The 121,896-nt window shown below is 37.8% G+C and overlaps 11 protein-coding genes, 4 non-coding genes and 3 pseudogenes across 18 annotated transcripts in view; 11 read left to right on the top strand and 7 right to left on the bottom strand.

Moving 5' to 3' along the window:
* Positions 1–18,527: 18,527 nt before the first annotated feature.
* LOC125591468 lies at positions 18,528–20,510 on the top strand (annotated as a pseudogene). The gene is made up of 3 exons (XR_007327501.1): positions 18,528–19,101; positions 19,375–19,659; positions 20,001–20,510. The product of XR_007327501.1 is annotated as a gibberellic acid methyltransferase 1-like (transcript).
* Positions 20,511–20,632: 122 nt separating this feature from the next.
* On the top strand, positions 20,633–20,706 carry TRNAI-AAU. The gene has a single exon. It is a non-coding gene; the product is annotated as a tRNA-Ile (tRNA).
* Positions 20,707–21,107: 401 nt separating this feature from the next.
* LOC125592190 lies at positions 21,108–21,193 on the top strand. Its single transcript, XR_007328037.1, has one exon. It is a non-coding gene; the product is annotated as a small nucleolar RNA R12 (small nucleolar RNA).
* A 134-nt stretch (positions 21,194–21,327) lies between these two features.
* On the top strand, positions 21,328–21,413 carry LOC125592191. Its single transcript, XR_007328038.1, has one exon. It is a non-coding gene; the product is annotated as a small nucleolar RNA R12 (small nucleolar RNA).
* A 71-nt stretch (positions 21,414–21,484) lies between these two features.
* Positions 21,485–21,579, top strand: LOC125592243 (annotated as a pseudogene).
* Positions 21,580–28,795: 7,216 nt separating this feature from the next.
* LOC106429471 lies at positions 28,796–33,074 on the top strand (annotated as a pseudogene).
* A 4-nt stretch (positions 33,075–33,078) lies between these two features.
* LOC106429503 (60S ribosomal protein L31-3-like) lies at positions 33,079–34,565 on the bottom strand. Its single transcript, XM_013870248.3, has 2 exons — positions 34,155–34,565; positions 33,079–33,819 (listed from the first exon to the last, which is right to left on the bottom strand). Exons 1-2 carry the CDS (start codon positions 34,235–34,237, stop codon positions 33,540–33,542), a joined length of 363 nt encoding a protein of 120 aa, XP_013725702.1. The 5' UTR covers positions 34,238–34,565; the 3' UTR covers positions 33,079–33,539.
* Positions 34,416–34,487, top strand: TRNAP-UGG. The gene has a single exon. It is a non-coding gene; the product is annotated as a tRNA-Pro (tRNA).
* A 240-nt stretch (positions 34,566–34,805) lies between the features above and the next one.
* LOC106429464 lies at positions 34,806–36,075 on the bottom strand. The gene is made up of 3 exons (XM_013870209.3): positions 35,964–36,075; positions 35,479–35,685; positions 34,806–35,201 (listed from the first exon to the last, which is right to left on the bottom strand). The coding sequence occupies exons 2-3, from the start codon at positions 35,658–35,660 to the stop codon at positions 35,015–35,017; spliced, it is 369 nt and encodes a 122-aa protein (XP_013725663.1). The 5' UTR covers positions 35,661–35,685; positions 35,964–36,075; the 3' UTR covers positions 34,806–35,014.
* A 6,547-nt stretch (positions 36,076–42,622) lies between these two features.
* Positions 42,623–44,864, bottom strand: LOC106429468 (galactinol synthase 5). Its single transcript, XM_013870213.3, has 4 exons — positions 43,931–44,864; positions 43,494–43,817; positions 43,274–43,408; positions 42,623–43,187 (listed from the first exon to the last, which is right to left on the bottom strand). Exons 1-4 carry the CDS (start codon positions 44,261–44,263, stop codon positions 42,966–42,968), a joined length of 1,014 nt encoding a protein of 337 aa, XP_013725667.2. The 5' UTR covers positions 44,264–44,864; the 3' UTR covers positions 42,623–42,965.
* Positions 44,865–45,044: 180 nt separating this feature from the next.
* LOC106429467 (nucleosome assembly protein 1;1-like) lies at positions 45,045–47,872 on the bottom strand. The gene is made up of 11 exons (XM_013870212.3): positions 47,726–47,872; positions 47,556–47,590; positions 47,316–47,402; positions 47,010–47,102; positions 46,763–46,850; positions 46,616–46,677; positions 46,340–46,524; positions 46,062–46,239; positions 45,939–45,982; positions 45,704–45,869; positions 45,045–45,361 (listed from the first exon to the last, which is right to left on the bottom strand). The coding sequence occupies exons 1-11, from the start codon at positions 47,769–47,771 to the stop codon at positions 45,290–45,292; spliced, it is 1,056 nt and encodes a 351-aa protein (XP_013725666.1). The 5' UTR covers positions 47,772–47,872; the 3' UTR covers positions 45,045–45,289.
* An 11,137-nt stretch (positions 47,873–59,009) lies between these two features.
* Positions 59,010–62,063, bottom strand: LOC106429517 (regulatory protein NPR1). 3 transcript variants are annotated; one of them, XM_022712543.2, is made up of 5 exons: positions 61,181–62,063; positions 60,369–61,110; positions 60,019–60,219; positions 59,608–59,899; positions 59,010–59,437 (listed from the first exon to the last, which is right to left on the bottom strand). In XM_022712543.2, exons 1-4 carry the CDS (start codon positions 61,748–61,750, stop codon positions 59,622–59,624), a joined length of 1,791 nt encoding a protein of 596 aa, XP_022568264.1. In that variant the 5' UTR covers positions 61,751–62,063; the 3' UTR covers positions 59,010–59,437; positions 59,608–59,621. The 3 variants fall into 3 exon arrangements, with proteins under 3 accessions (XP_022568264.1, XP_013725725.1, XP_013725724.1); XM_013870271.3 differs by lacking the exon at positions 59,010–59,437 and having other exon boundaries at positions 59,468–59,899; positions 61,181–61,804; positions 61,895–62,060; XM_013870270.3 differs by lacking the exon at positions 59,010–59,437 and having other exon boundaries at positions 59,468–59,899.
* A 1,026-nt stretch (positions 62,064–63,089) lies between these two features.
* On the top strand, positions 63,090–64,003 carry LOC106429484 (glutathione S-transferase T3-like). The gene is made up of 2 exons (XM_013870230.1): positions 63,090–63,447; positions 63,567–64,003. The coding sequence occupies exons 1-2, from the start codon at positions 63,090–63,092 to the stop codon at positions 64,001–64,003; spliced, it is 795 nt and encodes a 264-aa protein (XP_013725684.1).
* Positions 64,004–81,201: 17,198 nt separating this feature from the next.
* Positions 81,202–83,303, top strand: LOC106429516 (protein phosphatase 2C 56-like). Its single transcript, XM_013870268.3, has 4 exons — positions 81,202–82,144; positions 82,228–82,518; positions 82,614–82,719; positions 82,782–83,303. The coding sequence occupies exons 1-4, from the start codon at positions 81,626–81,628 to the stop codon at positions 83,144–83,146; spliced, it is 1,281 nt and encodes a 426-aa protein (XP_013725722.1). The 5' UTR covers positions 81,202–81,625; the 3' UTR covers positions 83,147–83,303.
* Positions 83,304–98,312: 15,009 nt separating this feature from the next.
* Positions 98,313–100,174, top strand: LOC106429466. The gene is made up of 6 exons (XM_013870211.2): positions 98,313–98,551; positions 98,787–98,853; positions 99,228–99,332; positions 99,460–99,574; positions 99,659–99,776; positions 99,858–100,174. The coding sequence occupies exons 2-6, from the start codon at positions 98,844–98,846 to the stop codon at positions 99,909–99,911; spliced, it is 402 nt and encodes a 133-aa protein (XP_013725665.1). The 5' UTR covers positions 98,313–98,551; positions 98,787–98,843; the 3' UTR covers positions 99,912–100,174.
* A 198-nt stretch (positions 100,175–100,372) lies between these two features.
* LOC111199752 lies at positions 100,373–100,938 on the top strand. The gene is made up of 2 exons (XM_022690049.2): positions 100,373–100,568; positions 100,655–100,938. Exons 1-2 carry the CDS (start codon positions 100,443–100,445, stop codon positions 100,715–100,717), a joined length of 189 nt encoding a protein of 62 aa, XP_022545770.1. The 5' UTR covers positions 100,373–100,442; the 3' UTR covers positions 100,718–100,938.
* Positions 100,939–101,141: 203 nt separating this feature from the next.
* Positions 101,142–105,474, bottom strand: LOC106429512 (RNA-binding KH domain-containing protein PEPPER). Its single transcript, XM_013870264.3, has 7 exons — positions 105,279–105,474; positions 103,012–103,187; positions 102,566–102,821; positions 102,284–102,432; positions 101,940–102,185; positions 101,668–101,859; positions 101,142–101,585 (listed from the first exon to the last, which is right to left on the bottom strand). Exons 1-7 carry the CDS (start codon positions 105,457–105,459, stop codon positions 101,307–101,309), a joined length of 1,479 nt encoding a protein of 492 aa, XP_013725718.2. The 5' UTR covers positions 105,460–105,474; the 3' UTR covers positions 101,142–101,306.
* A 15,756-nt stretch (positions 105,475–121,230) lies between these two features.
* Positions 121,231–121,896, bottom strand: part of LOC106429487 — a 7,998-nt gene continuing 7,332 nt past the window's right edge. Inside the window, exon 2 of the mRNA XM_013870234.1 lies at positions 121,231–121,615. Coding sequence (XP_013725688.1) covers positions 121,231–121,615 — 385 coding nt within the window. The remainder of the gene's footprint in view (positions 121,616–121,896) is intronic.

Genomic DNA, 121,896 nt, shown 5'->3' with positions numbered 1-121,896 from the left:
TTCAACATTGATTATAAAGAACTCAAAGGAAAATCATATAGTGGCAAACCACCGGGATAAGCTTCCAGCATAGTTTTGATCTCCCAATTGTTGAATAGAGCAGCATCGGTTCCTTACGTGACGATCCAAGAGTTTTCCAAGTTCACTTGCTGGAGTGGCTATTGCACCATGTTTTCTTTCATTTCTTTCTCTCCAAATTGAGTGAATGGCGGCTTGAAGTGTATAACGAGTGAGGAAGTTCGTGAGAAAATCACCGCTGTTATCCATGATTAAAACCAAGAGCTCAGACCATTTCGAAGTGAAAGAGGTCTGTAATAGTCCACTCATAAGAAGAGACCACACCTCAGACGAGTAGCTACACTCAAAAAAAAATGATCCCTTGTTTCTTGCGACGCACGACAGAGAATACAAGCTGAGTTGACTCCTCTGTTCCATGTTTGCATTCTATCACCAGTAGCAAGTCTATTGTGGATTGCGATCCAGTGGAAGAAAGCGTACTTTGGTGTATGGTGCTTGAACCAGATTCCTTTCCACCATGAAACCCTCTGTTCTTTCCTTCGAATCACTTCCCAAGTGAATTTAGTTTTAAAAACCGGTTTGTACTTACCATCTGGTTGCTTCCAAAGAGATATATCATCCTCATTCAACAGTTTACTCCTTTGATCTTCAATAGTGGTTTCCACTTAACAATAATGTCACTGTAAGAAACAGATTTCTGTAACTGATTTAAAGGAAAAGGAATCTTTTTTTAATACTGGTGGAGTGTCATTTTGGAGGAATTGATGAAGTTCAGAAAGTGTAACAGTTTAAGGCTTTGTAACCTCAGATGTTGTAACTTCGGAGTCTTTCCCGTTTTCTCTCAGCCTTTGAAATCAAACATATGTAACATAAATTTAGACAGTTACGATATTAAATAACACAACTAAATATGGTGAAGTATATTCATGTGAGCGTACTTACCATGTCAAGTAGCCAGTATTTGGTTCAATATCATTGTCGAAAAAAATCCTTGTGGAAGAAGTGGAGGACAAACAAAATACGTCTACACAATGCAATTTAAAAGATGATATGGTTAATAAATTATATTACTTTAAAGGTCAGATAAGCAACAATAATTATGTGTGAGATTACGAACCTCTAAATGTCCGTGGGTTCATTGTTGTAGCGAGAAGCACCATAGGTTTGTCAACACTTTCCATCAGTTTCTTTTGAAAATTGGCAGCAACGTTACCCCAAAGTGTTACACGAACAATAGGCCCACTGAGTAGAAAACAGAGAAAGATGGTGAGTAAACATTGTATTTAAGATTAGAAGAATATGAACTCATTGGAAAATATGCTCACTCTTTTAATTGCAAGTGAATGTCTATTCTCTTATTAGTCACACCATTGTTGAAGTTTTCATTGCTGACGAGAACCAGCTTTCCAAGGGCATCTATATAAAATTGTTATGTCATAAGAACTTGATTATAAAATCATATATGTTTTTATATGGACGGCAGTAAAGTTTTTACCATATAGATCTTCGTTCTTGTTGACCGCTTCATTGAACTCAGCATAAGAACGAATCCTAACGTTTTGCCTCTCAATATCATGGCCAGCATGATCTGTGGGTGCAAGAACTGTATGATGGGTGAACTGAATTAAGAACTTGTGAGAAGTCACCTTGTAACTTGTTTTGTTGTTGATGACCAAGAAGTTCTTAATCTTATAGATTACACCAGCTTTTAAATCCTCTTCATAGCACCCTATTCGATTAGCTGGTATGAAGGCATGGATCGTTGTTCCCTGTAAAAAAATTGTGTCAAACAACATACAACCCAAAAGTTACGTGCTTGTCTAAATAAATTTTTTATACCTTTTGATCAATAAGAAATAACTCAAAGCCCAGAAGCAAATCACCCTTGTTGATGTTACGTGCTTCCCAAAAGTGAACCACTCTAGCAAGAACTTCATTCTTATTAAAACATTTTCTAAGATCATCGAAAACCAAAGAAGTAGCGAAGCGACCATATCGCTTTTCTCTTTTCAATATCTCTCTCTCTCTTTCTCAATGTAAAATCTTGAAAACTTTTAGAACTTTAGACAATTATTTATAGTCACCCAATACTTCATATATTAGAAAGTTTCTTATTTTATGTATTAAGTGAATTTACCTTTTAGATGTTTTAGTTTATTGTTATTCAACTACTTTAATATCAGTTTTCCATTTTTTGTATTTTTGTATTTTTGTAGTATTTCTGTTTTGCTTATAATTTTCATATATAAAGGCAATATAGTATTTAAGGATATTTTATTACTTTTTTAATTTTGATTTTTAAATCTAATAATTATATATCGACATTAAATATTAAAACTTCTATTTTATGTTAATATTCATAAATTTGGAAAGCTGACAAAAAAAACTCACCAAAAAATACATAAATTTGGAAATCATGACATTTTTAAAACTAATAATTATCTTTTATTAGCCTACTTAATTATTTAATAGATTTTTTAAACTATTTATTTAAGGATATTTTCTACTTTTTAAATTTTTATTTTTAAATCTAATAATTATATATCGACATTAAATATTAAAACTAATATTTTATGTTAATATACATAAATTTGGAAAGCTGGAAAAAAAACTCACCAAAAAATACATAAATTTGGAAATCATGACATTTTTAAAACTAATAATTATCTTTTATTAGCAAACCACCATTGTTGATGTTATGTGCTTCCCAATAGTGAACCACTCTAGCAAGAACTTCATTCTTATTAAAACATTTTCTAAGATCATCGAAAACCAAAGAAGTTGCAGAAGCGACCATATCTCTTTTCTCTTTTCAATATCTCTTTCTTTCTCAATGTAAAATCTTGAAAACTTTTAGAACTTTAGATAATTATTTATAGTCACCCAATACTTCATATATTAGAAAGTTTCTTATTTTATGTATTAATTATTTTATGTATTAAGTGAATTTACCTTTTAGATGTTTTAGTTTATTGTTATTCAACTACTTTAACATCAGTTTTCCATTTTTTGTATTTTTGTATTTTTGTAGTATTTATAGGAGATAATATGTAATTAAGGTTATAAGTGTCATTAGCTCTAACCTAAGCTCTCTGTAATAGCTATATATATTGTAACATCTACATCTAATAATAATCATTCAGCCTACATTCATATATTGTATCAGAGCGAATAACGATACCTAAAACCTAAACCTAGCCGTCAACTTCATCTTCTTCATCTCCACCCCTTTTCTCTTCTTCTTCAACCCTCTATCATCTTCATCATGTCTTCGCAAACCGTTGAGACCATCAATGTCTCTGACAACTCGACAGTGCTTCATGTCAACATGAACAATGTCACTAAACTCACGGCTACAAACTTCATTATGTGGAGTCGCCAAGTCCACTCTCTCCTCGATGGCTATGCCCTTGCCGGCTACGTTAATGGATCTACCGAAATCCCACCAGCCACCGTGACAGAAGATGGTGTTGTCAACACCAATGACGCTTACGTTAAGTAGAAGCGCCAAGATCAGCTGATCTACAGCGCATTGCTTGGAGCCATCTCCCCCTCCGTTCAATCTCTCTTGTCTGCAACGACTACAGCAGCTGAGATATGGAGTACTCTCTCCTCTGTTTACGCAAAACCAAGTCGCGGACACATACTGCAGTTGCGCCATCAACTCAAACAATGGACTAAGGGATCCAAGTCCATCGATGATTACCTTCAAGGCCTCACGAGCCGCTTTGACCAACTTGCCTTGCTAGGCAAGCCACTTGATCAAGAAGACATGATCGAGTACGTGATTGCTGGACTACCGGAAGAGTACAAAACAGTCACTGATCAGATCGAAGGAAGAGACACGACCCCACCCCTGACGGAAGTTCATGAGAAACTGATCAATCATGAGCTCAAACTCGCGACCAAACCGGAGGCACCTCCGTCTCTTCTGGTGACTGCTAATGCGCTCAGTTCCGTGGTAACAATAACCACAACAACAGGAACCATGGTCGATCCAACAACCGCACCAATAACAACAACTGGAATCCAAAACCGTAACCAGAATCAGCAATACACGCCGCGCCCCTACCTTGGGAGGTGCCAGATATGTGGAGATCATGGACACAGTACTCGCACTTGCTCTCAGCTTCAACTCCAAGGGACTTTCGGCAACTCCAATCAGTCATCGGTCTCCTCCTTTGTGCTGTGGTAGCCGCGAGCTAACATGGCTTCTGCTCAGATGTACAACGCCAACAACTGGCTTCTTGACAGTGGCGCGACGTACCACCTCACGTCTGACCTCAACAATCTAGCGCTTCATCAGCCCTACACCGGCGGTGAGGAAGTCATGATCGCGGATGGTACTGGTATGCAGATATCTCATACGGGTTCTGCTTTGCTCCCCACTCCATCTCGTACTCTTGCTTTACGTGATGTTCTTTGTGTGCCTAATGTTCACAAGAACCTTATTTATGTTTATAGAATGTGCAACACTAATAAAGTTTCTGTCGAATTCTTCCCTGCACACTTTCAAGTGAAGGATCTCAGCACGGGGGTCCAGTTGCTCCAAGGCAGAACTAGGAACGAGCTGTATGAGTGGCCCATCAGTACCGTGTCTCCGTCGTCTTTCTACACGGCTCCAATGTCAAAGACAGACCTCAGTTCGTGCACTCGCGTCTTGGTCACCCAGCTTTACCAGTTTTAAAAGCAGCTGTCTCTAAGTTCTCTTTGCCCATTTCATTGTCTTCTCAAAAACATTTGTCCTGTTCGGACTGTTCTATCAATAAAAGCCATAAGCTCCCGTTTTATTCAAACACGATTGTCTCACACCACCCTCTTGAGTATCTTTACACAGACGTCTGGTCCTCTCCAGTCATATCAGTCGATGGATACAAGTACTACTTGGTCATTGTTGATCTGTTTACGCGATATACATGGCTATACCCGCTAAAGCTCAAGTCACAAGTATGAGACACCTTCATCGTGTTCAAGAAATTGGTTGAGAACAAGTTCAAAACTAAGATTGGGACACTTTATTCAGACAATGGGGGTGAGTTCATGGTCATGCGACAGTTCCTGGCTGAGAACGGGATCACACATCTCACGACGCCACCGCATACGCCCGAGCATAATGAGATTTCTGAACGCAAACATAGGCACATTGTGGAGACTGGCCTCACCATGCTTGGTCAAGCCTCCATGCCGAAATCCTACTGGAGTTATGCCTTCAGTACTGCGGTCTACGTCATCAACAGAATGATAACTCCGGTGCTTGGAAATGAATCGCCATATGCGAAACTGTTTGGTCAATCACCGAATTACCAGAAACTGCGCATCTATGGCTGTGAATGCTATCCTTGGCTTCGTCCTTACACGCATCACAAGCTTGACAATCAGTCTGCTGCCTGCGTATTCATTGGTTACTCTCTGACGCAGAGTGCATACATGTGCTTGCATCGTGGAACTGGTCACATCTATACGTCACGACATGTCACTTTTGATGAAACCAAGTTCCCGTTTGCGACAATAAAGCCAAGAGTTATTGTTGAAGAAGATCAAGAGCAGAGAAAACACGCTGGAGCTCCTACTATCGTCCCGCTTCGGCCACTCATACCAGCTCCGCTCGTGCCCCCGTGCTCGGCTCCTCACCAGCAACCGCAACAACCGATGCCACCGACATCGGCTTTGTCTTCACACTCCTCGCCATCGCCATCACCACCTGCTTCACCTCAGCCACATGCCACTACAAACCCGCCAACTACAACCCCAAACACTAACCCAAATCCACCTACCTTATCACCCACGCAACCACAAACCGCCCTACCTCCTACTGAAACTCAACCTGCTCCACCTCAACCACAAAACCATCACCCTATGCATACTCGCCTCAAGAATAACATCACCAAACCCACATCCAAATTCTCTCTAACCGCCACTACTGGCAACACACCACTTAAACCATACATCCCTAAAACCGTGGCTGAGGCACTTCGTGATCCCAACTGGCGCAAAGCGATGTGTGATGAAATTAACGCTCAATTACGTAACGGCACGTCTGAGCTTGTACCACCAGATCCAAGTCAAAATGTTGTTGGTTGTAAGTGGGTATTTACTATCAAATATCTTCCTAACGGTGAGATTGACAGGTACAAAGCTCGTCTTGTGGCGAAAGGATTTCATCAACAACATGGTCTTGATTTCACCGAAACCTTCAGTCCGGTGATCAAGTCGACCACTATTCGCAGTGTTCTCCATGTTGCGGTCACAAAAGGATGGCCCATTCGTCGAATCGACGTGAACAACGCCTTCCTCCAAGTTTCATTGATCAGGATCTCCCCCACCACGTCTGCCGCCTGCGCAAGGCCTTATACGGTCTCAAGCAGGCTCCGAGAGCTTGGTATCAGGAACTGAATGCTTTCCTTGTCACCCAAGGTTTTCAAAATTCTCTTGCTGATGTGTCACTATTTATCTATCGACATGGTACTGATGTTTTGTATGTTCTCGTCTATGTCGACGATATGCTCATCACTGGAAACAACAACACTCTTCTCCGACGTTTTCTCACCGCCATTGCTTCACGATTCTTGTTGAAAGACTTGAGGGATATGAGTTATTTTCTCCGTGTCGAGGCAACAAGGAACTCCCGTGGGCTTCATCTGATGCAGAAGAAGTATGTGATTGATCTTCTCAAGCGCACAAACATGCTTAATGCTCGTCATGTCTCGTCTCCAATGACTCCTACACCGAAGCTGTCTCTTAAGTCAGGCACTCCTCTGATCAATCCAAGTGAGTATAGAACGGTTCTTGGCAGTCTCCAATACCTTGCCTTCACGCGACCAGACATTGCGTATGCTGTTAACCGATTGTCCCAGTTCATGCATAAGCCGACGGACATTCACTGGCAGGCTGTCAAACGAATCTTGCGTTATCTTGCAGGCACCCCTACTCATGGTATTCTCATCCGCGTCAACTGTCCGACCACTCTACATGCTTACTCAGACGCAGATTGGGCTGGTGATATTGATGATTATCTCTCTACCACTGCTTATGTTGTTTACCTTGGGGACAATCCGATATCTTGGTCTTCAAAGAAACAAAAAGGTGTGGCGCGCTCGTCCACAGAAGCGGAGTATCGGGCAGTCGCAGACACGGCCTCCGAACTTCGCTGGGTCTGCTCGTTGCTCTCTGAGCTTGTTGTCTCCATCCCAGATATACCTGTCATCTACTGTGACAATATCGGTGCTACACACTTGGCTGCAAACCCGGTTTTCCACTCCAGAATGAAACATATTGCGTTGGACTTTCACTTCATTCGTGACAATGTACAATCTGGAGCTTTGCGTGTTACACACTTGTCTACCAGAGACCAGCTAGCCGATGCCTTAACGAAGCCACTCACGAGCATTCGGTTTCAAGAGATCATGCACAAGATTGGTGTTACTCAAGTACCTCCATCTTGAGGGGGTGTATAGGAGATAATATGTAATTAAGGTTATAAGTGTCATTAGCTCTAACCTAAGCTCTCTGTAATAGCTATATATATTGTAACATCTACATCTAATAATAATCATTCAGCCTACATTCATATAGTATTTCTGTTTTGCTTATAATTTTCATATATAAAGGCAATATAGTATTTAAGGATATTTTATTACTTTTTAAATTTTGATTTTTAAATCTAATAATTATATATCGACATTAAATATTAAAACTTCTATTTTATGTTAATATTCATAAATTTGGAACGCTGACAAAAAAGGCTCACCAAAAAAATACATAAATTTGGAAATCATGACATTTTTAAAACTAATAATTATCTTTTATTAGCCTGCTTAATTATTTAATAGATTTTTAAAACTATTTATTTAAGGATATTTTCTACTTTTTAAATTTTATTTTTAAATCTAATAATTATATATCGACATTAAATATTAAAACTAATATTTTATGTTAATATACATAAATTTGGAAAGCTGGCAAAATAAAACTCACCAAAAAATACATAAATTTGGAAATCATGACATTTTAAAAACTAATAATTATATTTTATTAGCAAACCACCCTTGTTGATGTTACGTGCTTCCCAAAAGTGAACCACTCTAGCAAGAACTTCATTCTTATTAAAACATTTTCTAAGATCATCGAAAACCAAAGAAGTAGCAGAAGCGACCATATCTCTTTTCTCTTTTCAATATCTCTCTCTTTCTCAATGTAAAATCTTGAAAAATTTTAGAACTTTAGACAATTATTTATAGCCACTCAATACTTCATATATTAGAAAGTTTCTTATTTTATGTATTAAGTGAATTTACCTTTTAGATGTTTTAGTTTATTGTTATTCAACTACTTTAACATCAGTTTTCCATTTTTTGTATTTTTGTATTTTTGTAGTATTTCTGTTTTGCTTATAATTTTCATATATAAAGGCAATATAGTATTTAAGGATATTTTATTATTTTTTAATTTTGATTTTTAAATCTAATAATTATATATCGACATTAAATATTAAAACTTCTATCTTATGTTAATATTCATAAATTTGGAAAGCTGACAAAAAAAAGCTGACCAAAAAAATACATAAATTTGGAAATCATGACATTTTTAAAACTAATAATTATCTTTTATTAGCCTACTTAATTATTTAATAGATTTCTTAAAATATTTATTTAAGGATATTTTTTACTTTTTAAATTTTTTATTTTTAAATATAATAATTATATATCGACATTAAATATTAAAACTAATATTTTATGTTAATATACATAAATTTGGAAAGCTAACAAATAAAAACTCACCAAAAATACATAAATTTAGAAATCATGACATTTTTAAAACTAATAATTTTCTTTTATTAGCCTACTTAATTATATAATATTTTTTTAAAAAAATATTTTTTGGAAACATTAACATATTTAAAAAAATGATGTGTCATAATCCGATTGGTGGTTTTAAATCCTACGTGGACGCCCTCGATGGCTTGTAGCCTCAATTTTTATATAGTATAGACTAGATTTTTTAATCGTGCTACGCGCGAGTCTGCTTTAATAATTTAATTTAATTTTGCAATATTTTTTAAGAAAAAGATGAATTTCGTAAAAAATATTTTTATTAATATTATTAAAATATTATTTGATTTCCTATTTACATTTTTTTTATAAATTGTTATTTTTGAACTTAGCTATTTATTTGTTTGTATTATAAAAGTAAAATTAATGTTACTAAAGTATTTATAGTTTCCTATAAGTACATAATTTTAATATCACATAGATTATACTATGCTATACACTACTATGAATACTTTATTAATAATTAGTTTTATTTTTTAATAATATTAAGATAATATAATAGAAAATTGTTTTATATACATTTTTCTATGAAATTTATTTAAAGTGTGCTTTATTATTTTTCATAGTTAAGTTTTTATACAATTTTACCATTTAAATAACTAATATTTAGATATCAGTTTGTTTGTATACGTAAATGTATAAATGTATTTATAAACATGTGTATATTGTTTCTTAATAAAAAAATTAAAAGCGTCATATAGATTGTTTCATGCTTATTAACTAATACAACACTGTTATAAATATTTTATTATAGTTTTATATGTATTTCTATTTGAATGACATAAAAGATTAATCCTTATGCAATATATCTAACTTTTTTGTATTTACCAAATTTTTAGAATGAATGTATTATTATATACTTATTTTATGCATATTTGTATTTAAAATACTCTTATTTAATTCTTTTAAATGCATATCTAATAGTTTTATATGTATATTTAGGTCTAAATCATAATAAATATTTTGATGAAATTTAAATAATAGTAACTATCTGTTTGTTAGATATAAGAAAAGGAGAAAATATATATATATATATATATAATTTATGCTAATATTAAGTAATATTTTATTTATTAAAATAAAAAATAAAAATCTAAAAAAATTAAATATATCTCCTACTTGATATAGTTACAATATAAATTAGTGGTGTGATTATGATGTTTTAGCGGTTCACAAAATGTTTTCCCCGATTGAGAAGTTACTTTTTTCGGAAAAGGGTTACCATGTACTTCGATTTATTATTATTAGTGACCTAATTTTAAAAAAAAATATTTTAGATAATAAAAAAATTTAGGTATGTTTCATAAAAATATGTTTGGTTAGTTAAATGAATATTTGGATTATGACTTTTTAAAAACAATTGTCTCAAAATTTATTAAAATCTAATTGTTGATGAGTAAATAACTATGTTAATTTATTTAATTGATAAAAGGCAATTCAAAAGCATATAAACAAACTGTTTAATCAACAATATGTGTATTAATTGTGGATTATTCTTACCACATTTTATTTTTAATAGAACTTTGTAAGCTTATTATAAGCCAAAACTGATTTGGCCCGGTAAAAAAGAAACGAAAATTGACCAATATTTTTAAGAACCTTTTATAATCTATTATAAAATTAGATCATTTTGTAGCCAACACCAATATAAAAATACTAAAATTTTATTTTTTACTTATTTGATTAGGTTAATTATTGTAATATTAATTATATATTTTATTTTTATGTATATGCTATTTTATGTTTTCACATACTTATGAATTTTTAAAATAAATTTTAGTGTTATGTTTTAAGATAGTTAGCATATATATCAAGTTAGTTAATTTTAGTTCATATTTTGAAATTAATTTATAGATTTACTTTAGAAATATTAAGATTTATAAAAATATTAAACAATGATACTGATTTGGAATATTTTTCGTATTTTTATTTATATATAAATATTTTTAATAGTATATAGCCCTTATCGTAATATTGGTTGTGGACATAATTTGTTTTTTTCTTGTTAAACTCTTTTTATGTTAAGTTTTCTAGAATTTAGTATAAATACCAATCTAATTTTTAAGATAATTAATACATTAGTTAATTTATCGTTTTTGTAATTTTGTATTTATTTTTATTTTACTTTCACATACATGATTATTAGAACATTTTTTTATGTTGATTTCTTTTTTAAAATGTTATTTTTGTTCGATAAAATTTTATTTTTAATTTTCAAATATTTAGTTTAAAAATAAAGTTAATTATTTCTGGCAAAAAAATTTAAACTTATTTAATTTTATTTTGAGAGAAATAAAATATCTGAAATTTTATATTAAAAAATATCAAATTAACATTTTGAGAATACATATTATTAATAATAATTTTAGCTTCTATGTGACCACTTTAAATAACATATAGCCTCAATTTTAAAATCATATGTGCTTTAGATTCATATTTTCTTTATTATTTCAAATTCTTTTATTTTTTAATATTATATTTTGTACGTAAATTTATGTTATTCTTCCAAATATTTAGTTTATATATCAATATGATTCCTTTAATGATTTTGATTTTTTCTAAATTTTACATTGATTATAAAAGAAACAATTTTTGAAAGTTCTATAAGTAATATATAAAATGGTGATTAACATATTTTTCTTGGTGCTTCAAGATAATATATGGATATTCTCAATAATTTACGGCATCAAATTATATATAGTATATGTTATTTGTGAATATTTTCAGTTATTTCTGTTTTTTAAAGCATATAGTCCATATCATATTAAAGGTTACATGCATAATTATATTTTTAGTAATAATATGCGATCAATACCAATTCATATAAGGTACGTGAACAATCTCTTAATATATTAAGTTTTAAATAATTAGTTACAAATATCAATCTAACTTTAAAGATAAGTTTTACAAATTTTAATTTATCTTTTTATAGTTTTGTGCTGATTTTTATTTATTTTTACATACGTGATTATTTATAAATATGTTTTTTAAAACTTTGTTTCTTTTTGAATATTTTTATTTTTGTTAATTTTTTGTTTAATTTCAAATATATAATTATTTTATATATCAAGTTAATTATCTTTAATAATATTTGTATTTACTTTGTCAAATTAAGATGCTGACTTTTATATTATTATAATGATATTTTTAAATTCTATGTGTTATTTCGATTCATATGTAATGAAAAATTGATTTAGATTTACATTGTCTTTATTATTTGAAATCCTTATATTTTTAAGATTATTTTTGTTACTTAATTTTATGTTGATCTTCCAAACATTTATTTCTTATAATAAACTGATTCTTTTAGTTATTTGGCAATTTTGCTTACAAAATTTATTATTGATGTTTTTTTGAAAGAAATAGCTTCCATTTTGAAATCATATTTTGTTAGATTCATATGTAATGAAAAGTGCTTTAGATTCATATTGTTTTTATTATTTTAAAATCTTGTATTCTTTAAGATTTTTTTTTGTTAGTTGATTTTATGTTGGTCTTTCAAAGGTTTACTTTATATATCAAATTGATTCCTTTAATAATTTTGCATTTTCACTAAATTTAATAGTAGTTTACTTTTTATTTTGAAATAAACATTTTTTGAAAATCTTGAAATTTTTAAAATAATAATTAAAATGGTAATTTGACATATTTTGGTGCTTTAAAATAATATGTGGATATTCTCAATGATTTATTGCATAAAATTACATATAGTACATATTTTTGTTGAATATTTTCAGCAGTATATAACCTAAATTTTGTAAATCATGTGTTTTAGATTTATATAGTTATAATTGTTTGAAAGTATTGCATTTTTAAATTAACTATTACATTTGTTTGTTATTTTTATGTTAATTTTCGAAACTTTATTTTATATAGCATAGATTTGTACATGATGTTTTTAACTTTGTAAGTTTAACTTATTTGATAATTATTTATATTTTATTTTGAAATAAAAAATTTCGTAATATTAACATTTTTAGAAATACCAAATTGAAAAACGATTTGGTATATTTTTGGTGCTTTAAAATAATATGTGAACATTCTCAATGATTTATAATATCAACTTATATATAGTATATGTTAGTTTGAATATTTTCAATAGTATATAACCTAAACTTTGAAAATCATGAGTTTAAATTTAGATTTATATAGTTATACTTGTTTGAAAGTCTTGTATTTTTAAATTAATTATTCTTTTCGTTATTTATTTTTTAATTTTTGAAAAATATTAAACATTATGTTGACTTAATATAGTATTTATATTTTTGTAAATTTACCTTATTCGATATTGATTTATATTTTAGTTTGAAATATACATTTTTTTTGGTAATATTAACATTTTTAAAAATAGTAAACTTAAATAATAATTTGTCATACTACGATTGGTCGTTTAAATCCTATGTGGACGCTCTCGATGGCTTATAGCCTCAACTTTTATATAGTATAGACTTTATATATCAAATTGATTCCTTTAATAATTTTGCATTTTCACTAAATTGAATAGTAGTTTCCTTTTTATTTTGAAATAAACATTTTTTGAAAATCTTGAAATCTTTAAAATAATAATTAAAATGGTAATTTGACATATTTTGGTGCTTTAAAATAATATGTGGATATTCTCAATGATTTATTGCATAAAATTACATATAGTACATATTTTTGTTGAATATTTTTAGCAGTATATAACCTAAATTTTGTAAATCATGTGTTTTAGATTTATATTGTTATAATTGTTTGAAAGTATTGCATTTTAAATTAACTATTATATTTGTTTGTTATTTTTATGTTAATTTTCGAAACTTTATTTTATATAGTATAGATTTGTACATGATGTTTTTAACTTTGTAAGTTTAACTTATTTGATAATTATTTATATTTTATTTTGAAATAAAAAATTTCGTAATATTAACATTTTTAGAAATACCAAATTGAAAAACGATTTGGTATATTTTTGGTGCTTTAAAATAATATGTGAACATTCTCAATGAATTATAATATCAACTTATATATAGTATATGTTAGTTTGAATATTTTCAATAGTATATAACCTAAACTTTGAAAATCATGAGTTTAATTTTAGATTTATATATAGTTATACTTGTTTGAAAGTCTTGTATTTTTAAATTAAATATTCTTTTCGTTATTTATTTTTTAATTTTCGAAAAATATTAAACATTATGTTAACTTAATATAGTATTTATATTTTTGTAAATTTACCTTATTCGATAGTGATTTATATTTTAGTTTGAAATATACATTTTTTTGGTAATATTAACATTTTTAAAAATAGTAAACTTAAATAATAATTTGTCATACTACGATTGGTCGTTTAAATCCTATGTGGACGCTCTCGATGGCTTATAGCCTCAACTTTTATATAGTATAGATTTAAATAACTGAAAAATACCAATAAAAATATTTAAAGTCGGCATCTTAAGTTAATATTCTTACAAATCTTAAATTTTCTTGAAAAACAAAACAAAACAAAACGAAAAAAATGCTCACTTGATATATATGCTAACTCTTCATTTATTAAAGTCAGAATTATAAAATTATGTCTTAAAGTATGTCAAAACATACAAATAGCTTATAAATAAAAATAAAAATAAATAATTAATTTCATAATACTTAATATGATTAAATAAATATAAAGGTAAACTGAAATTTAGTATCTGTTTTTTATTTATATTGGTCTCAGCTATAAAATATTATAAATTTATAATATGTTATATGAGTTTTTTAGAAAAAATAATGGTTGATTGTGTTTCTTTTTTACCGAGCCAATTTATTATTTAGTTTACGATAAGTTACAAAGCTCTGTTAATTTCTTTCATAATACTTAATATGATCAGATAAATATAAAGGTAAACTGAAATTTAGTATTTGTTTTTTTTCTTTATATTGGTCTCAGCTATAAAATATTATAAATTTATAATATGTTATATGAGTTTTTTAGAAAAATAATGGTTGATTGTGATTCTTTTTTTACCGAGCCAATTTATTATTTAGTTTACAATAAGTTACAAAGCTCTGTTAGAAATAAGTCATGGTAACAATAATTTACGTATGTAAGAAATATATTCTTAAACAAGTCATTTATCTATATTTTTTCAAATCATTTATCTATGTGTTCTCAAACTGTTTTTATCAATAAATGAATAAACATAGATATTTAGTAATCAACAATTAAAATTTAATAAATTTTGACATATATGTTTTTAAGAAAATAATTATAAAAAATATTCATTAAACTAATCAAATATGTTTTTTAGAAAAAAAACTCTAAATATTCTATAATCAATAAGTTTTTTTTTTTAAATATGGTCATTAGAAATTATGCAAACTATATGGTGACTTTCATAAGTCTTTAGTGTAATTCACCTATAAAATTTATAGGACATATGGTTATGAAACTTTATTAAAGCAATTAACATTTCATATAAAACTAAAAATGATCTCACACGAGTTCTATCAATGAAAGATATTTGAAACATAATGTTATTAATATATATGGCAACATAAAAAAAATCAAAGAGGCTAAAAATTAAACTAAATTAGTTGAAAATTCAAATAATATTTACAAATAATATTGACATTAGAGTATAGTCTGAGACTCTCGACAACAGAAAATAAAGATATGAAAAATATTCATTATACATTCGTTAGTTGGAAAATATTTTAATATATTATCTAAGTTTATGAAATATGATGTGAACTAATAAAACATCATAATCACACCATTAATTAATTTTGTAACTAGATCAAGTAGAAGATGTATCTAATATTTTTTATTTATATGTGTTTATTTTAATAAATAAAAAATTATTTAACATTAGTTTAAAGTTGTATATATTTATTTCTCTTTTTATTATATCTAAAATAAAATTACTATTTAAATTTCATAAAAATATTTATTATGATTGAACTCTATATAAAATACTAACACATATGCATTTAAGCGACTCCAGTATGAGTATTTCAAATACAGATATTCACAAAAATATATAATATTTTTACTTTCATTGTAAGAAATACAGAGTAAAGCTATATATTGTGCATATACATTAATTTTCTTATGTTTTTTTCAAATAGAAGTAAAGCTAGATATTGTGCATATGCATTAATTTTCTTATGTTTTTTCAAATAGAAAGATAGATAAAAAAATTATAAAGTGTACTATTTTTTTATCATGAATATAATGATCAATAGTTTTTTTTAAATAAGATTAATAAATACTATAAACACGATTATAAATACACTTACACATTTACATATACAAAAGGATATCTAAATATTAGTTTTTAAAGAGTATAATTGTATAAAAATCTAAATAGAAAACATAATAAAGCATACTTTGAATAAAAATTCATATAAAAATGTATATAAACCAATTATACTTCATTATCTTAAAATTAATATAAAATAATACAAATTATTAAAATAAACTACGCAAGTTGAAAATCTAGTAGTTATATATAAGTCTTAAAACTTCTTTGGAGTCGTGCGTTTTTTTTTTGGTTTTATTAACTTTGTAAAACACTAGTTTCTTAGTCGTGAGTTTTTTTTTACAAACTAAATTTAGGCATAACAAAATTAAATGTTAAAATATTGACCTAATACATAATGCTTAAAAGGTCGTATGAGATGAATAGAAACTTTGTTTGCAACGTAGTTGTGTAAGCTGTTTATATAGATTTTAAATCATTTCAGAAATTTATCTATATGTTATCTACTTATCTTAAATCATTGACATGTTATCTCACATACATGATTATTTCAAAACATTAACAATTTAGAATTCAAATTTATTTTAATTTTTAGGTTTATATTAAATTTGGATAAAAATGTCTTTTCATATTTAAGAAAGCGTAATTATCAAAAATGAAAAATAAAAGTATATATTTCAAATTTCAAATCACAAATAGGGTATTTTCAAATTATCCCTTATTTTATTCCCATTTACTCTACTTTGTTTACCGATCACACTCTTAGACTATGATCTATGAGAGAGAAGGGGGATTGCATTGCATCCCTATGATCTTAGCCCCATGAGTCGTTCTCACCGATAATTAAATGGCCTTATTGTTTTGGTTGTTAGGCTGTTTTCTTCACCTTCTTGTTTTGGTCGGTACATGAACCGAAATTTTGTTGATACTATAAATAATACGAATAAAGAAACTATGAAATGACACTATACTAAACCCTTTCTCCATCAAAACCCTAATTTCGGAAGTTTGATAGGTTTGTAAAGCATCAAAGAACTTTTCGTGTTTTTTCCTAAACAAAAGAATAATAAAGTTAATTTATAGTGAGGAGGACATTCTAAGTTTTTTAATAAACATGTCATATCTTGGTATTAGTATTTGGATTAATAAAAATATTAAACTGAACCAAAAATCATTATAATAAACATGCGTATAAACATCAATTGTTTCATTATCTGTTTGTGTTACGTCCGTGTTTGCATTAAAATTATCATAGTACATTTTATCGTTTATTGTGCTATAGTAAATCGTCTTCACAGTAAATATGAAACGAACAAGTTATATGATTTGCTTAAGAATTGTCGAAAAGACAATCATTTTTCATGCCATTTTATTCTGATCTCACACTCGATCCACACTTTGTGCAAATTTTCGGAACATTATGCTATATCTCTTGTGATATTTTATTGGTTATAAATATGTATCGAAAGAAAAAATAATCTTAAAGGACAGATCACAACGACTGGTTTTATAAATACGCATATATATATACTAGTATTTGTAGGTACCAAAGTTAAAACGCAACTGCTACTCTTTTTTTTTTAACACAACTTTTATTAAACTTCATAAAACAAGAGTTAGGTGGGAGTCATAATGGCATCAACCATACAAAGAGCTTCTTTAGCTAGAGAGTCAGACAAACTCAACTGCTAGTCTCTTATGCTTTTCTTTTGTCAGCCAACTACTACTCCCTTTAGATTTAGAGAGAGCGACGTATCATCATTATTTCATAATATAGATGAATACTTTAATTTCAATTGCATGAAAAACATTGAAAACGTCTACTAACAGAAAGTTTTGTGAATTAACTTTCTAATGCTTTTTGCTTAGGGTAAACATATCTGTTACACGCTATAACCCACATATAACCATTCACCAAATTAACTATTTCTTCGATGTAGACATGAAGTCGCTGAACATTATCAAATGAACGGTCCCCACGATGTGGAAAAATCTCAGCTAGCAGTTTCATTCAGTCAATTTATTCTCAAACTTGATCCACACTTGTACAAATTTCATTGGTACTATTAAGACTTTTTCATAAGGTTTTCTTGCTTTGTATTATAAAAAGTTTTCAAAATGCTATAGAAAATGTCATAAAAGACCAATATTGCAAATTTTAACTCAGGTAACGTTATAAATTGAATAAATGTATAAATCACATATTAGGTTTTATAAAGGTCAATAAAAAGCTTCTTTAGAAATAGTTCTTGAAGTATGTATAAACTTTAACGAATCATTTTCTAAACCTAAAATCTGCGATGGTAATTTTGGAGAACAAAACAAAATCATGGTAATATTTAGAATGACCATATAGGTAAATCAATATTTTTTTGTGACGTGTCTTGAATTAAAGTAAAAACTAGTAGAATCCTTTGAATCCATAATGTGGCCTATATATATAGACGTTGCGTTTGTTTCTCATGCATCTTCATTAAGACCAAATAGAGACCCTCCTTCTTACTTACATAGTAGTAACGTTAACCAAAAAATTCTTAAGCCATATTTTACCATAAAATATGGATTATTCCGGGCACCTCGAGCACATGCTCTGCAAGCATGGCGGAGACGATGACGTCAGCTTCGACCAAAACAGCTTCGGTGCGGCCGCAGCGATAGCCTCGAGCGAACAAATTCTGACGTCAGCCATCGATTCCATGAAGCTCAACCAAGTAGTTCACCTACAGATTGCCGATTTGAGCCTCGGAGCCGCAGGCCACACGTTTTCCGCGGTAGACACGGTAGTTGAGGTGTTAAGGCGGAAGCTGGCCATGATTAACGGCGGAACCGAGCCAGCGTTTGAAGTCTTCTTCTCCGACCTGCGCCCTTCGAAGGACTTCACCTCGTCGTTTCGACCGTTGGAAGACAGAGTTGACGGCTCGGGGAAGAAGTACTACTCCGCTGGCGTTTCCGGCTCGTTCAGTTGGAGGCTGTTTCCGAAAGGAGAGCTCCATGTTGTTGTGACGAGTTCCTTACAATGGCTCTCTCGGGTATATCTTTTGATTTAGTTTACTTTACTCACTTCTTGATGAATAAATAACACATAGTATTCGAATATTTTATGTAATTAAAAATGGCTATATAATAAAACGAAGCTTCTAGTTGATTGTTTATTATAAATGAAAATATACATAGAAATACTAGTTGAAACTTAATATAAAATCCATTAAATGTTAATGAACAATATATAAAAACAACAATTTATAAAGTCAGATTATTCCGAACCAAAAAGTGTATCATTATTTCATTTTTGGATATGATAGATACCGAGAAAGGTGATGAAGAAAGGATCGGAGCGATGGAATAAGGGAAGGGCGTGGATTCAAGGAGCACAGAGAGAAGTTGTAGAGGCATACGCGGAGCAGTCAGACAAGGACTTAGTCCAGTTCTTGAAATGTCGGAAAGAAGAAATTATGGTAGGAGGAATGTTGTTTATGTTGATGGCTGGTCGACCTTCTGACTTAGAGAGTCAAGTCAGTGATGAATCCCGTCTCAAGCTCATTTTCACAACTTTCATGGATCAAGCATGGCAAGATCTAGTAGATGAGGTAATAAGGGCCCACCCTGACGTCATTAACCTTTTTAATGCTCTATATTATGCTCACTCTGTTTTATGTTTTGGTTAAAATTATACTTTTGTAATATTAAAAAATTTCTTTTTAAAAATAAAATATTACTAATAATATAAATTTTAAGTGAATTAACTATATCATAAATGATGCAATAAAATATTATGTCAACCTATTTTTAATAAAGTTAAAACTATTTCTAAACCATCAAAAATTTTATATTTTGAAAAACTAAATCTCTTCTAAAACATCTTACATTATGAAGTGGAGAAGTGTATGTATGAAATTGATATTTTCATATTTTGGTGACTTTGTAAAAGGGTTCAATAAAAGAGGAGAGAAGAGATGGTTTCAACATTCCGGTCTACCTTAGAAACACAGAGGAAGTGGCGGCTGCGATAGAAAGTTGTGGTGGTTTCAAGATAGAGAAGATGGAGCTATTGAAAATAGATGACCCTATGAATGCTAGACAGCAAGAGTTTATGAAAGATCCGGATTCATACGGTCGAGCCATGGCTAATTTGGTTCAGCTGGTCTTATAAAGCCAATGGTTGAGAACTATCTCGGTCCTGACCTAACCAGCAAGTTATTCAAACGGTATGCAATTCGAGCTGCTAACAACAAAGAATTTCTCACGAAGAATTATTTCTATCATATGATCGCTGTTTCAGCGATTCGGGTTTGAAGTTAGTTAACTACCTAGCATGTCAAAGTTTATATATACGATATCGTTTGACGGATGCAAGATGAAATAAGTGATTATATTAGACTGAAACCATTGTATTTCAGATATATTATAGATTAATAGTATTGTGTTGTGTTGTCCTTTACGTTATCTCTACACGATGCGTTGATGCAATCATGCCATGCATACAATACAAAGAAGTGCGCAAGATGAAATAAACCGACACATCAATTACAATATACAGTTCGGCTTTACTAAAATTGGAAAGGCCTATTAGTTCAGTTGGTTAGAGCGTCGTGCTAATAACGCGAAGGTCACAGGTTCGAAACCTGTATAGGCCACTCTTTTTAAGTTTTTGACTTTTTTTACGAAACGTTTCGTGAGCCTTAAACGTCGTCGCCCTAGCACCTATGTCAAATATTTAGAAAAAGTTGTATGTAGATATCAAGAGTGAAATAAACGCGGCCCACCAAGAAGATATCCAACCCTTACTAATACGGCAGCGTTTCAACAAGCGTATAGATTAGGGCTCCTACAAAAAGTTTTCAGCGTCGTATATAAATATACTTCTCTCCTTCTCATATTTTTTTATTAAAACGGTGAAGTCATATCTCGCCTGGTAACTCTATAACTTCCACGGATTATCGTTTTCTTTCTTAGTCCTAGATTCGAATGTTGTGTGATATAGCTAGTACTCGTTTTTTTTTTGAATTTTTAGAAATATTGGTGGAGCAATATGGTGGTGAGGATGATGAAAGAAATCATCCGGATTCCCATTGATTTCCTTACGGGAAAGATGTGATCATAAACCAGCTACTTTTGACTCATCACCATTCTCCCTTACTTTTTTTCCCTTTGTTATAATCACTCTCTGATTCATGTCCTTCGTTGTCTGCTTAGATTGTCGGTTTGGTTGATGGTCTCTATAAAATTTGAAATATATTATTGGTATCTTGTTGATGGTGAGAGATGACGAAAGAAATCATTCGGATTCCCATTGATTTCCTTAGTGATATATGTGATCACAAACCAGCTACTTCTGATTCATCATCATTTAAACGATCCGTCTCCTGTTTCACTTTTCAGAATTCGATTTGATTTTGTCAGTATCTTTGAAGTGGCCAGTGATGCAAGAAAATATTTGCTACTCTTGATGAAGAACAACACGTTGTTATTCAATTGATGATTGGTTAACCACCAAGATCTCTGAGGCCTACTCTTCTTACTCTACACTAAGTTTAATTAATCTGTTTTGCCTTAAACAAGCCATTTGTTTTTGTTTAGGCGGCTTAATTTATTTAATTCTAAGTTAGATTGGTTCAATATATTAATGAACCGAACCATTGGTTGTGTTCAATTGCGATATCACTAGCTCAGGCTAAACTGTTCGACCCTTTTGTACCTAAACAGAACAAAATCATTTTTTCTTTTTTGAAATTTCCTCAGTAAAACTAAACGCGAAGTGAACCGAACTAAACTGTTAGAAGAGTAATACGGTTCTAAGGCCAGTTTTGGAAGTGAACCGAACAATAATGGCTAAAATTAGTCTTGGACATGCTGTCCGTTCGATTAAATATTAAACCATACAAAAGGTTTGTTAGGAAGTGGTAAAATACGGTTCAGTTGATATGAATGACATTCCGTTGTGGAGAAGCGAAGAAGGAAAATTTGTAAACAGATTCTCTACTAAGAATACTTGGTTACAGTTGAGATCATCAAATATGTCCTTGGAGAACATGTGTATGGTTCCTCTGGTCTACTCCGAAACACTCTTTTATGCTCTGGATTGCAATGAGAAATTGAATGCAAACATGGGATAAAATGCAAGCTTGGAATGCCTCTATAAACATTGGTTAAGGGGATTCTAAATAATGATTTCACCACTGGCTGGAGTGCTATTGTGACTAAGACTTCTGGTTCGAGCTATCCTCTCATAGAAATGTTCCTTATCCGATACTCTCTGCAGGCAGTAGTTCATAGTGTTTGGCGGGAAAGAAATTCAAGGAGAGGAGTTTGCGCACTTGATTTGGCATAAGAGATGTTCAACTCCCTCCATAAATGATATAAAGTTTTATTCTTTATAGTCATTAGAGTACATAAATAAAAACAGGAGCACTAGATGTAACACAGTTTTGTTTGAATATAATTTTACATTCATTCGAAAGAAAATACGGTTCAGTTTAAATTCATGGAATAGATAAAACATGGTTTGCTCACTTTTTCTTAATTTGGCAAGTCTAGTATAGTCAGGGCCAAATGTAAAGATAATCTGTAAGCCTAATTAAAACAAAAAAAGGAAGTTGCAAGCCTAATAAAAGATAAGAAAAAAAAAACACTTGACGTTGGTTACAAGTTTCATCCCAAGAGTTATCGCTCACGGTTCAATCATTCCATGAATAATCAATCAAGAGTCTCGTAAGATAAGATTTTGTTTATATAGAAAATTATAAATAAGATCCAAGTCTCGTAACATAAGATCTAACCACAACTTGATCAGTGACAAAAATTTCTTGGTCCAACCGTCTGGCTGTCGGAAAATATTCGGGTATTTTTCTCTCGTCCCATCTTATTTCTTCTTCGTGTTAACAATCTTCATTCATTCAAATTGTTTGCGTGAATCGCAAATGTTCAAAACGCCAATACAACAACTCACGTCCCATATTTCTAAAGAGAGAGAATGAGTGAGAAAGTGAACCCCTGGTTCTCGCCTGAGCGCGTCTCCGGCCTGATTCCTCCGCCTGTTACCTCTGGTAGCGTCCCCCTCCTCCCCCCTCCTGACCCTCCCGACCCACTCTCACCCCTATTTCCCGCCTTTGACTCCCTCTTCCCCTCCTTAGCTGCTGCTTCTGCGACAAAAAAAAAACAAACTTCTCCTTCATCAGAGACTGCTTCCTTTGTCGTAGGATCCAGCATTACCAGCAGCAATGTTGGATCTGCAATAATCCAGACTAAATCTGAGATTGTTGAAACTAGTATTGTTCATGTGAATAGTTCAGTAGATACTTTTCAAGGTTTCACTATCCTTCCTCCCAAAAAATCCAATCCATTACCACTGGAGCACTCTCTAGCTTACAAAAAACTAAACCTTCTAATACAACACCACCAAAACCACCCCGCAAAACTTTTATCCCTCTTCCTCCTCGCCCAAACACTACCCCGTTTGAAACCCCATCGGACCCAAACAAATTACCCCCCTCTAGTTCCTCCTAAATCATCAGAAACATCTACTATGACATGGGCGCAAAGAGCTAGCCCCATTGTTGACAAGTCTTTGAAGCGCCTAGCTCCAAAATCTTATTCGGAAGCAGGCATTCCCCAAGTGATAGTACCTAATGAAGTTTTTCAGAGAAGTGCAGAGATGCACAAAGAGTTCATTGTTGGATCCTTTCTTGCGAAAATGCCTTCTTACCAAGCAATCCAAAGTGTTCTCAATTTTCTTTGGGGAAAAGGTCAGAAACTTGACATCAGGACCAACCTGCAAGAAAGAACAATTCTCGTGAGAATCCCAAATGAGTTTATTAGGAAGAAAGTACTGGCGAAGAGACTTTGGTATGTAGGAACAACAATGTTCCAAGTCTCATCGTGGACTTCATCAAAGGAAGCAGCTCCAATCGATCTCTCTGCTATTCCTCTTTGGGCTCATCTGACTGGTCTACCTCTTGACTTTAGAGGCCTGGAAGGACTCAGCTTTGCAGCAGGGTTAATAGGAGAACCTAAAGAAACGGACGAGTTCACGCGAAACCTCACTGATGTCAACCTTGCACATGTGAAGGTTGAAGCAGATTTAACTTCGCCGCTGCCTGACCTTATTGAGCTCAAGAGATCAAGTGGTGAAATCTTCCCTATTTCGGTTACGTATCCCTGGACCCCTCCAACCTGCTCTTTCTGCAGTCAGCTTGGCCACATTCAGAAAGACTGTCTTACTGCCTCACAAGAAAACTTACCACCTAAAACTCAGCCCCAAACCTGAACCACTCCTTCTAATCCAAATCCCTCTTCTACTCTGATACCTCCCTCTGACCCAAATCCACCAGCTACTTCCTCTGACCCAATCCCACCAGTTATTACCTCTAACCCAATTCCGCCAGTGACCCCTCTTGCTCAGAATCAGAGCATTCTTGCGACTCATGAAAATGATTTTGAAACCGATCTAATGGAGATTTTATCACCGGTTCGAGTTTCTCCTACTCCTGTTTCTTCTGAAGTTTTTGAGTTCCCTACTCCTGACCTTCCTCAATCTTCATCTCCCCTCCCTTTATCACCCCTCTCTTCATCACCCGAGACCCTTTCTATTGCTTTCACCTCCCAGCCAGCTGAAGCCCCTTTTGTTGTAGCTCTTACTGCCCGTATACCTAGGAGAGATACCCCCTTTAAACATAAAGCCACTAACAAAAGACCATTATCCTCCCAAATCCAAAAAATCGCCACAGTAACCCTTTTGCCACTCTTGACCCATCCCTTTTTAACTCCACAAACAAACCCCCTCCATCCAAACTCGTCCCATCTTGCTCTATCAAATTCCCAACCCTTATTACCTGCTGATCATGTTGGTTCTCTTCTACCTCAAGAGGAGAATCCGAGCAATCATCTATGAGTTACAAAGCCTTTTTTGGAATGTCTGCGGCCTTAATGACCCGGATAAGCACAAACCATTTATAGATTGGTTGGCCCAAAGTAAGGCCACTTTTGGTGCTATTTTGGAGACTCATATTAAGGAACTTCAGTTAAACCACGTCATGTCAAGAACTTGCTCCAATTGGAGATACTTTTCTAATCATACTGCTGACCCTGGCGGCAGAGTAATCATCATATGGAAGGCTCCTGCTTCTCCTCGGTTGCTTCACCAAACTAGACAATCCCTCACATGCGAGATCAGTATCGGAGGAGCTTTCAAGTTCATCATGACTGCGATATATGCATCAAATCTCCATGCTGAGCGCACTGATCTCTGGGTGGATCTATTGAATATTCAGCAATTGTTCTCACTTGACTCTGTTCCTTGGATTATTGGTGGAGATTTCAACCAGATCCTCCACTTCTCTGAGCATTCCAACGCATCTGTAAACTGCTATGATCCCCCTATGACCATGTTTCGTGATACTCTCTCGGATCTTGGTATCTTTGACCTGAGATACAATGGTCCTCTCTTCACTTGGTCAAAAAAAACCCCACTGGTCCAATAGCCAAAAAGCTTGACCGCTGTTTAATAAACCAACCCTGAATCTCAACATTCCCCCATAGCCTTGCCACCTTTTCTGCTCCTGAAATTTCGGACCACTCCCCTTTCACCATAGACCTGGCTGTCGCCCTACCATCTTCCGGAACCAGGCCCTTCAAATTTTACAACTACCTAACCAAGCATCACCTTTTCTACCAGACGGTTTACCACGCATGGAATCATGCCGGAGACATTGCAATGGATCTTGCTCATCTGAGTGTAAAACTGAAAAAAAATAAAGGGAGATCTTAAAAAGCTTAATCGAGAGAATTTCTCAGATATTCAATTGAGAGTGAGGGAAGCTAACAGTTTACTACAACTTGCGCAGTTTCAGGTATTGACACAACCCACAGCTGCAAACATGTTAGAGGAAAAACGATTACAAGAAAGATGGGAATTCTTACGAACAATAGAGGAAAGCTATTTTCGGCAATGCTCAAGAATCAACTGGCTGAGCGAAGGAGATCATAACACTACCTTCTTTCATAGGCTATCCCAAGTGCGCAATGCCATGAATTCTATCTGTTGCTTCACTCTTGCTTCAGGAGAAACGATCTCAGACCCTGTACTGATGAGCACTCTAGCGGTTGGACACTTTCAGCATCTATTTTCGGCCCTGGTTCAGTATGCAACACCAACAACGCCTTCCTGGATCCAGTCTCTTACTTCCATTTGTTGTTCTCCTGAACTAAGCAGCAAAATGATCTCTCCCCCTCAGGCACCAGAAATCGAAAAGACAATTTTTAAATTGAATCCCAATAAGTCACCGGGGCCGGATGGGCTTACCTCAGGTTTCTACAAAGCGGTGTGGTCGATTCTGGGGTCTGAATCTCTGGAATCCAATCATTCTTCTTCACCGGCTTCTTACCATACTCCTCAAATGCCACCATTCTAACACTGGTCCCAAAGCATAGTGGAGCTTCTGCAATATCCGATTACAGACCAATAGCTTGCTGCAACACCCTGTACAAGGCCATTTCCAAGCTTCTTGTCAAACGTCTTAAGCCATTACTGCCATCACTGATCCTGCCGAATCAAACAACTTTCGTCCAAGGAAGATTGCTAGTTGAGAACACAGTATTGGCATCAGAAATAGTCCATGGTTATCACAAAGATAGAGGGCCAAAGCGTATTACTCTAAAGATAGATATTGCTAAGGCTTTCAATACCTTGAATTGGGACTTCCTTTTCAACTGTCTCCAAGGACTGGGCATCCCGATCTTGTACCTGCGTTGGCTTCATGCGTGCGTCACATCCCCGAGCTTCATGATTGGTTTCAATGGATCAGTACACGGGTACTTCAGAAGCACAAGAGGGCTTAGACAGGGTGACCCCCTCTCCCCCTATCTCTTTGTCATCGCCATGAACTGCCTCAGCCTGATGCTAGACAAAGCTGCAAATGAAGGGAAATTTGGTTATCATCATCATTGTAAAGAAACTAAGCTAACTCATTTGTGCTTTGCAGATGATTTACTTATCTTCTGTGAAGGCACACTAGACTCGGTCAAAAATATCATGGAGATCCTGAATGAATTTGCTGCAGCTTCTAGCCTAACAGTCAGCATCCCGAAAACTTCCTTCTACTCTAGCGACCTGCCACAAGAAGAAATTGGTCAAATAGTCACAGAGATTGGATTTGCTCATGGTCAGCTACATGTGAGATACCTAGGAGATCCTCTAGTCACTAAGAAGCTATCCTTGGCTAACTATGAGCCTCTAATCCAGCAAGTCAAAGGAAAAGTAAATAGCTGGAGCGCCAAATCACTATCTTTTGCGGGCAGGTTACTCTTAATAAACACTGTCCTAGCTGGTATTTCTAACTTCTGGTGCTCTACTTTTACTATCCCTAAGCAGTGTATAAAAATCATAAACTCTATATGCGGGGCTTATCTCTGGAAAGGATCGGCTGAAGGACACTACACAGCTAGAGTATCTTTGGAAACAGTCATTCTACCAAAGGAACAAGGAGGGTTGGGATCAGGGACTTACACATCTGGAACAAAGCTTGCTCCATCAAGCTTGTCTGGCTTATGTTCTTCCGGGCGGGTTCTATATGGGTGCTTGGTTTCTTAAAAATATTCTTCGGAATTGCAGGAGCAACTTTTGGACATTAAAGGAGAAACAATTATTCTCTCACACTGTCAAGAAAATTCTAAGAAAAAGGGACTTGACTCAAAGTAGAGGTGGGGAATGGAAAAAGCACTCGGTTTTGGACAGACAATTGGAGCCCATTTGGTATGCTCCAATCGTTCTTACAACTTGGTTCCACAACACTTGGCACAAGACCAACCTCGACAATCTCCGATCTCTGTATCAACGGCAACTGGTCTCTGCCTTCACCGCGATCAGACGGTCAACTTGCTTTGCATACCTATCTCACTACGGTCAGTCTCTCGGAACTACAAGACAAAACAATTTGGTCACCTCTGGGAAAGACAACATAAAGCTACTCATCAGGTATGATCTACTCCCTCATAAGGGATCATAAACCTGTTGTTGCTTGGGCCCGTGCAGTTTGGACTTCCAGGGGCATTCCAAAACACAACTTCTTCACTTGGCTAGTAACTCTCAATCGCTGCCCCACAAAGGATCGAATGATTAGCTGGGGATTCCAAACTGATCCAACTTGTGTGCTCTGCAATTCTGTTCCGGAATCAAGAAACCATTTGTTCTTCGACTGCAACTACTCTTACTCGGTTTGGAACACTCTAGCAAGGAAGGCTAGGACACCCGCAATTAGACAATGGAGCCTATCAATCACTTGCATGCAAGGACTCTCTACACCGAAGCACCACCGACTGCTATCTCTCCTCACTTGGCAAGCTGTGATCTACGCACTATGGCTGGAGAGAAACTCTAGAATTCACAGGAAGGAATACCGAAGCCAAGACTCCCTTATCTCTTCCTTAAACGCACAGATCAAGAACCGGATATCTTCGATCCGTCAATCTTCTCCAGCGCTCTCTTCCTCAATGATGCAGACATGGCTAGACGATTAAGCTCTGATCATCGTTTCTTCACTCCGTAAAGCGTCTCACTTCTTTTGTCGTGGTTTACCTAAAGTTCTAAAACTATTGGGCCAGTCCCGGTTTGTATTGGGCTTAAAAGCTCTTCACTTTGTGCCTTAACAGGCTCCACTATATCATATATATATATATATAAAAGCCCTTTCTCAAAAAAAAAAAAAAAAAAAACAACTCACGTCCGCGTTTGAAACAGGTCGTATTCATTAAAACATAATTATCAAAATGGGCTTACTATTTTCCAGCCCAACACCTAAACTTCTCTACAAGCTTTTCCATTTTTGAAAAATAATTAAAAAAAAAGGCAAGGAGGCGGCAATAAGCGTAACCCTTTTTCCGATTACAGTCACACAGCCGTCGTCTCTCTTCTCCCACTCTCGTCACTCTGGCTTATTCGTCTTCTTCTTCCGTCTGGTAAAAACCTCTCTCCAAGCTCTCTAATCTTTACGAGCTTTAGGTCATGGTTAACATTGCAATTGCAAAGTTCTGTGAGCTTAGATTGTTGTTACTTAGCTGAGTAATCCAATTCTTGCGTATGATCGTTGTGATTTTGTCGTTTAGTGGGTGTTTTATCTTTGTGATTTTGATTTGAAATTTGAGAAATTCCACTGTGCCTGTTTTTGGTTCTGTTACAGAACCGAAAACATCTAGATGTTGAAGAAGATAAGCGTTTGTTTTTTGTTATTTATTTCAACATTGTCTGTATCACGCAGACTAGCTATTGCTTTAACTTTCTTGTTTGGTAAGAATGTTGCAATGAAGTTTGATATTTTGCGTGTACTGATTCTGCTTGTGTGGTTTTTGTAACCTAGACAGGTGTATCGAGAGAGCAACTAGTAGGAGATTTGCTTTCGGAATCGAATCAAAATCAGCGGCAACCATGGCAGCTGTAAGCATGTTCTTTTTCTAATCCAGGAGGCTTTTTTTTTTTCCCCTGTGTCATGACTGATCTGATTTTGTTTTGAGTGGTGTGACAGAATCAAGAATGCTCGGGAAATCTAAAACGCCAGCTCGAGAAGCTCTTTGATGCGTCTCTGAGATCAACGGTTCCTGATAAACCCCGTGTTAAGCCCGTCGTTACTACCTCCCCTCTTGATAGATCTGGAGATTACCAATGGTACTTGCTCCCTCTTTCACTTCATTCATATGAAAACTAAAGTTTCAGTTAAGTTGCTTACTTGTTTTGTTAGTTTAGATTTTTCACATCATATTGTTGTCTGCAGTAACAATGCAATGGGTCTGTGGTCCATGATAAAAGGAAAAGATTCTCAGTTCAATGGTCCTCCAGCTGTTGGAGAGGTTGGTGTTTTGCTTGGTTTTTACTCTTTAGAAATTTGTGGCTTTTGTATGCTCTCTATGTCTATTAACTCTTGTTTTGTTCTTCTTTTTTTTTTTTTTTTTTTCACATAGGCCCTTTTAAATAATTTACCTACTTCTGAGATGGTGGATTCAATCTCTTGCTCTGTTACTGGACCTGGATTTGTTAATGTAGTACTATCAACCAAATGGATGGCTAAGGTAAGGTGCTCCTGTTGTAATGCGTACTTGTATACTCATTTTCTAGTCTTCTTCTTGGCGTAATTTTTTTTTAATATGCAGAGTATTGCAAATATGCTTATCGACGGAATTGACACATGGGCGCCTGCTCCTCCGGTTAAGAGAGCCTTAGTTGATTTTTCCTCTCCAAACATAGCAAAAGAAATGCATGTTGGTCATCTAAGATCAACTGTCATCGGTGCACGCTCGCTCGCATGCTCGAGTTCTCAAAGGTTGAAGTTCTTCGCAGAAACCATGTTGGTGACTGGGGAACACAGGTAACTAACTGCTTGAGACCGAGTACTTTATTGTTGTATTCCAATATTTTATCAAAGAAATAAAAACCGTTTAACATTATGCAGTTTGGCATGCTCATTGAGTACCTCTTTGAGAAATTTCCTGATACAGATAGTGTGACTGAGACAGCAATTGGAGATCTTCAGGTCAGCGTCCTTACATCATATGGCCTTTCACGCTTTACAGTTCTTCTTATGTGCCAATATTGGCGTAACATGCTTTAGGTGATGAACTAAAGCAGTTCAGTTTTTAACTTTAAATGTCATCTGACAGTCGTTTTACAAAGAATCAAAGAAAAAATTTGATGATGATCCGGACTTTAAGGAAAAAGCACAGAAGGCTGTGGTCCGTCTACAGGTGATTAACATTTTCTCTAACCTGAATTATTGGTGCTTATTCTGTTTGGCAGTGTGTCAATATGCAGCTGCATTGGTTGCAAGATCTAAACTACTCACTTGCCTATATTATCGTTCTTCTGTGCAGGGTGGAGATCCTATCTACCGCAAGGCTTGGGCTAAGATTTGTGAAATAAGCCGAACCGAGTTTTCCAAGGTTTATCAGCGCCTTCAAGTTGAGCTTGAAGAAAAGGTAAATGGAAAAGATGGACCGATACTATATTATCTGATACAGAATAGAAACAAAAGATGTGCATTGATGGGTATACGTTGATCCATGACAGGGAGAAAGCTTTTACAACCCCTACATCGCTAACGTAATTGGGGAATTGGATAGCAAGGGGTTGACTGAGGAAAGTGAGGGTGCTCGTGTGATTTTCCTCCAAGGCTTCAAGATCCCACTCATTGTTGTGAAGAGTGACGGTGGTTTTAACTATGCCTCAACTGATCTGACTGCTCTTTGGTGTGTTATCTTTTCTTCTACCTGAACTTGCATATTGTTGACTAATGAATTGCCTGATGATGCTAAAATCTGCCTGTCCCAGGTATCGGCTTAATGAAGAGAAAGCTGAGTGGATTATATATGTTACCGATTCTAGCCAGAAGCAGCACTTTGATATGTTCTTCAAAGTAGGGATTGATTAATAATTTTATTGTTTTTTTGACGTGTCTTGCTTAAAGCCGCCAGGGGTAACTGTTTTAATCCTGTTACACTATGAATCAGGCTGCCAGAAACGCAGGTTGGCTTCCAGACAGTGATAACACTCACCCTAGAGTTGACCATGTTGATTTTGGTCTCGTCGTCAACGGGGAAGATCGCAAACGATTTAGAACGCGGGCTTCAGATGTAGTCCGCCTAGTTGATTTGCTAGATGAGGCCAAGACTCGCAGTAAAACTGCCCTTATTGAGCGTGGTATCTAACTTTGTGTCAGCGTTATTAACTTTGTTCAGTTATTGGGTGGTTTTATTCATCCTTTATATGTGGTTTCTCTGTTTAGGTAAGGACAAAGAATGGACTCCGGAGGAGCTAGACCAAACAGCTGAGGCAGTTGGATATGGTGCGGTGAAGTGAGTATTATTTCTTTTCTCGGTTTAGGGATTTTTTTTGTGATCAAAGCTGAACAAATATGATGATTTTTCTATAGTGGGCATTTTAATATTATCATGCTACTGCTAACATGCGATTTTGTATAATGTTATTTCAAGGTATGCTGACCTGAAGAGCAACAGAACGACAGGTTATACTTTCGACTTCGATGCCATGCTTAGTGACAAGGTAATGAAATTTGCTTGCTAGTTTACATATTTGCAATATGCAGTCACCTACACATGCTCTTATTGATACCATGTCATGAGCAGGGTAATACAGCCGTTTACCTTCTTTATGCTCATGCTCGTATCTGTTCAATCATCCGAAAGTCTGGCAAAGACATAGATGAGCTGAAAAAGGTATTTCATTTTTTACAGTTTTGGGTTTCCTCCTCTTGTATTTGTTTTATTTAATTTCATCACATTTTCATAGTTACGAAGACTGTTATAAGTTTTACCATAGGCAGTTTGTTCTAACGGTTCAACAACATGTGCCTTATTGCAGACAGTAGAGCTAGTATTGGATCATCCAGAAGAACGAGCCCTGGGGCTTCACTTGCTTCGATTTGCTGAGGTAACACAAGCTCATCATTGGATACTATTTTCAAAATCTTTTTTTTATTTTATTTTTGTGGGTAACAAGATTGTACAATCCATGTGTGTGAACAATTTGCATTGATTTGCAGACGGTTGAGGAAGCTTGCACCACCTTGTTTCCCAACGTGCTGTGTCTGTACCTCTACAGTTTATCTGAACGCTTCACCAGCTTCTACTCCATTCATCAGGTGTGGATTCTCGACATTCTACGTTTCTATTTAATATTGTGATGTCAGACTACATAATCTGCTACCATATTTCGATTAAAAGATGAGCTTTGTTACAGGTCATTGGTTCACCGGAGGAGGCAAGCCGTCTCCTACTTTGTGAAGCAACGGCTATAGTGATGAGGAAATGCTTCCCACCTTCTTGGAATCACCCCTGTTTACAAGATTTGATACGTCACTGTAACATTTTAATGACTTAAAAGACGAACGGTTTTATTTATTGACAATTTTTCTGACACAATCAGTTTGCAGATTTTGTGAATCATGAAAGGGTTTGAAGATTAATCTTGAATTGAAATGACTTGGAGATGTTATTGTGGCTTTCATGGAGATTGTGTTAATTTGGCGATGTACTCTTTTTGCCCCCTCTTATTCAAATGGCTTCCGCAGCTCTTGCATGACTTCATTCTTGATCTTCTCTTTACAAGATCGATCCATCAAGCAATGATATTTTTGCCTTCATAATACTTGGGAAGTCTTTTCTTGACATGGCTATGAAAATAAACTGTTAACAGTTCCCTGAAATAATATCACTCGATTAAAGAGGCATCAAAGTGAGATGACTCCCAAGTCCTACAATGAGAAAGAAAAAAAATACTCAAATAAATCATTGACAAGGTCTATCGAAACAGTAGGAGGACAAACGACACAAGCCAAAGGTCTACTTACTAATCGATTGTAATATATATCATTGACCATGACACAAGGCTCTGAAATGTTCTCTAATAAACTGTATTACTGAGTCAACGTCACTACAAAATGAGAGAACAAAAATATGATTACAAGAATGTTCAATCCTCTTCATCAATGACTTTAGTGCCAAGGCCACTAAGTCCCTCGGCAGGGATTTCAGCAACAGTGACAAGAGAGAAGAACTCTTCCTTTGCATCTTCGTCATCGTTTCTCTTGCGAGCAACTCGGACTCTAATCCTTCTAGGAGGACCTCTGATACCTCTGCTCCAAATCTGCTTGTTCAGCTTCGCATCCACTCTCACATCCTTTGTCCCCATTGCCTTCTCTGCAAACTTCCTTATCTCCTTGATCGCCTTTGGTGCCTTCTTCTTAAATGTACTGTTTAAGACACAACACGATTCTTACAAGTCAAACCCCAAGATCAGAACTTTCTAATTGTCAAATTCATGGCTAACGTGCCTATAAAGTTAAGTGCTTATAGCTAAAACTTTTTATGTTTCATTTTTTGAAGTCAAACCTCAAGATCAAAGCTTTCTACATTCACATTCATGTGTAACGTGCCTATAAAGTTAAATGCATGTTACACTTTTTAGGTAAAACCCCAAGATCAGAGCTTTCAAATGTTATATTCATGGCTAAGTGCCTACAACTAAAACATTGAACCAACAGAACAAGAACGGAACAGAAGAGTTTAGTTTAGTTTAGTAAGTTACCAGCTATGAAGGCGTCTGTGAAGGTTGATGGTGTACTCTCTGGTCACCACCTCCTCTTTCCTTCCCTTCGTCTTGTCCGACATTGTAATATGTCCCTGAGTATGTCGAAACACAAACTGGTTAAACTCAGATAGATGCTCTGAATAGCTGATCAGTAGGTAGATGAACCAACCCTAGTCGATTTAAGTGTCTAATCTTTTTCACTTGTAACGTCTAGCACTAAAAGTACAAGTTGTTGTTATCAATTCCTTTTGTCAACGCGGGCGTTTGGTCTAGTGGTATGATTCTCGCTTTGGGTGCGAGAGGTCCCGAGTTCGATTCTCGGAACGCCCCTTCTTTTAGAATCTTGTGTTTTGCTATTAGCCGTATAGAGTTTTACATATAAGAAATCAGCAAACTTAGAGAAACATACAAAGAGTTTAGTGTTTTTTTTAGTTGTTGTTATAAGAACACATTAGTCTTTTTATTCAAAGAAGACGAACAACAACATTTTGACATAGCTCAACATAAAATATCTGCAAATAATGATATCACATAGCCGATCTTTGCCTTCTCTCCTCACACTCTGAGGTGTGTAGGAGTAGTCCGGTTCCAGTAACAGATGATGATCTACCAGCAAAAGGTCATCCACACTCAAGAAACAAAACCAAAAAGCAAACAAGTTGTCGACTGATATTATTAAGAGCTAGCATGATATGGCCTCAGCTTTAAAAAAAAAACATGTGTGTATTAAATATCCAAAGACAGAAAATAAATCTGAAACTTTTGCTAAAATATCCAGCCAGGAGATCCAAAGATAATAAAACCAGCCAGTTTCAGCCTTCAATGGTTGTAAGCAAAGGCATTGTCTGTTTGTTTGTTCAAGGGTAGTAGCCGGTGAAAGTGAAGCCTCTTCCAACGATCTCACCCGCACAGTACCAAGCGAAGCATTCCAGCCCAAAAAGTGCTGCGATCCCAGCATCTTCAACCTTCAAATCCGCCCGGTTCTTCCACAAGCCCTTGACGTGATCCACTTCCTTCCAGAACGACTCAGTACGTCCGGGAATGCTGCAATCCACACAAAACAAGTCAGGCACAGAAACAAAAGAAACGTTGAAAAGAGAACATCAATTATTCAAGATCCTTAACAAACAAAACCAAGAAGCCGCTATTTAGTATTTTACCCTTTACAGCATAATAACAACAGACAGAAAGAAAAGAAGAAGAAAAAAGCTTTAATCTTTTACAAACAAGAAGAAAGCTATGGAAACAGCAATGCTCATCATCTAACAAACACACATCAAGCAGAAACCAGGATCAGAATAAAGAGAGTTAGGAAAGGGACCTAGCGAGACGAGTGTAGAGAAGCTGCTTAGACAACTCTTGGCACTTCTCAACAGTGGCTGGCTCCTGGATATACTGCTTGTTCTTCTCCAGCAACTGTTTGTAGTAAGTTGTGCCGTGCTTTGACACAAACTTTGATGCCTCGCACGCCTTTGATTTCAGCTGTATCAACTTTGATGCCATCTCTCTCAAACCTTTGTCTTTTTTCCTGACAATTTTGAATTTACAAAATCCAATTCCATTACCAAATGCAATCAAAAGGATTAAGCGAGGAATCAAAAGCACCAGTGACCACCGATTCAAACCCTAGCTAGACATCGAAAGTTGACATCTTTTTCCAAATAGCAAGACCTCATGAACATTAACATTATCGCTCGTAAGCTAATACCGAAGCGCAGATCTATCAGTCAGATTCCCAAAAAGGGGGAAAAGAAAAGATGAAACTTTGAATCAAAAAGGGAAAAAGAGTGTTAGACGGTTACAAACCTTGCTGGTGGAGAACGAGAGCAGCAGCAGCAGCAGCTGGATCAATGGAATCTCTAGACTTGTGACTTTTTCTGAGGTTTTATTACAAATAAATATTATGGGCCTGAGATGGGTTTTTAACTAACATTTTAATAGCCCAAAATAGAAACGTCTCTCATGAGAGAGAATGGTGGTGAGAGCCTCTCTTTATTCAAGCAGCTACTTTACATGATTTCATTTCTCTTGTTCTTTTTGTTCAGGTGCCTTTGCTTGGTGGAGCTCTCTTCTCATGCACATGGCATTTCTTTTACGAGGCTGAATCTCTTTAGCTGTAGGGAACTTGTTTTTTTAACGCTCACTTAACTAATACATATATGTTTTATGTTTCGGTTCATTTGGTGAAACCAGACTGATGAGGCTAAAGAGGCTCTTGCACTAACTGTAACAATATATTATTCTTTCGAGTCTTAATGATAAATTGTTAGCATTTTATTTATTGATAAATCTGATTGGTAATATTACTTTGTGCATCGCTGCCATATCATTCATCAACTTCAGTTGATGACTTGCAGCACACGATTATTCTCATAAGCAGTATCCAGATTATATTAGTGTGGTTGACAGATGAATAACCAAATATCGGTTTTGTGGCCCTCTGTTATCGGTCTTGCAGGTGCTACTTAGTAACAAGGAAATTAACAGTCCCTTTCTTGTTTTGTTTCTTACGTGCAACTTACGGAGCTGCGGATGATGTTGGTATTGGTTGGTCAGCTGTCAACACATACAGATGTATTGCTGGATCACCTCCCTACAAACTTCACGGTCAGTTTTGCTGCCATAATCATCGTTGGACAAACTAACCCTCTGTTATATATGAAGCAGAATTAAGCTGCTAGACTTAGACTTGAGAATTAAGCTGTTAAACTTGAAAACACTTATAAGCTTTTATAAGATTTTATAAGGTTTTATAAGGATCACCAGATTTGAGTAAAACACCAGACTTGAGTATAGAATCAGAAGCATCAGACTTGAGAAGCAAAGAAAAAGAAGAAGAAGAGAGAAAGTGACCGTTGAAGATCCTTTTTAAACAATCAATATTTTATTGTATTATGTACTGATACAATTTGGTCTTTAAATTCTTGTATTCAGATACACAATTAAAGAATTAAGGGAATAAAGTTTCTCTCAGATCTACTTTCTCTCTCTCTCTTTGTTCTTCAATGTTCTTCATCTAAATCTCTTTATCCTCACATTCTTTCATGGTATCAGAGCAAGTAAGCTCCTGGGATTCATTCTTCTCTACTCTATTCTCTTTACTTCCGCAAATCTCTGATTTTCCCTTTCTATTTTTGGTAAAGTTCTTCATGTTCTTGAGCTGTTCTTCATTCCCAGAACAAAAAAAAAAATGGAAAACTCCTACACTGATGTCTTTAAATCCGTGTCTATTCCGGTTACCCTCAAGGGAACCAACTACTTACTTTGGTCTAGACTTGTCAAAATCGCTCTTGGAGGCAGAGGTCTTTGGGAGTATGTTGTTGACGGCGAAGACACCAAGAAGATCATCCTAGGAGAGGATGGTAAAGAAGTTGTTGCTGCGGCTGAAGGAGGTGGGAAGAGATGTCAGAAGGATTTCATGGTCCTTTCCATCATTCAGAATAGTCTTGAAACCTCTATCTTGGAAGCTTACTCCTATTGTGAAACTTCCAAGGAGTTGTGGGATACTCTTCAGAAGGTATATGGTAATATATCTAACATCAGTAGGGTGTTTGAAGTCAAGAGGGCTATCAACACTCTCAGTCAAGAGGACACTGAATTTTCCAAGCATTTTGGGAAGTTTAGATCGTTGTGGGCCGAGTTAGAGATGTTAAGACCGGCCAGTCTTGATCCGAATGTACTTAATGAGAGGAAGGAGCAAGACAAGGTCTTTGCTTTGCTGTTCACCCTCAACCCAGGTTATAGTGATCTAATCAAACACATTCTAAGAAGTGACAAGCTTCCATCACTTGAGGAGCTTTGTGCTCAGATTCAAAAGGAGCAAGGCTCAGTGGGACTCTTTGGTGGCAAAGGAGACCTCATCATAGCCAACAAGGCTTAAGGAAATGAGCACAAACATGAGGGCATAGCTAACAAGGGGTATTACAAGCCAGATGACAAGAAAGTGTGGGTGTGTGACCATTGCAAGAAAAAAGGTCACAGCAAAGACAAATGTTGGATCCTTCACCCACACCTCAAGCCACAAAAGTTCAGGACACCTTACTCTGATGCAAGGGGAATTTCTCTGGTGAAATGGGCGAGCCATCTACTCCTCGTCCCATGAACTCGGTTGCGGCTGGAGAAGGGAAGACCTTGGGATTCAGTGGCTGTTCTATCATGAGGACTACCCAAGATGAGACAATCAAGAGGTCAGACCTTGATGCTCTCATCAAAGCCCTCAAGGAGAACTCTGGTAACACACTTGGTTTATCCTTAAATGCCTCTTATAAACTGTCCAATGCTCTTGTTACAACCTTGAATGCATCTGATAGCCTTAAGCCAGTAGTTATAGATTCGGGAGCTTCTCACCACATGATTAGTGATGCTAGGTTAATCAGTAATGTTAAGCCTGCCTTAGGTAATGTTATGATTGCAAATGGCGACAGCATACCAATAAAAGGTGTAGGAAACTTGAAACTATTTGAGAAAGATACTAAAGCATTTTATATGCCATCTTTTGCATCTAATCTATTATCTGTCAAGAAGGTTGCTACTGATCTTAACTGCAAGGTTATTTTTAGTCCTAATGATGTTGTGTTTCAGGATATTGAGACTCTTAAGATGATCGGAAAGGGTGTTACTAAAGGGGACTTGTACCTGCTTGAAGACACCAAGACTAGATCATGTTTACCTTATGCTTTTAGTTCAATCCCTGTCTTAGAAAATGATGTATTGTGGCATGCTAGGTTAGGTCATCCCCATTCTAGAGCACTAAACCTGTTATTGCCTAATGTTTATTTCAAAAATGATGGTTGTGAAGCATGTATTCTTGGCAAACATTGCAAGACTGTGTTTCCCAAGTCATCTACTATCTATGAGAACTGCTTTGATCTTATACACTCTGATGTCTGGACTGCACCATGCACTTCTAGGGAAAATCATAGATATTTGTCACCTTCATAGACCAGAAATCTAAATTTACATGGCTGACTATGATACCATCTAAAGATAGAGTCCTAGATGCATTTATAAACTTCCAGAACTACATAACTAATCAGTTCAATGTTAAGATCAAAGTATTCAGGTCAGATAATGGAGGAGAATATACAAACACAACTTTCAAATCTCACTTGGCCAAGCATGGAATAAGCCATCAAACCAGCTGCCCTTACACTCCACAACAAAATGGTGTAGCTGAGAGGAAAAACCGACATCTGATGGAAGTGGCTAGGTCCATGATGTTCTACACCAACATGCCTAAGAGGTTCTGGAGTGATGCAGTCATGACAGCATGCTATCTCATCAACCAAACTACAACAAGAATCCTTGATGATGCCACACCTTATGAGGTATTGAACAAAAGAAAACTATCTATTGACCATTTACGGGTATTTGGGTGCTTGTGCTATGTATTGCAAACAGGTGATCATAGGAACAAACTTGAGGCCAGAAGCACAAAGGCAGTGTTCATTGGGTATTCTACCACTCAAAAAGGTTACAAATGCTACTCTCCAGAGACAAGAAGAGTCTTAGTATCCAGAGAGGCCAAGTTTGTTGAATCTTGAGGCTATTATGAGGAGAAAAGTTGGGAAAATCTCAAGGATCTATCTCAAGGGGCCTCAGATAGGGCAAACAACCTACGGATTATCATGGAGAGCCTAGGTATCATCATGACACCGAATGAAGGAACTATTGGTTCAGCAGATAGTTTAGATCAAGGCAATGGTATGGATGTGGCTGAAGAGGCTTCTCATCCTAATCCTGAAGGGGGGAATCAAGAAGATTCGTCTACTGGTCAAGAGGAACCACGCAGGGGTCAAGAGGAACCACACATGGGTCAAGAGGATCCGCAGACTACTGATCAAGAGCAAGAGGTTCATGATCAGGATGAAAGCCAACAGCAAAAGGAATCAGATCAACAAAATGAAGTTGAAGCTGAGATTGTTGGAGAGGTCCAGCCGCTTAGGAGAAGCACAAGGGTGAGAAAGCGTCCATCAAATTGGAAGTATTTCAACAGTCAAGCAGTAGCCCATCCCACTCAAGCAACTTGCTTCATTGCTTGCTATCCAAGAGATCATCAAGCCTTCATCACCAACATAGATCAAGAGTATATTCTGAGGACCTATGAGGAGGCAATGGAGATAAAGGAATGGAGAGACTTAGTAGATGATGAGGTTAGTGCCATGATCCGAAATGGAACTTGGTTTGAGAGTGAGCTTCCCAAAGGCAAGAAGGCCGTCACAAGCATGTTACTATTCACTATCAAGTACTTGGCAAATGGGCAACCAGAAAGGAAAAAGACCAGACTTGTTGCAAGAGGCTACACTCAAGTCTATGGTGAAGATTACCTTGACACCTTTGCACCAGTAGCTAAGCTTCACACGATACGGATTGTACTCTCATTGGCTGTTAACTTAGAATGGGATCTGTGGCAAATGGATGTCAAAAATGCTTTTCTACAAGGAGAGTTAGAAGATGAGGTCTACATGAGACCACCACCTGGTATGGAACACCTTACCAAGCCAGGAAATGTATTGAGGCTGAAGAAAGCCATCTATGGCTTGAAACAATCACCAAGAGCGTGGTACCACAAACTAAGCACCACACTCAATGGAAGAGGTTTTGTCAAGTCTGAAGCTGATCATACCCTATTCACTCTCACTAGCCAGCGAGGAATCATTGTCATTCTCATCTATGTTGATGACATTATCATCACGGGCAGTGACAAAGAAGGGATCATCTCGACCAAAGCGTTCCTTAAGGCTTCATTTGATATCAAAGACTTGGGAGAGCTCAAATACTTCCTAGGGATCGAGATGTGTAGGTCTAAGGAAGGGTTGTTTCTATCTCAAAGGAAATACACCCTTGACTTACTACAGGAGGCTGGAAATCTTGGTGGAAGAGCTGCCAAAACACCTCTAGAGGAAGGATACAAAGTGATGCGTGAGGGGGAGATTGAAGACAAGTCATATGAAGATGTAAAGCACTATAGGAGAATGGTGGGAAAACTCATTTATCTTACCATTACCCGACCAGATGTATGCTTTGCAGTAAACCAAGTAAGCCAACACATGCAAGCTCCCAAGGTACACCACTGGAGCATGGTTGAGAGGATTCTCAGGTACCTAAGACAGGCACCAGGTCAAGGAGTATGGATGGGATGCAATAGAAGCACTGAGATTATTGGGTATTGTGATGCGGATTGGGCAGGAGATCGAGTTGATAGGAGATCAACTACTGGATATTGTACCTTCATTGGAGGCAATTTGGTAACTTGGAAGAGCAAGAAGCAGAAGGTGGTGTCTTGTTCAAGTGTTGAGGCAGAATATAGAGCTATGAGGAAACTCACAAGCGAGTTGATTTGGATCAAGGGACTTCTTAAGGACTTGAGAATTGAAGTTACAACGCCAATCACGATGTATTGTGGTAACCAGGCTGCTATACATATTGCTAGCAACTCAGTCTTCCATGAAAGGACCAAACATATAGAGGTAGACTGCCACAAAGTGAGACAAGCTGTGGAACAGAAGATCATATTGCCGTGCTACACAAGAAGTGAAGATCAGCTAGCTGATATCTTCACCAAGGCAGGAAGCACTAAGGTATGTGAGTCCATTCATCCAAGATTGGGACTCATAGACCTATCAGGTCAATGATTTCTCCTTCATGAAGTGTTCTACTCTTTTTCCTTGACTTGGGTTTTCTCCCAAAGGGTTTTACCTAGTTGAGTTTTTTTAATGAGGGAATACTTCATGGCTTCCAAGCTTGACTTGTTCCACATGGTCAAGCTTGAGGGGGAGTGTTGACATGAAGCAGAATTAAGCTGCTAGACTTGAGAATTAAGCTGCCAGACTTGAAAACACTTATAAGCTTTTATAAGGTTTTATAAGGTTTTATAAGGATCACCAAATTTGAGTAAAGCACCAGACTTGAGTATAGAATCAGAAGCACCAGACTTGAGAAGCAAAGAAAAAGAAGAAAAGAGAGAAAGTGACCGTTGAAGATTCTTTTTAAACAATCAATATTTTATTGTATTATGTACTGATACAACTTGGTCTTTAAATTCTTGTATTTAGATACACAATTAAAGAATTAAGGGAATATAGTTTCTTTCGGATCTACTTTCTCTCTTTTTCTTTGTTCTTCATGTTCTTCATCTAAATCTTTTTATCCTCACATTCTTTCACCCTCGTTAGCATGTCAGATAGCCAGGATAATGCTAAGACTCACCCTTCATTATTGGACAATCAACATGAATCCTACCCAAGGTGTACTCATAAACATGCACACGTCTAATAATGCCCAAAAGCAGAAAGATGCAACAAAGCAGCAGAAGAAAGAGCTGCCAACTAAATTGGTTCGTCCAGCTTAAAACTCATTGAAACGAAACTTTGGTTACAAAAGAAGAACCAGTCCTAAAAATAAACACCGCAATTGACAACACTGGATTTGAGGTGGCGAGAGACTTATAATATTATTCATAATTATACTAAAAATCATCTTAGCTTTCGAAAAAATATATATCAAATTGTTTTGCAAAAGAATGAACGAATAGTAATAGAGAATGAAAACCAAAAGAAAGTTCTTATTATTGATTAATGATAAAACAAAAGAGGCAAAGGCATGCATGGTTGATCAAGGTCGGCATTGACACAAAAGGCTAACCAAAACACAAGACCAACCACCTCTAATCTCACAAACATAAAACTCAAACGAGGTCGCTATATATAATTATGATAAAATTATATATATGGCTAAACCTCTATTAAAACCAAAAAAAACAGAAAACAAAAAAAAGGTTGCATAGCATAGCTTCGGCTAAAAGATTGGCTATGCTGCTGAGGGGGCAAGGCTCGTGAGAACATCACCATCAGACTCCTTTGAAGCTAAGACTGCAGTAGCGATCGGATTCAACTTAGGCTCAGTTTCCATAAAGTTCTTGTAGTCCAAACTTGGATCTTCATAAATCTCCCACCACTTCTTCACAAGCATTTTTATGTCTTCACGCTCCATGTGCTCTTCGGTTTCATCATATTTCCATGGCTTGGAGCCCTATAAAATTGATTCCCGACATGAGCATATATATCTAAAAATAAGACAAGAAAAACATTATAGAATTAAAACAGAATAGAACGTACATTTGCACAGTAATGGACCACACGGATTTGGTTAAGGTCAACATGTTCCGGGTGACGCCACAACATAGCCAATACAAGGTTGTAGGTGGAAGGAATTGGCTTGTAGGTGTCTCTGAAATACATATTCAGAAAATCCTACAAAAGATAAACAACAATATTAGCATCGTAAAATAATGAAACCTCAAATTAAATAATGAAAAAAAAGAAGATAAAACCAAACCTGTTCAGCAAAATACGTTGGAGTGGTGATCTGAACAACACGAAGGAGATCCTCGTACACGACAAGATTTGGTTCAAACAGTAACATACCAGCGTTGAAATAGGTAGGCGGCGGAGAACCGAGAGTTTCCACCGGCCATGTTACCTTTTCGGGTGACTGTTGGCAGTAACCGATCTGGTATTGAGTAGTGTTGCACCATGAAATTTCGCAAAAGCAATCTTTAACCGCGTACAAGTAACCGGAAGGAGTGTCGAAAAGATGGTCAATGTTACCAAACACTTGAATGTCTCCATCCAAATACATAACCTTCTCATATTCCACAAACTGCATTATATATGTTCAAAAGTCGTTAGATATGCTAGTTATGTTTCGACATGTACAAGATAATAATAATGATAAAAAAATGATAGTCATATATTAGTAAATAAGATTCTAACCTCCCAAATACGAAGTTTGGAGTAGTTGAGAACAAAGTAAGCCATGGAATAACCAATTATGTTTTCTGGTGGAATGACCGGTTCAATCTGACGGATGATGCATCCCTGAGCCACCAAGATTTGACGGTGTTCTTCTGGCACATCCGGAAGACAGGCCACAACGAGTGGATAGACTGATTTCACCTTGCGCAGTCCTTTGGCTAGACCGACCACACCCATCCAATAGTCTTTGTTTCCAGCGAGGAAAGTGACGTAAGCCCTTTTGCCACCATTAGCATTCAAAGTCACGTCAGCTTCGATCTTTTTCTCCAGAGCCATGTTCATTGCAGCCATCTCAAACGAATGAATATAACTTTTTTTTCTTCTTGTGTGTAGCTTTTAAGTGTGTTGAAAAAAGAAGACGTAGTCATCTTATTATATAGCAAAAGAGAGATATGTGAGAATTAAATGAGAGAATTAATAATGGAAATATATCATTCTTGTATGCCAAGTCGGTATCTTAAAGATTTTTGAATTTATGTATAAGAAATCAACTATGGAAATATATATATTATAAATTACTCCAAGATTTCTTAAAATTAGTTACCGTAATTGTAGAAATTGGATGGATATGCAGACTTGCGAATGTAAAAACAGAATATATCCCATAGTTTTATCCACAATGTGTAGGATTTTAAACATCTCGCTCTTAAGTTTTGATTAATAGAAACGTGTGCATCAAGTTGGGCTTATGCTGAATTAAAAGCCCATTATCGCCTAAAAGAGATGATAATCTTCTTTCTTTTAACATAACCACGTTTTGGTTTCACGTATATCACATCTCACGTGTATCCCACGTGCAAACATCTAAAGGCTTTCCTATTTGTCCAAGCGTAATATACCTTCTTGCTTGGTTAAGAGTATTTGTCATTTCTAATTCATATTCCAAACATGGGTTTGAAGATGTGTTCCTCTAAATAAACAGTGTCAGAGTTACAATCCAATACAATAGTATGGAAGTGTATGTAATTGCTTATAGTTTTTGTTCACTTAAAAACTTTGTGAAAAAACTTATATATTTACATAAAAACATAACATGTTTGTCCTCTCAAAGATAGCGTGGTGAAGGCAGAAATATAGTAAGGGGGGATGATGTTTCATTCATTCATAAACACCAAGGTTAAGTCTAAAATCATTCAACGAAAATAAACACCAAAACAAATGATCAAAACTCCTATGAGAACATCATCAATAAGGAGATTAGTTTCACACTAAAAAAAAAAAACTAAAACCTTTTTATTCAATCCTCATTCTAGATGAAGTGAGAATGACTCGAGATATATTTTCACAGATGCCTTTTTGTTCAGTAGAGCATCGAGATCACTGTTGCTTGCAGTCTGGTGGCCTCTCGCCTTGTTGACCAACACCAACAATCTGAGATCTGCCTCCCTTCTGCGATAAGAAAAGAAAGAAAGATGGTGATTACTACATGTATCATAATTATAGACACATAATTATACGAATGAAATGAATAAAGTTATTCATGAGAATGATTCTAGGTATATTATGTATGGTTCAACACAGCCTGTCTCGCTATGTATCATTCACATGCTATTCTATCAGTCTTATGGCATAACAATTAAGTTACAGAGTTATAAGTCTCAGAGTCTTATGCATCATTGCTCGGTGACTTTCAGTAATCTCTAGAGCCTATACTAATCTATTCTAGGGTCTCAAGACCATGCGCAACCTGAAATTTGCTATAGTGTTTGATTTACTTGGAGCACTTCATACCTTCTTTTTAGTCTTGCTATCCTCCTCCATCTCATCATCATCATCCTCGTCCTCCTCAATATCATCATCATCTTCATCATCATCTATATCAAACTCCTGTCCTTCCATAGCCTCAGCAGTAAACCATGAGACGGCATGCGGAATAATCTTGTTCCGGATAGTAGATCTACAGGAAGCAGGAAGAATAATCAACTCATAACCCAACAGAACCAATGATTTTCAGTAAAGGACGCACCCAATGTCATAATCTAGTTCCATCGTATTCTGAAGTTCCTCAGCCTGCATTAAAGAACGGGAGGCATTACTAAATACGTTAACTAAAAGTTTGACAAGCTTTTACAAAAAAACAATATCGTACTCTGTCCTCGTCGATATCTTCATCTTCATCCGGGACTTCTGGAGGATTAAAGAAGTTGAAGAAGCTTTCACAGTCTTCCATTTTGGTGACTGGTTTAGTGTTCGTAGAACCTTTCTTAGGCTTCTTCTTAACAATCCTCTGAGTTAGGCACTTTCCAGGATACCAATCAATTTCAGTCCTGACGTAAAGGAAATAATAATAGTATAAGTGAAGACGCATTTCTACAGCTCACTGCAATCATATATGTAAACATTTGTAGGAGAGCATAAGCAGTTTACCCAATAGCCTTCTCAATTAGTGGCTCATCCTCATCAATCACATGATAGGACTTTGTCAAGACATTGTTTTTGAAAAAGGGATTCGAGTCAAAGAGAAACTCAAGCTTGAATCCTTTAGGCTCTTCGGTCTTGCACCATTTAATATCTTTAAGATACTCGAGAGCCTCTTCATCATGCTCTGTGACCTAACGTGAAAGAGATTGGTATGTTCATTCTCCACGGTCGTGATTGGATTGTAGATTAAAAATTAAATGCCAAAACTACATGTGGGGATACCTCCTCGGAAGTGACTTCATTATTTTGTAAAGCAGTCAGCCAGAAACTTGGAACTCCTTTCTCTGATATGGAACACATATAACAACAATGTTAGATTTTGGATTTTTATCTTCCCAAAGGAAGACACTGTATTCTTGAAGTAATTACCTTCAGCAGTTTTGTCATCTCCTTCGTCCATCTTTGTATCCTCTGGAGTCAGCTCGATTTCAGTAGTTCCATTCACAATCTCATAACGCTGTGCATTACAAGATACCAAGTAGAATTCATGAGAAATTTTTAGATTATATTTTACAAACACTAATGCAGACAAGTAGAGATAAGCAAATAGAGGCGCTCTAGTTAACAGATGACGATCTCACAGGAAAATCTGATTATTTTTCTTTCTAACAATCACCTTGGCATACAAGGGCTGATACAGCTTTTCATACTTGGCTTCAAGAACAGCTCTCTCCTCACGGAACTTAGCCTCAAGTTCATCGTGTTGGCTCTGCGTTGAATTCAAACAAGTCACTGGTTGATCAATAGCCAACAACACCTTAATTCGAAACTCAGACATTCAAATAAGCAAGGAGAATATACACTCATACAGAAGAAAAAAGGGTTGCACACACAAACATAATCAAGATCAGATCTTTAAAGGGTACACAAACTCAATTGAGTAATATAATATCACACACATAGGTAAAGAAAATTCTCTAACCTGTATATCCTTCAAGGCATCGACACGAGCTCTCACTTGAGGAGTCAGATTCTCGAGCACATCTGAACTGTGACCAGCCAGCTTGTTCTGTGGGATTAACATATAACAAAAACTCCAATATAATTCTCCAAGTAAAAACAATCAAACAAACAAAAGGCATTAGTGTCTAATCAAAAGAGGACGCAGACTCTTAATAGAAACGGTATAACTCAGAATCCTTTCGACTACAAACAAACATACCTTGAGAGCGTTCACGAGGCCAGCTCGATCCTCGTCTTTAAGAGATGTAAACAAAAGCAAGTGAGAGAATAACAGTCAACAACCACACGGAATTAGGGTTTAAGCAGCTCTCCGTTAAGAAGAAGCGTTTATTAAGAAAGACAAAATTGTAAACGGATGGGAGATATTACCAGAAGTGAGATCGGCGAGGCTGAAATTGTCTTTGTGGTTGCTCATCTTCTGAGGACTCTGGAGTCTGCAGACGAAAGGTTTGAAAGTATGAGGGAGGGTTTTGGGGGAGGCAAGATAGACAATAAAAGAGACGATTATTTATATATACTAGCACAACTTTAATAAATCAATATTCCATAAATTAATAATCCGTATAAATTAAATAAATTTTGTTGGTTTTAACTTGGACCATTTTAAAATTTGACATAAATTGATAAAAATAATTGAATAATAACTTTTTAAAAAATTCTATGTAAATATATAGTCTCATTAAAATTGTAAATTAATAAACTATGGGCTTTTTGCAAAAGTAACTCAAAACTTGAAGTCAAACAGAAGTCAAACAGAAAACTAACCTTTTCTTTTGACTCCTTTTTTTTTTGAGATTTTAACCCCACACCTGCATTTTATCTACGAAAATGCCATTAACATTTTTTTTTTTTTTTTTCGAAAATGGCTTCTTTACTGTCTCAACCTCATCTTCTTCAAGTATTTACAATATTGCCACTGCAATGAATAGTGGCAACAACCTTGTACGAACTGTTTGGAGCTTTTAATGCCCTTTAATGCACGTAAATCTCTTTACACTCTCTCTGTTTCAATTGTTATGAACTAAAAACAACATTTCTTTCACTTTCTCTCTATATTCATCCAAAAAACTCAAGCTTTTGATTCAAAATATGGGCTATGGTTGACAGAGCCATATTTCTTTCGTTTTTACTTACGGTTGCTTTCGTTTGAGGTTCTGGGTGGTTGGAGAAGACCCTGTGTGCAAACGAAGTCATCTCACCTAGTTTAAGGTACGAATTTGAATTTTTTTTCAAGATCTGTTCGCGTAGAAGACTTACTAGTAAGTCATCTGTATGTAGAAGACTTACTGATGAGTCTTCTGGTCAAACGGACGACTTAAATTAAGTCGTCCAGCTTTGTTTGTTAAAAAAAACACTCCAGACGACTTATATATACGTCGTCTACGAGAAACGGGCTAGTTTTGCATTTGACCGAATCGTGTCAGATCTTTGACTATTTCTGGACGACTTATAATTCAGTCGTCTCTGGGAAAGTTAAAATTTTAATATTTTATGAAAACTTGACGACTTACGTGTAAGTCGTCCTAGGTTAGTTTTGTAATTGAAAAATAAAACTTCATAATTTAACTTTAACCAGACGACTTAATATAAAGTCGTCCCTCCAGAAGACTTAATTTAAAGTCGTCCGGGGAAAGCAAAGTCGTCCAGAATTTTTCCCAATTTTCTGGTCAAACCTTGCTTATCCCGGACGACCTTAAATTAAGTCGTTTAGCTGGACGACTTTCATCTAAGTCGTCTGGAGAAAGTTAAATTTCAAGTTTTATTTTTCAATTACAAAACTAACCTTAGGACGACTTACACGTAAGTCGTCAAGTTTTCATAAAATATTGAAATTTTAACTTTCCCAGAGACGACTGAATTATAAGTCGTCCAGAAATAGTCAAAGATCTGACACGATTCGGTCAAATGCAAAACTAGCCCGTTTCTCGTAGACGACTTATATATAAGTCGTCTGAAGTTTTTTTTTTAACAAACAAAGCCGGACGACTTAGAATTAAGTCGTCCCTTTTAATTTTCAATTGCAAAAGTGACCTCTTTAGACGACTTACCTTTAAGTCTTCTGGACGACTTAATGCTAAGTCGTCTGCGGCAATGTTTATTGAACTTCTTCATTTTCTCTATGTTTACTAATGTGTTTTATTTTGAATATTTGCAGATGATTTTTCAGTTACATGCAGTGTATGGAGAATGGTTGTTGAGAGATTTCCGTTGGGATTTTGTGGTTGATGATCTCAAAGGAGCAAGATTGTTTTTATTGAATGAAGATTCAACACATGCTGAACTTGTTGCAATGGCTCAAGAAGATTATAACCTGGACATGAGAACAGTGAGTGTGGAGATTAGCTACTCATTACCAGCAGAAATGATGATGGCTCCAGGCAGTCTTCCCATTCATGTTACAAGTGATAGACAAGTTCGAAACTTGCTGGAGATACTCAAAACCCATAGAGTATGTCTTTGTGTATCAAGCCGCAGCAAGGTCGAAACGGTTTCAGAGAAAAGGGATATTGATGAAGCTGGTGAATGGGAAAAAGATGTTGGTGATAATGATGAAGCTGGTGAATGGGAAGAAGATGTTGGTGGTGATGATGAAGATGTTGGTGATAATGAGTTTGTTGAAGATGAAAATCAAGATGGGGAGGAGGAAAATGGGGAGGAGGATGCTGATAATTCTATTGTTGGTGAAACGGATCAGAATGGTGGGGATTACAGTCTTTATGGAAAGGTTCCAGATGAGGACGAGGAAGATGATGATAATATTTGTTTTGAAGAAATCCAAAAGGCATATGCTAAGACAAATGCTATTGAAGGAGGAAAATCGAATGGTACCATCTATGTCAACCAGAGTTTTGTTAGCAAGGGTGCACTGCTTTCAGAGCTGCGGTTGGCAGCAGTGAGGGGTAAGTTTTCTTTCAGATTATACAAATCAACGAAAACTCTCGTTGTGGCAACATGTCCGGTTAGCTATTGTGGATGGAAGGTCAGAGCGAGTGTCAAACATGGGACAAACACGTTTTGGGTAACAAAGTATGTGGAAAAACATTTATGCTCAGCGGGAGACCGAATCGCTCAGCGGAGACACTGTACTCCGAAGTATGTAGGTAGTCTTTTCATTGATCGTGTTGGAATCATTGATGGGATAACTCCGCAGCATATCACTGATGCAATGAGGAACATGTTTGGCATGGCGCTTGATTACACCACTTCATACAGAGCACTGTTATATGCACAAAGATTGGTGAGAGGATCAGCAGAAGAAGGGTATTCGCGTCTGGCATCATATCTCGAGCAAATCTCCATTGCAAATCCTGATTCTATCACGGCGATAGAACTTGATTCTATGAAAAGATTTAAGTATCTATTTCTCTCTTTTGGAGCTTCTATCAAAGGTTTTAAGTATCAGAGAAGGGTCATTGTGGTGGATGGAACTCACCTAAGTGGAAAGTATGGAGGAACTATGTTAGTTGCAGCCGCACAAGATGGCAATTTTCAGATATTCCCATTGGCTTTTGGGATCGTGGATGAGGAAGATATACCTTCTTGGGAATGGTTTTTCACAAAATTGGCTAGTTGTATATCTCATGACAAGCCTCTGGTGATAGTCTCCGACCGGCACAAGGCCATTAAAAGTGCGTGTGATAAGGTGTTTCCTTGGGCAACCCGAGGAATATGTTATTATCACCTTCAAGATAACATTGTCAAAAAGTTTAAAGGGAAACATCTCATGTACTTGGTGAAAGGGGCTGCTTATGCTCACACGGTTTACGATTTTGACCGGTACATGGCTGAGATACGGAGTGCAAACCCGGAACTTGCAACGTATTTGGAGAAAGCCGACGTCAGGCTATGGTCAAGGGTTTATTGTAAGGGGAACAGGTTCAACATAAAAACAAGCAACATTGCTGAATCTATTAATTCCGCACTGAAGCGAGCAAGAGGATTTCCGATTACGTTCCTGCTGGAGTTCATAAGGCAGAAGTTAGGAAAATGGTATTGGAAAAGGAGACAAGATGCTTTGAGTCTCACAACTGAACATAGCCGGGCTGTTGAATACTTGCTTGCTGTTCGAGAAGAGATAGCGGGTATGATGACGGTCGAACCAATTGATGGATGGCATTTCTTTGTCAAAGGTGGCAAAATGGACTGTGTGGTTGATTTGGAACATGCAAAGTGTGATTGTGGTGTCTATGGAGTGGAGAAAATACCTTGCTCTCATGCTATAGCTGCTGGAATACATGCTGGTTTGCATATCTCCACACTTGTATGTCCACTGTACTCAAAGAATTATCTGTATGCAGGATACTCAGAGAATATATATCCTATCGTGTCACAACATATTGAGGAACGAGAATGCTTTCCTCCAGAACTAAAGCGTGGTCGGGGGAGACCGAAGAAATCAAGATGGCAATCTTGGTTGGAGCTATCTAGGATGAGAGGACACAAACCCAGGAAGAAACACAGGGCACGGAGATGCTCAAACTGCAAGGAAACTGGCCATACGAAACCACAATGTACACAACCAGTTGACTAGTTGTCCAGACGACCTAAATTTAAGTCGTCCCGTCTTGATTACCCGTCCAGACGACTAAATATTTAGTCGTCCAGTGTATTTTATTTTTAGACGACCTTCTACTAAGTCGTCCAGTGTATTTTATTTTTAGACGACCTTCTACTATCCCTTCAAGTGTATTTTATTTTTAGACGACCTTCTACTAAGTCGTCCAGTGTATTTTATTTTTAGACGACCTTCTACTATCCCTTCAAGTGTATTTTATTTTTAGACTACCTTCTACTATCCCTTCAAGTCGTCCAAACCTTCTAGACGACTTATTTGTAAGTCGTCCAGTTGGAAAACCTTCCAGACGACTTATAATAAGTCGTCCAAACCTTCTAGACGACTTATTTGTAAGTCGTCCAGTTGGAAAACCTTCCAGACGACTTATTTGTAAGTCGTCCAGTTGGAAAACCTTCCAGACGACTTATTTCTTCCAGACAACTTATATCATGTTCAAATACAAAAATCATGTTAAAAAATCATGTTCAAATACAAAAATCATGTTAAAAAATCATGTTCAAATACAAAAATCATGTTAAAAAATCATGTTCAAATACAAATCTAATCATACATGCCCACGAACTTATCACCATCCACATTTTCTTTCAGATGCTGATCAACAAGCTCCTTCCATATATCCACCGCCATATTATCCCTCATTTTCTTCGCGTTGCACCTAGCAAAGTCTTTAGGGTCAAAGGAGCCCCCGAGCGCATGACATTCAATGTACTTTACAGTGTACACGCCACAATCACCATTGTTGGCCGTGGGTACACCTTTCAGCGGTCTCTCATATGTGTATGGCTCCAACCCGTATTTGACCCGCATTTCGTCGGTGGCTGCGCACTCAACAAGCAGATAAGGGACCATCTGGAGAAAAGGCTCCATTATCGCATCCCATGCGTCTGGTACACTAGATGAAGGTATGCTGTCCCAGACGACTATGTGCCTCTTAGGGATCGATATCCAAATAGCAACCCAATGCTTGTCGTCCAAGTTCACTGGCGCATAGATATCATCAATGTCCTCCCCCCACTTCTTGTTTGATTGGCAAAATGAAGGTATTGATCCGTCATAAAAATACGACGCCCCACCAGGTAGAACTCTTCCTAAACCTTTGTGATCAGGTTCCGATGTTTTGAAGAGCTGATACTGCTCTCTCCAAGACTGAGAAAAGTTGTGATCCAGGAAGCACATTCGCTCGCTCCTGAAAGCTTGTGGGTTCTCCTGATACCTCTGCCTTAGCACATTAATCCAAGCATCTATATGCTGCATATTAAATATAACAAGTTAGAAGTTACCAGACGAAGACGACTTAATTATAAGTCGTCTACGTGGTCGTCCAAGTAGACGACTTTCCAGACGATTTATCTTTAAGTCGTCTGGAAAGTAGTCTACTTGGACGACTTTGTAGACGACTTAAATCGTGTGCAGAAGACTTACGCAGTCTTCCAGCCATCCTCTGGCTGTCCGGAGGAAGTGGTACCACCTTGTTGGTGATGTACGTGGTTTGTCCTCGATCTTAGTTAAATAATGACTGCAAACAAAAAAGCAATCAGTTTTGGACGACTAAATCAAGCTATTATGGGTAAAGCAATCACTTACGGATCAGTTTTCAACCAATCAGCGAGTTCCTTCAACTTTTCTTTGTTTACTGGCGGAAATGGATTATAGGCTGCCACTTTATCTTTTTTTTTCTCTGCCATATAAGGAGATCTCACAGTAGGAGCAGGTTTCTTCGCTCGTTTACTCTTTGCACGCTTGTCCAATACAACCAGGCTCGGTTGTGAAACTGGATCGCTTGGCTCGGTGGAAGCGAGGCTCGGTTGTTGATCTGTGGAAGCGAGGCTCGGTTGGTGATCGGTGGAAGTGACAGCAACAATCTCTTTGGAGGTGACACCATCTGCTTTATTTACCGAGTTCGCCTCGGTTGCTGTATCCTCCGGCAACCATCTCTGCAATAAAAGTTGCACACAAGTTAACCCTGGACGACTTAAATAAAAGTTGTCTGGACGACTAGTTGACCCTGGACGACTTAAATAAAAGTTGTCTGGACGACTAGTTGACCCTGGACGACTTAAAATTAAGTCTTCCGTGGTCAACTAGTCGTCCAGACAACTTACGTTTAAGTCGTCCAGGGTCAACTAGTCGTCCAGACAACTTTTACAGTCGTCTGGACAACTAGTTAACCCTGGATTTGATACTAACATATTTGATTTGAGGAGGCTGTTTCTTTTGAGGAGGAGGCTGTTTCTTTTGAAGAGGAGGAGGCTGCTGCTGTTTCTTTTGAGGAGGAGGAGGCTGCTGTTTGGTTTGATGAGGAGGAGGCTGGTTACTAACCACGGTTTCATTGGCATGAGGGGTAGCCTGTTTGTTTCTACCCCCGGTTTCTTTGGCAAGAGGGGTAGGCTGTTTATCTTGAGGGGTAGCCTGATTGGTTAGAGGTGGAGGGGTAGCCTGATTGGTGACACCAACCTTCTTCTCCACAGCTTCCAATCTATCAGACAACTTCCTAAACTCCCTCATGCACTTATTAAACCCTTTTTTCATAGCCTCAGCTACGCCCTTGAACATAATTTCCAACTCCTCTCTGGTCACCCCTCTAGCCTCTTCTCTAGCCTCTTCTCTAGCCTCTTCAGGAGCCTCTTTACGAGCTTTCTTCCGAGGTCTTGGATTGTCTTCCTCCTCCTCCTCCTCCTCCAACACAACCATCTCTTTGGCCTTCTTCGATGGAGTCACAACCTTAGGTTTTGTATTGACCTTAGTACCAGTGACTTCCCAGCAATCCATGGTCCACTTCCACGGTCTCCGCTCATACATGACTTTAATGATGTTCTCCGCGGGCAGGTCCTCAACCTCAGAGTCCCATTTTGGCCACATTTCACTAATGTCCTTCTCAACAAAGTTGATCACGCGGGTCTGCAGTAAATAGAAGAATCGAGTTAGATATTTGAAAAAAAATACTAAATAGACGACTTAATTATAAGTCGTCTACTAAGTCGTCCAGCTGGAAGACCTTCCAGACGACTTATAATAAGTCGTCTAATAAGTCGTCCAGATGGAAGACTTTCCAGACGACTTAATTAAGTCGTCCGATAAGTCGTCCAGCTGGGAAGACTTTCCAGACGCCTTATTATAAGTCGTCTAATAAGTCGTCCAGATGGAAGACCTTCCAGACGACTTATAATAAGTCGTCTAATAAGTCGTCCAGATGGAAGACTTTCCAGACGACTTATAATAAGTCGTCTAATAAGTCGTCCAGCTGGGAAGACTTTCCAGACGACTTATTATAAGTCGTCCGATAAGTCGTCAAGCTGGACGACCTTCCAGACGACTTATAATAAGTCGTCTGCGCAGTCTTTTGGATTGAAGTAAATACCTGACTCAAGATAGCAGCTTTCATTGATCTGCGGCCTCTGCTGCCCTCGTAAGCCAGTATCGGTGGAGACGGACTGTCTGCTCTGGGACCACCAATACTAGCACCCAATTCCGGCATAGCTGTGTACGTCCAGACTTGAAGAACTTGTATAAACCCATCCACGGTGTAACAGCCAGCAATTTCTTTGTTCCACAAAGAGTCCATCAGCACCTTAAACGCGACTCTCCCCCATGGATAATTCTCAAACCGTTCTAAATCCATCACTAGCCTTGCCAGAGTAGATCGTGTAGCGGTTGAAAACTTTCTCCCTTCAATGAATCCAGTGAAGATGGAGAGGTACGCGAGCCGCTTGCGATCTTCCCTGGACCAATCCCCGCATCTCTTCAGTGCTGCTATTATCTGATCAGTAGTTGGCCCAGCTTCCAGATGAACTCCCAGCATCCCCCAGAAAGAAACCATCTCTGGGGTAACGTCACATTTTGGTGTCTCAAGGTCCTCGATGTACTCGCAGTTTAGACCAGTGAGGTTTTCAAACTCTAACAGTGAAAACCTCAAAGGTTCTGGACCAACGAGAGACCACATCTCATACTTCTTCTTAATGTCCAGCTTGAAACTGAGCATGTAGTGAACCAGCCTTGAAGCCCAACCAAATCCCTGCTCCTTGAACTTGATGAAAACTCCCAAACTCGACTCCTTGAGCTCTTCAAATTCGTCATCAGTAAGAGCTTTCCTAAGAGCAGTATGCAACTTGCTGTTATCCGTATGATACGAAATGCTATTGTGGGCTTCTGGCTCTTCCCCTGATGTGTATAACCTACGGGGGAGTTCTGGAATATCCATCCTTTTTGTCTGCAAAATAATCAAAGACAACAATATAAGTCCAGACGACTTAGTAGACGACTTAAATTTAAGTCGTCTGGAAAGTCTTCCAAATGGACGACTTATATTTAAGTCATCTACTAAGTCGTCCAGGTGGAAGACTTTCCAGACGACTTAAATTACTTACAAGTCTTCCAGTCGCAGAAGGAGTTGGAGTACTCGTCATTGCGGTTATAGATCTGAAAAAATAAACGTGAAACGGTGAGAATGAGTAAATTGATAGAGACAACGTTTTATGTTCATCTTTTCCTCGAGATTGATGACTTAGCGGCGTTAGGGTTTACAGAGAAACGGCGCTAAGGTTTACAGAGAAGAAGCGGCGGCGCTAGGGTTTAGAAGAAGCGGCGGCGCTAGTGTTTAGAGGAAGCGGCGGTGAGAACGTTGGTGACCACGGTGGCGAGGGCGACGGTTTGTTCGGAAATAGTGGAAGCGGCGGCGCTAGGGTTTAGAGGAATCGGCGGCGCTAGGGTTTAGAGGAATCGGCGGCGCTAGGGTTAGAAGAAGCTGCGGCGACAACGGTGAGAATGAAGTGAGATAGATAGCTGACGTTGAGAACGATGGTTTGTTCGGAAATCGTGGGAATTCGAAATCGCCTTTGAGAGAGAACTGTTAGGGTTTCTGAATTTCGTGAAAAATGAAACAAAAAAAAAAAATCACCTTATATATTGGGTAAATAATCCGGTTAGCTTTAAAAGTACATTGGTAAACTTTAAGGTTTGGTCCGGTTTAGACGACTTATTCTGGCTGATAATGTACAACAGACGACTTAATATTTAGTCGTCTGTTTTCAGACGACAAAATATTAAGTCGTCCTAGACCCTAAAATGAACCCCTAAACTAAAATGACTAGATTAACTAACTAACCACGTTATAAAATCAAATTATACTTAAATAGTGTTTACTATACACAGAAATGAACACGCATAAGTAATTTTAAAAATTTTCAAAAACGGTTTTAATGCTTTCCAAAATCTAACCCTAAGAACACATACAATACTACAACATATGTTGATGAAACATAAACTAAAGAATATCATGACTCACTACTTTCACTCATCTATGCTGAAAACAATTGAAATTTGTTATATCTTAATTTATACCTCCTAAGACATATGTTAATTACATAATTCCCATTTTTCACTTATCAAAATATTTTTTACAAAATTTTTAAATTATGTTTAAGACTAACTGTCCAGACGACTTTCAGTTAAGTCGTCTGGACGACTTATTTTCAAGTCGTCTAAACAGACGACTTGCGAGGGGTAGAAACGTAAAAAAAATTCCGTTTTTTTGTTTGGTCACAAGGGGATAGTTGTAATTTCAATAGCCTTTTAGGTTACTTTTGCCTTTGACCCAAGTTGGGGTATTGTTTTGGTTTGACTCCAAGTTTTGAGTCACACTTGGCAATTCTCCCATAAACTATATATACATATTTTATTTAAGTAAGAATCTATTTTTATATTGTTTGTTTTATATTCACAATATAATTATATTTATATTTTTCTTAACATTTAATATTTTTTGATGAAATTTAGTAATATTTTATCTAAAACTACATTTAAGTTCTATGTAATATATATTATATATTCCAAATAATATAATAAAATTAATAAAAAATGTCAATTTCAAAAATAACAATTAAGGTCTATACACTAAAATCAGATATATCTCTTATTTTAGAATAAATATATCTTTAAATAAGAAATCTAAATAAAGAAACTTTTGTAAATTAATATTTTTATAAATTAATAAACCTAGCCAATTAACTGTTATTTTAATTTATTTTGGTTATATAATTATTTTTCTTTTTTTATGTTTCTTTGTTCTTGTTAAAATACAAATTGAGATTTGAGTTGTCAATGTTCAAAATTTTGATTAGTATAACTTTTAACAGAAATAATCTCTAGCAAAAAAAATATTAATTATATTGTTAAAACAAACGAGAGATTGTGAAATCTATTACCTAGTTAATTTTTTTTTGCAATGTTTTGAAAATTGGACCAGACATTGACTCAGCATTGTAGATGGATCAATAGTCTGACAGGTCCAACCGGATTTAAATTTCAATTAAATTTTATATTAAGTAACTATATATATATATATATATATATATATATATATATATATATATATATATGTATGACTATAAATTTTTTTTATATAATTTTATATTATTGTTAGAATCTAAAAATAAAATGAAGACTTTAAAAATAATATAAAATAATGAAAAATAATTTATTTAGATAATTATTTAAAAAATGAATTTTTTTAAAATTTAGAAGTTTCATTTTTTAAAAATTTAGAAGTTTTAAAAAAAATTGCTTAAATTTAAAAAAATCGGCTTTTGATATCGAACATGTCATCGGTTTTAGTGAATTTCACCGGTTATTAACTAGGTTTGCCGGTTTAACTAAAATTCAGTTTTTAGTACAATGTTAGAAGGCCGAATCACAGTCCAATCGGTCGGACCCGCTGGTCCGGTCCAGTTTTCAAAACACTGGTTTTTTTGTCAGTGTCTAGTTTATTTTATTTTGAATATATTTAAATCAAAACAAATATGTAAGCAAAGGATGAATTCGTTTCTGAGCTTTATGTAGTTTGTACACCTTAGAAATGTCTCTGTTCCTCAGCTAGAAGCTCTAGAATGCGTGCCAGTTTCACAAAGCGCAGTTAAACACTATGCCGTTTAGTCTAATATCTGTTTCAGTAGAGGAACATTCCATAGCCAGTAGCCAAAAGGGCTAAGAACCTTGTCATGGATGCCAACCTGCAAAATATGGAAGAGACAAAGCTATTTCTGGCTGTATTGTTCCGAAAAGGGAAGAGAGACCAAGGTTTCTGAATCACTAACTCTTGTCTTCTGACCAAATTGCTATTGCTAATGTAACCGAGGTTTTGAATTTTCCAAAACCAATCATTGTATTTCAAGAGGGTTAAATGGTTAGAGAAGCAACACTTTATTGAGAGAGCAAAGACCTTCCAAGGATTGGTAAGAATTGAAGTAGAGGTTCTGGGAGAAACTCGTGAACCTTCTTGAGATGGTGATGGCTGCAGGCACCAGAGGATGATGCCAAAGAACCACTTGACTTGATCCTTCACCAAATTTTGTATACATGGAGCTTTGAACATTTCTTCCAAGATTTTGGATTCTTGTAGACCTTCAGCTGCAGTGATAGCAAGGGAAACTGAATATGTTTTTCGTTCTTGATAGAGGATAACCAGTAGATGAACCATTCTTCATCTTTTCGCACTTTGATTCTTGGTAACTCTGTAACACTATCATGGTTTATTATCGATGTACATAAAAGTATATATCGCTGATTCAAAAAGTTACAGCATTTGTTTGAAACACACCTGCAGCTCGAATACATATAACTGAGCCAACTATAGACAGAGACTCTAAAGAATTGAAAAATATATTAGTACAGCAAATATTACCCCAACAAACAGTCTCACGGACGACGTCGGTGAGAAGGTTTACCATTAGACCTCTTTGTTGATTTCGATGTGGAAGAAGAGGAACCTGACCGAGACGACTTTCCAAATTCTTCATTGTCTTTACTAAAGGCCATTAGCAGACTCTCCTGAATTTCCATGTACTTTTGCCTCTTCTCTACTCGGTTCTCAGGAGTGTCTTTCTCTACGAAAGCAAGTATACTCAAGGTCTCACAGTCAGCAATCTTATCGAGCAATGTCGAACAGCGTGGGAAGAAGCGTCTCCCGAATTCCACTGATGATACAAAAGTAAATGAAACAAGGTCAGGTATGGGTTTTAGTTTTCTTCTTTGTTAGTTGTTCAAAAAAAAGTTTTCTTTGTTTAATAGGCAGTAGATGAGAGAGAATCAATACCAGTTTTTGAAAGCGCTTCTAGTCTACTCCGATGCTTTTCTTCGAATACGAAAGGTACCATGTATTGGTCTGGTGCTGACCTCTTTGCACCAGTGCCGTCAAGCTCTTGGCTATCCACGGTAAACTCGCTTGTTCCCTTCATCGGGGCGAGTTCCATTGCAAGTTGTGCTTCCGTTGGAAAGAGACATCGAGCCATTTGAACTAAAAAATAATATATAAAAATAACAGTTATCATTAGATCACTCAGTTTTCTAACAGAACACACGGAAATACATTTAAACGAGCCCTGAAGAACCTAATCTTATGAACTGACCTTGTAATAAATGAAGGAATGAGAGTTAAAGAGATACCTCTGTTTTCAAAATCAATCAACCTTATCTTCAGTTCAGCATCAGGAGCCAGGGCAAGACATGCAGAAGAAGCGTCTTCAGGAAACGGACCTAGATTCTCTGGTTGCTCTAGTATCTCTACGCATAGTCGGCCTTTGGGAGAATCCTTGCCTTCCTCCGTTATACAATTATACTCACCCGCCTTAGTGACTTGCTTTGCAATCAAGAGAGCAGTTCTACCATCCAAAGCCATATCCGACGCATTTGCACCTTTTGTCAACAGAAACGCTATCAAACTCGGCTCCTTCCGCATCGCAGCAACGTGAAGCACCGTGTATCCCCTCGGATTCCTACGGTTAACATCCGCAACCTCACGGTTCAGGAGTTCAGTAGCAGTCTCCACAGCACAGTACGCAACAGCAAAATGGAGAGCATAAGCTTCGTCTAGATTCGTGCGGCCTTCTTCCAGAAGCATGTTGACAAGCACAAGATCATCGCACTCAAGCGCCTTGTGAATATTCGAGACGTGTTTGTCCGGTTCAGGTACCTCCAAGCCAAGCTCTTTACGGATATCAATTACTTGTTTCACAATCTGCTGCGGCAATGACTTGTTAAGAGTAACTATATCTACATTAGACTTCACAATGATCTCTGTGCATTTATCAAATAGCTTCTTGCATTCTTTACCACAGATGTTGGCAAGCTTGAGTATAACCAAAGCATCCTCTATCATAACTTTGTCTACAACATCCAGTAAATGCCTCTGAAAATGCAAATACACAGTTCTTATTATTAACTAGGACGTTTCTATGATTCATTGTAACTAACTTTACCTGATACATTGTAACCAACTCCGGAATCTCGAAGAGGAAAGCCAAGTAGAGAACCTCCACCATGAAATCCACCGCCGGACGGCATGACACGTGGCGGCAATCCTCGTCTGCGCAATCAGAAACTCCTTTCGGCGGCGGCCTCACTCTGCCGCTGTAGATGTACGCCATAACAGCCGCCACCGAATCGAATCCGACTTCGTAATCCGTCGCGATGTTCTTCAGCTCGAGCTTCGTACCGGCGGTGGATTTCTGCGGATCCTTCTCGGCGGCGGCTGCTAACGCGTTTTTGAAGAAGGGGCTTCTCGCTGCGACGATGAAACGGTGGAAGGATACTTCACGGTCATCGGCGAGAATCAGCTTGGCGTCGCCGTAGAACGATTCCGGCGAGTCGAACAAGGACTCGAGGTTGTTGGAGAGCAGTTGTAGCGCCGATACATCCACCGGAGAAAGCTCTGGTGGACGAACAACGGATGATTCGGTGTTATCCGTTGGTTCCGGCGCGGCGGATAAGATAGTGCTGCTTTGGTTGCTGATTTCATACGAATCGGAGAATCCAGCGATGGTGTCCATCAACCGTTCGATGAATTTTTTTTAAAAAAATCGAGTTCAGAGCTGGTGAAAGTTCTACAAACAAGGAGCAATCAACGAATAAGCCTTGATGTTATCAACCGAACCGTTTGAGATCGTAGAGAGCCGCACGGCGGATAAGGTTACCCGTTCATGAGCACAGTAAGGTAGCGAGAGCCAAAGTCAAAGAGAGAGAGAGAGAGAAAGAAGTGGTGGTGAGAGATGAAGCGTCGACGGTTTGATGAGTACCGGTAAGTTTCCCAAAAAGGCGAACGAGAGAATATTAGAAGAGTTTTGGTACGTCCCATTTGGAGAGAGTTTGCTCAACCGATTTTATAACCGATGGAGTGTTTAGGGCAGGATCAACGCAGTAGTTTTTTTTTTTTTTTTTTTTTTTTTATCATCTATTAGATTAAAATTCGATTTGCATTAGTTCTTACACAAAGCCGACAAAGATATAAAACTTTTCCGGAGCTAAGAGCCGACGTGGTACAAGAAACCACCCGGAGCCAGAGATGAAACTAAATTCGACTACACAGTCTAAAGAAAACAGAAAAATAAAGAAGCCTACAAATAAACTGGATAACAAACATAAATTTCAAGAAAGACGAAGCTTAAAGAACCGGAAGCATGATTGATCGGAGAAGCGAAATAAGCCTGAATTATTGGGGTTGAACGAAGAACTCCCTAAACCGTTCCTCTAGGAACCATGACCAATCATACACTTACCACCTCTTCTACACAAGAAGCCAGGAGGAGACAACTCATCAACCCGAGCAGCCAACGAAGGACACGAACACGTTTGGCGATTAACTACTCCAAGACTATCGCAATTGAGCAAAAACTCCAAAGCCCCTTACTAAGAATTCCGAAAACCCTGTAGGTTTCATACCAAGGGACAACACAGCTTCGCAGCTCCAACGCTTCACCAAATGAAATCATAAATAAATCACTGAGGTTGAGCGAGGAGACCTTACCAGTGACCACACGAAGCAGAAACCAGACGCCACAAAAAGGGGAAGACAACCTAAAGACCACATCAGATAGACTCCAAAAAATGGCTCGAGACACTTCTCCTTCCAAACAAATCGCTCAACCCAACAAACTCCAGAATTCCATAAACCTCTGAACACCCCTTCACTTCGGCAAACCAACCTTGGATCAGAGATTGAGAGGCGAGCTCGATAAACCACCAAAGAATTGCCTGAAAGAATCGTTGTTTTGAGTGTTGAATGCCTTTGGTACTACCTGTTATATCTCTCTTCCATCTTCAAAACTTCTTCCTTCTCTTCCATCTCCAACAGATTCCTATCTGTTATTTCTCTCCTCCTTCACTTCGGAAATGGATTTTAATCCATTTACTGAGTCTTCAAACTTTGTTGAACTGCTTAGCAGTCAACAAAATGCTGTCTTTGGTAACGTATCAGATAGTGTTTCACTATCTTCATCGCAAGTTCCCTTCTTAGGCAGTCAAGACACCGATGATTCAAACTTTGGTGAAGACACTCAAGCCAATCGTAAAGAAAGAAGTACGTGGACGCCAACAAACGATGTAGTGCTCATCAGCTCGTGGTTAAACACGAGCAAAGATCCAGTAGTAGGGAATGAGCAAAGGTCTCTTGCTTTCTGGAAAAACATTGTTGCGTACTTCTCGGCTAGTCCAAAGCTTGCTGGCTGTGAAAAGAGAGAGGCATCTCACTGTAAGAATCATTGGCACAAAATCAATGACTTAGTTTGTAAGTTTTGTGGAGCATATGAAGCTGCAACCAGAGAGAAAAGCAGTGGGCAAAATGAGAATGATGTTCTGATCTCAAACTAGCCCATGAAATCTTCTTCTACAACCATAAAAAAAAGTTCACTCTTGAGCATGATTGGAAAGAGTTGCGTAATGACCAGAAGTGGTATGAGCTGTCTACGGCTAAAAATGATGGAAGCTCCAAGAAGAAGAAGTGTGAGGATGGTTCACATTCAACAAGCTCTAAAGCAGTTGAAGAAGATTATGCTCTTGATGATGAAGGAACAAATCGTCCCCCGGGTGTTAAGGTAGCAAAAGCCCGTTCTAAGAAGACAGTGGTTGATGGGAAGGAGCTGTCTGAGTTTCAGACAATGTGGAGCATCAAGAAGCAAGATTCGGCTTTAAAAGAAAGGTTGTACAAGATGAAGCTATTTGACAGTTTCATTGCTAAACAAGAACCTCTAGCGGATTATGAAGAAGCTTTGAAGAAGAAACTCATTGATGAGTTGATGTCTAAGTAGTTTAAGTTTCGGTTTGTCTTGTTTGTCTTGTTCTTGTTCTGTTTTAGTGGTTTAAGTTTGTGTTGCTTGTTCTCGTTATTGTCATGGAGTTTTTGTTATGTAGTTTATCTTGTTGCTTAAGTTTCTCTACCTTGTAGTTTATGTGTAAGTGTAACTTGTTGCTTAAGTTTCTGTTTAATATATATGTTTCGTGTTCTAATGTTGATCTTTTGTATCTTGTTCTTATTGTCAGGTGAAAGATTGGAGCATCCTTGTTCTGTTGGAGCATCTGTGTTCTGTTGGAATGAATGTGTGCCGTTGAAGCATCTGTTTCCTTGTATCACATATTGTATTATGTTTGCTTGTATCACGGACCTAGAGAGTATCTTGTTTTGTTGTGCTCTTCTGTCCATTGTACTCTTGTTTCCTTGTATCATGGACCTAGAGACTTTATGTGACCTTTGCATTGTACTCTTGTTTGGCTTGTGTCGCGGACAAGAAGGCCTTTGTAATGAATGTATGTCGATAATCTTGTATAAATAATATCTCCTTCTTCTGGCTTCTCATATTATTCACAACAAGATTTTCTTCTTCCTTTCTCCCTCTCATATTATTCATTGTAAAACAAAGATTGTAGATTCTAAACCAAAAGAACGTCTACTCTCCCTCTCTTGTTTAAATTTTTTCATCTCATGGCATCTTCTTCTCATAACCCCTTTGATGGATCAATTGACAAAAGTAATGGGTCATTTGATGAATATTTTGATCAATATTTTGATCAAACGTTTGAGAATTTGTTCATTGATCATGGTAATCGAGAAGATGGAAGGAAAAAAAGAAAGAAACGAGTTTATATCGAAAGAAATTGTGAAGAAGGTCATATACGTTTATGGAATGATTATTTCAGTGAAACTCTAATGTATCCTGAAAATTTATTTCGACGTTTTCAAATGAACAAGCCATTATTCATGCACATTGTTGATCGACTGTCCAACGAATTTTAATTCTTTCGCCAGAATAAAGATGGTCTTGGAAGACTTGGTCTCTCTACACTCCAAAAGTATACAGCAGCTATTCGTGTCTTGGCATATGGTAAAGCGACTGATACGGTCGACGAATATCTCCGGCTCGGTTAAACAACAACTCGGTCATGTTTAGAAAATTTTGTGGAAGGAATAATTTATTTATTCGGCGATGAGTACCTAAGAAGACCAACACCGACTGATCTTCAACGTCTACTAGATATTGGAGAGCATCGTGGATTTCCTGGGACGATAGGAAGCATCGATTGTATGCATTAGGAGTGGAAGAACTGTCCCACCGCTTAGAAAGGCCAATATTTTCGTGGTTCGGGTAAACCAACAATCGTTTTAGAGGCGGTTACTTCATATGATCTATGAATATGGCATGCAGGTTTTGGACCTCCAGGTACCTTAAATGATATCAACGTTCTTGATCGCTCATCTATTTTTGATGACATAATAAATGGTCAAGCTCCGCAAGTCACTTACACTGTCAATGGAAGAGAGTATAATTTGGCTTACTATCTCACCGATGGTATTTATCCTAAATGGACAACTTTTATCCAACTATTCCAATACACAAGGACCAAAAGCAGTTTTATTTGCTCAACGTCAAGAAGTTGTCCGAAAAGATGTCGAGCGTGCTTTTGGAGTCTTGCAAGCTCGCTTTGCCATTGTTAAAAACTCGGCTTTTTTTGGGATAAATTCAAAATTGGAAAGATTATGAGAGCATGTATCATACTCCATAATATGATAGTAGAAGACGAACGAGGTGAATACACTCAATTTGATGTTTCCGACTTCCAACAAGGAGAAGACAACGGAAGTTCACATGTGGATCTCACACATTCTACATATATCCCTACAAATATCGCCAATATGATGGGTGTTCGAACTAGAACTCGAGATAGACAAATGCATCGACAACTGAAAGTTGATTTGGTTGGAACATGTATGGCGTAAATTTGGACGTGATGAAGACAACAACTGAGCTCGGATGCTTCTTTCAAATTATTCTCGATTATTTTACTAATCTTTGTTTTTATGTTTTTATAAAAAAATCGATGTTTTAAACGTCATCTTTTAATATGTTTTATTTAATAAATAAATTTTATCTTAAATAAAAAAAATATAAATATTTTTTTAAGAACCCCTAAATAAGATACGAGCATTGGACCACAAAATTAAGGTGGTTCTTAAATAAAGTTTTTAATTACATTTAATTACTAAAAAATTTATTAAGACACTCTAATGGGTTTGGGGGTTAATCATGCTCTTAGCTTATAAAACCAGAATACATTTAAGAGACCGATTAATAATCGAATGTGTGTTTTTTCGAATTGAACATTTCTTAGTGCTTCTTCAAAAGGCCCACAACAACAAGATAGCCCATTAAAAGTCCAACTTCCAAAGATTATCTAAGACATTGAATTGCCTTCTATGCAGTATCTTGAAGTGTAAAATAAAGACTCCATTTATTATACCTTTAGACTTGCTATAGAAAGTTACTATGTTAAGATTTGACTTTCTGGGGAATCGAATTGTGAGGACGTATGAGGAGATAAAGAAGTTTAACATATAAATTTGTAATACTTTCTTATTGATAGAGAAACCTTACAAGCTTGTATATATATACATGAGCGTATACTATAAGCTAGGTGAAAACATATTACCTAAGTTTCTATATACGATTACAAAGAATATTGTGAGTATGATATGATAGTTCCTCAATACGCCCGCTCAAGATGGAGGAGATGGTGTCACTCCAAGCTTGGATCTTGCCGCCTGGAATTGTTGTCGAGGCAATGGTTTTGTCAAAGTATCAGCCAGCTGATCATGAGTTGAGATGTGGGCTACACGCAAGGCTTTTCCTTGTATCTGATTGTGAACAAAGTGATAATCTAATGCAATGTGTTTCATCCGAGTATGGAATACCGGGTTCGCACAAAGGTAAGTCGCACCTATGTTATCACAATATATGGTTGAAGCAGAGGGAAGAGTGATACCAAGTTCTGAGATTAAAGAGCACAACCATCGGATTTCTACAGGTGTATTTGCCACTGCTCTATATTCTGCCTCGGTAGAAGATCTTACTACTCCTCGTTGCTTCTTAAAGGACCACAATATAGGGTTGTTGCCGAGATAGATCACATACGCATTGGTTGAGACGTAATCATCAACATCTCCAGCCCAATCCGGTTCGGAGAAGCCATGAAGTGTCATAGGGGAGTTGCGTTTGAGTAGTATACCATGAGTCCGAGTTCCTACTAGGCACCCTCTTGGCAGCTTGTAAATGTTGGTCGGTAGGCATGTGCATGAATTGTGATAAGCGGTTGACTGCGTATGAAATATCAGGCCTTGTGAATGATATGTACTGGAGACTTCCGACGATTGATCTATACATCGTTGCATCTTGTAAGGGAGTACCAGTGTTTAACGACAACTTTGGAGAAGAAGGGAGAGGTGTTGTGACCGGTTTAGCTTCCAACATGTTAACTCAAGAGAGCAAGTCGTTGATTTACTTTCTCTGCATTAGGTGGAGACCAGTAGTAGTTCGTGTAGCTTTTATGCCAAGAAAGTAGTGTAGATCAACAGGGTCTTTAATAGAGAAATGTGCCGCAAGTGATCGGAGGACATAATCAACCATCATCTGGGTGTTACCGGTAACCAATATGTCATCTACGTAGACAAGAACATATGTATATATGTTCCCTTTGATGAGCATGAATAGAGATGTGTCTGAGAGAGAGTTGATGAACCCAATATCAAGTAGGTGTTGTCGGAGAGACATGTACCAGGCAAGCGGTGCTTGTTTGAGTCCATAAATGAGTTTGCGTAGACGACACACATGTGTCGGTTTGTCTATGAAACCTTGAGGCTGACACATGTAAACCTCTTCCGTTAACTCACCTTGGAAGAAAGCGTTATTATGCTTGACAGGCCATGAATTCTTGACTGATATCTCCAGGACGAGTCTGATTGTTGTTGTCTTAATTACCGGGCTGAACGTTTCAGCGTAATCAACTCCGTACTGCTGATGATTGCCTTTCACAACGAGATTAGCTTTGTGGCATTCTTCTTCTCCAGTGGCGAGATATTTTGTTGTGAAAATCCATCGTGACCCAAGGAGATGTTGCGATGACTGATGCGGAACTAAATCCCATGTGTGATTTCTTATATGAGCATCATATTCCGTTGAGAGTGCACCTCGCCATCGTTTATCTTTCAACACTTCTGTAACTGTTCTGGGTTCTTTATGATGAGATTAAATCCGAGCTGCTTTTAGGCAGAGTTTGGTTGTGGGCTTTGTAATATTATTTTTGGATCGGGTTATCATTTTGTGTTGGTTTGGAAGTGGGTTTGTTTGAGAAGTGGTTTCTGTTTGAGGGTTCTGATTTTGGTTCGATTGGGCTGGTGAAATATGGTCTTGTTGGCTGATGACATTTGGTTCGATTGGGCTGGTGTTTGTTGGATTTGGTTCTGGTGGGCTTGGATTTGATATAGGAAAATTTATTTGTGGGTTTTGTTTGGGTATTTTGTGAGGAAGTGGGTTGGGTAGGATGTTGAGCCATGGTTCTTGGCCCAAAATTTTGAAGAGCAGTGGGCTCAGTGGGGTTCGAAACATGAGGAGACGTAGAGTTTTGAGGACATACCTGAGAGTTTGTCGGAGACGACGAGGGCGATGACGTTGTCGGTTGTGGTGATTGGTGAAAGACCGAACACGGGGCAGAAGAGACTGTTGGAGACTGTGTAGAGTGTACCGGTACGATGGTGACGGGATTATACTGTTGAGTCTGTGGCGTATGTTGCGATGACCGATCAGAGGTCTCGTGTGATGATAGAGCTTGAAAGGGGAAGCTTTCCTCACGAAATTGGACATGCCGAGAAACATACAGACAACCTGTTGTTACAAGAAGACACATGTATGCACTTTGAGTGATTGAATACCTAAGAAACACACATTTTGTTGAGCGATCTTCTAACTTGTGCTTGTTGTATGGCCTGAGCCAAGGGAAGCAAAGGCAACCAAAGATGCGGAGTTTGTCATAGTTAGGAGCCAATCCAAACAGCTTTTCAAACGGTGATTGAAGTTTGAGAACCGGAGTCGGCAATCTGTTGATGAGATAAACTGCGGTCGCAAATTCATATGGCCAATAGGTCTTTGGTATCTTTGCTTTTCACAGTATAGTAAGTCCCATCTCGACTACATGTTTGTGCTTCCGCTCTAACAGTCTGTTATGTTCCGGCGTGTGCGGTGGAGTTGTAAGATGAGACACTCCGTTTTGAGCCAGGTACGCTCTCATTGTGATATACTCTCCTCCGTTATCAGTGTATAGAGTGCCAATTTTTCGTCTGGAATTTGTTTTCAACAAGAGGTTTAAAGGCTTGAAAAGGTTTCTAGGACTTGTGATTTGCGTTTTAATGGGTATAGCCATGTATATCGTGTGAAGTGATCCACGAATATGAGATAATATTTGTAGCCATCGATTGAAGTAATAGGTGATGACTACACATCAGAGAAAATATATGGAAGAGGTTTAGTGGAAGTAATGGTCGAGTTTGAGAAAGAAAGCTTGTGACTTTTATTGATACTGCATTTGGAGCATAACAAGGAATTGAAAGTAGTTTTTGAAAGCGGTAAAGAAAATTTAGAAGCAATAGTGTTTAGAATGGAGGTATTTGGGTGGCCTAATCTCATATGCCAAGATGCTAGAGTAGTCTTTGAAGATGGAGAAGCAAACATGGCAGTAGCTTATATCTTAGGTACCGGCCACTCATACAGTCCATTGCTAGTTTTCGCTTGGAGTAACGGGAGCCCCGTGTGAAGGTCTTTCACCTGAAAAGATGCAGGGAAAAATTCAACAGAAACTTTGTTAGAATTACAAAGTCTGTAAACCGAGATTAGATTCTTGTGAATATGTGGAACACAGAGAATCTGATTTAAACGCAAGACAGTATTCTTAGAGGGAAAGGAAGTGGAACCAATATGGGTAATGGCAAGACTGGAACCATCAGCGAGCATGACCTCATCTCCTCCTTGGTATGGTTGATGAAGTGCAAGATTGTTCAAGTCACAGATGATGTGGTGCGTGGCACCACTGTCAAGCAGCCAATTATTAGCATTAACCTGACCTGAAGCAGCAAGGTTGGCCCTAGGTTGCCATGGAGTGAACGGAGTTGCTGAGGAGACATATGATGATGACTGGAAACTCTGAAGTTGGGAGCAGCGTTTGGCACTGTGGCCTTGGACTCCGCAGATTTGGCAACGTCCTAGGTATGGCTTAGGTGTGTGTGGTCCTTGTCTGTTGTACTGCTGGTTTTGCTGCCATGTAATGTTGTTGTGGCTGTTGTTACCACGGTAGTTGGACTGGTTGTTGGAGTTGTACTTCGAATGATTCTGGTAAGTAGGATTGGTGTTGTGGTTTTTTTGCGCTGCATTAGCAGTAACAGGGAATGGTGACGCTTGTGTGGATGCGATATTCAGAAGTTTGGCCTCATGATTGAGTAACTTCTCATGTACCTCTGTGATCGTTGGTGGTGTGTCTCTTCCTTCCACCTGATCCACCACTGATTTGTAGTCATCCGGCAGACCCTCAAGAATGAGATCAATCTGATCCTCATGTTCCATCACCTTCCCTAAGATAGCAAGTTGATCCATACGTGTCGCCAACCTATGCAGGTAAACATCAATCGTCTTGGACTCTTTTTTCCATCCTTTGAGTTGTGTCTTCAGTTGTTTGATATGCCCCCTACTAGGCTTTGCATAGGTGGAAGATAAAGTCTCCCAGATCTGAGACGCAGTGGTTGTGCGAGACACCAAGGGCTGAAGTTCCGTCGTGATAGCACTAATAAGCGCACTATAGATGAGCTTGTCTTGGTGCATCAATAGATTATGTTGAGGATTGACAACAACAGTATCACCATCAATGATCGTTTCAGATGGTTTGGGGGTCGAGCCGGTGAGATGCCCTGCAAGCGCATATCCATCCGGAAGAGAATGGATCTGAAGGTTCCACATGAGGTAGTTGGTGGGAGAGAGTTTTGTAACATTAGACATGTTAATAGCAAGCATGGTTTGTGAGTTTTTGTTTATGGTGTCAATCACCGTTGTGGGAGATGTGGTGTCGGAAGTCGACATTGGCACAAAGAATAGAAAAAGAAATTTTTTGTAGGTTTAGGATATAGAGGCTCTTGATACCATATAGATTTGTAATATTTTTTTATTGATAGAGAAACCTTACAAGCTTGTATATATACATGAGCGTATACTATGAGCTAGGTTATAACATATTAACTAAGTTTCTATATACGATTACAAAGAATACTGTGAGTATCATAATCATATCATATCAATGATATGATAGTTCCTCAATATAACATAAGAAATAATTTCTCTGTTTTATAATAAGTGTCATCTTTAACATTTTTTTTGTTACAAGAAAAGTGTTATTTTATAATTGCAATGCAAATTATATTTATTTTCAGCTAAAAATTATATTTATTTTCAAATAAAAATTAATTGCAAACTACATTAATTTTATAAATAATTTTATTTATCTCAAATACTATTGATCAAATAAATGTAATTAATAACAATTTAAATACATTTCAATCATTTTCTTAATTTGTGTGAAAAATATGACACTTATTAACACTAAGCATACACGAATGGTTAACACTATAATTGATACAACACACTGATTCCTAGTTAGGAATTTGATCATTTCAACTTAATGATTTTATGAAAAAATAATAGAGTTGAAAATACAACAAGCTTTGTCTATATTATTGGAAACAAGAGTATGTTGCACATCACAAGAGTCTAATAGTCTGTTTCACCAAAATGGGAGGAATCGATGATGTGAATGGATGAAATGAAATTGATATACAACTTTACTCATTTTTAGTTAAAATATAATTATTTATATTTTAACCGATGAGCATTACAACTTTCGAGTGTAACCACGTGTAATCACTATGATGATTTTCGGAATCTTTAGAAAAATAGGTTGTTTTATTTAAATATATATATTATATTTTTATTAAATTAACTATCAATTGATTAGAAGTGCATACAAAAATATTCTCAATTTTTCTCTTAATAAAAGCTACGCAATTACCTAATATAATTAATATATACGACAATTAATGATTTCGAATAATAAAGATTTGATAATAGTTTTTGTATCATCCATCATTTTTGTTTAATTTATATTATTAAAAGAAATAAACTATCACATTTAACATAAAATAAAAATCTAAATTTGTTTTTTATATGTTATATTTTAAATTGTTTTTAAAACGACTATAAATTACTAAATCTTTTTAAAGTTTTACAATGAAGTTTTTGTGAACAATGTTTTACTTTTTGGTTATAAGAAGATACAATTGATCATAAAATCATATGAATATGAAATATCATTTAACAAATATTCAAATTATATATAGAGAAAAAGACAAAAATAGCACTAAATCAAGTTTATGTTCCCAAACTAGCACTCAAGGTCAAAAGTCACAAAAATAGCACTTATTGTTTTATCAAAAGTCACAAACTTAGGGTTTAGATTTAAAGGGTGGGGTTTAGAATTTAGGGTTTAGGGTTTAGGGTTTAGGGTTTAGAGTTTAGGGTTTAGGGTTTAGATTTTAGGGTTTAGGGTTTAGAGTTTAGGGTTTAGGGTTTAGAGTTTAGGGTTTAGGGTTAAGAGTTTAGGGTTTAGGGTTTATGGTTTAGAGTTTAGGGTTTAGAGTTTAGGGTTTAGGGTTTAGAGTTTAGGGTTTAGGGTTTAGAGTTGAGAAATGAGGTTTTGGGGATAAGATTTCAAATTTTGAAAAATAAAAAATTAAAATTTTCAAAGGATAAACTTAGAAAGGTGCTATTTTGGTCATTTTAGTTTTTGAGTGCTATTTTTGTGATATAAACTTAGAAATGTGCTATTTTGGAGATTTGCCCTTATATATATATATATATATTTAAATTGAAATATATATCATATAAAATACATAAATATGTTAATTTAGAAATCTTCATTGAAAAAATATTGAGACCTGAATATTTAATTTTTGAAATTTGCATTAAATTTTTAACAATGATTATAAATTACTAAAACTATTAAAAACCCCACATTGAAATTTTGTGATTAATGGTTTAAATTTTTGTTGTTGCAGCAGATATATAAATGATTAATAAAATCATATGAGTAAAATATACTAAATATTTGTTGGTAAATACTTTTGACCAGATTTTGGAAATGTTTTTAAAAAAGATTTTAAGAAATAAGTAAATCTATTTTTTTTTTTAGAATCTCAAGCTAGTAAAATATAGAAGTTCATATTATTTCAAAAAAAAATTGCAAATATTTGTCGGGAAATTGTCAAAAATACCATTTTCAAAGTATCACTTTTCATGTTTACACTAACCATTTTTACCTCATCTTTAATGAAAGGTAAAAGACATTTATAACATTTTGATTAACTTTGACAAAAAAAACATATGGTTAACTAATCTAAACTTAAAACATTAGCTCTAAACTCTAAATCATCAACTCTAAATCATCAACTCTAAACCCTAAACCATGAAACATCAACTCTAAACCATAAACTTCGAAACATCAACTCTAAACCCTAAACCCTAAACCTTCAAATCTAAACCCTAAAACATCAACTCTAAACCCTAAACGTAAACCCTAAACCGTAAATCTAAACTTAAAACATCAACTTTAAACCCTAAATCATCAACTCTAAACCCTAAACCATGAAACATCAACTCTAAACTCTAAACCCCGAAACATCAACTCTAAACCCTAAACTCTAAACCTTCAAATATAAACCCTAAAACATCAACTCTAAACCCTAAACGTAAACCCTAAACCTTATATTTTTCTGAAATTCGAACCCTGAGCCCTAAACCTTCAAATCTAAACCCTAAAACATCACTTCTAAACCCTAAATGTAAACCCTTAACCCTAAAACCCTAAACATTCAAATCTAAACCCTAAAACATCAACTCTAGGGTTTTAGGGTTTAGGGTTTAGGGTTTGGAATTTAGGATTTAGAGTTTAGGATTTAGAGTTGAAGGTTTAGGGTTTAGGGTTTAGGGTTTAGGGTTTAGAGTTGATGTTTTAGGGTTTAGGGTTAATTTTTTAGGGTTTAGGGTTTATAGTTTACTTTTTTGGGTTTAGGATTTAGTGTTGATAGTTTAGGGTTTAGTGTTGATGGTTTAGGGTTTAGAGTTGAAGTTTAGGGTTTAGGGTTTAGAGTTGATGTTTTAGGGTTTAGAGTTGAAGGTTTAGGGTTTAGGGTTTAGAGTTGATGTTTCGAGGTTTAGGGTTTAGAGTTGATGTTTCAGGGTTTAGGGTTCGTATTTAAAAAAAATAGGGTTTATGATTGATGGTTTAGGGTTCGTATTTCAAAAAAATAAGGTTTAGGATTGATGGTTTAGGGTTTAGAGTTAAGTTTTAGGGTTTAGGGTTTGAATTTCGAAATAGTATAATTCGAAAAAAAAATAAAAAAAATTATTTTTTATTTTATTAGATTTTTATTTATTTAAATATTTATTTATTATATATATGAATAACAAGGGCATAAGAGTCTTTTATCACTTAATGAAGAAGATATTTTTGAAAATGTCCCTTTAGTGGTGGTAAAAATGAAAAGTGGTAGCATGAAATTGGTAAACATGTAATTTCCCTATATTTGTAGCTATAGTTAGACTATATTTTAATGTGAGTAGTTAGTAATAGTATAAGTTAAGAGAAATGTATAAAATATAATTTAAAAAAAAAATTCTGCCTAAAATCAAGTCGTATCCAAGTTTGTGATTTTGTTTTAATAGATTTCTAGATTTTGATCCGCGCTTGAAGAGACAAATCTGATTTTTGGATAGAATATGTTAGTTGGTATTAAATACTATTTTGTATTTTATTTTAATATTTATTTTGGGTACCTACATGATCAAAAACAAATTATATATGCGTCTTTAATTTTATTCAATTTTTTCATACCCGATCCGGACCCGTAGTTAAACAAATAAACTCAATGATCTGCACGAGAAGAAGAAAGTGGACCGGCCAAATACGAATAGGTGCTATTTTTTTTGGAAAGTATAAAATATAATCTAGTATTCAAACGATATAAACTTTTATATACCAAATATTTACTAAATCTTCAATAGTATAAGGGAGAGAGTATTAATGTTTTATAAGGAATGAGTATTAATATGTATTAATCTTTTTTTTGTGCATCGAGTATTAACATTGTACTAGAGTTTGATCCGTGCATCCGCACGGGTATATAATTTAATAAAATAGACATATAATTTTTTTTACAATACAAAATATAATAGTTGTACAAACATACATTCATATGGGTATTTATTCGATTTGTAATTGTGATAAATGGACTATTTTTATTGTGTGTAATTTGTTGATTTCTCATATTGTGGTAGGATAAAAAATCAATTAAAAATATATTATATAATATATTTGTCAATTTATAGTTTTGACTATAGTAACCATTTTGATGTATTTATTTCTAAATTAGAGTACCAATTATTATGTTTATATATATTCATAAATCTATATTTTCAAAATTAAATGTATCATGTTTTAATAACATAGATATATATGTCTCTAAAATTTTTTTTTATGCCAAATAAATTTCACTTTTATTTTTATTTTTTGAGAAAATATTAAATTGAAATTTATTTGTTGTATTCTTATAATTCAAATTTATACGTGTGAATTGTATTAATCATCAAATTATTTAATATATATTTTAAAAATAACTTTATATATTTTAATAAAAATTTCTATAGTTTATATTTTCCATGTGAAATAAAATAATGATATATATGAATATATCTATAACATTTAAAGTTTGTAGATACATTTTAAATAAATTTGTTTAGTTTTATTGTAAAATTTGGTTACAGAATAATCCGGTTAGAAAATAATCGTAAGTTTCGTACGTTTGGTTAGAAAAATAAATGATTTGTAGTTAATCAATTAAGTTTGAAGTTTGGATAGAGAAAAATTTAACAAAATAAATGATTTGTTGTCAATTAATTAATAGTTATTAATTAGGTAGCACATGTAGTTATTAGAATGAAAAACAAATATTTTTTAATACTTACTTCAATTTTAATAATATAGATATATTAAAATAGATATTTTGATTATATTGAATATATGGAGGGTGTAACCAAGATATAACATTCATTGAACAAATGGATGATGTTTGTAATTGTTTTCTTATTGTTCATATGTTGATCTCGTGTGGCTAAAATGATTTTTTCACATATTACGTCTTTTTTTTACACTATAGTATAAATATATATATAAAAATTGGATTGTAAGTTACAACTGATTCATGATATGATTATTAAAGTACAAACTAATCATTTTTTTTTGTGAAATTTTTTGTCTCGATTCATGTTTTGATATTCCTTATTGTTTAGATTTGCTTAAATTAATGTTGCCATGTTTTTAGTTAAAAATCAATTTAGGAAAATGCATTAATAAAACATGAAAGACAAAGAATATTTATTGTTAGGTTTATTAAATACCACAATGACATTCTAATGTAAATATTGTGCAAGTCTAAGGGTTAGTTTAATTTTGTACTTTTCTTTTAATAGATTAGATAAGATAGAGAGTAGTTACTAAACAATAAATAGTATAAGGAAATGAGTATTAATTATTTCGGGTGGTTTAACTTTATAATTGAAGAATGTATTCAATTTAAAAAGTTACTTAAAAAGGTTGGATCTAACATAATGTTTCTGTTTAAATAAGAAAGATACATATTAAGATATATATGATGTAAATAAAGTAAACTAAAATCATTTTGAACAGATAAATGGTAAATACATTATTTTTTGGAAGGATTAGTGAACACCTTTCTCTTCTATTCACAATAAAAAAATATTACATTATCATTAGTCTAAGTGTTTTATATAATTAAAAAAACAATAAAAAAACAAACATAATATACATATAATCAATCATTTTAGATTTATACATGCTTTAAACAAGAAAAAATATTTACACAATCATTCTTCATACTTAATTTGAAAAGAATAACTATTATAATTGTATAAATTTAAGTTTCACTCAATGAAAAGCGCGTGTTATCACCTAGTATAACTTGATATATAATCTGTTGATTGACGTAGTTAGGTTTTAATTACGCGTTGAATAACACTACTTCTTCTCTTAACAGCTTCGCCCCCAAGAAAAGCTAAAAGATTAACATAAGTAAGCAAACGTAAACCAACATATCCACTATTCATATTTTTTGGCCATCATCTATATAAATACTGATTTCAACAGATCTCTCTTTTATATTTTTTTTAATTATATTTACTATAGATAGTAGATGATTGATTCATTGAACTCGAGGTCTCTTGGATATTCCGTCTGTTGCCCATTATCCAGAAGGACCAGAACCAACATTCACATTTCCATTCAAAGAACATATAATTACACATTGTCCAAGGAATACGGCACAAGTGGTATAAAACATATGGAACTTGATAAGATACTTTGTATTGTAACGTTTTGCTGCCAACCAATGATATATTACTTATTTGATATCGAGAGATTTACATAAGTGGACAATGTGTAATTATATGTTGTTTGAATAGAAATGTGAATGTTGGTTCTGGTCCTTCTGGATAATGGGCAACAGACGGAATATCCAAGAGACCTCAAGTTCAATGAATCAATCATCTAGAGAGACTTACATAATAGGACACAATCTGACTTATGTTTACATTAAGAGACACATTGTCTCCTTTGCACACTTTCTCTAGACAACTGTTTTTTTTTAGACATAAATAACCCTGTTTTTTGTGTAAGGGAGAGTGTGTTTCTTTTAAAAAGACTACCGTAAAGTGAGGAAGTAGAAACTAAGTTTGTCTTTAGTTGCAATAAATGATAAAGGTTAAAAGAAAAATGTAAGTGTATGGGAAAAAGTTAATTGTTTAGGGACGTTAGATCTATTTATATGCATAAGATCTAAGGCTGAGAATATAATCTAAATATTGGTATATTGGTAGAGAGTGCAATTAAGAGGGATACGTAGGTGGTGAGAGTAGGTGAAGACATCTTCTTTCCGACTCTGCTTGGGTATGGATGCTCACATGTGGATGTTGTGTTTGTGGACAAGTTGATGTGTTTTCGGAAATTGTGGTTGATGTGTTTGTGGACAAGTGGATGCTCACATGAGAGACTTATGTTTGTAGATGGTCACTTATGAAGAGAGACTTATGTTTGTAGACGCTCACATGTCTACATCTTCTTTCCGACTCTGCTTGTGGATGCTTACATGTGGATGTTGTATTTGTGGACATGTCGATGTTGTGTTTGTGGACATTGAACCAGACACCAGCAGGAGATGTAAACACTGGATAGAGGTTGTAGATATGTGCTAATGGTTGTTGTGTTCGTGGACAAACTGTTGCGTTTTCGGAAATTGTGGATGTTCCCATGTGGATTTTTGGCTGTGGACATGTTGCATACTAGATAAGTAACATTGACAAGCAACAAGACTAGTAACAAATGGTACAGTCTCGTTGTAAGTGTTTAAAAAGTACGTGGGGATTTTCCGCAGAGAGAGTAGCATATTTACATTGAACCAAACACTAGCATGAGATCTAGACACTGGGTAGAAAGAGTTGTTTTGTTGTTGTGGATACACGTTAATGGTTATTGTGTTCGTGGATAAACTTCTGCGTTGTCAGAAATTGAGGTTCCCATGCGGATTTTTGGTTGTGGACATGTTGTGTCATTATCTTTGTATTTTGGATGAAGAAGAAGTTATGGTTGTGTCATACTAGATAACTCTCTCGTAACATAATTGCATACTAGATTAGTAACAAAACATTGGTACACAATCTTAGATAGAGTAGCATATTACATTCACCCAAACATTGGAATCTATCGGTTGCAAAAAGACTCTTAGGGAGACGGTGGTCTTCTTCGTTCTCTACAAAATTTTAAACAAAGATACAAAGAGTTGTGGACATTAGAGTTATGGACAAGAAAATTGTGGACACACATATCTCTCACGGACATTTTGTCGAACATCTTATATGTGTTTTTATTATTTTCCATGTGCTTTCCACCTTGGACTCTGATTAAGCCATTTTCAAACTAAAATCAAGAATTTTTTAAAATCACATGCTCAGCAACAATGGATTGATTAATGTATATTTGTATAACCAAAATCATGAGGTTGAACTTGAGATCTCAGATTCGGAAACCTACGGTTAAGACAATCGGGAGTCAAGGTGTAGCACAGAGCCATGGTGATCGGTGACATGCTCTCTCGCCTTGAAGTCTACTTTGAGCCATCTACGATTTACAAGAGAAGCGGAGTCGCGATCTTTGGGGTCAGTTCTGTACGGAATGACGGATGGTCGAGTTTAATCTTCACTTCTTCATATTGTGATTTTCTATCGTCGTCAAGAAAGATTCTGTTAGTTTTGTCAAAAATGTTTTGAAATAAAATGGAGACCACAAATCTTAAGAGAGAGAAAACAGTAAAAGGAAGAAGAAGAACTAGAAAATGATGTTTACGTTGAGAGAAAAAGTAAAAAAGATCAGATGTGGTTGAAGGGTAAGAAGGACAAACAACAATGAAAATGTGTCTCTCAAGTAGTATGTGTCTTTGAATGTAATTGAAAAGACAAAAAGTGTCTCTCAATGTAATTTTCTCTTGAGATATTAAGATTCAATGAAAAACAGAAAAAGGGAAGATACAAAGTTTAAAGAAATATTTACGGAATTTAAATGACTGTCTTCGTCAGTGCAATGTCTAACTGGTAACTATTCGGGAAACAAGAGGAACGAATAAAAAAGAATGTACGGGAATAAAATAGCAGGAATGAAAAGGAATGGTGGTTCCTTATCAAATTTAACAAAGAATAATTTTGTTTTTTAATTTTCTACAAAAAGAAAAAATAAAAGGGAATAAGAGGGAATTATTATTTCTGATAATTTTTTTTAGGAGTTGAACATTTTCCTCTACTCTCTCCCGCCACCCAACTAACACATCTCGGTACGTACACGTCACCCTCTCTCCTTCACAAAGCCAGACTTTTCTTCGTGTATGTGTCGCTCAGCGATAGGTTAAATGTAAAATGTCGCACCCATTATTATTCATATTTATATTATTTATAAATAGGATTAATTCAACATTATTATTCATATTTATTTTCAAAATTCGGAGGACACTCTCATGTTATTGGTATGTTGCCGATACAGAGTGATTATGGTCCGTTCTATGGTTTTTTTTTTTGAACACATGTCCGTTCTATGGTTAATATGGATTTTTAAATGAACTTTTTTGTCGTGGATTTTTAAATGAACTAAGATTCAAAATTCCGGGTTTTGTTTTTAGCTCTACTTGATACATAAATAATTGATCCTTTGTTCAACGTTTTTGGTTTTAAGTTTGACCAAAAATGGTATTCAAGATATATAATTTTAAATAATTAGATATATAACTATTTATATAATTTTAATTGTGCTAAAAAAAAGATATATAATTTTACATAATTAGACGAATAATAAAATGTTTCCCATTAAATTATAACTATTTAGATGTTTTGCCGGTGGTCTTTCATTTTTCTAGAATACAAACCATCCAATTCTTTCCTTATCTTATTAATATGGATAAAATATTGTTCTATTATACTAAAAGTGACAGAATTCTAAACTATTAATGTTTTTATATCTAAATTATATATGCAAATGATGTCTGGAGTTTTTAGTCCCGTGATAGAAGTTACAATAAATTCGGATTAAATTGTGTTTATGACAAATAAGTATATTGTAAACTACAAGACTTAGATCAGAACGTGCCAAGTACGTCCTACTATTAGTGAACTAATAAAAATAATTAAACTCGAGGACCTAAATCAAATTAGGAAAAGGCAACATATTTCGTTTGACAAATAAATAAGGGTTAATAAATAAAATATTTAGTTGAATACATAAAGTAAAAGGTAACAGTGTCTTTAATGTTCAAAAAAAAAAAAACAAACAGTGTCTTTTATGGATTTATATTTTCAAGAATGCAACATCTCCCCTTATTACAAAAAAAAAAAAAAAACTTCACTTTTAGGATAATGTAATAAATAAAGATAAATTAACCTAATAAATAGTAGCAGATTTGAAGGGATTGTTGCGTTTGCCTACCAAGTTCCTTTTTCGTTCCTTCTTTCTCTTTTTATGCGAAGAAGGCACACGAGAGTGTTTTAGAAGAAGATGAGTCTTCTTTTCAACTCTTTTAGGTAGCTGAATCTAGAAATGGTTTTAGTTGTGAAAATTAATCGAAGAGAGAATATAGAATATTTTAAGAGGTTGTAATGAGTTACCCACAATACAGGAAACCCTGATTCAAATTCAATACATACATATTTGTTTTCTTTTGCTGTGTGGTGATTTTATCTCAGGGAAAATAACGGTTTCATTTGGTAGTTAAAGTACTTATATTTTTCTTTTGTGGAGAGTCATGGGTTTCTTGTCTGCATAGCTTCTCACAAAGTTGTTCTCTTTAAAAACCAATAAAAAGGACAGAGAGAGAGAGAGGGGAAACAAAGCTTGAGGTTCCATCAATGGAGGAAGTATCTCCGGCGGTTGCTATGCCCTTCATGCCTTTCCCTGACACCCAGATGGAACTCGCAGGAATCATGTTGGGTAAAGGTTATCACAACGGCCAATACTCAACTCAAGATTCCGACAACAACGGAGATTCTAGACAGGAGACTTCATGCTCTGTTTCTGAATCTAGGAGAGTTTTGTCCTCTCGGATTAATTCTCCCAACTTCAACATTAAGAAGCAATCATCACCCGCTGATATTGCCGCCGCCGGAGAAGAGATCAACGGTTCAGATGAGAGATCGACGGAGAAGAAGATGATCAGCAGAACAGAGAGCAGGACTCTGTTCGATTTCAAGAGCGTGCCTTTGTACGGTGTGACTTCCATCTGTGGAAGAAGACCGGAGATGGAAGATGCTGTCTCCGCGATACCAAGATTCCTTCAGTCTCCGACCAATTCGTTGATAGATGGTCGTTTCAATCCTCAGTCCGCCGCTCACTTCTTCGGTGTTTACGACGGCCACGGCGGTTCTCAGGTAACAAACCAATCAATCTCCTCTGTATACTGCAAAAAGTATGTGACTTTGATTGAGATCTTGTGTTGTGTTGTGTTGTGTAGGTAGCGAACTATTGCAGAGAGAGGATGCACTTGGCTTTAGCGGAGGAGATAGAGAAGGGGAAACCGATGCTCTATGACGGTGACACGTGGCAGGAGAAGTGGAAGAGAGCTCTGTTCAGCTCGTTCCTCCGCGTTGACTCGGAGATCGAGTCGGTGGCCCCGGAGACTGTCGGGTCAACGTCGGTCGTCGCCGTCGTGTTCCCGACTCATATCTTCGTCGCGAACTGCGGCGACTCAAGAGCCGTTCTTTGCCGCGGCAAGACTGCGTTGCCTTTATCTACTGATCACAAGGTTAAGCATATGCAGATTCATACATACGTATTGGTTCTTTAGCTTCGTAGGTTTTTGATTCTTGATTTAAATCGATTTGTTATGTATGTGTGTAGCCGGATAGAGAAGACGAGGCGGCGAGGATTGAAGCCGCCGGAGGGAAAGTGATCCGGTGGAACGGAGGTCGTGTGTTCGGTGTTCTCGCCATGTCAAGATCCATTGGTAAGCTTTCTTCTATAAATAGAAACTTTCTTTTGTTCTTACAATCATGTATTGTGTGACAGGCGATAGATACTTGAAACCATCGATCATTCCTGATCCGGAAGTGACGGCTGTGAAGAGAGTCAAAGAAGATGACTGTCTGATACTAGCGAGTGACGGTGTTTGGGATGTAATGACGGATGAGGAAGCGTGTGAGATGGCCCGGAAGCGTATTCTCTTGTGGCACAAGAAGAACATGGTGGCTGGAGATGCGTCGTTGCTCACGGAGGAGAGAAAAGGGGGAGGGGAAGGAGAAGATCCGGCGGCAAGGTCTGCGGCTGAGTACTTGTCAAAGCTGGCTTTACAGAGAGGAAGCAAAGACAATATAACTGTGGTGGTGGTTGATCTGAAGCCTCACAGGAAACTCAAGATCAAAGCCTTGAGCTGAAACAGAGGGTCCTTTTTCTATCTTTTATCAATGAATATAGGTCTCTCAAAGAAACAAATTATAATTTTTAAACTGACATGTTAGAATCATGTCAGACAATGTAGCTTAAAATGTTAAGCTCATTGTCTTTACGTCTGAAAAGCCCCTTGTATTTTTCCTCCCGGGCTAATCCTAAGACTTATTAGTGGGTTCATCCCCGTCACCTGAACTTCTAGGTTCACCAACCAATATGATCGTGTTATTTCATATTTAATATTTTTTTTTAAAAAATATTGTCAAATTATATTATGTTTTTAAAATTAAAAGGTAAAAAAAAAAAATAATAGTAATTACAAAAAAAAAATATTTTTAACGTCGTCAACAAAACATTAAACCCTAAATCCTAAACTCTAAATCAAAATTACTAAACACTAAAACACTCAAGGGTTTAGGATTTAGGGTTTATGATTTGTTTATTTAGGGTTTATGATTTGTTTATTTAGAGTTTAGGATTTATCCAAAGGTTTACGGTTTATCCAAGAGTTTAGGTTTTACCCAAAGATTTAGGGTTTAGGATTTATGGTTTAGGATTAGGATTTAGGGTTTAGTGTTTTACTGACGACGTTAAAAATATTTTTTTGTTAATTCTTTTTTTTTGTAACTACTATTTTTTTTTTACTTTTTTTTTTAAAAACATAATATAACTTGACAATATTTTGTTTTTTTTTTTTAAAAGATATTGAATTTGAAATAATGAAATCTTATTGGTTGGTGAACCTAAAGGTTCACCCTAGAATAACTCTGATTGTAATATGGTTACAATATACATTAATATATGACTTATTCTTGGGTAGGAGGTGAACCAACCAATAGGATTTCATTATTTCAAATTCGATATCTTTTAAAAAATGAAACAAAATATTATCAAATTATATTATGTTTTTAAAATTAAAAGGTAAAAAAAATAAATAAAAAATAGTAGTAATTAAAAAAAATATATATTTTAACGTCGTCAGGAAAACACTAAACCCTAAAACCTAATCCCTAAACCCGAAATCCTTGGATAAACCCTAAACCCTTGGATAAACCCTAAACCCTTGGATAAATCCTAAACTCTAAATCAAAATCACTAAACACCAAAACACTCAGGGTTTAGGGTTTAGTGTTTAGTGTTTTTTATTTAGAGTTTATGATTTATCCAAAGCTTTAAGGTTTACCAAAGGGTTTAGGGTTTAGGGATTAGGATTTAGGGTTTAATGTTTTACTGGCGACGTTAAAAATATTTTTTTTTAATTCTTTTTTTTCTGTAACTACTATATTTTTTTTTTTTTTGAAACATAATATAACTTGACAATATTTTGTTTTCTTTTTTAAAAGATATCGAATTTGAAATAATCTTAATCACTACAAGAAAACGTGCCCATAACAACGAACATTTACGACGAAAATATTTCGTCGTAAATTTACATGGTCTTTACAACGAAATTACGAGGAATCTAACTTTCGTCGTAAACGCCATGTAAATTTACGACGAACTGATTTCGTCGTAAACTCCATGTAAATTTACGACGAATGTACGTGGAATGAGAAATACGTCGTAATCATTACATCGACATTACAACGAAGCATGTTACCGTTATATTTAGGTGAAAACGTGTATTCAATGTGCTTTAACTTACCTAATTTCGTCGTAAAGTCGTTGTAAATAATATGTTAAAACCATGTAAAATCCATGTAAAATATTCCTTGTAAAATCGTTGTTATATTTCAACTACCCAACTCGAAAATTTCTCTATATATATGTCATTTCCCACAACTCTCTTCCTCACAACACACAAACGGGAGAGAAAAAAATCCGAAAAAAAAATCAGAAAAAAAGATTTCAAAAAAAAAAATCTAAGAAAAAAATGGCCGGTGGCGGTAGTATTTACGAGTTACGAAGTTGGATGTATTTGCACAAAGATTCCGACGGGAGGGTGACGAACGCATTTCTGAGCGGGCTAGAGACATTCATGCACCAGGCGGGCTGTACACCGATCACACAGGAAAGCGGTAAGATGTTCTGCCCCTGTCGGAAATGCAAGAATTCAAAATTTGCACGTAGCGAAATTGTATGGAAGCATTTAGTAAACAGAGGATTTACACCACAGTACTACATTTGGTATCAACATGGAGAGGGTTATGGGGGAAATGAAGCTAGTAGTAGTAATAATAATTTTGAGGATGGTCATCATAGTGAAGAACCGAATCATTTGCATAATGAATATAATTATCATCAAGATCATGAGCAGATGGTAGATCATGATAGGGTTCAAGATATGATTAGTGATGCATTTTTAGAAACAACTACAACAATAGCTGATGGAACTGGAAATGTAGAAGAACCTAATTTGGATGCAAAAAGGTTTTATGAAATGCTAGATGCTGCAAATCAACCAATCTACACTGGTTGTAGAGAAGGTCTCTCTAAATTGTCTCTAGCAGCTAGGATGATGAATATTAAAACGGATCATAATTTACCTGAGAATTGCATGGATGCATGGGCGGAGTTGTTTAAAGAGTATTTGCCAGAAGACAACGTGTCTGCTGAATCTTATTATGAGATTCAGAAATTGGTTTATAGTCTTGGGTTGCCTTCGGAGATGATTGATGTTTGCATCGACAACTGCATGATCTACTGGAAAGAAGATGACAAGTTAGAAGAGTGTCGATTCTGCAAAAAACCACGATTCAAACCGCAAGGCCGTGGGAGGAATAGGGTACCGTACCAAAGGATGTGGTACCTACCAATTACAGACAGATTGAAAAGATTATATCAATCTGAGAGGACTGCTGCATCGATGAGGTGGCATGCGGAACATGTCCAGAGAGATGGTGAGGTTGCACATCCATCAGACGCAAGAGCGTGGAAACATTTCAACAAGGTACACGCAGATTTTGCTACAAATATTCGGAATGTCTATCTTGGGTTATGCACCGATGGATTTAGTCCATTTGGAATGTCTGGTAGACAATATTCTTTGTGGCCAGTCATTCTTACGCCGTACAATTTACCGCCGGATATGTGCATGGAACAAGAATTTCTATTTTTGACCATATTAATCCCTGGGCCGAAGCATCCAAAACGGTCTCTTGATGTTTTTCTTCAACCGTTGATAGAAGAGCTAAAGCAATTGTGGTCAGAAGGGGTGAGGACGTACGATTGTTCCTTGAAAAACAATTTTACGATGCGAGCAGTTCTGCTGTGGACGATAAGTGATTTCCCTGCTTATGGGATGTTGTCTGGCTGGACAACACATGGAAGATTATCTTGTCCATATTGTCTTGGATCGACGGATGCTTTTCAACTGAAGAATGGTAGGAAGAGTTGTTGGTTTGACTGTCATCGTCGCTTTCTTCCACTTGCCCATCCGTACAGAAGAAATAAGACATTGTTTCGGCACAAAAAAATTGTCAGAGACGGTCCTCCTCCATATCTCACCGGCCAGCAGATCGAAGCAGACATTGATTATTACGGAGCTCAGGAAACAGTTAAAGTTGGAGGAAATTGGCATGTTCCTGGAAATATGCCTGATGGATATGGTGTGTCTCACAATTGGCATAAGAAGAGTATATTTTGGGAGCTACCCTATTGGAAGGATCTTCTCTTACGCCACAATCTGGATGTCATGCATATTGAGAAGAACTTTTTTGAGAACATCATGAATACATTACTTAACGTCCCTGGGAAGACAAAAGATAACAAAAAGTCAAGGATGGACTTACCTGATATTTGCTCAAGAAGTGAGTTACATATCAAGAGCAATGGAAACGTTCCTGTTCCCATCTTCCGGTTGTCATCAGAAGCCAAAACAACCTTGTTTGACTGGGTTGCATCAGAAGTTAAGTTTCCTGATGGTTATGTTTCAAATCTGTCAAGATGTGTTGAACGAGGTCAAAAGTTCTCCGGAATGAAGAGTCATGATTGTCATGTGTTTATGCAACGACTACTTCCATTTGCTTTTGCCGAGCTCCTTCCAGCAAATGTCCATGAAGCACTTGCAGGTAATTATAAAACGTTAATATATATACATATGTTATGAAATGTTATTAATTTGATTACTTTTGCAATATACAGCCATCGGCGCTTTTTTCAGAGATCTCAGCACACGTACGTTCAAGGAAGAAGTCATCGAACAACTTCATCATAACATTCCGATCATATTGTGCAACCTGGAGAAGATATTTCCTCCTTCATTTTTTGACGTCATGGAGCATCTAGTTGTCCACCTACCGTATGAAGCATTGCTTCGTGGACCTGTTCACAACGGATGGATGTATCCGTATGAGCGACAGATGAAACATTTGAAGGGGAAAGCAAGAAATCTTGCAAAGGTGGAAGGTTCAATAGTTGCGGGAAGTTTGACAGCCGAAACATCTAACTTCACATCATACTACTTTGCTCCAACTGTTCGTACGAGGAAAAGAGTTCCTAGAAGATATGATGATGGTGGAGTACCGACATCATATCCAATTGATGGTGTTCCTGACATTTTCTGCGAAATTGCACGGTTTGGTGGTAAAACGAAAGAAGTATGGTGGTCATGTGAAGAGGATAAACATAGTGCCCACACTTATATTCTGCTCAACTGCGAGGATGCAGTGACCCGTTACTTTGAAAGGTAAATATTTTTGTGAATGTTAATTATATGAATTGCAGTTAATTATGTATGACTTGATTATTTGTTTAATTTGCAGCATGTTTGTATCTCAAGTTGAAGAAGCAATACCAGGAATATCTGCAACTGATGTGGACACACGTAAAGATAAGCACTTTGTCAAGTGGTTAAAATCACAGGTACGTAATATATCTCATACATTGATTAATTAAGTAAGTGTTTTGATACTTCAATATTAATTAAGAATAACTGCTTTTTGCAGGTTGATTATGACGATCCTTATTATCCCGTATGGTTTCACGAATTGGTTCAAGGTCCAGTTGCAAAGGTCACCACATCACCTATGTATTTCACACGAGGATTTACCTTTCACACATACGAGTATGGGAGACATCGGGCAACGAGTAACTACGGAATATGTGTGAAAGGTGAAACGGACTTTTACGGGATCTTGCAGGAGATTATTGAAGTGGAATTTCCGGGGTTATTGAAGCTAAAATGCGTCCTCTTCAAATGTGAATGGTTCGATCCTGTTGTGAACCGAGGGATTCGGTATAACAAATTTGGTGTTGTGGATGTCAATTTTGGGAGAAGATACAACAAATTTGAGCCTTTCATTTTAGCTTCACAAGCCGAGCAAGTAAGCTTCCTTCCTTATCCTCGGCTTCGAACTTCCGGGATAAACTGGTTAGCTGCTATCAAAATTACACCTCGTGGACGCATTGTCGCTGGAGAAGAACCGCCCTTGCAAGAAGAAGACGCTATCAATGAAGTTGAGGTACCAGAACAACCAACTGATGAAATCCTTTTGATCGACCCGCAAAACTTTCAATATGAAGATATTCCCGAAGATGCGACAGATGAAGCACGTGAAGACGAGTTCGAGAGAAGCGACGATGATGATTGTAATGATAGTGATGAGAACGAAAACGATTTAGAGTGATGTAATATTGATGAGAACGAAAACGATTTAGAGTGATGTAATATATGTCTCTGATGTTGTATTTCTCTATTGTAACGTATGTTTAAAGAAATATTGTTTTTTTACCATCCTAATGTATGTGTAACAAATGTTGTTTTATATAATATGTATTTGTGTTAATTTTAAAAAAATTATTTGGAGTTTTAGGGTTTTAGAGTTTAAGTTGGAGAAAGAGCACAAAGTAGTAGAGAAGAAGAGATATGATGTTAGATGATATGTGACTTTGGGGTTTAGGGATTTCATTCTCGGTGTTTAGGGTTAAGCGTTGTAAAATCGTCGTAAATGTTTATCTATTCCACGTAATTTCGTCGTAAATGGAAAAACGCGGGCCTGGTAACTTCGTCGTAAACGTGGGCCTTGTAAATTCGTCGTAAACCGATGTTTCGACGTAATTTCGTCGTAAATCGAAAAACGCGGGCCTGGTAACTTCGTCGTAAATGAAAAAACGCGGGCCTGGTAACTTCGTCGTAATGTTACGTCGCGTTTACGACGAAACATTTTCTATATATTGGGACGCCGAGACGAGGCTGCCTCGTCCATTCCTCCCAAACTCCTCTCCTCTCCCTAAGGTACATTCTCTTCCCTCCTTTTTTTTTTTTTTTTTAAGTTAGTTTAGGTTATTAATTAGTTAGGTAATTAGTTTAGGTGATTATTTAGATAATTAGTTTAGGTGATTAGTTAGATGACGGAATCCTATAGTTTAGGTGATTAGTTAGGTAACGGAATAATTTTTTAATTATGTCGTCATAATTGATTAAATTTATTTATTTTTTTTTAGATGGCTCCTAGAAGGAAACCAGCAGCACCTACTTATGCCCAGTTGTTTGGCGATGGTTCCGGTACATCTTCTTCCGGTCCATCGTCTTCCGATGCAGTTCCAGACTCTCAGACTTCTCAGAGAGTTTTTTCGAGTCCTCCTCTTCCACCGCAGATGCCTCCACCTCCTCCTCCAGCGGCTGCACCTGAGCCTGTCCCAGAAGGTGCAGTTCATCCGGATTTGCGTGTGCCTTCATATGCTCCCTTCGCGAGATATACGGTGGAGGATTTGCTTGCCCAGCCTGGACGGGAGGGTTTGGATGTTCTAGACCCCGATAGACCCCGAGGAACTTATTGGTAAGTTATTAATTTTTATTACTTTAAAATTTAATTAATTTTTATTTTGTAACGGTTAAATTGTTTTTTTTTCAGGTTTGGGGCTAACAACCGTGTTAGCCGGAGCGTTTCGGCGACGATTAAGGGTTACTACGACGGGGCATACCCGAACTGGAGCAAGACACCAAATCACGTTAAGATCACGTGGTTTAAATGTTTTGCGGTAAGATTTTTAAATTTAATTAAATTTTCACTTTTAAATATATATATATATATATTTTTAATATTTATTATTAATTGTAATTTTTTCAAAATTTTTATGTTTCAGCAAAAGTGGCATTGGTCTTTGGGAATCACCGAGAGGGTGAAGGCGGAATTCGTTGCAAAGGCAAAGATACGCCTCTGCAACACAGTCTCTGATTGGAAGGACAAGTGGGAGATCTACGGGTATGAGGGAAAGCCCACTGAGCTCACGACGGATGTGTGGGATGGCCTCATCGCCTATTGGGAGCACCCCTCTTCGATCAGAAAGGCCAATTCGTGCTCGGCTTCTCGAAGGACGAAGGATAAAGATGGTCATTTGCCCATGCTTCACAGAACCGGACAAAAACCTCATGCAGGAGTCCGTCTAGAAGCTGTAAGTTTTGTTTTAAATATATATTTTAAAATATTCAATTAATATAATTTATAATATTTAATTTAATTTTTTTTTGTAGTTCGAGAAGACGGGAGTCTTACCTTCTCTGTCTGACCTATTCAAGATGACTCACGCCACATCCGACGGAGTTTTTGTGGATCCTGCATCTGAGAAACTCTTCCGAACAGTGGCTGGTCGGATTGAAGAACGGGAGACGCAACTAACCCAGGAGTCTCCCGATGGATTACCAGTCACATTGTCCACCCAAGAGGTCGACAGAATCTTCGAAGAGGTAACTTAAAATTTTAGTTTACATTATTTTAAATATTTTAACATAATTAACTATATTAATATATGTTTTGATTTTATAGGTGGCTCCTAAAAAGAAGGGACGGATAGTCGGTATAGGCTCTGTTAACGAAGTTGCAAGGGCAACTTCGTCATACACTTCGAGACGGGATGAAGAGACTGCTCAGATGAAGGCTCAAATGGATAGCCAGAAGGCTCAAATGGATAGCCAGCAGGTTCGTTTAGACTCTCTTGAGGATTTGCTAGACGTGATGGCCGTGGGAAACCCGGTTATGCAGAGAATGTTGAGTGAGAGACGAGCCGCTCTTGGAATGCCACCACGAGATCCCCAAGAGTCCGATCCAACCCGTCAACAGCCGAGCAACCCCACCAACTACTTCGACAATATGTAGTTTTTTTTTCTGTTTGTATTATGAATTTAAATATTATTGTATGACTTTTTAAAATATGTTTTCCAATTTCATATTTTGTTTTAAAATTTAAATTATTTTAAATTCTGAATATTAAATATAAATTAAAATCTATTATATACTAATTAATAATAATATAATAAGAAACGATGTAAACTCCTCGTAAACATTACATGGAGTTTACATCGAATGTTTACGAGTGATTAACATCGAAATATTTACGAGGATTTTACATCGAAATGTTTACGAGTGATTTACAACGAAAGTATTTACGTGTGCTTTACATCGAAATAATTACGTGTGCTTTACGACGAAGTCTTACGTGGCGTTTACGACGAATCCTTTCCCTGCGCTTTACGAGGAATATATTTCGTCGTAAACGTAACGAGTCGTTTACGACGAAACCTCCGTTACGACGGACGTTTAACAACGAAACGTCTTTCGACGTTAATTCGTCGTAACACCCCGTTTACGACGAATTTACAACGAATACTGCCCTAGTAAAAAATATGTTTTCTTGTAGTGAATATATAGGCATCTTATTCTTAGTATCATCTGTTTATATCCAAATGATTTTCAATATTTTTGCATATGAAAATGGAAAGATATTTTACTCTCTCTCTCTATCCAAAGAACTCTCTCAAAAGTCATATATTATTAGAGAAAATCTCTGCTAGTGGATAGAAAATATAACTTGGTGGTAAAAGGGGTGTTCAAACTTGGTTCTAGGCTTCTAGCTGATAGCAAGTGGGGGAATCAAAGATCCTGCGTTGGTGAAGTAAGACGAGAGATTCGCATCTGAATCTTCAAACATGTTCACGAACTTGTGTTCCTATATCACCAGCAAATCACAAAAATGACGAAGTTATTCACATGATGAAAGATATACATGAGAGACTCTTGTATATGATTACGCGCCAGAAGTTCGTTTGCTGATTTTCTCTCTTGGATTTTTTTTTGGTACACTACACAAGTTATATAACAAATCATCATTTGAAGTGCCTACTCATTACGGGATAAATAACATGAAACCATAACGAGATGAAAGAACAAAACTCTGGAGAAAACAGTTGGGAAGGTGCATAAGGAGCAAAGCCGTGCAAACATTCATAACGAACATAAGCGGTTGAAAATAAAATGTCTTAATTTGTATAAAATTAAATACTATTGTCACAGATGAAAAACACGGACAAGATACAACATTCATACTAAACATAATTTATCCTATTCTTATTATGCAAATTGATGACTAAACTTTTATTTTTAATATCCAGAAATCGTTTTAATGGAAAAATAACCAATTTTACTTCATCATATTTTTATATTATTTTCTATTATTGTCAGTTTTTCTATTTAAAAATATTATCTAGGTATTCTACTAATAAAACTACGAAAATATCATTAGAAATCCATAAGACCATAAGAATTAATCTTTTATTACTTTCTTTACCCAACCCATATTTTGCTTATCCAAATTACTATAACATAAATCCATACACTATACATAGATATCTTCTCTTATTTAGGAGTAAAATTAGTATGCTTAATTAAAAATGTTTTAATCAAAAACAAAAGATGCCATATTAAGTTTATAAAAAAAACGCTGCCCTAGGCGATCGCTTCATTTTTCATAACAGAGGCACGGCTCTGATAAGGAGGTGGGTTTTAAACAATGATGTCTACTAGCTTGGTCCATCCCTTCATGTGTCCCGGTGGGGTATAGGGAAATTTACCCAGTGCACATTCGAGCAGAACCAGTCCCAAGCTTCTCATACAAATCTCCCCTGCTTCTCTATGGCTAAAAAGATATCACTCTTGTTCATATAAAACCCTTTTAAACTCCGGAAACAGAGTATGCGTGCTCAGTGAGTGTTTAATGATCATACTAGTCTTTATGACTAATGTTCTTGGAGGAATAGTCTTCTGGTTGTTAACTCGTTTATTTTTAATAATCAATTTGCATAGCTTGACAGGTTGTGAGATATTAATTAAGCAAACAAACAAGCTACTATATATACATTTAAATCGTCATGATAATTAGATAAACACCAAATGGAAGAAATCAACAAAAGTTAAACGTGAAGTGTTGGTAAGTGATATCGAGTTGGACATACTTTAATATTTGTTGTATCTATTACGTAATTCTGTTTATTTAAAAATTTATATATATATTACTAAAAGTACTCGTAAACTAACATTTGGAAATAAACTTTCTTTTTGTTTTGGTTAAAAACTAAACTTGATATTTGTTGAAGACGTTTTCAATTTGAGAGAACAAACACGATTAGCAGCTAAAACTGCAATATATGAGATGGTGGATACATACCTAAACCAACAACTTAAAAAATATGATTAAAGTCTAAAGATAATCAATAATAAATATTGCTTATGGAATAGCATAATTAGCAAAATAAGAAAAGGAGATTAACTTTGGACTTATTGGCTAGATAGCCAGATTTCAAAGAGAAATGAAGAAAGTAACAATGATTTTGACGTTATTGATTGTCAGACTTTTTGGCTTAATTCCACCCTGTTATGCTCCTTTACCATAACAGGTTGCCGGTTCGTTGTTATAATGTGAATCACGTGGAGGGTTTGTCTGCCACAGTAACAATCATATGTAATACGGATCGTTGTGGAGCAGTCTTGAGCACATATGAGGGAGGATATAAATCAAGAGTAGTGACGAACAGATGTGAGGGAGATAGAAACTCTGTTAACATAACGGCGATCTGAAGATGATAGCCAGATTTCCTATTCCGATTGTATTGTTTTCCATACCACATCACGTATGTGGAATGGTTTATTGTAAGTTCATTTACAATGGAGTGATGATGTTCTTAGTTTTAGAACCGTGATAAGGTGCATGGTGAAAGTAAAATACGAAATGGTTTACATAAAGTCAAACCGAGTTCAGTAAAACCGTCCAATTTAGACGACGAGACTTTCCGTTTGACATGAGTTAGATGGAATGTAATATATACTATGAACATAAATAGATACATGGGAAGAATTTTCTTTCCATTCCACATGAACTACATAAGCTAGAATAGTTGTATGCACATGACCCAAAATAACCACTTACGTATACGCTGATGTGTGCGGTTGTTCATAGATGATGACGTATTCCCTGCAGTAAATGGCCACTAATGAATTACAGCTATTCCATATAAAGGATTAGGAGGAAGCCACGTAAATAGGTGGAATTATTAGAGATGTTTTACTGTGCAGAGTTAAACAAGTGGTGTACCATCTTATGTTTCATAAAACTACAAAGAACACAAGGTTAGAATCAGAAGGTTACCATCTTATGTTCCCTTCATAAGACTGCAAAGAAGTTTAATTTCCATTTAACAACTACTACTACACATAATAGAGGATACTATTTTATATAGCGTAGAACTATTCCATATGGTAACATATCCATATTATTCATACAGTTGGACGCAAATCAAACACAATGTACTGGTGGTTGGGTTATAGAACACAAGATAGAAACGGAGAATAAGAAGAACAAGGTACAAACTATCAGGACGGAACAAAACATGTCCAAATATGTAGTCATTTTATATTGGTTTGTTCGATGAAATAGATGCGAAGACATGAGGCAGTACATAAAATATAGGTTTGGGCATGTGTAATAGACGTACACGTGGAAGTCGGGCAGGGACAACCAAAAACTTTGAATGAAACATCATGTTATAAAGCATCCATTTTATATGGGGGTAGTTTCCATTCGATATGACTAACGTAAAATAGAACCCTGTTTGTAATTTACTAATATAATCACGAACAAAGCCGGTGAAGTGTGCGGTTGGGGAGAGGCAATTATGTATTTAGTGAAATAAATTTGCAATTGTGGGTTACAGCTCTTCCGTATTTAAGAGTAGGAGAAAGCCACATACAAAAGGTAGATTTACTGAAAATATTTTTACTGTGGAGAGGTAAACGAGTGGTGGAAATTAGTACCGGTAATCTTAAATGGTGTATTCAAAGAAAATTAACCATAAATGGTGTATTCCATATAATAATCACTGTAAATCTATGTGAAGAAACTCAGAAGCAACAAAGTACTCAGAAGCAACAAAGTGAAGGAATTTAAAGATTCACCGCTTTGAAGAAAGGAAGAGGTAATTTCGTGTTCGAATATTCTAATAAACCGGGTTTCATAGGAAATTTACTCTTTTGTGATAGAATAATACTATTCTGAATCTGTAATGGAATACATTTTAAAATATAAATGGATTTCCACTTACTTCTAACTGCAGATGAATAGCGAAGACTTCTATACTATATACAATGTACTATTTAAAATGATACTATGTGCATACTAGAGCCAAGATTGAGCAACATGAAATACAAAGCTAATAGGAATGGTAATAGAACACTTAACAGTAAACACTAAACCCAAGTTAAGAAAATATAAATCCAATCCATAGGCAACCCAAATCTCCAGACAATTAAATCCACCTGCCATAATACTGGAGACATATATTTACATTCCTCATGAGACACATGAAATACAAAGCTAATGGGAATGGTAAAAGAACACTTGATAGTAAACACTAAACCCAAGTTAGGGAAATATAAACCCCAATACATAGGCAACCCAAATCTTTATGAAATTAAATCTACCTGCCATAATACTGGAGACATGTATTTACATTCCTCATGAGCAACATGAAATACAAAGCTAATATGACTGGTAATAGAACACTTGACATTAAACATTAAACCCAAGTTAGGAAAATATAAATCCCAATCCGTAACCCAAATTTTCAGGAAACTAAATCCACCTGCTATAATACTAGAGACATGTATTTACATTCCTCATTAGCCACATAAAATACAAAGCTAATGGAAATAGTAATAGAACACTTGACAGTAAACACTAAACTCAAGTTAGGTAAATATAAACCCCAAAACATAGGCAAACCAAACCTTCGGGAAATTAAATCCACCTCTTATAATACTGGAGGTATGTATTTACATGCCTTATGGGTAACATGAAATACGAAGCTAATGGGGATGGTAATAGAACACTTCTCACTAAACACTAAACCCAAATTAGGGAAATATAAAACTCAATACATAGGCAACCCAAATCTACAACAAATTAAATCCACCTGCCATAATACATGAGTCATCTATTTACATTTCTCAAGAGACATGGAATATGAAATGGGTTAAGACATAGTATAATACATAGTATAGTATATAAATAGTATGGTATATAAATAGCAACGCCTACACATCAGATATGAACCCTTCGCCTCACGGTGAGCGTCCCGTATTTCTTCACAATTGAGGCCCGTTACAGAAGCAAAGCTTGTATAGCATAACAAATTGGTTTCCCCACGAAGAGCCACCAGAGTTCGAAGTCCTTCTCAAGAACCAACTGTCGAGCAAGAAAATAATGAAGAAGCATAACATAGAAGGTATAGGACCCCATCTGCAAGACTTGTCCAAACTGTGACGCATTCAACATCGCCAGGTCCTCATCCTCTAATGCATTCTTTATCACTTCAGTCCAACGAAGATTGAATTAGTTGTTAATTATTTTCTTGCCAGTGGGTTCAAAGCATGTCTCTAACAATCTACTTGGAAGGCCTAACTCGTCCATACTAAACCTGTAGAATGAAGTAAGAGAGGCAAAAAGTCAAGACGGTGGGAATTATAATATTGAATATAGAAACGAAGTAGCACTCAAAACATAATAAGTATAGTTAACAAATGGAAATGCATAAGATATAAAACTATGATTCTATATAAGATAGAATAATGTGAAACTACAACTTTCTTATATTCCATGTGACAGATACTATTCCACAAAATCATCATTATTCCACAATAAGTGTGCTATATATGTATAAACATAATAAGTGTGCTATATACATACGTGGAATCAGCTCGTGCAGATACTATTCTACAAAATAATCACTATTTTTACACTATGTACTATCCATAGCTGATACAAAATCCCAATTCAAGCATAAGAAAGAAGAAGAGCATCAGAGGGAAACACAACCGACTATAAATTGTAGAAGCCAATTTACCTATCAGATCTGACATTCACCATAGAGAAGATTGTATATTTATCAGTGACAGAGAAAAACAAGTGTAATGCCAGAAACACAATGATATTCTGTGTAATTCAAAAGGCTGACAGACTAAACAAAACGAGCAAACACACAAAGCATAAATCAAAATGACAATACAATAAATACGTTACAAACAAGGAAAGACCAGACAAGCAAAGCAGAATAGTAAGTGATACTATCTTAAGTGAAATAGTTCAATTCGATACGAATACTATTTCATTTCAAATGGACTCGAGTTTATAAATATCATACTATGTCTACTTAGTGAGCATTTGTAAGTTGTGATATTCTACACATCTTTCCTTAAATAACTACACTACTTATTTTGCAGCACTGATACAAAGATAATTCAAATTAAAGGAACCCTCACACAACCCGGAAAAACCCAAACTCTAAATCAAATTGGAAAAGGCCGATGAGAGGGATTAATTCTATAACGGTACCGATGGTATGCAACAGGAACGATGATACTATTCTAAATGGAATAGATGAATTAGATAAGTATACTATTACATCCCAAATGGAATGGAGGTTTTAAATTAGATAAGTATACTATGAGACTAGCCCAAATAAAAGAAAATAAACACAGAGAAAGCAAAGACTAAGAGAATCGACGGAAACGAGGGAGAATTTACAAAACTTTCAGAGATCTGAGAAGAATCGAGTTGGTGAAGTTGGATAGGAAGGGTGTGTTACTAACCGCCACTGAAACTCTAACGCGGAACCCAAACGCCAAACACGATTAAAAGGAAGCACGAAGAAGATGGAAAAGCTGTCGATTGAAGGTAGAGGGGAGGATTTGGAAGAAATCGGTGTCCGGAAACCACTCGACCTCGAAAAAGTTATCAACAAAAGTGAAAAGGGAATTATGAATAGAGGTAAGACACGAGATACCTTTTATCCAGTTAATAGTTTAATTTTTAATTAATTTTGGTAGCAGATTGGCTGGTTGAGTTTAAAGGGTATTACAGTATTAATATGTATACATAATATGAGAAAATAGGTATTGTGTGTATTATAGTTTTTTTCATGTCTATAGGCCCCAATTTCCCATTAACTAACTTTGGGGTTGGGGAAAAAGAAAATTAAAAAGTCTCTCCTTTGAGTCTGACCTCAGACTTGGCTTCTTCTGCTTCTTCTACTCTCTCCGCATTTAACGTTTACGAAGTTGAAGTTGAAGTTGAAGTTGAAGCAGCCGAAGAAGAAGAAGGAAGACGACTCTCTCCTTTCGCTTAAGGTTGCTCGAATCTCGATCATCTCCCCCATCTTCCCTTTGCAATCAATCTCCTCTCGAATTGAGTCATTCATAGATTTCTAGTACTACATCTTTTCAATTAGAGAGAATAATCTAATCCGCACTCTTGGTGTTTGATTGATTGATCGATCGATCTGTGTGTGTTTCGAGCCTTAGTTCGATTGAAATCTATCTTCAGGGGTGTAAATTCATATTGTTACTGTTTTTTTTGTTGAAGGCTAATTTGAAGCAAGAGCTTGACGTTCACCGAGAAGCTCTTTTTACTGAAGAACATATGGCAGAAAGTAATCATCTTCTTCTTCCCCTTTATGATCAGATTAGTCATCCAAATCTTGAGAACAAAGTAGTTTACTTGCTGTAATTGATTGCATATATATGATTTCTGAGAACACGAACATGGACAGCGTTGACTCTATCAAAAGCTTTTAGAACCAAACAATGAGTTAAGATTTCTTTAGGGTAGTTATGACTCAGTCTCAAATATTTGAAAAGATTAAACCAATAGAAATTGGTTAACCGAGTATTGATACTGGTTTTTGTTGGTTAAGCTCTTTGTAAGATCGTTGACTCATGCTTTCAAGTGGGGAGTACCTTGAAGTTTGATGAGTTTTTCATCAGTTTGGATTTAATCTATTCTATTGGTTTTTATATTTTGTAGATGTTAAAGAGCGTGCAGATGGAAGTGCAGAGCTGGTGAAATCCATGGGAGATAAGCATGCCAGTGTTATCAGACCAGCTGCTAGATACTACTCTGCTATTAAAGGTATCATCACCATTCACAACTAGCTCTTTCTCATTGCATTAAGAAACTCTTTCCAAAATGTAAAACCCTTTTAAGTCTGTTCAAGTGTTGATTCTTTGTGAGCTAATACATTGGGCTTGTGTGGTAGATGCTATGGTTTGTGGGAAAGGAAGATATACGCTTGTTAAAGACGTGGATGATGTTGAAAATGGAGCGTATGACAAGCCTCTCCCATGCTTCGGTTGCGGAATAGGATGGTTCTCGTGAGTAGAATCTTTTGTTTTGTTTTTGGTGTTAACTGTTAAGTCTCCAGTTCTGTTTACCTGATGATATCTCTCTCTTTACAGCTTCCTCCTGGGATTTGTGTTCCCTCTCTTGTGGTATTATGCGACATTTCTCTATTTCGGGAACTACTACCGCAAGGATCCTAGAGAAAGAGCCGGTCTTGCTGCTTCCGCAATCACTGTAATGACTCTCTCTCTCTCTCTTGGGTCTTGACCGTTTGAGCTTCCAACGAAATGATGATGAGATCTCGTGATGTTGCAGGCGATGGGATTCTCCCTCTTGCTACTGGTGATTGCTGTTTTCAGGTGGTTTTAGTGGCGCTTCTTCTTACTTATACACACCATACTCTTGAGCTATATATATATATATGTATAATCTTGGTCCCTTCCTTGTCAAAGGATTATAGAGGAGGGACTTAGATATATGGCTGTACATTCAATATAAACCCAAAGTGCAGATACTATACCTTATATTTACTCAAATCTCTGTATCATCTTCTTCTCATTATCTACGTTTGTGTGTACAAAGGAACAGAATAAAAATAAACCGAATAAATAGTTGTTTCTTTCTTGAGCTAATGAATGTTTTTTCTTTTTTTTTTTTTTGTTGGCTTTGCACCGGTTAAGTAATAAACCACAATATGTGAATTGGTAGAACAAACCGAGTTGAAATTGGAATTACAGTAATGATTTTATAGCAAACCAATTAAAAAGGGGAAGTTGCCCTTCACGCGCGAGTTCGCGCGTGATTAAAAAAACAAAGCTTCGTTTATTAGTTTTTAGTTTTACCAGTTCAAGTGTACATACAGTCGCGCAGTCGCGGTTGTTCAAAGAAGAGACAAAAAAGATGAACAAAAGATTTGGGGGGAAGAAGCCGACGGGAACTCCGTCTTTAGCGTTGTCAACCGTCGTCGTTGTAGCCTCATTGCTCGCCGGAGCCTCCGTCGTACACAATTTATACAAGCCAGATCTCGTAAGTTATATTCTCCTTCAATGCGTGTAAGGTGTTCGATGTAATGTCGAGATGATCTGATAATCATTTCTCTTTCTTATTTCAAGACATTACCTCAGATGGGAAGTGATGAAGTAGACAAGAAGGAAGAATCTCGAAACAAAGATTAAAATCCTTTTTTTTTTCAGTCGTTTCTTGTCTTTTTATTTCACAATCTCCTCTGGGTTCGGAGTTTTATGCCCTTAAGACTTTTTTCTGTTATGTAATGAATAAGTCCGCTCACTGGTCAATTACTTTGTGATCCATCCAAGAATTTGATTGCAACTTTGCATTTACATTGCTAACTGGATGTAAAGAGATTTTAGATTTTATCTCATTTGGCAAATGCTAACATACAGTGTAGACCACCAGTCAAAGTTGTGGATAGCTCCATGATGGATATAGCCCTTTCCGCAACACAGGGGTCTCCTTATAGTTTTCATACATCATGTCCAGGTAGAAAATCCTACTTTCAACACGTAAGAGTTCCCATGGTTCCGTCAAAATCTCATAGACACCAGAATACAAAATCAAAACGAACATGACAGAAAGAAGGAAAAAACATGAAACTGTTATATGTGACTAGATCTGTCGTGTCAAATACATCGAAATTTGAAAGAAAAAGGCACCTAGATTTACACTACACATTCAACTACACTGGCTCTCTAGCACTTGTTTTTTTTTTTTTTTTAACTTCGGAACAACACAGAGCACAACGATTCATAAACTGTAACTGCTGTAACCATTAACATCAGAAGCTGGTCTATATTCCGTATCGTAAGTTTGCCCAGTCAGAGTCGGCGTGTAGGTTGACTGACCAGGCAGTTGAGAGTATGATGTTGGTCTGTACTGCACAGTCTCTGTGCCCGTGTAGGTACTCGTGAGCGGCTCTTGACGGTTGCTCAGCTGAGGAGGATATACAGCAGGTACATAGCCAGTGTCGACTCTAGCATATCCCCCTGAAACCGAAACCGGTTCCTTGTGATTGCTGATGAACTCCTACGCACACACACGTAGACAACAAATAAGTTTGTAAATTAATCTTTAGCATTTACGCAAAACACATGAAATGCGTTCTTACTTGAATTAGCAGCTGAGCAGTTTGTACTTGAGAAGAGGTGCCTTTGATTTCCACTGTGATTTCATCAGGATGTGGACTCTCTTGAATGGTTACGGTAGCTCCGCTACTCCGGCGGATGTAGGCTATATTAGCTCCTTCCAAACCAATAATATCCTCCGCATAGGAGAACGGTATTTGCATTGTTTGAGATACCTGTTAAGAAAACCCATAACAGAAACGTCTTTAACTAGTTCAAAGATATAAGCTTAGATGCTGTATCCAATGGAATCTACCTGTGTAACAAAAGCAGCGGAAACACGAGCAAGGGTGGCGGCGAGTACAGGATCTTGACTGTACATAGAAGCTGCTGAAGGTTGAACACGTGACTCCACCCGAGGATCACGCTCCAAAAACAGAGGCTCCCTTCGTGCTAAGAGGGAGAGATCAGACTCCATCACATTTGACGAAAGAGTATGGAGAGATGACTTGTTTTCAGCTAAGGGTTCTTCCTGGCGAACTTGAGAGACTCTAGCTAAGTACTAAAGATGAAAGAAAAAAAAAATTAGACAACTCAGAAAAGAACAAAAAAAGAGAGACACCCAAGGAACTAGTTGTTCAGACAACTTAAAAAGCTTACTTGCTTCTCGAAGAGAGGAACCACAGAATGGTCGACTAGAAACTTCCTTAGGTGGCCAACAATCGCTTCTAACGCTTTTGCAATCTTTAAAGCTTCCCCCTGCACATCCACTATCCTCTCATCTTGCCCAGCATAGAACGGTGTTTCCTCTGGCAGCAAAAAAAAAAAAACACTTTACATAGCACACAACTTCATAAACATAGACTCAGTTTCTACAAGATGATACATATGAATTAAAGAACTAACTGAACTTTACAGAGACAAACAAAGAGATGATACTACCTTCTGATAATATGCGAACTGATGCACCAGAGTTCTCTACTATTGCTTTAATGGAGGATCCTTGTTTCCCTATCAAACTTATCGCCTGCATAGACGCAACTAATAAACGCACTGAAGAGACGGCACTTCCAGCTTTTTGAACATCATCATCGTCATCGTTATCAGGCAATTCTGAAACTCGTCTGAACACCCTCACGACTGCTTCCATTGCAGGCGACATGTATGCCTCTAGATCTTCCTTCGCAGATATTAGCACCTAACCATAACATTCAAGACCAAAAAGACATTAACTAAACCACAATCCAACTCAAGAATAAATAATTAAAAACTAAAACTTTCGAAAAGAAAAAAAATCATCACAAGAATTGAAACTTTAACGCAAGAATCTTTAACACTGATTCTTAGAAAAACCCTAATTATCTCCAATTATGTAGAAAGAGACTAACGACGCGATCTTGAGTCGTGGCGGGACCGTCGAGGACTTTGATGCGAGCGCGAGTCTCCTCGCACATCTTTCTGATGATATCTCCTTTGCGTCCGATGATAGCTCCGACTTTAGCTATGGGGACGATCACTCGAAACACGCAATCCCCAGGCCAACCTGGCCATCTCTCCGCAGCAGCTGAGCTATCCGGTTGATTCAATTCAGGGAAGGCATCAGAGTTTTCGTTAAGCAATGTTGTGGCAGTGACTCCGGAGGGTATGGGAGTTTGATTCTCAGGGAAGATTGTTGCGCAGTTATCCACGGAATCTGCGACGGCTGCCATCAGAGAACCACCTACCGGCAATAAAAGGCGAAAAAGAAAGCAATTTAACTTTAACCTCTCGTTATGAAATGATACCACGTCGTTTCAATATTTGGGCCTATGGTGTACATGAGGCCCGTAATGATATTCAGTTCATGAACTGCTCCGTAGAATATTCAAACTACATGAAGGTTCTCCAACAAAAAAAGTTCTAATGGATATATCTAATGATTTCTTAAAAAGAAAAAAAATTACAAAAAAAAAATGTAACAATGTTATAAAAGTAATGAAAAAGTCTCTCTTTATTCATAACATAAAGGTTCTTTATATAGGAGATTACACCATCATATATAAATAGAAAGATTACAAATCATAATCTCTTGGTTATGAGTCATCCTTTTTTTTCTCTTCGTTCATCGTTTGGCTTATTTCCTTCTCAGTGTGTCTTTTCGTAGTCGAAGATAAAAGGAAACCACCTGGTGGAGCTGTTCGAAGGGAAATGTAGGCGTCTGTCAGACGGTCTCGAGCAAGAACGCGTCTTTTGGCCGAGGAAAGGGCGAGGTCATCTGCTGCTTTCTTGTCTTGAAGGCTTTGGAGGAAAGTTCGTCGAAGCTTGATGCCGAGAATCGGGGCCTGAGGACTGAGGTCAACTGTATAAAGGGGGATATCGCCGAGCGGAATTTCCGTTTGAAGGAGTTCTTATCTCAGAAGTCGGTTTTGGAAGCGGAGGTGGCACAGCTGAAGGCGTCTCGCGCAGAGCTGGTGGAGTCAGAGAGGCGTCGCTTTGAGTCAGAGAGGCGTCGCTTTGAGTCCGTTATGTCTGCTCATTTTGGTGGGTTTGTGGAGAAAGTGAGAAGGTACTTGTCTGATCGGGATGTAGTTCGTCCCCAGGTTTTGATTGAGTCTCAGCTTTCAGGGGTCGTTAGTTGCCTCAAGTTGTTTATCGACGAGGGGATTCCCATTCCTGCAGAGAAGTTGGCCGAGAATGAACGGGCCCTGTCGGTGCAGACGGCCGCCTTGGATCAGATGGAAGTGAATGATTTGGAGTTGAGCGACCTTCCGTATTTTTCTTTAGATGATGGTTTGACGATCGATTGATCGTTTCTGTTGTTTTTGCTTTCTCTCTTTTTATCTGTGTATAAGATATTTTTTTTAAAAATATTAGCACCTAAACCATAGCATTCTAGACCAAAAAGACATTGACTAAACTACAATCCACAACTCAAGAAAGTAATTTAAGACTAAAACTTTCGAAAAGAAAAAAATCATCACAAGAATTGAAACTTTAACGCAAGAATCTTTAACACTGATTCTTAGAAAAACCCTAATTATCTCCAATTGTGTAGAAAGAGACTAACGACGCGATCTTGAGTCTCAGCTTTCAGGGATCGTTAGTTGCCCCAAGTTGTTTATCGACGAGGGGATTTCCATTCCTGCGGAGAAGTTGGCCGAGAATGAACGGGCCCTATCGGTGCAGACGGCCGCCTTGGATCAGATGGAAGTGAATGATTTGGAGTTGAGCGACCTTCCGTATTTTTCTTTAGATGATGGTTTGACGATCGATTGATCGTTTCTGTTGTTTTTACTTTCTCTCTTTTTATCTGTTTATAAGATATTTTTTTAAAAAAATATTAGCACCTAAACCATAACATTCAAGACCAAAAAGACATTAACTAAACCACAATCCAACTCAAGAATAAATAATTAAAAACTAAAACTTTCGAAAAGAAAAAAATCATCACAAGAACTGAAACTTTAATGCAAGAATCTTTACACTGATTCTTAGAAAACCCCTAATTATCTCGAATTGTGTAGAAAGAGACTAACGACGCGATCTTGAGTCGTGGCGGGACCGTCGAGGACTTTGATGCGAGCGCGAGTCTCCTCGCACATCTTTCTGATGATATCTCCTTTGCGTCCGATGATAGCTCCGACTTTAGCTACGGGGACGATCACTCGAAACACGCAATCCCCAGGCCAACCTGGCCATCTCTCCGCAGCAGCTGAGCTATCCGGTTGATTCAATTCAGGGAAGGCATCAGAGTTTTCGTTAAGCAATGTTGTGGCAGTGACTCCGGAGGGTATGGGAGTTTGATTCTCAGGGAAGATTGTTGCGCCGTTATCCACGGAATCTGCGACGGAGGCCATCAGAGAACCACTGACCGGCAATAAAAGGTGAAAAAGAAAGCGATTTAACTTTAACCTCTCGTTATGAAATGATACCACGTCGTTTCAATATTTGGGCCTATGGTGTACATGAGGCCCGTAATGATATTCAGTTCCGCTTCTTATAGTCCATGAGCTGCTCTGTAGAATATTCAAACTACATGAAGGTTCTCCAACAAAAAAAGTTCTAATGGATATATCTAATGATTTTTTAAAAAGAAAAAAAATTACAAAAAAAAAATGTAACAATGTTATAAAAGTAATGGAAAAGTCTCTCTTTATTCATAACATAGAGGTTCCTTATATATGAGATTACACCATCATAGATAAATGAAAAGATTACAAATCATAATGTCTTGGTTATGAGTCATCCTTTTTTTTCTCTTCGTTCATCGTTTGGCTTATTTCCTTCTCAGTGTGTCTTTTCGTAGTCGAAGATAAAAGGAAACCACCTGGTGGAGCTGTTCGAAGGGAAATGTAGGCATCTGTCAGACGGTCTCGAGCAAGAATGCGTCTTTTGGCCAAGGAAAGGGAGAGGTCATCTGCTGCTTTCTTGTCTTTGAAGGCTTTGGAGGAAAGTTCGTCGAAGCTTGATGCCGAGAATCGGGGCCTGAGGACTGAGGTCAACTGTATAAAGGGGGATATCACCGAGCGGAATTTCCTTTTGAAGGAGTTGTTATCTCAGAAGTCGGTTTTGGAAGCGGAGGAGGCGCAGCTGAAGGCGTCTCGCGCAGAGCTGGTGGAGTCAGAGAGGCGTCGCTTTGAGTCAGAGAGGCGTCGCTTTGAGTCCGTTATGTCTGCTCATTTTGGTGGGTTTGTGGAGAAAGTGAGAAGGTACTTGTCTGATCGGGATGTAGTTCGTCCCCAGGTTTTGATTGAGTCTCAGCTTTCAGGGGTCATTAGTTGCCTCAAGTTGTTTATCGACGAGGGGATTCCCATTCCTGCGGAGAAGTTGGCCGAGAATGAACGGGCACTGTCGGTGCAGACGGCTGCCTTGGATCAGATGGAAGTGAATGATTTGGAGTTGAGCGACCTTCCGTATTTTTCTTTAGATGATGGTTTGACGATCAATTGATCGTTTCTGTTGTTTTTGCTTTCTCTCTTTTTATCTGTGTATAAGATATTTTTTTTAAAAATATTAGCACCTAAACCATAACATTCAAGACCAAAAAGACATTAACTAAACTACAATCCACAACTCAAGAAAGTAATTTAAGACTAAAACTTTCGAAAAGAAAAAAAAGCATCACAAGAATTGAAACTTTAACGCAAGAATCTTTAACACTGATTCTTAGAAAAACCCTAATTATCTCCAATTGTGTAGAAAGAGACTAACGACGCGATCTTGAGTCTCAGCTTTCAGGGGTCGTTAGTTGCCTCAAGTTGTTTATCGACGAGGGGATTTCCATTCCTGCGGAGAAGTTGGCCGAGAATGAACGGGCCCGGTCGGTGCAGACGACCGCCTTGGATCAGATGGAAGTGAATGATTTGGAGTTGAGCAACCTTCCGTATTTTTCTTTAGATGATGGTTTGACGATCGATTGATCGTTTCTGTTGTTTTTACTTTCTCTCTTTTTATCTGTCTATAAGATATTTTCTTAAAAAATATTAGCACCTAAACCATAACATTCAAGACCAAAAAGACATTAACTAAACTACAATCCACAACTCAAGAAAGTAATTTAAAACTAAAACTTTAGAAAAGAAAAAAATCATCACAAGAATTGAAACTTTAACGCAAGAATCTTTAACACTGATTCTTAGAAAAACCCTAATTATCTCCAATTGTGTAGAAAGAGACTACCGACGCGATCTTGAGTCGTGGCGGGACCGTCGAGGACTTTGATGCGAGCGCTAGTCTCCTCGCACATCTTTCTGATGATATCTCCTTTGCGTCCGATGATAGCTCCGACTTTAGCTACGGGACGATCACTCGAAACACGCAATCCCCAGGCCAACCTGGCCATCTCTCCACAGCAGCTGAGCTATCCGGTTGATTCAATTCAGGGAAGGCATCAGTGTTTTCGTTAAGCAATGGTGTGGCAGTGACTCCGGAGGGTATGGGAGTTTGATTCTCAGGGAAGATTGTTGTGCTGTTATCTACGGAATCTGCGACGGCGGCCATCAGAGAACTACCGACCGGCAATAAAAGGTGAAAAAGAAAGCGATTTAACTTTAACCTCTCGTTATGAAATGATACCACATCGTTTCAATATTTGGGCCTATGGTGTACATGAGGCCCGTAATGATATTCAGTTCCGATTCTTATAGTCCATGAGCTGCTCCATAGAATATTCAAACTACACGAAGGTTCTCCAACAAAAAAGATTCTAATTGATATATCTAATGATTTTTTAAAAAGAAAAAAAATTACAAAAAAAAATGTAACAAATAGTTTTTTTCTTTTTGTCATCAACAGACAGTTCTCAAATGAGACAAATAAGAACCCTTTCGTCCATTTGGCAGCATCCAATTAATTTAATTATTTAATTAATTAAAATTTTGTTATTAACTTACATTATATTAAAATACTGATTTTGTGATTTTTTTTTGAGAACTTATCGAATAATATTGATCTTCGATACATATTTAAAATAAAGTCGACTGAGTTAGAGCAGCTCGACTGAAGAGTTCTAATAGGTTTTAAAGATTAAAAAGGTCAAAACGAAAGAGAATGAGATAGAAAATTTTAGAAAAACTCACCATAACCTCGAATACATATTTTGTTTAAATTGTTTTTAAAAGATAATATCTATATTAAGTTATAGTTTGTCTGTATAATTTGTATTACTAATTTTAGTAATTAATATATCATATAAACAATTTTAGATATATTTATACTCACTTTTTGATGTGAAAATATTTTTTGCTATTAAAAACCTAAAATAAATTTCTTGTCGAGAGGCCTCGAAAAACTTTGAGCGGGGAGTATGGAGAGTCATGAAACAAGCTCTGTTATATCCAACATCTCACTTAACAATCCGTTATCCGTCTCTCTTGGTTTCAGTTTTATGTTCAGGGTATTATTCCTTCATTGTTTCTACTAGACAACTACTATTCTACTCACGTTTCTTAGCCAGTTTTGCCCACAAATGATCTTTTAGCACTTGATTGCCTTTGATTTTTTAATTTAGTAGTCTGAGTTGTGACTAAGATCTCGACACTATAAAAGTGGTATAAACTCGGTTACTTATATATGAAACCTAACCTGAACGAGTCCTAGGCTTATTGGTGTAATTATCAGTTAGCACTTTGTTGCATATTTGATCGTCCCAGCTACCAAAGAGATCAAACGGGTTGTCATTATATTTCTTTCAGATAACTATAGATTACGAACCAAAAGCATCAACTAGTACGCGAACCAACCTAAGGAAAGACCAAAATTTTCTGCAGGACACAAGAGCCATCGAATTTTACAGACATCGGATAATATCAAAGTCACTAGTAAGAGAGAGGAATAGGCCTGTAAGGGTATTAAGTGGACCTTAGCAGAATCTTATCTTCTGTGTAGAAGGTAGTGGTACGTAAGGCTGCGGTATTGTGAACGCTATAGCTAGTACCCACATAATATATGGAGTTAGGGCTGATTCCAGGGGACATCAAAGATCTCCGGTGCCTTTTGATCATATGGGTATTTTGGTCCGGGTTTTAAACCCTTAGATGAGAGGAGTGTATTGTTTGTACGAGATTCAGTTGATCGGAATGATGAACTTCAGGATGGGTGACTAAAGACGTTTTTATTAGAATCCGACAAAGGGTTACAAGATTGATGGGAAATAAGGAGACAAGATGTGAGGTCTAAGCAACAAGATCAGAATGATCGTTTAGAAACCCTAGATCTAGCCGCTCAGTGTGTAGGTTGTCCAAAAGTCCTTTGGCTCGTTGCCTCCTCCTCCCCTCTTATAGTGCCTCTGTTCGTGATGCATTAATCGCACTTATCCTTTGGGCCCTGTCACCAAAGGCCGAGTATGCGGGCCTTGGTGTTATTTCGTCCAAGCCGAGTACAACTGATCATCTTAGTCGACTGGCTTAAAGTACTCTAGAGTCGAGCCGACGTCTTTAGCCGCTAAGCCGACTAAACTCAGTCGAAATTGTCGGGCTGCGGCCTGTTATTTGATGGGCCTTGTGGAGGGATGTAATCCATCTCCTACAATAAGTCCCCCCCAGTTCACTTGTGAGCGGCTTGTCGGTCTCAGTGAATTTGTGGGTCAGGTTCGTTCATATAACAGGACGTAATGCCAGCGACAACTTGCTTTGCCAGTGTGTGATTTTAGTCGCCTATTATATCTAGTCGCACCGAGCTGCGTCTTTTCATGATGCGTTGTGTTTTACTCGGGAGGTAGAATTCTCTGGTTTTAGAGCCCGGGCGGGAACTAATGCCAGTGACAACTTGTTTTGCCAGCATGTGATTTTAGTCGCCTGTCGCGTCTAGTCGCTCCGAGCTGCGTCTTTTCATGAAGCATTGTATTTTTACTCGGGAAGTAAAGTTCTCTGGTTTAGAGCCCGGGCGGTCTTCGGATGATTAATTCTGTTGAGTCGGTTTAGACCAGAACCGGAGATTAACTTCAGTCCGATTTTCTGAATTGAAAACCGGTTTGAGCGAGAAACTGGACCGTCGCGAGTAGGTTTCTGGGCATTTAGGCGGCCTTTGAGGCCCATTTAGGCCTTTGTAGACCTAATGATGGCGCTTCGAAGAATGCGCCTCGTTTTTGCTATAAATAGGCTTCTTTCCTTCACTTTCGTCATTCATCTCTGCAAACTCAGGTATTCCGCTTTCTCTCCCTTCTCTCTACTTTTACTTTCTCTCTCTAGGTGCGTCTTTCTCCGCATAGACTCCGTCGGTATCGTCTGGCGTCTGTAGTCGTCCCCTAAATCCGAATCATGTCCCTGAGAAGTCGTTTGTCGCGAGAAGAAAAAGGAAAAGGGGTCGCGGATTCTCCGAGTCCGACCAGAGACGAGCAGGTGGCCGACAGCCCGCTGGATGATTTCGACTTGATTCATCGCGACGCTCTTCGGGATTCAGACAACATGACCCTATCTCAACGCCTTTTGGTCGCTGACGCTCATAAGATGATTCGTGAAGAAAGGGCAGGTCGCATTGAAGTCGGGAACAGTGAAGGGGGTGGTAGCGGCTCTGAAGCATCTAGCCAAGCCTCAGGGTTGTCGGGACGATCTAGTCGGAAGATTCCATTCGATCGGATAGACTGCCGGCCGACGATCTATCATCCTGGTGGGATCTTCGAAGAAATCGGGCCTCTCCCGTCCGAATTGCTTCGTGACCCGCAGGCTCAGTCATGGGAGAATGTCTTCGATTCTTGCTCCTCCCACAAGACGGTGAAGGACTTATTGAGGCGAAGTGGAGGTGCCGGCGTCACATACATCATTCCTTCTAGGGGACAGCGTCCTTGGTCGCCTCCGATTGGCTATCAGTGCGTCTATGAGTCGTATTTTGGGGACCATACGAAACTCTGGTTTCCAATTCCCCGACTGATCACGTCGTACGCATTTCGTCGGGACATTGCCATTTGTCAGTTGCTCAACGGGTCATTGCGCACCGCGGTAATGCTAATGGTGATGGCGGCGGAGATAGACGTTTCGATGAGTGTGAGAGTATTCGAAGAGTTGACTTTCACGAAGGCGGAGCCACATGGGATATTCTCGGTGAAGATGCGCTCGGTCTACAATGTATTGTCAGGACACCCGAACAAGACGAAGGACTGGCAACGCTCGTACTTTTACGTTAAATCTGACGAGCATGCCTTCGCAGAGCCTCCTGGGGACGACTACCGCGTTCTGTGGAACAAAGCACTTGGTAGATAGTGTTTGTTGTCGCCACGCTCTATTCGAGTATCCTAACGGCGTGTTTTTTTTTTTGTTATTGCAGTTCGTCACCCGAATACGATCGCGTACCCGGAGAACTTCTTCGAGAGTGCCCAGGCGATTGCGGCTCACAGTCATCTCCGTTGGCCTGACCTTAGTAGAGAGTGGATAAGACGTCAAGAAGCTCGGATTGCTAGAGGTGAGTTCATCGGTCTTTCTCCGAGAAGTTGTAGCAACACTTAGTCTCTCTTCTCCTCTTTTTATTTACAGCTGATTGGGAATTGAAGCTCCCTGTCGTACTCGGACCCCGCAAGTCGCGTCTGTCTCTTTTCACTCGGAAGCAGCAGAAATTTTTAGACGAAGCTAGGAAGATGGACGGAGTACCGGATTTGAGTGCTTTGCTGAGGGGGAAGCTGCAACTGCTTTCAAAGAAATCGACTACTTCCGATATGCGAGGGGTGACTAGTTCCGACGCAGGTCGGGCTTCCTCGGAAGGGACCCTTGGTTTGGTCGACAAAGACCTGGGTTCAGTTGACAAAGACGTTGGGGCGGAGCCTCCTGCTTCAAGTCTTAAGAAGAAAGCGACTACTACGGATATGCAAGGGGCGGCTAGTTCTGACGCAGGTCGAGCTTCCTTGGAAGGGACCCTTGGTTTAGTCGACAAAGACGTTGAGGCGGAGCCTCCTGCTTCAAGTCCTAAAAAGAGGAAGAGGAGCAAGAAAGCCAGGAGGAAAGCAGCCGAAGAGCTTCCTCTTGAAGAGATGGCTTCTCTTGACGAAACCTCCGAAGGTTTGGAGGAGAGGAAGAGAGAGAGAGGGAGGAAGAGGCCTTTCGAAGCGGGTTCTGTCGAGGCTGACCGTTCCGAGGTTGCGCCTGAAGATCGTCCCAGAAAGAAAAAGAAGAAGAAGTCCGTTGAGACTGAGCCGCGTCCTTCCGATGCGGAGGTGGGCCTCGTCGAAGTTTTCGCGGGAGGAGACATTTCCCTTGAGACCCCTTCCGCGGAGAGAGAGGTCTAAGAGCGGGGCGGTGATCCTGTTGCGGATGATAGACCCATTCCCGATCCGTCCGCAAGAGCAAGGTCTCGTTCGGAGGGTTCTACTGCGAGGGGGAAGAAGATAGAGTTCCCTGATCGGGTCGAGTTTTCCTACAATGAGACGACCCCCCTAATCCTTAACCCTCTTAGGTGCGCGGAGCTGACGCGCCAGATTCGTGGCGGGACGAAGGAGATGCCACAGCTGGACGACCTGTACTTCAGGAACGAATACATAGACGCTGCTTCTTCGAGAGCTCGGGTAACTGCGCTATCCTTCATGCTTTACCTCATCATTCGATCCATCGGGTTTTACTCGTCTTACGTGGCTCATGTTTGTCGTTTTGCAGAGTGATGGGAGTATGAACTTTCTCGTTGAGAAATACGACAGCGCTCTGAAACAGACGATGATCCAGTTGGGATCTTCAGAGAAGCTTGCCCAGACGCGGTTGAAGGTGATCGAGAGAGTAAGGGCGGAGCATAAGAAGGCCAACGAGAAGGCCGTAGAGGAGAAAGAGATTCTTCGAGTAAAATTCGAAGAACTGGAGGGCAAGCTTAAGTCTTCTAGCGCGGCGAGGAAAGAGCTCGTTCGAGAAAACAGTCACCTGGAGCAAACGGCTGCGAGTCTGGAGAAGGAGAAGGCAGAGATAATCGAAGAGAGAGATGCTGCGGTGGACAAACTTGTCAGAGAGGGGCAGCGCTTGAGGGACTCCCGGCGTTTGGAGGTTACTCGAGAGAGGGAAAGAGTCGAGGCTATCATGGCTGAGAAGGCAAGTCGCCGTTTTGATCGCGTGCGCGACCATTTTACTCGTCTGGAGACTTATGAGAAGGCGAAGGACCTGTATGGTCAAGCTTTGGGAACGAAGAGGTGCCTCGAGGCCATAAAGGCGAGTGGAACGGAGATTCCCCAAGAAATGATCGATGTCTTCGCCGAGCAGGAGAAACTTTATGAGGCGGAGGTTATGAAACTCCGAGTAGAGCCGCTGTCAGATAGCGACCTTACTCTTTCTCCGTTGGTCCTCTCTTCCCGTTTTGTCGAGGACAGGTTCAGAACATCATTCGATCCCTATGGATCGAACGTGAATTCGATCGGGCCAGAGACGGCTTCTCAGCTGGTGACCTCGCTTGAAGTTATTGGGGAGCCGTCAGAGGAGCCACTTGTTGATGTCACGTCTGTCCCTACCAAGCCTGTCAAGTCCCCGGTGGGAAGCGGTTTTGACGAGCGCCCAGAGGAAGAGAGAGAGACCGAGATCGAGGAAGCGTCGCTGCCGCGTCCCGCTGAGGAGGAGACGACCTATGAAGCTGGGGATATAGACGTTTCTTCACGTCCCGTTATTGACTCTACCGTTTCCATTCCTACTCGGGCGGAGGACCAGACTGTCGCCGTTGCCGAGGATCGTGGCGACCAAGACTCTGTTCTTTGATGTATGACTTATGTCTTTGTCCGTTGTGGTCTCGATAGGCCCTGTTGTTGTATGTTTAGACATATTTATATATATATATATATAAGCGATCTTTTGATTTTGCGAATTGTGTTTCTCGTCTGTACTTGCAACTTTGGTCTTTGCAAATAGACAAGGAAATGATCCGCGGGAGGTTTATTCAGCTCTTGTTGCGTTTCGATTGAGACGACGTTTAGACGCGTCGTTCTGTATCGAGAACAAGGGGCTGGGTCTAAAAGTGGAAGGTTCTTTTGTCCGTTTCACTATTGACAGTCGAGTAATTGGGTAGCTAGTCCATTACGCGTTTAGTCGAGGAAAGGTTGAAGATTCACTCCGTTTAGTCGGTCAATGCTCCTTAGGCATAGGTGACCAGCGACTGTTGGGTTCTCAGGCTAAATGTCTGATCAGGACATAGCCGGGAAATGGAACGATAGTGTCCGCGTGTCTCCTGCTGGAGACACGGGAGCCGTTGGGTTCGATGACAGGCATCCTCTCAGTGGAAGTTGAGACAAAGAACAAGATTTTGACTTTGTTTTTGTTACAGCTGAACCTGTTTAAGGCTGCCTACGTACCTCGGTTGAGGATCAAGCCATTCGTAGTTCGTTTTTCCCGAGTAAAAGTGGCCGTGAGTGGCGCATTTACTCGGTCGAGTAGAAGTGACCATAGGGTGCATCTACTCGGTTTTTTTTTTGTTACAGCTGAACCTGTTTAAGGCTGCCTACGTACCTCGGTTGAGGATCAAGCCATTCGTAGTTCGTTTTTCCCGAGTAAAAGTGGCCGTGAGTGGCGCATTTACTCGGTCGAGTAGAAGTGACCATAGGGTGCATCTACTCGGTGTCTTTTTTTTTTTTTTTTTTTTTTTTTTTTTAAGACATACTCCTACGGGTAGAAGCGTCGTAGGTGCATTGAGTTCCATGAACGTGGGACTTCTTCGCCGCGCGACGTTTGGAGTCTGTATACGCCAGGTTTGACGACTTTAATGATTTTGTAAGGTCCTTCCCACCTGGCGCCGAGTTTGCCGGCGTTTAACTCCTTAGTGTTTTCGAACACTTTGCGCATGACGAGGTCGCCGAGTTCCAGAGGTCGGGCTCGAACCTTTTTGTTATAGTAGCTTTCGATCTGGTGTTGGTAATTCTGGATGCGCAGCAGAGCCTGGTCTCGTCGTTCCTCTATCTCATCGAGGGCATCGAGTAGCATCTCCTTGTTGAGCTCGACGTATTGAGGCATCTTGGAACGTCGAAGGCTTGAAACGTTAACTTCAGCAGGAGCCATTGCTTCGACTCCGTAGGCGAGGGAGAAAGGTGTCGCTTTAGTCGATCCTCGCGGGGTTGTGCGGTGGCTCCATAGGACTCCGTCGAGTTCGTCGGCCCAGTGACCCTTTTTCAGGTCCAGACGCTTCTTAATGCCATCGATGATGAGTTTGTTTGAGGATTCTGCCTGTCCGTTACCTTGCGGGTAGCGAGGGGTGGAGGGGCTTAATCGAATGTTCCACTTGCTACAGAACTCCTTGAAATTACCTGACATGAACTGCGATCCGTTGTCGGTGACAATTTCATAAGGTAGACCATGGCGGCAAATAATGTTTTTCCAGACGAAACCGCGGACTTCTTTGTCTGTGACTTGAGCGTATGCTTCAGCTTCGATCCATTTAGTGAAGTAGTCGGTGAGGACCAGGATGAAGCGTCTTTGGCGGGAACAAGGAAGCGGTCCTATGATATCCATCGCCCATCGCATGAACGGGTAAGGGGCGGTGGTTGTGCGCAACATCTCGGTTGGGCAATGGATGCTGGGGGCGTGTCGTTGGCACTTGTCGCAGCTTCTCGCGTATGACTCGCAATCAGCGTTCATTGTCGGCCAAAAGAACCCTAAGCTCCTTACTTTGATTGCTAGCGCGCGTCCGCCCGAATGATTTCCGCCAGCGCCTTCATGCGTCTCTGCCATAACCCTTGCTGTCTCATCGCCATGGATGCATTTGAGGAGGACTTTACTCGCCGTCCATCTGTGCAGTTCATCGTCGAGAACGACGTAATGGGCGCTGCGGGTTTTTAGCCGGCGGGCTGCCCATTTTTCTGCTGGGAGTTCCCCCTTCGAGAGGTAGTCGATGAACTCAGTTCTCCAATCTGGGCCAAATCCGTCGTCGTCTGGAGCAATGGGCTCGACAACCTGGGCGATGAGGGTTTTGTCGGTCAGAATATCGATGCTTGGTTTCTCGATACGATGTATCGGGATTGTTCGTTTAACTTGGTCATGAAGCTTGCTACCAAGGGCTGCGAGGGCGTCGGCGCAGATGTTTTCGCCTCTGGGAACTTTGATGAGTTCGAAGGACTCAAACTCTGCTGCTAGGCTTTGCACTATTTTGAGATAGGCGTCCATTCGATCGTTGCGGGCATCGTAGTCGCCACTGAACTGATTGGCGACTAACTGGGAGTCGCAATAGGCGCTTAGTCGTTTAGCTTTTACGGCTTTTGCTAAGCGGAGTCCGGCGATCAAAGATTCGTATTCTGCCTCGTTGTTTGAAGCGGGAAAGCCAAAGCTAAAAGACTGTCTGATTAGCTCTCCGGTCGGAGACTGTAATTGGACTCCGGCGCCTGCTCCTTTGTTGGTCGACGATCCATCGACGTGCAGCGTCCAGTTCAAACTTGGGAGTGCGAGATCTTGTTCCAACTCTGGGGCCAGTTCGACCAAGAAGTCCGCAAGAACCTGTGACTTTGCTGCAGTGCGGTTCTTGTAGATGATATCGAGCTCGCCAAGTTCAATGGCCCACTTTGTGAGTCTTCCAGACCTGTTGGTGTTTTGGAGTATCGTTCGGAGAGGCTGATCAGTCAACACTTCTACCGAATGCGATTGGAAATAGGGTCGAAGCTTTCTCGCTGCTTCGACGACTGCTAAGGCCATCTTCTCCAGAGTCGGGTATCGCGTTTCTGGCCCGGTCATGCGCCGGCTCGTATAGAAGATGGGCTTTTGCTCGCCGCGGTCTTCCTTTATCAGGACGCTGCTGACGGCAGCTTGTGATACTGCGACATAGAGAGACAGAACGTCACCGACGTCCGGCTTAGCGAGTACAGGAGGTGTTGTCAGGTATTGCTTGAGTTGAGTAAATGCCTCCTCGCACTTCTCGTCCCAAATGAACTTCTTGTTTCCTCTCAGGAGATCGTAGAAAGGCAAGCACTTGTCAGTGGATCTGGCAATGAACCGGTTTAGAGCGGCTATTCTCCCCGTGAGTCGTTGTACTTCTCTACTGTTTTTTGGACTCGGGAGGTTCAGGACCGCGGATATCTGTTTCGGGTTCGCCTCAATTCCTCGCTGCGTGACAATGTAGCCGAGGAACTCGCCAGAGGAGACTCCGAACGTGCACTTTGCCGGGTTCAGCTTCATGCCGTACTTGTTGAGAGTTTCGAAGCATTCTTGCAGGTGACTGAGGTGATCAGTGGCGTGGAGAGACTTAACCAGCATGTCGTCGATGTATACTTCCATGGTGATACCCAATTTATCTGCGAACATCTTGTTTACGAGCCGTTGGTAGGTTGCTCCAGCGTTCTTTAAGCCGAACGGCATGACCTTATAGCAGTAGGTTCCCCTATCTGTGATGAAGGCTGTCTTCTCGCGATCGTCCGGGTGCATCATTATTTGGTTGTATCCAGAGAAAGCGTCCATAAAGGTTAGCATCTCGTTTCCAGCCGTAGACTCGACTAAACGGTCGATGTTGGGAAGAGGGTAGCTGTCCTTTGGGCAGGCTTTATTTAAGTCGGTAAAGTCGACGCAGACGCGCCACTTGCCATTTTTCTTTTTGACGACTACTGGGTTCGCCAACCATTCGGGGTAGCGGACTTCGGCAATCGAACCTGCACCGAGTAACCGGTCGACTTCTTCATTTACAGCCTTAGACCTATCGGGACCGAGTTTGCGTCTCTTCTGGCGGATGGGCTTGAAAGTTGGATCGACATTTAGTTCATGAGTCGTTATAGTCGGATCAATGCCTTTCATGTCTGCCATAGACCATGCGAACGTGGAAATGTTCTTTCTGAGAAAATCCAGAATTGACTGCTGCATTTCCTCAGAAAGGTACGCGCCAACCCTCACAATTCGACTCTGGTCGACGTCGTCAATAGGTAACTCTAGGACTTCGCTTTCTTGAGAGCAGACTTTTGAGGTTGGAGTAGATACTGAGTTTACGGATAATGACGACCGCTGAAGTTTGACTGTGGCGACTAGGAGATCTCTGGCGGCTCTCTGGTCCCCGCGCAACGTTTTAATCTTCCCGTCCGTGCCAGGGAACTTGACGCACTGGTGGTAAGTGGAAGGAATGGCTTGCATTGAGTGTAACCAAGGGGTACCGAGTATAGCGTGATACGGAGCTTTCGTGCTTACGACGGCAAACTTGACTGTTCGAGTAACGCCGCATGCACGCACCGGGAGGCGGATCGTTCCCAAGATAGTTTCTGAAGACCCGTTGAATCCGGTTAACGTTCTGGAGGACGCTTTTATGTCATCGAGGTCGACTCCCATCTTCTGCAGGGTTTCTCGGAAGATGAGATCGACGGAACTTCCGGTGTCGATAAGGATTTTGGTGACATCGTACTCTCCAATTCCAAGGACGACGAGGAGTGGATCATTATGGGGCGTGTGGACACCCACAGCGTCATCTGGTGAGAAGGTTATCGGAGGATGACTTGTCGGTTTAGTCGGCCATTTCTGGGACGTCGCGACTTGTCGACGATAATCTTTCACGGAACGGACTGAGTCCCCGTTAGGGGGGGAGCCTCCCATGATAACGTTCAAAGACTGCCCCGCTTGTACTCGCTTAGAGTCCAGTAGGGCGCGGAGGTCTTTGGATATGCTGGTCTCGGGTGGTGAAGATTGAGACTGACCTTTAACTCGCTCCAACTGTCGTCGTAAGTCTGTTGGTTTTGAACGGTTGAGCTTTACGCGAAGATCGCATGCGCCGGAATTGAGTTTATCTCGGAGATCGCTAACTGGTCTTTCGTTGTCGTTAGCGTCGCTTGCCGAGATGCGTCGAGACTTCCGTGCATCCAGCATTGTTCGGAGATCTCTGTGCTTGGAAGTGCTTTCGTTTTCTGATTCGAACTTCCGTTTAAGGACGTCTCTCAGATCTCCGAATACAAGAGCATCGTCGTTCTCTTCATCGGACGACAAGGATTGCTGAGAGAGTATCACCTCGATGCGTCTGCGGTTAGCCGGGTGCTCTTCGTCGGCTGAGGAATCTCCCTCGCCGTTATCCTTCGGGGCTTGTTCCTCGTCATCTCGTCGCGAAGCATCGTTTTGCTGTCCTTTTCCTGTGGCTTTGCGTTGGGCTCTTCTTTCCTTATTCTTGCTCCAGCTTTTACCGTTCTTTGGTTTAGTTTTCAAGGGCTCGAACTTAAACCCGCCGCTCGCGAGAGAAGAGAGATAATGTGCGTAGAGAGATTTGCATTCCGTTGTATCGTGTCCCTTGACGTCGTGATATTTGCAGTGCTTGGTGAGATCGATGGTCCTGGAAGGCCCCGCTGCTGATCCGGCTCCCGCCGTAGGTTGGGTGGTGCAAACAGTGTCGACTTGTTTGTCGGATGTTTCGAGTTCTCTTACCCACTTGTTCCACCCCTCTCCGCGAACCACGAGAGTAGAGATCGGTTCGTTATTCTCGTTGACGACATACATGTATCCGTCTTTGCGGCCGTTTTTGTCGTTTGGAGCGTGCTGGCGCGGCTCTTGTCGCGTGTTGGCGTTTTTAGCCGCTGGCGCTTTGGGTGCGTTCATCTTGCTGAGAATGGCGTTGGTATCTTCTTCCATTCGGATGAAGTTGTCGGATCGCGCGATAGCGTCCTGAAGCGACGTAGTTGGATTTTGGTATAAATCCTCCCGGAATTTAGAACGAACCCACAAAGTGTTTCGCAAGGCGTCAATGGCAATACCGTCTGGAATGTCAATCCTGGAGACTACGGCTTTGAACTTCTCCATGTAGTCGCGAAGACTCTGGTCTTTAGTTTGGTTGAGGTTCCACAAGCTAGAGGCAGTGGCGCTGCGCTTGGTGAACATAATGTAAGTCTTGAGAAAAGCTGCTGATAAGTCGCGGAAACATCCGATCGAGTTCTCCTCCAACTGGGAGAACCAAGTCAGGGCTTGCTCGTGAAGAGTCTCAACGAACATCTGGCAGTAACCTGCGTCCCTTTCGTCGTTAGGGAGTCGAGCTCGCGCCATCGCGATGTTAAAAGCTGTCATATGCTCCACCGGGTCTCCGCCGGGCTTATACTCGGGTAGGCGCAGCTTCTCTATCTTCCCGAGTTGCACGCTAGTCAGCGCGCGAGTAAAAGGAGTACGTGAGGTTGCGGCGAGTACACTCTCTATTTGGGGAGCTGCGCTGGTTACTTGGTGGATCTTTTCGCCCATTTGTTGAAGGCTGAGTTTGAGCTCAGCGAGCTCGCGTATTGTAGTGAGATCTGGACCTGCTGGGAGAGCATCTGCGAGAAGGGCTTCGTTGGGCTCCGAGTCGTCGGAGACATGGTCGACTCCGGTGGCCGTAGGGTTTGTGTTGAAGAGGCGGCGTCGTATCTGCTGGGAACGGCTCGTCTGTCCGTCAGGGGCTGTGAGCGCCGCGACCAACGCAGCGAGTTGGTCGTTAGTTGTCTTTTGGACTTCGTCTTGGCGAGCGAGTCGAGCCATGACGGAGCTCATGAAATCTGAGGTAATGGGTGGCGCGGCTGCAGGAGTAGGGGTCGGTTCCTCGCCCGGAGCGCCGAAGGCGGCGTCGTCTTGAGCCATGTAGATCTAGAACGTTACTTTAGTCGCCCCACGGTGGGCGCCAATTGTTTGTACGAGATTCAGTTGATCGGAATGATGAACTTTAGGATGGGTGACTAAAGATGTTTTTATTAGAATCCGACAAAGGGTTACAAGATTGATGGGAAATAAGGAGACAAGATGTGAGGTCTAAGCAACAAGATCAGAATGATCGTTTAGAAACCCTAGATCTAGCCGCTCAGTGTGTAGGTTGTCCAAAAGTCCTTTGGCTCGTTGCCTCCTCCTCCCCTCTTATAGTGCCTCTGTTTGTGATGCCCTAATCACACTTATCCTTTGGGCCCTGTCACCAAAGGCCGAGTATGCGGGCCTTGGTGTTATTTCGTCCAAGCCGAGTACAACTGATCATCTTAGTCGACTGGCTTAAAGTACTCTAGAGTCGAGCCGACGTCTTTAGCCGCTAAGCCGACTAAACTCAGTCGAAATTGTCGGGCTGCGGCCTGTTATTTGATGGGCCTTGTGGAGGGATGTAATCCATCTCCTACATGTATGAAATTTATAAGGTTACCATATTATTGGAATGGAATTGAACAAAAATCATTCATGGATAGTAAATTCCATTAGAATAGAACATTGGATTTAAATGATAGCATTAGCATGGGAAAGCAAAAACACCTATAACATTAATGAAGCAAACAAACGAGCAACAACCATCTAAATCAAGTGGTGCTAGAGAGAAAATTGCCAGTAAGGGAATTCAATTCTCGTCACTGGACATTCATCATCTTTGTGGAAGGTAGTGCAAGTTTTGGTGGTGAGATCATAAACACCAAAGTTACGACCCACAAAATAGATGCAGTTAGGCTTGAGTCCAGGAGACGTGCTGGCCGGGACGCAGAAAGCCTGGCTATGTCCAAGAAACATATAAAGATCTCCAATGTCTTCTGTGTAGATCATTGTCTTATTATAATCACACGATTGGTCCCCCGCCCTATACACCATGAATTTTTTCGTTACGTGCTTCAATGTTGACACCTCGTTTTCATCGTCCTTCTCCAAGTCGGTGTCGGAGTCCGAGTCTGAGTCCATCCACACCTTTGAGTCCTCACCATACCTGCAAAGACATGATAGAATACTAAACTCATTCACACAGAAATATATGATTCAAATTCACTTCAAACCTACTAACAAAGAATTGACCAAGTGACTAGAACTCTTAGATTATTTAATAGGTGACTAAGGGGTCATATGTTCAAGTTGCGTTAGGAGAGGTCTTCTCCCCTGATATCTTGCATATTTACATTGTTTTATCCATTTATTCATGTGCATTTTCATCATATAGATTAGGATTTAGCCATGTCTAGGTTGCATTTTGCATACATATGTCTCTATTAG

Source organism: Brassica napus, chromosome C8 (genome assembly GCF_020379485.1).
Source record: "Brassica napus cultivar Da-Ae chromosome C8, Da-Ae, whole genome shotgun sequence".
Taxonomy (NCBI): Eukaryota; Viridiplantae; Streptophyta; class Magnoliopsida; order Brassicales; family Brassicaceae; genus Brassica; species Brassica napus.
The sequence above is the reverse complement of the archived record's forward strand: the minus strand, read 5'-3'. Positions and strand labels throughout refer to the sequence as shown.

Excerpts from the sequence above, each read along its gene's own strand:
- LOC106429503 (XM_013870248.3), bottom strand. The coding sequence starts at position 34,237 with ATGTCGGACAAGACGAAGGGAAGGAAAGAGGAGGTGGTGACCAGAGAG. Across the intron at positions 33,820-34,154 it reads CACAGACGCCTTCATAGCTG|TACATTTAAGAAGAAGGCAC; the intron begins GTAACTTACTAA and ends TGTCTTAAACAG.
- LOC106429464 (XM_013870209.3), bottom strand. The coding sequence starts at position 35,660 with ATGGCATCAAAGTTGATACAGCTGAAATCAAAGGCGTGCGAGGCATCA. Across the intron at positions 35,202-35,478 it reads CTCTACACTCGTCTCGCTAG|CATTCCCGGACGTACTGAGT; the intron begins GTCCCTTTCCTA and ends TGTGGATTGCAG.
- LOC106429468 (XM_013870213.3), bottom strand. The coding sequence starts at position 44,263 with ATGGCTGCAATGAACATGGCTCTGGAGAAAAAGATCGAAGCTGACGTG. Across the intron at positions 43,818-43,930 it reads CCAAACTTCGTATTTGGGAG|TTTGTGGAATATGAGAAGGT; the intron begins GTTAGAATCTTA and ends TATATAATGCAG. Across the intron at positions 43,188-43,273 it reads TGGTCCATTACTGTGCAAAT|GGCTCCAAGCCATGGAAATA; the intron begins GTACGTTCTATT and ends TCAATTTTATAG.
- LOC106429467 (XM_013870212.3), bottom strand. The coding sequence starts at position 47,771 with ATGAGCAACCACAAAGACAATTTCAGCCTCGCCGATCTCACTTCTG. Across the intron at positions 47,403-47,555 it reads GCCTCGTGAACGCTCTCAAG|AACAAGCTGGCTGGTCACAG; the intron begins GTATGTTTGTTT and ends TTAATCCCACAG. Across the intron at positions 46,240-46,339 it reads CTAATTGAGAAGGCTATTGG|GACTGAAATTGATTGGTATC; the intron begins GTAAACTGCTTA and ends CCTTTACGTCAG.
- LOC106429517 (XM_022712543.2), bottom strand. The coding sequence starts at position 61,750 with ATGGACACCATCGCTGGATTCTCCGATTCGTATGAAATCAGCAACCAA. Across the intron at positions 61,111-61,180 it reads AGTTGGTTACAATGTATCAG|AGGCATTTACTGGATGTTGT; the intron begins GTAAAGTTAGTT and ends TTGCATTTTCAG. Across the intron at positions 60,220-60,368 it reads GATTGATTTTGAAAACAGAG|TTCAAATGGCTCGATGTCTC; the intron begins GTATCTCTTTAA and ends ATTATTTTTTAG.
- LOC106429484 (XM_013870230.1), top strand. The coding sequence starts at position 63,090 with ATGGATTTTAATCCATTTACTGAGTCTTCAAACTTTGTTGAACTGCTT. Across the intron at positions 63,448-63,566 it reads AAAGAGAGAGGCATCTCACT|CCCATGAAATCTTCTTCTAC; the intron begins GTAAGAATCATT and ends ATCTCAAACTAG.
- LOC106429516 (XM_013870268.3), top strand. The coding sequence starts at position 81,626 with ATGGAGGAAGTATCTCCGGCGGTTGCTATGCCCTTCATGCCTTTCCCT. Across the intron at positions 82,145-82,227 it reads ACGGCCACGGCGGTTCTCAG|GTAGCGAACTATTGCAGAGA; the intron begins GTAACAAACCAA and ends TGTGTTGTGTAG. Across the intron at positions 82,519-82,613 it reads CTTTATCTACTGATCACAAG|CCGGATAGAGAAGACGAGGC; the intron begins GTTAAGCATATG and ends GTATGTGTGTAG.
- LOC106429466 (XM_013870211.2), top strand. Across the intron at positions 99,575-99,658 it reads TGCGGAATAGGATGGTTCTC|CTTCCTCCTGGGATTTGTGT; the intron begins GTGAGTAGAATC and ends CTCTCTTTACAG. Across the intron at positions 99,777-99,857 it reads TTGCTGCTTCCGCAATCACT|GCGATGGGATTCTCCCTCTT; the intron begins GTAATGACTCTC and ends GTGATGTTGCAG.
- LOC111199752 (XM_022690049.2), top strand. The coding sequence starts at position 100,443 with ATGAACAAAAGATTTGGGGGGAAGAAGCCGACGGGAACTCCGTCTTTA. Across the intron at positions 100,569-100,654 it reads ATTTATACAAGCCAGATCTC|ACATTACCTCAGATGGGAAG; the intron begins GTAAGTTATATT and ends TCTTATTTCAAG.
- LOC106429512 (XM_013870264.3), bottom strand. The coding sequence starts at position 105,459 with ATGGCCTCCGTCGCAGATTCCGTGGATAACGGCGCAACAATCTTCCCT. Across the intron at positions 103,188-105,278 it reads GCCAGGTTGGCCTGGGGATT|CTGCTGCGGAGAGATGGCCA; the intron begins GCGTGTTTCGAG and ends CGGATAGCTCAG. Across the intron at positions 101,860-101,939 it reads CCGCTGCTTTTGTTACACAG|GTATCTCAAACAATGCAAAT; the intron begins GTAGATTCCATT and ends TTTTCTTAACAG.